Source organism: Mobula hypostoma, chromosome 8 (assembly GCF_963921235.1).
Source record: "Mobula hypostoma chromosome 8, sMobHyp1.1, whole genome shotgun sequence".
In the NCBI taxonomy this organism is placed as follows: domain Eukaryota; kingdom Metazoa; phylum Chordata; class Chondrichthyes; order Myliobatiformes; family Myliobatidae; genus Mobula; species Mobula hypostoma.
In genome coordinates, this window is record NC_086104.1 from 135,605,562 (window position 1) to 135,749,740 (window position 144,179).

Below are 144,179 nucleotides of genomic sequence, written 5' to 3' on the forward strand. Positions count from 1 at the left end.
CCTCTGCACCCTTCCTATTGTTTCCACATCCTTCTTATTGTGAGGCGACCAGAACTGACCACAGTAGTCCAAGTGGGGTCTGACCAGCGTCCTATATAGCTGCAACTTTATCTCTCTGCCCTAAACTCAATGCCATGATTGATGAAGGCCAATGCACTGCATGCCTTCTTAACCACAGAGTCAACCTGCATTGCATCTTTGAGTATCTTATCGACTCTGACCCCAAGGTCCCCCGATCCTTCACACTGCCAAGAGTCTAAGCATTCATACTATATTCTGCCATCATATTTTACCTACAAAAATGAACCACTTCACACTTATCTGGGTTGAGTTCAGCCCAGATTTGCATCCTATCGATGTCCCACTGTACCCTCTGACAGCCCTTCACCCTATTCACAACACCCCAACCTTTGTGTCAACAGAAAATTCACGAACCCATCCCTCCACCTACTCTTCCAGGTTAACTATTTATTCAACAATTCTACAAGTTCGAGTAAAATGCAGAGTCGATCACCAGTGTGGCCATCAGTATGGATGCCCTTACAGATATACCTCAATGTGGTAGTTTAGGTGAAAATATTAGGTAACAATTATTTCTACCAGAAAAAAAAAAGAATGATTGGAAACGTGGAAAATTGGGAGGCAAGTCGCAAGAGACCACAAAAGAAATAAAACTGAATGATTTGCCAAATAAGGAGCTTTCCAAAACTATAGCAACATTAAATCTGGATTAAGCAACAATGTGAAACATACAGGCTTGTAACAGATGCAAGTTAATATTAATTGTTCCATGAAATGTAATAGAAGCAATGTATGAAAATAAAATTAAATGTCCATTATGAAGCATTTAGCAAATTACTCTGTTGGATTGTACAGTCAAGATGATGGGAAGAACATAATGTGTGAGAAGTAGGCAGATAGATTTGTGGAAATTAATTGAATTGAAGTATAACAAGAAATTACAGGAAATAATATGAAATAAAATCATCATAATTTTGTTGAATAGAGGAGCTGGCACTTTATTTCAAAGTAAATTTATTATAGAACTACAAAAATTTCGCCATATAGAATGCTGAGATTCATTTTATTGTGGGCATTCTGAGTATACTCAGGAACAAATAATATGCTGAATTAAAAGAGGAAATTGAAAGACTTTGGAACATGAACAGATAATAGGTTCTGTTATTCCAAATCAAGCCTGTCAGAAAAAGCAGAAATCTTTCAGGTTGTTATTTATATTTAACACCAAAAGGCTTTTGACTCTGTCCCACACTTGGGAAATTCCCGCAACATCTGATAAAGCATTGACAGACTGTAATCACCCTCTCTGTTAACCACCTAAAACGTACAACCAGCATAACCAAAATCAATGTATTTTCCAAGGTCACCCTCCACGACGGTTTTGTCTGGCTTTAACCTGCTCTGCAATTTACTGATTCAAGACAAAAATTGGGTAACAAACCAGAAACAAAGGAATTAGCTGTACCTTAACACATATTTTATACATGGATGATTTGAACTCATATGCTTCTTCATCAGTTAAGCTAAAACAATTAATTCAAAGAGTAGAACTACTTTCTAAAGAGACAAAAAATAACTTTGGACTGGATAAATGCAAAACATTCAACATAAAGAAACATGCAATAAAGCAAATAGAGCTAAAGTAAAACAGGACAGCACGACACAATGGAACTGATGGATGAATATGAAACATTTAAGTATATGAGACATTAAGAAGAAGATAGATCATAGCATGATAAAAGAAACTCTTTCAACAGAATTCAATTCAAGCCAGGTAAATTTGCCGAACAGAAGTCAACAGTAAAAATGCAGCATAGGCAATATGTACTTTCACTATAACTACATAAATGTATTCGTTTGGCATACTATACTCATACAAAACCATCAGGAAAATTTACAAAGAAAAATAAGAAATAAAATGACAAATTGCCTGCTGACAAAATAATGTACATTCAATTGCACTTAGAAAAACTCCTCCTGAGATAGAAGGGAGTAACGAAGTATAACAGATATTAAAAGTCTACACAGCAGTCAGATAAAACTTCTGAGGATATACTTTCATCAATAAGAACAGGAATCAGCACTCCACACAAGCATATGAAATTCTAATAGAATTACACACCATCAAGTGAGAGCACAATCCAGAAAAATGAAGACATTATTGTTATTGCAGAGAAAGTTAACCAGTGGAAAAGCATGACCCTCCATGAAAGATATCCCCATTATCTGAACAGTCTAGATGTCGACAAGGAAGCATCGACCGCCTGACTCAGAGTTGTCGACCTCTGCCTAGAATCAGAAGGGTTACCTGTCGTAGTCCAGGGCCAGGTGATCAACACAAAAAAAAAATCAAAATATGATAAAACAAATTCAAAATGGTAAATTCAAGTTAATTCGTTTAACTGTCATTTTACCATATATGAATACAGCTAAAAGAGACAGCGTTCCTATGGGGTCAAGGGGCAAAGACACATTACCCACAGTCACGCACTTAAGATCACAATCACGTAAAGAGAGTCCCGAGACCACACTCGCCCCACCCCGGCTTGATGCATTCAAGTCAACAAGCCCATATAAAATGTCAGTAAAAAAATGACACAAACATATGCATGTATATATAAAGTCCAGAGTCCAGCCCACCGATATCACCTGTCGACTGTTTCCCGACGCCCTCTAAGCGACACTATGGCTTTGAGGGCCAGTCCTGGCCCAAACTATCTCCAGGCGACACCGCGGCTTTGAGGCCCAGTGCTTGGGTGGCAACGCCTCACTCCTGCTAGATGACTCCGTGGCTTTGAGGCCCAGTCCTCGCAATCACAAGCACTTACAGAATATTAGTTAAAACTCAACGAGACAATAGTCCGGTCCCTCCAGTCTATTTTAAACCTTCAGTCGCTTCAAACACGCTTCGCCACTCCCTGACCCCTCATCTTCGGAAGCTGAAAGCAAGCGAAAACTTGGTTATGATTCACAGGGTTATATAGCCTGAATCACAAATATATCATTCCTTAGACCGGGAGACCGGATCGGTACACAATAATCTGCATGTGGCCTCACCAGAAGTATTCTAATTGAAGAAAAAAGCATTGATCCTCCTGTGCAATGGTCCTGCAATGATGGTCTAAATGTTTGCTGTACCTGCATGTTAACCTACCGTGATTTGCGTCTGGAGACACCAAGATCGGCAAAAACATCAGCAACTGTTATTCTGTAATTGGTAGAATAAACTCTTGACTTCACAGTCTAACTTGTTACAATCTAGCACCTTATTATGTACCTGAATTGCACTTTCTCTGCAGCTGTTAAACTTTATCCTGTCTTCTGTTATTGTTTAAACATGTACTGCCAGAATGCACTATATGATGAATTGATCTGTATGAATCGTATGCAAGACAAGTTGTACCTCAATATAGTTTACAATGATTCTAATCAGAATCAGAATCTGGTTCCATATCACCTGCATATGTCCTGAAATTTGTTGTTATATGGCAGCAGTATTTTGTAATATATAATAATAAAAACTGAATTACTGTGAGAAATCTGTATATGCATCTTAATACAATTATATAGAGTGTATTTCTGAAATTAAATGTGTACTGCAAAACAAAGTAGAGAGGTACTGTTCATGTGTACACTGTCCACTCAAAAATATGAGTGCAGAGGGGAAGCTGTTCCTGAATCATTGAGTGAGTGCCTTCTGGCACGTTTACCTCCACCCTGATGGTAGCAATAAGATGGTATGTCCTGGTTGATGGGGTCCTTAATGATGGATGCTGCCTTTTTGAGTTTGAGGCATCGCTACTCTAAAATGTCCTGGATATTGGGGAGACACGTGCCCAAGATGGAGCTGCAGCTTATTTCGATACTGTGCAATGCCCCCTCCCTCCCATACCAGACGGTGATGCAGCGAGTTTGAATTCTGTTCACGATTCGTCTATAAAAATGTGCGTGTGTGTCAGAAGACATACCAAGTTTCGACAAACTTTCAGTGGAATGTAGCTGCCGTAATGCCTTCTTTGTAACTACATTGATTTGTTGGGACCAGAATAGGTTCAGAGATGTTGAAAAAGGAATTTGAAATCCACTCGTAATCCCTCTATGTGTGTTCTCTCGTCTCACCCTTTCTGAAGTTCACAATCTCTTCTTCGGTCTTACTGATGTTGAGTGTAAGGTGGTTGTGGCGACACCACTCAACTAGCTGATGTATCTCACTTATGTGTGCCTTCTTGTTACCATGTGAAATTCTGCCAACAATAGTTGTGTCATTATCATATTTAAAAAAATAGCATTTGAGCTGTGTCTAGCCACGCATTCATGGCTGTAGAAAACGTAGAGCAGTAGGCTAAGCACTCATTCATCAGTGAGGTAGAGATTTTATTTCTGATCCACACAGACTATGGTCTTCTGGTGAGGAATTCCAATAGTAGTAATAACAATAAGAATTTAAAATGCTCCACCTATTATTTTTTTCCACAAAGTAAAGCTACTTATCAAACCACAGCTGACAGGATCTATAAGAAGAGCAGGAGTTCTCTCCTGGTGTACTGCCCAACATTCAAACACCGAAACAATTTAACTGGTCATTCATCTTGTTGCTGCTGGAGGCTTGGCATGTCCAAGTACTCTGCTGGCGGTTTGCTCACAGAAAAATATTTCAGAACAATGTGCAGATGACAAAAAAAAATCGCTTTAATAATGAAGGGGGCACACTGTCAGATCCAAACTCTCGCCCCTGAACTGGATTCACGTCGTACCCAAAATTTTATGTTCCTCTACCCCCTCACATACATTTATTCTGGCGATAGCCCTCTTTCTTATCATCCTAATGAAGTGTCCTAACCTGAAACATCCACTGTTCATGTCCCTCCATTGATGTTGCCTAACCTGCTGAATACTTCCAACATTTTTTCTTCATGTGTACTTTTCCATAAAATTCCATACAAATGCGAGTGGTTGTTGACCATGATAGTTTCGTCAGGCATCGGTTTAACTTGTAGAATCTATCATTAGTCATTTCATGAGGTGGAAATGTGTTGGATTGTCCGGGAGTGCTCATGACTATGGAAAATTATTGTGTCCCTACCTATTTATATAAATGATACAAAATCATTGATCTTCCTACATCAGCAATCTTCAATCTGTTTCCATTAATGGGATTCATTTCAATAGATAACTTCAACTATTATTATTTCTTTGCTACTTTATTCCACACGTGAAGGCTTGTTTCAACGCAATTTAACTGGTGCTTGTCTCTTCCAAGTCCACACTTATGACTACATCTTCACCATAATGATTGATTAACTTGTCGTGAAATGTGTTTTATCCTCTAATAATGTAATATAGAAGTTCTGTTTCTGAAGTATCGGCAAGAATTCTCAACAACTGATGCTGAGAGACAAGTTCAAGTCCCATCGTTGAAACAGTAGAATTTGATTATTCAACATGCAAATAAAAATGTAACCTCAGTAAATATAACAATGAGTCTTCAGTTGCAGTAAAATGCATTCGGTTCCCCAATGCAATCTGGAGGCAAATTTCTTGTGTTTACCTTATTTGTGGTTACAGATCCAATAATGAACTTTATTCTTAACTGTCTCCTCATTTCAGATGCAAATAGGGATAGGCAATAATTGCAAGCATTACCAGTGAAGTCTACATACTGTCAGGGGATAAATTTAGAAAAGACTATGGAAGAAAATATTTAAGAAGGAAAAAATAACTGGCAGTTTCGCAAGCATTTGCTGAATAGAAATGGCATGATAAATGCAGGTGAAATACATGTTTTATAGTTCATTTTGTACGAGTACGTTTTGGAATCGTTGAATCACACAGCACAAACCTATTCAACCCTTTGGTCTTTTGCAGCTGTCCAATTTATCGCATAATCCTGCTCCCTCTCCCATAGCCCTTCTTATTCCTTCATCATAAATACAAACATTTGTACATAGAAAATTCACTTCTGAGAGTCATTATTAAATCTCTATCCACAGTCCTTCCAGCTTGTGAACTCCAGATTAGAATTTTCACATGGTGTGAAAAACAATTGCTCGTCATACATTTGCTCATGTTGGGAATAACCTTCAATCTGTGTCCTCTGTTTACAAATTTCTCAATGAGAACAATTGATCCTCATCTTTACAAACACCATAAACAACACCATATTTAAGGAGGGGTTCAGTGTGGGAAAGCATATACATCACACAGGTCACTGAAGGACTTGGTGCGCCATCTATTGGCTGTGCATTATGGTGACGATTTTCAAATTGTTGATCCATCTTCAATGGTTGTGTATGCGGGTGTCATTGCAAGTTATCTTAGTTAAGGGCAGCATAACCTCTGAGGTGATGGAGTCAATCATGCAACATAATATGACCTTTCCGAATTTTTTAAAGTATGCATTCAAAAGAAAAGGAAAATTTAGCTCAAAACATTGGAGGAATTCAACAGGTCATGCATCATCCATGGAGAAGAATAAAGACCAGATGTCTTGGGCTAAATCATCAGCTCTTTTTTTCCCCTCTATCGACGCTGCCTACCCTGTGATTTCCTTCAGCATATTGTGTGCCTTAGTCTGTATTTCCAGCAACTGCAGAATCTTTTGTCTTAGTGATCAACATCTAATGCAAATGGATTGAGACAAGCTCCGCTTTAGAAGTTAAAACTTAGATGCATTTGGAGAAATTGCACAAGGTATGCAGAATAAACATAATCATTTCTAAAGACTGTTCAAAACCAAAATAACATTAGCATGTAACTCTGGATTGAAACAAAGAATAACAAATGATGCAAAGTTCTGATAGTAATGTTTCACCATCTGCAAATATTAGCTGTAGAGACGCTGACGGTTGTTGTATTGAGAAGAGTGAATTAAATTCGGATTGCATGGAAACCAATCTGGTACAAGTTAAGGACATGAACACATGGACTGGACAAGCAGAACAGATGAAATCATTTTATCAATACCGCACTGATGTGCCAACATGGGTTGTTTTTTCTGATGTCTGCAATACATTTTGTATCCATTCTCTTCTAATGCAGAGTGTAAAAATATGACGAAGTAAGTGTATATTATCCAGAGTATTTACCTCGGTGTTGTCCTTGGTTATGATCGGAGACATCAAATCGGAATATACTTTTCGCTTAGCCAAATCTGGCACTGTCAATGGAAAACAAAAGCGGAAAATTACAATAGGCAAAAAAATTGGCGTAAGTAGAAAGGATATCGAGACAAATTTTCACAAGCAACCGTCATGTTTTTGACTTTTGGATTGGGACAAGAATAGCTGTGTGAGAGCTGAATTCTGAAGGAACGCAGTTTTTTTTTAAAGAACTTCTTTGAGTGAAAGAAGGAAGAGACTGCGCAGGCGAGTGACGTAGACAGGACAGCACGGAGAATTTAAAAAGGAGCCACCGTATACAGCGGGCAGCGGAGTGAATGGCAGCAGAGTGTACGATTTGGCTCAATGGGCTTAGCTGGTAACTGGAAAAGGCGAGAGCGAGGCACCAGCTCTTTGTTTCTTTCTTTCCCCTTGGCGAATCGGCCCGGACAAACAGAGGAGCAGCAGGGCTCAGACAGCTAACGGTTTACAAAGTTCCTGTGTTTTGCGAGGTAAGTGGGTGAGTAGACTTATTTTTCCTGTTTCATTCCTGTAGAATTAGGTAGCACGCCTGCAGGGTTAGTGCTTTGTTCACGGTGTCAGATGTGCGAATCCTGGGAGACCTCCATCCTCCCTGATGGCCACAGCTGCGCCAGGTGCACCGAGATGCAGCTCCTCAGAGATCGTGTTAGGGATTTGGAGCTGCAGCTTGATGACCTAGAGCTTATTAGGGAAAGTGAAGAGGTAATAAACAGGAGCTACAGGGAGGTAGTCATCCCTCGGCTACAGGGGTCAGAAAACTGGGTGACTGTCAGGAGAGGGAAAGAAAATTCCCGAACAGTGGAGAGCACCGCTGTGGCTGCACCCCTCAGCAACAAGCATCTCGTTTTGGATGCTGTTGAGGGGGATGACCTGACAGGGGACGGCAACGCTGACCGGGTCTCTGGCACTGAGCCTGGCGCTGTTGTGCAGGGGGGAAGAAGAGAGAAGAGGAATACGGAAGTCATAGGGGATTCTATAGTCAGGGGAACAGACAGGAGATTCTGTGAGCCTGACAGAAATACCCAAATAGTGAGTTGCCTCCGAGGAGCTAAGGTACGGGATGTTTCGGATTGGGTCCGAAATATTCTGCAGGGAGATGGCGAGCAGACAGTTGTCTTGCTACATGTTAGTACCAATGACATAGATAGGAAAAGGGAGGAGGTCCTGAAGAGAGATTTCCGGGAGTTAGGAAGGAAGCTGAGAAGCAGGACCTTCAGGGTAGTAATCTCAGGATTGTTATCTGTGCCACGTGCTAGCGAGGGCAAGAGTAGTAGGCTGAGGCAGCGGAATGCGCGGCTGAGAGACTGACGCAAGGGGCAGGGCTTCAGATTCATCGATCATTGGATCTCTTCTGGGGGAAGTATGACCTGTTCAAAAAGAACGGGTTACACCTGAACCCGAAGAAGTCCAGTATCCCGGAGGGATGGTTTAATTGAGCTGTTAGGGAAGGTTTAAGCTAATTTGGAAGGGGCATGGGAACCGGAATGATAGAGCAGAGGAGGGGGAAAACAGAAATAAATCTAAGATAGTGAGCAGTAAAATGTCAGGAAGGACAGGCAGGTGATGGGGCAAATTTGCAGCCATTGGGATGAGTTGCAGTGCAGTAAAGTTGGAGTGCAATCAAAGCAAAAAGTACCTAATAATAGTCCCAAGGTCGCAAACAACAGGAATTCTGCAGATGCTGAAAATTCAAGCAGCACACATTAAAGTTGCTGGTGAGCGCAGCAGGCCAGGCAGCATCTCCAGGAAGAGGTGCAGTCGAAGTTTCAGGCCGAGACCCTTCGTCAGGACTAACTGAAGGAAGAGTGAGTAAGGGATTTGAAAGTTGGAGGGGGAGGGGGAGATCTACACACATTCTTTGTCTTACTCTCCTTTTTCTCCCTCTGTCCCTCTGAATATACCCCTTACCCATCCTCTTGGTGCCCCCCCCACCTTGTCTTTCTTCCCGGACCTCCTGTCCCATGCTCCTCTCGTATCCCTTTTGCCTGTCACTTGTCCAGCTCTTAGCTCCATCCCTCCCCCTCCTGTCTTCTCCTATCATTTGGATCTCCTCCTCCCCCTCCAACTTTCAAATCCCTTACTCACTCTTCCTTTAGTTAGTCCTGACGAAGGGTCTCGGCCTGAAACGTCGACTGCACATCTTCCTAGAGATGCTGCCTGGCCTGCTGCGTTCACCAGCAACTTTAATGTGTGTTGCAATAGTCTTAAGGTGTTCTAGTTAAATGCACGGAGCATAAGGAATATGGTGGATGATCTTATCATACAGCTTCAGATTGGCAGGTATGATATTGTGGCCATCGCTGAGACGTGGCTAAAGGATGCATGTCTCTGGGAGCTGTGTATCGGAATAATAGGCAGTTAGGCAGAGGGGTTGACGTTGGTTTATTGAAAGAAATTGTATTAAAATCATTAGACAGATGTGACATAGGATCGGAAGGTGCACACATTTATGGGTTAAGCTAGTAAATCGCAGGGGTAAAAGGACCCTGATGGCGGTTAAATACAGGCCTCCTAACAGCTGCAGTGATGTGGACTACAAATTGCAACAGGAAATGGAAAAGGCTTGTCAGAAGAGCAGTGTTATGATAATTGTGGTGGATTTTAAGGTGCGAGTGGATTGGGAAATTCACATCGGCACTGGATCTCAAAAGAGAGAATTTTCAGAATGTCTGCGAGATGGCTTTTTAGAACAGCTTGTTCTTGAGCCCACCAAAGGATCGGCTGTAGTGGATTGGCTATTGTGTAATGAACCGGAGGTGATTAGAGAGATTGAGGTGAAGGAACCCTTGGGGGACAGTGATCATAACATGCTTGAGTTCACTGTGAAGTTTGAGAAATAGAAGCCAAAATCCAATGTGTCGGTATTTCAGTGGAGTGAAGGAAATTCCAGTGGCATGAGAGAGGAATTGGCCAGAGTTGACTGGAAAGAGACACTGGCGGGAAAAGACGGCAGAGGAGCAGAGGCTGGAGTTTATGCGAGTAGTGAGGAAGGCGCAAGACAGATATATTCCTAAAAAGGCGAAATTATCGAATGGAAAATGGATGCAACCGTGGCTGACAGAAGACGTCAAAGCCAAAGTTAAAGCTAGGAGAGGGCATGCAAGGAAGCAAACATTTGTGGGAAGACAAAGAATTGGATTGGGAGCTTTTAAAAGCATTGAAAAGAAAATTAAGAAGGTCATTAAGAGGGAAAAGATGAACTATGAAAGGAAGCTAGGAAATAATATCAAAGAGGATACTAAAAGCTTTTTCAAGAGAAAATGACAGGTGAGAGTAGATACAGGACCGATAGAAAATGGTGCAGGAGAAATTGTAATGGGAGATAAGGAGATGGCAGAGGAACTGAACGAGTATTTTGCATCAGTCTTCAACGCGGAAGACATCAGCAGTATACCGGACACTCAAGGGTGTCAGGGAAGAGAAGTGTGCGCAGTCACAATTACGACAGAGAAAGTACCCAGGAATCTGAATAGGCTAAGGGTAGATACATCTCCCGGACCAGATGGAATGCACCTTAGTGTTCTGAAGGAAGTAGCTGTGGAGATTGTGGAGGCATTAGCAATGATCTTTCAAAAGTCAATAGATTGTGGCATTGTTCCGGAGGACTGTAGGATAGCAAATATCACTCCGCTATTTAGGAAGAGGACAAGGAAGCAAAAAGCAAGCTATAGACCTGTTAGCTTGACATCAGTGGTTGGGAAGTTGTTGGAGTCGATTGTCAAGGATGAGGTTACGGATTACCTGGAGGTATATGACAAGATAGGTAGAACTCAGCATGGTTTCCTTGAAGGAAAATCCAGTCTGACAAACCTATTGCAATTTTTTGAGGTAATTACATGTTGACTGGACAAGGGAAATGCAGTGGATGTTGTATATTTTGATTTTCAGAAGGCCTTTGACAACGTGTCGCACATGACGTTGCTTAAGAAGATAAGTGCCCATGGAACTAAGGGAAAATTACATTCGTGGATAGAGCTTTGGCTAATTGGCAGGAAACGGAGAGTTGGAGTAAAGGAATCCTACTCTGGTTCGCTGCCTTTTACCAGTGGTGTTCCACAGGGGTCCGCTTGCTTTCACCTTGTACATCAACAATGTTGATTATGGAATAGATGGCTTTGTGTCTAAGGCTACGTGCACACTTCACCGGATAATTTTGAAAACGAAGCTTTTTCTCCTCGTTTTGTCTCTCTGTCCAGACTAAAACGGCCTTTTCATCCCCCGAAAACGGAGATTTTCAGAAACGGTCTCGACAGTGAATAAGTCTGAAAACGTTTAATATCCATTGCAATCTGTACGGGGTAACCGGAGCTTTTTAAAACCGCTGTCACGACGTGCCGGAACAGATGGCGGTAGCCCAGCATTTCCTCCTCTTCTTCTTCTTCTTCTTCTACTTATTATTATTATTATTATTATTATTATTACTACTACTACTTCATTATCGCCAAACAATTGATACTAGAGTGTACAATCATCACAGTGATATTTGATACTGCGCTTCGCATAACCTAACTATTTTCGGAACAGACGGGAATGAAACTGAAGCCAGAAGAGTAAGAAATATACTCTCCAAGTACTTTGACCCATGACTTACTGAATAAATAAGTATACTCACTTTGCCCTGTTTTCTGTCCTTGCTTGTATGAAGGTGGTTTACCTATTTATGCAAGTACTTCTCTGACAATAGATGTGTAACAGCCTAATATAGCATTGTATGGAAGTACAAGATAACATTGATGCAGACATGGTTTATACATTTAACAAGGTGTTTTATTAATGCGACGGAGATGGTCAGTTTTGCAATGTTCGACGTCAGCCGGGTCATAGTGTCCGTGAACTCCCTGTCGGTTGCCTATATGCGGTCCAGTCTTTTTTTTTTCTGTTGTTGTTTTAAGTCCTGCTGCGCGAGAGCTAAGAGCAATTACTTTTAAGTTTTTTTACTCTGTAACTGGACAAATGCGCACTAAGTAAACCGTTTCCTCTTCACTTGCTTTCTGTGTGTTCTTCGCGTGCCCAGTAGAGGAGATTCGCCCAAATATCCGTGTTAGTGCGGACAGGGATATTTTGAAAAACGCTTAATATGTACGCGTGTCGTTTTTGCTCGAAACCAATGTTTTCAAAATCATCCGGCATAGTATGGACGTAGCCTAAGTTTGCTGATGATACAAAGATAGGTGGAAGGGCCGTTAGTGCTGTGGAAACAGAGAGTCTGCAGAGAGACTTGGATAGATTGGGAAAATGGGCAAAGATGTGGCAAATGAAATACAATTTTGGAAAATGTATGGTTTTGGCAGAAGAAATAAACAGGCAGACTATTATTTAAATGTGGAGAGAATTCAAAGTTCTGAGATGCACTGGACATGGGAGTCCCTGTGCAGGATACCCTTAAGGTGAACCTCCAGGTTGAGTCGGTGGTGAAGAAGGCGAATACAATGTTGACATTCATTTCTAGAAGAATAGAGTCTAGGAGCAGTGGTGTGATGTTGAGGCTCTATAAGGCGCTGGTGAGACCTCACTTGGAGTACTGTGGGCAGTCTTGAGCTCCTTATTTGAGAAAGGATGTGCTGACGTTGGAGAGGGTTCATAGAAGATTCCAGGAATGGGAGGGTTAACATATGAGGATCGTTTGTTCGCTGGACTGAATTCCTTGGAGATTAGAAGAATGCGGGGGGCGGGGGTCGAGTCTCATATAAACATTTCGAATGTTGAAAGGCCTGGACAGGGTGGATGTGGCAAATTTGTTTACCGTGGTGGGAGAGTCTAGTACGAGAGGGCATGACTTAAGGATTGAAGGGCGCCCATTCAGAACAGAGATGCGAAGTTTTTTTTAGCAAGAGTGTGGTGAATCTATGGAATTTGTTGCCAAGGGCGGCAGTGGAGGCCAAGTCATTGGGTGTAGTTAAGGCAGAGATTGATAGGTATCTGAGTAGCCAGGGCATCAAAGGTTATGATGAGAAGGCGGGGGAGTGGGACTTAATGGGAGAATGGATCAGCTCATGATAAAATGGCGACGCAGACGATGGGCTGAATGGCCGACTCTGCTCGTTTGTCTTATGGTCTTATGGTCTCAGTGAAATTAGGACTGTTGTCTTGTCATCACTGCCTAGATCCAGAAAAAAAAAATAAAGGAAAACCAAATCTCTGTTACATTTTTGTACATTTTCTAAAGAACCCAGTTTATATTGCTTGTCACTTCAATCCAATTGAGGTTCGAATCTAATTTAATTTGACTGCAACAAAGAGAATTAAATTTATTTTTCGTTCCTGTCAGCTACTTTCTTGGTCTGTCCTTGCAGACTGGAGCTGCCCTAATCAGGGCAACTGCAGAATAGCAGTTTGATTCAGATATGGTTGAGCACTCAGCAGTGCAAAGTATCACTTCCCATTTTTGCGAATATCAAACTAGAATGATAAACACATTACCCAGTGGAATTCCCGCAAAGGTATATGGTAATGGTCGAAAAGAAAAAAGGGGATTGATCAGAATATGTCTTTAGAGGAGCAGCAGCAAACTTTAGTAAGATCTTGTATTCAGACAATATCTAACACAAGTCAAAGACAGCTCAGACAATTTAGTCTGTTGCAATTGTTTACAATAATTGTTGTCGTAATTAAAGACAAAATATTGAACAGGGATATCTCCTATTGTCCGAATTGTGCTGAGAGAACTTCAACGTTAAATTGAGAGCAGAATGGATCTTCATGTAATATTGACTGACAAAGGGCAACTTAGAAGGCAATAAGCCCCTTGAGAAGAATGTTTTCGTCTATTTGAGGAGTCATTGCATATGGGCAGTGTCTGAAATCCATACTGCTCATCTGCAATAGGGATAGAAATTGTGATCAGGACATTATCAAATAGATAAATTCCTCAGGCATGATCAGGTGTAGCCTAGTATATAGTGCAATAAAGAGCAGATATTGTCGCTGTCTTGGGAGAGATATTTACATCAACTTTAGCCAAAGATGAGGTACTGGAACACTGGAACCTCCTGAATATTATGCTGTTATTTAAGAAGGACTGCAAGGAAAAAACAGTGAAACATAAGCTGCTATGTCACTCAGATTCTGGCTCTTTGTGGTTGTGGGACATGTTTTTAGGGCCTCATGACAGGCCGCTTTTTGCTATCCCAAGGACGCAACCAAGAAAATGAGTGCGCCTGCCGTGTTGATGGTGCCGCAGACCGAAGAATTGTCAGGGGTGCCGTGGGGGGGGGGGGGGGGCAGAACATCCGGAACAGTGAATCGTCTATTGTGGGCTCGGTACTCAGCTACTCTCTCCCTCTCACCCTCTCTCCTTCTCTCCCTCTCTCGTCGAAAAAAAAACTACCCCTGACTTTACCTCTAAATCTGCTTTCAAGCACCTAAAAATTGTGTCCTGTCTTGCTAGATATTTCAGCCCTGGGAAAAATGCTTTGACTACCCACATGATTAATGGCTCTCATCATCTTGCACAGCTCTATCAGGTCACCTCTCATCCTCCGTCGATCCAAGGAAAAAAGGCCCATTTCACGCAACATACATCAAAGTTGCTGGTGAACGCAGCAGGCCAAGTAGCATCTACGGGGAGAGGTGCAGTCGACGTTTCAGGCCGAGACCCTTCGTCCATTTCACGTAAGCTATTCTCCTAACGCATGCTCCCTTATCTAGGCAACATCCTTGTAAATTACCTCTGCACCCTTTCTATGATTTCCACATCCTTCCTACAGTGAGGCGACCAGAAATCAACACGTTATTCCAAGTGGGGTCTGACCAGAGTCCTATATAGCTGCAACGTTACCTCTCGGCTCCTAAACTCAGTTCCACGATTGATTAAGGCCAATACACCATATGCTTTCTTAACCACAGAGTCAACCTGCACAGCAACTTTGACTGTGCTATTGTCTCGGACCCCAAGATCTCTCTGATCCTCCACGCTGCCAAGAGTGTTGCCGTTAATACTATGTTCTGCCATCATATTTGACCTACCAAAATGAGCCACCTCACATTATCTGGGTTGAACGCCATCTGCCACTTCTCAGCCTAGTTTTGCATCCTATAATTGTCCCGCTGTAACGTCTGACAGCCCTCCGCTCTATCCACAACACCACCCACCCCCGTCACTTTTGTGTCATCAGCAAATTTGCTACCTATCCCTCCACTTCTTTATCCAGGACATTTATGGAAATCACTAAGAGTAGGGTTTCCAAAACAGATCCCTGAGCACACCACTGGTGACAGAGTACTATGCAGACTATGACCCGTCTACAACCCTCTATGACTTCTATGGGCAAGTCAGTTCTGGATCAACAAAACAATGTACTCTTGGATCCCATGTCTTGTTACTTTATCAAAAACCTTTGTATGGGGTTCCTTGTCAAATGCCTTGCTGAAATCCATATACACTGCATCTACTTCTCTACCTTCACCCGTGTGTTCAGTCACATAATCAAAAAAAAAAAATCAGGCTCGTAAGGTTTGACCTGCCTTTCACAACGCCATGCTGACTATTTCTAATCATATTATGCCTCTCCAAATGTTCATAAATCCTGCCTCTCTGGATCGTCTCCATCAACTTACCAAACACTGAAGTGAGACTCACTGGTCTATAATTTCCTGGGCTATCTCTACTCCCTCTCTTGAATAATGGCACAACATCCGCAATCCTCCGATCCTCCATAACTTCTCCCGTCCCATTGATGATGCAAAGATCATCGCCAGAGACTCAACAAGCTTATCTCTCGCTCCACAGTAGCCTTGGGTACCTGTTGTGCGGTACCTGTGACTGATCCAACTTGATGCTTTCCCAAAAGCACCAGTACATTCTCTTTCTTAATATCTACATGCTGAAGCTTTTCAGTGCGCTGTTATTCATTCCTACAATCGCCAATATCCTTCTCCGTAGTAAATACTGAAGCAATGTACTGATGAAGTACCTCTGCTATCTCCTTTGGTTCAATACACACTTTCCCACTGTCACACGTGATATGTCCTAGTCTTTCACGTCTTATCCTCTTGCACTGCACATACTTGTAGAATGACTTGGGATTTTCCTTAATCCTGCCCGCCAAAGCCTTCTCATGGCCCTTTCCAGCTCTCGTAATTTCCTTCTTAAGCTCCTTCCTATTAGTGTTATAATATTCTAGATCTCTAACATTACTAATCTCTCTGAACCTTTCGTAAGCTCTTCTTTTCTTCTTGACTAGAGTTACAACAGCCTTTGTACACTACGGTTCCTGTACCCTATGAACATTTCCCTGTCTCATTGAACGTACCTATGCAGAACTCCACGCAAATATCCCCTGAACATTTGCTACATTTCGTCCATACACTTCCCTGAGAATATTTATTCCGAATTTATGCTTCCAAGTTCCTGCCTGATAGCTTCATATTTCCCCTTACTCCTGATAAACATTTTCCTAACTTGCCCGTTCCTATTCCTCTCCAATACCATGGTAATGGAGATAGAATTGTGATCACTAACTTCAGAATGCTCTGCCACTGACAGATCTGACACCTGACCAGGCTCATTTCCCAATACCAGATAAAGTACAGCCTCTCCTCTTGTAGGCCTATCTACAGATCGTGTCAAGAAACCTTCTTGAACACAGCTAACAAACACCACCCCATCTAAACCCCTCACTTTAGGCACATGCCGATCTATATTTGGGAAATTAAAATTTCCTACCATGACAACCCTGTTGTTATTACTGACTGCAAGATTGTTGCTGTGACACCACTCAGCTATCTGATAAATTTCACCCCTGTACGCCCCTTCGTCGCCATCTGAATTCTCCCAACAATAGTTGTATTGTCAGCAAATTTCTAGATGGCATTTGAGCTGTCCCTAGCCACAGAGTTATGGGTGTCGGGAGAGTTGAACAACGAGATAACCCACATCTATGAGGTGCACCCGTACTGACTGGAAAAATTGGGAAGTTGTCGACTGGAGTCAGAATGTCATGAAGCGTGAAATGCTCAACGTCTTTAAAGACTTCAGTCAATTGTGTGCAAGCAACAACTTTGTAATTGCCTTCTGCACTTATTCCAGTTTAATGGCATCCTTTTTTTTCTCACATCATAACCCATGCCAAGCACAATTTTCGAGATGTGATCATACCAACATTTTGTAAAACTGCAAAATTACATCCATTCTACTATACTCAATTATCTGACTGATGAAGGTCAGCATACCAAAAGCTGTCTTCACCACTATCGGTCTAAGATACCATTGTCTGGGTACCATGTACATGTACTCCTCTGTCTCTGTGTTCTTCAACACTCTCCAAAGCCTAACCATTCACTGTCAATGTCTTTTCCTGATTAATATTCCTGCATAATTAACAGAAATTTTATTAATTCCTATTACTAAAATTAATAGTAATTTGAGTACTATTAAAATTACTTAAAATAGTACTATTTCAAGTAAATAGTACTTTATTTACAATTTAATAAATAGTACTTGTACTATTTGAACATAATTCCATTTGCCATTTCTTGGCCCACACTCTCAGCAGGTCAAGATCCCACTGTAAATACTCAACACAAACTTAACTTTCAACGTCCAGAAGGCCATAAGACGCAGGAGCAGACTTAAGCCATTGAGCCCATCGAGTCTGCTCCACCATGGATCCCGTTCAACCCCATACACTTGCCTTTGTGCCATGTCCTTTTACTTCCTGACCAATCAGGAACTAGAAACTTGCACTTTAAATATACCCATGGACACGGCCTGCACCAGAAAGAACATTCCACAGATTCACTGCCTATGGCCACACAAAACAAAACAAAAAAATAAAATCCTCCTTACCTCTGATCTGAAATGTCACTCCTCAAATTTGGAGGCTGTGCTCTCTCGTTCTCGATACCCCAACTATAGGAAACTTCATCTCCACATCCACCCCATCTCGTCCTTTCAACATTCAGTAGGTCTCAATGAGCTCCACCCACATTCTTCTAGATTTAAATGAGTACAAGTCGAAAGCTGTTCAAAGCTTATTATATGTTAACCCCTTCATTCCTGGAATCATCCTCCTTAATCTCCTCTGGATTCTCTCCAATGGCAACATATCCTTTCTGAGATACAGGCCCCAAAACTATTGACAATACTTCAAGTGGGGCTTGGTAGTCTCTTATAAAGCCTCAGCATGATTTCATTGTTTTTATATTCAATTCCCCTTGAATTAAATGTCAATATTACATTTAACTTCTTTATTACAGACTCAGTCTGAAAATTATCCTTCTGGGAGTTTTCTACAAGCACTATAAGTCCCTCTGCACTTCTGATGCTTCAACCTTCTCCCCATTTAGATCATACTCCGCACTGCTGTTCCTCTTACCAAAATGCATGATCATGCATTTCCCAACATTGTATTCCATACACCAATTTTTTGTCCATTCCTCCAATTTGTCTAAGTCCTGTTACAATTGCATTGCTTCCGCAGCACTACCCATCTCTCCACCTGTCTTCATATTATCTGCAAACTTTGCTACAAATCTATCATTATTTTATCCAAATTATTTACAAACAATGTGAAAATCTGCAGTCCCATTCTGGAACCCTGTGAAAAGCCACTAGTCATTGGTACCCAACCAGAAAAGCGCCCCGCTTTATTCCCACTCGCTGCCTCCTGTCTGTCAGCCAGTCCTCTATCTATGTCAATATCTTTAAAGTAATGCCATAGCATTTTATCTTGTTAAACAGCCTCATATATGGCACTTTATCAAATGCCTTCTAAAAAGCCAAGTAAATGACATCCACTGCTTCTCCTTTGTCCACCCGGCTTGTTACCACCTAAATGAATACTAAAATATGTGTCAGGCCAGATTTCCCTTCAGAGAATCCATGCTGACTTTGACTTCTCTTTATCATCAGTCTCCAAGTATCCCAAAACATCATCCTTTATTATAGTCTCCAAGAACTTTCCAACCACTGAGTTTAGGCTATCTGGCCAATAATTTCATTTCTTATGTCTTTCTCCCTTCTGAAATAGTGGAGAAAAAAAATGCAATCTTGCAATCCTCTTGGACCATCCTAGAATCAAGTGATTCTTGAAAGATCATGACCAATGCATCCATTATCACTTCAACAACTTCCCTCAGGAGTCTGGGACGTAGTTCATTTGATCCAAGTCACTTATCTACCTTATCTAGTACCTTTTCATTTCTAATAGCAATGGCACTCGCTCCGGCTTTCTCACACTCACGGACCTCTGTCGCACTGCTTCTGTCTTCCACAGTGAAGACTGGTGCAAGATACCCATTAGGTCCACTTCCGTCATTTTCCAGTGATCCAATATCAACTCTCACCTCTCGTTTACGCATTATATATGTGAAAAATAAAAACTTTCAGTGCCCTGATTTATATTACTGGCTCAAATTTAATCTTCTTCCTTCTTATGGATTCTGTAGTTGTGTTTTGTTGGATTTTAAAAGCTTCCCAGTCATGCAACTTCCCATTCACTTCTGATACTTTATATGCCCTTTGCTTGGCTTTTATGCAGTCCTTAACTTCCCTTGTTAGCTACAGTTGTCTACTCCCGCAGTCTAAGAACTTATTTTGTGGGACTTAACTATCCTGCGCCTTGTGAACAATTGCCAGAAAATTCAGCGATCGCTGTTCTGCCATCATCCCCACTAGCTTCCTCCCCCAGTTCACCTGGGCAAGCCCCTCTCTCATGCCTCTGTAATTCCCTTTATTCCATTGTGATAGTGATGCATATGACTTTTGCTTTTCCCTATCAAATTGCGGTATAAATTCAATCATATTATATCACTGCCTCCTAAGGTATTATTTACGCATCTGGCGTTATTACACACCACCCAGTCTGCGATAGCCTTTCCCCTAGTAGGCTCAAGCACAGGCTTATCTAACGAGCCATCTCATAGGCATTCAATAAATTCCATCCCTTTGATCCATCATCGAAGTGTTTTTTCCAATTCCATTGCATACTGAAGACCCATTACGATACAGACATTACTCTTATTACATGCTTTTTCCAGCTCCTTTGCAATGTCACCCTACTTCTTGGTTAGTATTTGGAGGCAATATTAGATTCCCAGAATGTTTTTCTTTTTTAACCATTGCAGTTTTTTTTTTTAATTCCACCCACAAAGATTCAACATTCTCTGACCCGATGTCACCTCTTTCAAAAACTGTAATTCCATCCCTTCATGACAGAGCCACACCACCAGCTATGACCTCTTGCCTGTCCTTTTGAAACAAAGTATATCCTTTGATGTTAAGCTCCACACTATGGCTTTCTTTCAGCCCAAAACCTCATACTGACAAATCTCCAATTGCGCAACAAGTTTGTCCACCTTATTCGGCAAGCTATATGCACTTAAGTACAACGCCTTCAGTCCTGCATTCTTCGTCCCTTTGAATTTTGCCTCTGTGGTACACATTACCTCTTTGTTCGGTCTGCATTTGTACCTAATCAGTGGCTTACCTTCAACCATTTTAGTGTCATCTGCAGACTTACAAAAAATGCTTTGTACATTCTCACCCAAATCATTGATATAGAAGACAAATAGCAATAAACCCAGCACCGACCTCTAGTGAACAACAGTTAACATGGAATTTCAGTCTAAACTGTAAACTTCCAAAAGCATCCTTTGCTTCGTACCATCAAGCTAATCCTCTATCCGATCAGCTTGCTCTTCTTGATTCCATGCGATCTACCTTCCAAAAGCAGTCTACCATGTGAAAGCATATCTACTGTCCTGTCTACATCAATGTTCTTCGCTACTACTTCAAGAAAAAAAAACTCAGCCAACGTCATGAGACGTGATCCTCCACAGAAAAAGTCATGCTACCTATTTCTAATTAACATCTCTCTTGTGAAATGCTTCCATTTATTTTACTAAGAGCTCCTTCTAGTAACTTACCCTCCAAGCATAATAGGCATACTGGTGTATAATTCTCAGGTTTTACTTTTTTAGATGTTTGATTTGAAGGCAAGGCTTTAACCATGCCGCCGTCTTCCAATACTTTACCCAGCATAATGATAAGTTATATCTCTTATTCAGAACTCCTTCAATTTTTCTCTAACTTCGAAAAATGTTCTTGAATTTAGCTGATTAGACTCTAAATTATCTAACTTTGTATACTTTAAGACATGTCATACCTCCTCTCCCTTAATATGGACAATCTTCAAAACCACCCCATTAACTTTGTTTTTCTCTGGATACAGGAATAATGTAGAGATAAGACAGGTTGTTCTGGTAAGAGTGCAGGAAGGAATGGGGAGATTATTAGTTATATTTCATGGGATAAGTAAAGACAATGGCTTCCACTGCAACAAGGTGAGTAACCAGAGGACAGAGACTAAAGATTAGTGTCTGCAAATGAATAACAGAATGAGAAATATATTACCCTTGGGATTGCAGGTGATTGGGTATGTCCAATCAAATTATCAAGTTGTTTCAGCTCCACAATTAAATACTTCTTCAGTTACTAAAAAAGAATAAATTATGACTCACCCTTAATGTAGTGTTCATGAAGAATGTAAAGGGAAGTGATTTACACACACTCCAGAACTCACAAAATTTTCTTGGCGTGACAAATTGAGGCATCTCAATGTATGTAAATAGTTGTACTCATTTTACTTTTTTAACTTTTACAGGCGTTTAGAGTTTTTTTTTTAATCACTATTCCAATTTGCTTAGTTGGGAAATTGATAGTAATTTCTCGAAAATCATGTTACTGGTCTCTGCTCTAACTGCTACTCCAATGCTGACAACTGGAGGGCAGATGTGGGCAGTGAATACAGTGCTGATAACATGATCTGAAGCAAAGATTTCTTCTTCTGGAAAATGTTCTATTAAACCATAATACGTGCTGTGATGGCACTATCTCCCCAGCCCCACCCTGAGCTAGTGCAATCCATGCCTTCCAGATGATAAAATTGTTCCTCAGGGCTCATCATATTAACCATAAGCTCCCTGGTTCCAGACACTTAAGAAACTCTGGTTACCATGGAAATAAGACCTCATCAATCAGAATAATACTAATGATAATTCCATCAGTTCCCCTCTGATACAACTGTGCTCCAAGAAAAATAAGTACCGCTTGTATACCCTCCCTTACAACAGAAATAGTAACCCATGTAATATCATGGTGAAGATAATCTTCATCCCCTCCAGTACAATCAAATTCTTCGCATTGCGTTGCACCAGACTGCAAAGAAATGTTCAGCTCTGCTGCCACTTTCAGGATATTGGAACTTCAACAACAAGGTCATTTTGTTCCTTCACACTTCCTATTGCCTGACAATTAATGTGAGGCAGTGCTGAGGGACCTCATAAAATTTGTCAATTATTCCTATCAAGTGTTATGCCAATATTACCAGGTGATTTACACCATTCCATGAGCAAAGATTAGGTCTTCAATTTCAACAACAACTAGAATTTCGGAATATCCTCAAAATATTTTAACAATGTATCTTTCCCTACCATCTTACACAAGCTGCATGTGCATGTTCAGAGTAGGATGAGAGGAAATGGAGATATGTAGGATTAACTTCGTGTTGTGTATCTATTTAATACTGCTGTGGAAGTTGTGCCAGCGCTTGAATGCTATCACTTACTGAAAAGTGAAAGCAAGTGTCATATTGTAGGTGACAGCGAGGCTACGCTCCTGGATAAACTCAATACCTCCTATGCTTGCCTTGATCTTCAGATAATGAAGGCGGTTTCATGAACTCACACAGCCGCAAATGACACAGTGAATTCAGTATCTGAGGCATACATTAGAGCAAGCTTGAAGTCCTATGCACCAATATCTCCTGCAACTGGATTCTTGATTTCCTCACATGCGGGCACTAGGCAGTCAGATTATCAATAAAGTTTCCTCTCCAATCTCCCTCAACACAGATGCACCACAAGTCTGTGTGATTAGATCATTCCTACCTGCTTTAGGCTTTTGACAATGAGGCTAAGCATAATTCCAATCCCATAGTTAAGTTTGCCTATGACTCTTCTGTTGTTGGCCGAATCAAAGGTGGAGACGAATCAGTATGTAGGAAGGAGATTGTAAACCTCACTACGAGGTACCACAGCAACCGAGGTTTCCTCAACGTCAACAATATTGAGCTGGAGAGGGTAAAAAAAAAAAGGGGGCAAGGAATCATCAACGGTTTTTGATTCGGAGCAACAAGGCTGCGAGTGAACGGTTGATTTTTTCGGAGCGAAGGGAGTTTTTAACAACTCTTGGTAAAAGAGAGGCGAGAATGTGCAGGAGCGTGACAGCAGCCAGTTGAGCGTGAAAGACTTAAAAAGAAGACCGCCATATCCAGCGGCTAGCGTTCGGAGCTGGCTGCGGAGTGAGAGGGCATTGGCCCAACGGACTTAGGCGATAATGGGACGAGGCGAGGTAGGTTTACCTGCGCTATTTGCGGAAAGAAGGAGGTATGTAAGTGAGGCCAGTTTTCTGTGCTCGGTGTCAGATGTGGGAGGTCGTGGAGTCTCCCACCCTCCCGGACGGTCATATCTGAAACAGGTGTGTTGAGCTGTAGCTCCTGAAGGACCGAGTTAGTGAACTGGAGATGCAGCTCGATGACCTTCGCTTGGTCAGGCAGACGATGAGCTGATAGAAAGGAGTTATAGACAGGTGGTCACACAGTTGCCACGGGAGACAGACAATGCGTCACAGTAGGAGGGGGAAGATGAAGAATCAGGTACTAGAGAGCACCCCTGTGGGTGTACCCCTTTACAATAAGTAATCCTGTTTGAGTACTATTGGGGAGGGCGGGGGGACAGTACGGCCCTGTGGCTTAGAAGGGTAGGGAAAAGAAGAGGATGGCAGCAGTGACAGGGGGCTGTATAGTTAGGTGGTCAGACAGGCGATTCTGTGGACGCAGTAAAGAAACTCGGATGGTAGCTTGCCTCCCAGGTCCCGGGGTCCAGGATGTTTCAGATCGCGTCCAAGATATTCTACAGTGGGCGAGAGAACAGCCAGAGGTCGTGATATATATTGGTATCAATGACATAGGTAGGAAAAGGGAAGACGTCCTGATAAAAGATTACAGGGAGTTAGGAAGTAAGTTGAGAAGCAGGACCCTAAAGGTAGTAATCTCAGGATTACTGCCTGTGCCACGCGACAGTGAGAATAGGAATCGAATGAAGTGGAGGATAAATGCATGGCTGGGCGATTGGAACAGGGGGCAGGGATTCAGGTTTCTGGATCATTGAGACCGCTTTTGGGGGAGCTGTCACCTGTAGGAAAAGGACGGGTTGCACTTAAATTACAGCGGACTAATATCCTGGCTCGGAGATTTGCTAAGGCTACTGGGGAGAGTTTAATCTGGAATTGTTGAAGGGGTGGGAACCGAATTTAAAAGACTAGGGAAGAGGAGGTTGGCTCACAAATAGAGAAAGTTTGTAGACGGTGATAGAGAGCGAGGATAGGCAGGTGATAGACAAGGGAGACGCTCAGACCGAAGGTTTGAGAAGTGTTTATTTTAATGCAAGGAGTGTTGTGAACAAAGCGGATAAGGTTAGAGCGTAGATGAGTACTTGGTGATATGATGCGTTGGCCATTTCAGAGACTTGGATGGCTCAAGGACAGGAATAGTTACTCCAAGGATCGGGTTTTAACTGATTCAGAAAGGTCAGGGAGGGAGGCTAAAGATGTGGGGGCGTGGAAATGTTGATCACAGATTGTGTCCTGTTCATAAAAGACCGTTCCTGTGTACATAATATTTCCTGATTTGCTGTTTCCGTCCTTATTTTTCAGGGTAAATATTTCAAATCAGTTTCAGACCAAGATATTATGCCAAAAGAATATGATAATATAGAGTAGGTATTGGGAAAATGTTTACTGCCTTTGTTCTATTGTTACTGTTGAGCTCTGCTTCAATTAAGAGGGATGATCAAATACAACAACCAATTAGCCTTTAGCTTTTTACATGGAAGGCATCAACATTTTCCATGCAACTGTCCGGACAGTTGAATTGTTCCAGTGTTATACAGATAATGAATGCTCTGCTCCCTCATATCCTTCTGAGTTATGGGGCTCCTAATGGGCCACAAATCTATGCAGATAAGAAACAACATCGAACAGCAGAGTGTACGTCAATTTCAATGGAGCAAATATCGTTGCAATCCACCAAACATTTGTTACCTTCCTACCTCTCAGTTCAACTAATGCTGCCTGGTCTGCTGAGTTCCCCAGAATTTTTATGTATTGCCCAATAATTGACGTGGTTCTTTCCATTACAGTTAAATTGATTCTAAGCAAGATCTTGTATTGGTAAAAGTGTGATGATTGTAAAATTTCCACTAGTTTTCTGGTGGTTGCCAATCTACTAGATATGATCAATATGATTCAACACTTAATTATTCGACACTTATTCAACACTATGAATGAACATACTTTATCTACGCCTCATCTGCCAGAACAAGTGAAATCTCCCAGTGGCCACCCACTTTAATTCCACTTCCCAATCCTGCTCCAATATATTCACCCAAGGCCTTCTCCCCTGCCGTAATGAGGCCACACTTAAGTCGGAGGAACTACACCTCAGTTATTTCTCTCCAGTCCTACCGATGGGTTTCAGACAAAAATGTTGACTGTACGTTTTTTTTTTCATTGATGCCGCCTGTTCTGCTGAGTTCCTCCAGTATATTGTGTGTGTTGCTCAGATTTCCAGCATGGGCAGATTTTCGCTTCCTGGTGTTTCTGACTTGTTCAGTCTTGTTTAAACTTAAGTAGCTGTATTGATGTTTGTTCTCAGATATGAAAACGTGTAAAACGTACTAACAAAACAGTAATTAGATCTCATACAAAAGTAACTGTGCTGTTTTTCCTTCAAGTACATAAATAATATTTCATGGTAACGAATGGTAATATGTTTCAGAAGATTCTATGTCTTGCTTTTATGAGGTAGTTTGCCGTCAACTCACTAGCATTAGAAGCAATTAAACTCTGTATTTATTTTCAGCAGCAGTAGCTCCATTTATTGCAATGGTTTATTTCTTGGACTTAAGGTGGCAACACAAGTGGATTTTGTGACAATGTTTCAGTCAGGTAGTAAACAAGGAAAACGGCAAGATTTCCAGCAACACACGCGGCAGTGAGTATAACAATCGCGAATCCATGTTTTTACTGTATACATAAGTAGGCCACATTTGGAATAGTCTGTGCGTTTACACTTGTTGCATCACAATATGTATAGGAAGGCACTGAATGGGGTGTGAGAAGCGGTACACCAGGATGTTCCCTTTATTATTCAGTACAACTTCTGGTGAGAAGTAGGGGAAATGTAAATTGTTTTCACTGCAGCCTGTAAGGCTGAGGGGTGAGCTTATGGAACATCATGAGGAACTTAGACAGAGTAGATGCTCAAAGGTTCAAACACTGCAAAGTTTAAAGTACAAAGTAAAATTTATTATCAGAGTACATAAATGCCAACACATATAACCCTTTTCTGCAGGCATATTTAGAAAATCTATAGAACAATAACTGCAAACTAAAAACATCAGGAACTGTAAACACGCAGTGCAAATGCAGATATAAATAACGAGCAATACATAACGAGCATGAAATAACAATATAAATGAGTCCTTAAATGAGTGCAGCTAACCCCTTGGTTCAAAAGCCTAATAATTGAGAGGTAGTACCTGCTCTTGAACCGGCGGTGCGAGTTATAAGGCAGTTGTACCTTCTATCTGATGGCAACAGTGAGAAAAGAGCATGTCGTGAAAGACAGGTTATTGCATTGAAGGTCACATTCCTCTGTGAGGAAGGAATTCTTTATTAGATCTGGACAAGAACAGATGAGCGTGTTGTAATTTGTACATTAGAAAATCAGATCAGTTTGCACAGCAGGCTTGTACATTCAAAACCCCTACTGCTGTGTATAGGATTTCAGGGATAGGATATAAAACAGCATTCTAGACCTGTGGACAGCAGTAAAACAAGTATAGAATCATTTCACAGTCCGGACTATCCATATCTACTATGAAGTAGCAATATCATCACAGTAAGTTCTGCACAGGATGCCTTTGCAAGGCGGCGCTGAAGGCGGACACAAATGCAAGACACAGACACTGAGGTGCAAGGAACTGGACTAGGATTATCGAGATAGCAAGGTGAGGCAGGAAGAAACGACACTGGACAGGCACACGCGCCCTGGGCGAGAGAAGGATAACAGGCATGGGCTAGGACTAAGACGAGGAAAGCGGGAACTGGACGAAGAACGTGGAACTAGGAGCCTGAACTACGATTCAGAGCCAGAGACAGGACTGGGACCCGGAGTATGAGTCTTGACTTGGCTCGGAACACGGATCCAGGCGAGGACTCGGAACTAGGAACAGACAAGGCACTACATATTAATGGAAATACAAAGCCTGGAATGGGAATGGGCGAGGTTCTAGGGCTGGGCTTGGACATGGCGAGGTACTAGGACGTGACCTGAACTGGACAAGGTACTCGAGAGCAGGACGAAGAACTCCAGAGCAGGACGAGAAACTCCAGGGCAGGACGTGGCTCCTGGACTAGTTTTGAGTCGGCTTGGTTAGGCTCTTCGGTAGGGGGCTGGGACCGATCCTTGGAGCGCAGGGCCGTGACCCATTCTAGGACGCAAGGCCGGAATACTTTAACAGGGCTGGGATAATTTCTTGGACGCTGGGCCGGGATACTTCCTAGGACGCAGAGCCAGTATGACTGCCGAGTAAACTTTCCGAGGGAAGCTGCCGAGGTAAACTGCTGGAGATTCGGATGGGGACTCCAGCGCAGGCCGAGGGATCTCCAGCACAGGCCAAGGAATCTGCAGCACTGCGCAAGCCGAGGAATCACCACCACCGGGATGGGCGACGAACTCCTGGGCTGGGCGAGCCAGCAGAACTGGATGAGAACACGAAGCTCAGACTTGGATAGGGCTGGAACATGGCTCCTGGACTTGGTCTTGGAACACAGGAACACAGAGCCTTGGACTTGAGTACAGAAACGCAGAGCCTTGGACATGAGCACAGAACACAGAGCCTTGAACTTGAGCACAGGAACACGAAACACAGAGTCAGGACCCCTCCTTGGGAAGAGGTCGTAGGACCGGGTCTCGTACACAGAACACAGACACTGAACACGAGGAAACAAGGAGACAGTCCCAAACTCAACAATAGGTAGTTCCTTAACTTGGCGGGGCAAGGCTCCGGTCTCACTCAGGCGGTTGATTTTGACGGGGATACTGACGAGTTTTCAGACGGAAGTGGAAGGGAACAGTGCAGCAGCGAATCCTTGGTTTGAGAGGTATTTCTGTGCCAGCAAAAATGAGAATCAGGTGCCCAAGTTAAGGCACCCAATGGAAGAAGGGAAAACAGGAAAATCTGGAATAAGGAATTGACGGACCGGACCGCACCGCCAGCTCAACATATAAACAATTTTTTGCAGAGATCTTCATGTATTAATGCAAAATGTGGCAAGAGTTTTATTTATATATATACAAGGAAAATAATATTAAACAGCATTTCATGGTCACTGTTTCAAAATCTCCTTTCTAACTGTTTATAAGAAAAAAAAGATGCAGCTCACTTACTTTCAAAAGCTACAATACAAAAGTATGAGTGATCATATTCTCTAAAGTCTCTGACAAGTTGCCACGAATAATCAAAAAGAGTATATTTGGTTTGTTGCTGCGAAACAATTCCAGGAATTGACATCTTGACAAAAGCAATTGCAATGGCAAATTATAGAATCCAGATAATATCAGTAAACAGTACACCGTACACTCGAGTATAAAATCTGACCATAAAGGAACAGCTCACACCCATTGAATAAATACAGCTAACTGTCTAAATTGTTATATTTCATTGACAGAAAAAAAAAACTATTTTCCCTTAAAGTATCATTAATACCATAGAGGTTTGTGGCATTGTTTGAATTTTGAGCAACACACACAAAATGCTAGTCGAACTCAGCAGATCAGGCAACATGGATGGAAAGAAATAGACAGTTCATGTTTGTGCTGGTACTTTTGTCGTTTGTTGTTGCGTGAATTATACAGATGTTTGAATTATGTGCAAATTAACTGGCATATGTTGTAGAAAAAATGCTATGATATTCAGAAACTGATGAATATAATTCCACCAGGTGTTACAGAAATGGAGTGGTGTGTCAATTTTCATTATGAACAGTGTTAATGTGAAAAGTGTAGATACAAGCATGCTGAAATCTGGGAGATGAGATGGGAAAGTATCCAATAAAAGAAAAGTCTCTTTTGTAAAATGGGTAGAAGGGGTCTAGACATCTGAACATTTTGTGTGCGCATAATTCTCAGTTGATTTTTTTCATATAATATGGTCCAATCAAGGACACTTACATGTCAGTTGGCTTAACATGTTTCTGTTGATGAATGGAGTATGATGGCCGAATCATTATCAAGTGACTCTGTGCAGATAAATCTTTGGCTGTTGCCAGAAATTAAACTTCCATTCTGGCCACATTTACATATCCCCCTCATTTTCTTGATCTCCCTGGTTTTATTATACCAAAAGTATAATACTGCATTTCAGAATATACAATTTCCAAACATCGATGTTGCCTGATCTGCTGAGTTCCTCCAGCATTTTGTGTGGGTTGCTCAAAATTCAAACAATGCCACACCCCTTTATGGTATTAATGAAACTTTAAGGTAACACAGGTCTTTTCTGTTAATGAAATATAACAATTGAGACAATTTAGCTGCATTTATTCAATGGGAGTGAGCTGTTCCTTTATAGTCAGATTTTATACCCGAGTGTACGGTGTAAGGTTCACTGATATTATTTGGATCATACAATTTGTCTTTGTAATTGCTTTTGTCCAGATGTCAATTCCTGGAATTGTTTCACAGTAACAAAACCAAATATGTACTTTTTAAGAATTCGTGGCACTCTCCTTTCATTCAAAATATATCTGTATAAATCAGTATTGAGGCCCAGGTCTTGGAATTTGCTGATTAGTTTTAAAAGAACGATGCTATTACGTGCTGAGCTTTAGTTGCTCAAAATATGTATGCATCTTTGCTGTCTAGATATTCCTGGATCGTGTAAAGAGCTAATGAGATAGCATTTGCTGTCAACCTGTTGCTTTGGCAGGCAAAATGGAGCGGATCCACGCCGCCACTCAGAGAGGAACTGAGATGTTTCAACACCACCCTCTCAAAACACTTAATCTCTGTTGATGTGTGTATAGCATGTGCGTAGAAGGTGTTATGAGGAATGTAGTGCTGCACCTCAAAACCCTTCCTATATGAATAGAGAATGATAATGTTTATCGTTATGTCTAAATAAGCAAATACATTGCCTGAGAATATAGAGGTATTTTCACAGGAGTACCTCCTGTGATATGTGGTATGTTTGCAAGTCTGTACATGTGTTCATAACACCACAAGACCATGAGATATAAAAACGGAATTAGGCCATTTGGCCCATTGACTCTGTTCCTCCATTTCATGGTGTAAACACCACTAATATTGCTGTCAGCGTATCCCCGGTACCTAACACACTGTGTAAACAACTTTTTCTTTAAATTTCCTTTAGACGTTCCCTCCCCTCACCTTCAAGCTGTGATTTCTACTATTTGAAATTTATTCCACAGAGTAACTATTCTGGGTGTCGACCTCATCTATGCCTCCTACAGATGTATATATTCTGATCAGGTATCCCTACCGTCCCTGACACACTAACCCAAATATTTCTCATTTATCTAATCTCCCATTTAGAGCTAATAGAATCCAACATAGACCGTAACCTGGTAAAACTTTTCTGCACCCTGTAAAAATCTCCCTATCTGCATAATTGAACATGGTGCTCAAGGTACCAACCAAATGTTTGCTACAACTACATCATTATTTCCGGAATCATGAAAGGCATGGATGCCGTGTGCTACTCTTTGATACCCTTCTCAACTCTCCACCCTGCCTCAGTATCTGTGACTTGCACAAATTCACAAAAGAGCTCCCAGCACCAATCACTGTGGAACACCACAGGATACTGTCTTCCTTGAGACTATTATACTTCAGTCGCAACCATGCATCATTTATGGGCAAGTCAATTCTGAATACAAATGATAAAATTACCGTATAATTTTTCATCTCAATCTTCCTGATCAACACACCGGAGGGACATTTTAAACATGTTACTATATCTGTGTAGACAACACCGACTCTTCTACTGTCATCAACAACTTTAGTCACATTCTGAAAAGCTATGTGCAGTTGATAAAAGATGACTTGCCGGATAGAAAACCATTTAGTCTCTCACTATTATAGTATTATTTTGATTTTAATTCCATTACAGCAATCCAATCCGTTAGAACTTTTAAAGCAATCTATTCTACAGATGTGAGGTTCACCAGTCTCGAGTTTCTTGGATTAATCTATTTGCACTCTTAAATAAGGGTAAACATTAACTTATCTCCCATTCCACTGGCAGCTTGTTTGTGGGTAGGCAACATCTTCATCAAAACCCCAATAATCTTCCCCTTTCCCTCTCTCCCTAAGCTGGTAAAAACACACCAGGCTCTGGGGATTTATTAGTATTAGTGTTCTTTAAGATACTCAATACTCTCCTCTTCTTGAACATAAAATGTCCTTGTGTACTGGAGTATCTCAAATTAATCCTATCTTCCTCTATGAAATTGTCATTAGTAAATAGACCAGTAAAATACTCACATTGTACTTTTACAGTAGTCTCTGTCTCGAAACATAAATTATTTTCTTTTTTTTTCTTGTGCAATTGTAACCTTACCTTTGTCACCCTCTTGATTTGAATTGATAATATAAAACAGATTTAGGTCATGTTTCACCTATTTTACCAAGTTCATATCATGTCCACTTTACACCCCACCCCCACCCCCACCAATAAAATGTCCAGTATGACTTCTCGCCAGCCAAGATTATCCATATTTTGTTTCATGAATTAGTCTTGGAGAGACATTATAAACTCTGTCCAAGGTAAGCATCTTCGCCGACTGATCATACATCAATATTAGTATGTTAAAGGCATCAACTGTAGAAATATTGGGTCCTATAGATCTTTGCATACTCTACCTCCATATCAGTTCGTAAGTCCCAGTGATTATTGGGAGGCCAATTCTTCAATCCCCCAGAGCGACTGCAGTTTTTGTAGTTCTTCGGCCTACCCATATGACCTCAGTGGAGAGGTCCTCCAGTATGTCCCCTGTGAAGGCTGCTGTGGCATTCTTCCTCATTATTAATGCAAGTCCTCCATCTTTTTTTACTCCTTGTACTACCACTATTGCAATATTGAAATCCCAGAAATTTGATCTGTTAGTCCAGTCCCTCTCACAACCATTTTCTACCATGGAGACAATATCACAGATAATAAACTGTTCTGGAATGAACACACTTCAGTCTATCAGTTCCACAATGCTTCTTAACATTTTTCTTACTGCCTTTTCTTTCAGATGTTACATGCCTCAAAGAGATCTGAGAGTTTTCTTTCTGAGAGTGACGTAATAGTCTTTTGGAGGTCACCTGATGTAATTTTCCCGCCGATGTGAGGTCACGTGATGACATGTTCAACACGGGTATGAAAAGAACAGCCCTGATGTCGCAAACTACAGGAATTCTGCCGATGCTGGAAATTGAAGCAACAAACATCAAAGTTGCTGGTGAACGCAGCAGACCAGGCAGCATCTCTAGGAAGAGGAACAGAGCACGTTTCAGGCCGAGAAGGGCCTCGGCCTGAAACGTAGACGGTACCTCTTCCTAGAGATGCTGCCTGGCCTGCTGCGTTCACCAGCAACTTTGATGTGTAAGCCCTGATAACGCATTAGTTTTCCAGCTATAACGTTCGTCAGTGTCTCCGTTCCGTTGCGTATTTGCTTTATGACGCAGTTTCATTTTTAAAACGGAGTGTTACGTTCTATTGTAAGGTAAAAGAGTTCTAGACTGGCAATTTCTGCCAGGTTTGTTGATGAACCTTTTCAGTAGTATTGGAGAGTGAAGACTTTATCGAAGTACAGGACCTGAAGGATTAAGAGAAGTTCGTATCGTTCGGCAGTTTAACAAAGGATCGACCTTATTGAGTCTTCGTTGAAGAAGTAGCGACATGCATCGGGATAACTCCTGCCAAAAGACGAAGGTAGTTCATGCAGGATTTGCTCGCCAGAAGAAAGGTCAGTTGTTTTAAGCTGTTTATTTCCTTCATCGTGAATCCTTTTGGACAGAACAAGCAGGAAAGTCGCGTCCATGAAGAAATCCCTCCAGAGAAGTCTCTCCCAATTGTATGTGTTGGACTTTCCAATTTACGATTTTAAGAAGGGTTTTTGACTTTACCGCTTTAAGAACTGTTTACGCATTTATTGCTTTAAGAACCAGTACCCAGTGGCGATTTGTTGAATAGCCGCATAGTGGTTATCTTCCAGTTAAGGTGTTTTTTTTTCTATTGTTTATCCATGTTTAATAAATGTTTGGTTGTTTTTTTATAAAACCTGACTCGATTGATATTCATTGTTGCCAGTTACGTAACACAGATTAAATTTTGTAACCTCTATGTCAGCATCAATCTCTTTATCATAAGATATTAGCTACTTCCGCTATGACCTCTCGAGGTTCACTCTCCCTATCATAATGTCACGTGCCCACCCAGAGAGACTTTGTTGAACTTGGCACCATGAGCCACATTAACAACCGGGAATTAATTTTGAGCCACAGAAACACCTCCCTGTGTCTCTGCTTGTGGAAACCCGTATCATTTTCCCTCATCTGAAAGATAAATATTCTGCCAGCAGTTGTTTTACTGTTCTGGCAAGTTCTAAAATTTCTTTCTGGAGTGAATCCCACATCTCAACAACAAGCTAGTTGTACTTTTTGAGAGCTTCATCCGCACAAGTGTTTGGTGTGACCATCACACTGAAACTACGATTTTGAACCATCTCTGCCCTCTGTGTGCATGTCAGCGTGTGCAACTGACTGCTGTTTCAACTGATTCATGATGTCAAAGATGAGGTGGAACAGGAAACACTTCATGAAACATTGTCTACAGCGACTCATGACTCCTGATCTCCAGCATCTGACAGCAGGTGTACGTCACTCCACTATGGCATTACTACCCGTCTAATAAACAAATGCAGTCAACCATACAAAGCGTGCAGAGGTGATTTACAAGGATATTTCCTGGATTGGGGAGCATGCCTTAAGAGTAGCTGGAGTAAACTCGGGCTTATCAGCTTGGATTGATGGAGGATGAGAGGTGACCAGATAGATGTGTACAAGTTAATGAGAGGCATTGATCATGTGGATAGTCAGATGCTTTTCTCCAGGGCTGAAATGGCTAGCACGAGAGGGCATAGTTTTAATGTGCTTGGAAGTAGGTACAGAGGAGATGTAAGCGAGAAGTTTTTGACGCAGAGTGGTGAGTGCATCGAATGGGCTGCCGGCGGTGGCGGTGGAGGCGGAAACGATAGTGTCTTTTAAGAGACTCCTGAATGGCTGCATGGAGCTCAGAAAAAATAGAAGGCTGTGGATAAGTCCTCGGTAGTTGCAAGGTAGGGACATGTTCGGCACAGCTTTGTGGGCCGAAAGGTCTGTATTCTGCTGTAGGTTTTCTATGTTTCCATGTTTATTCCTATGAATTAAGGAGGAACACACTTAATTTGGGCTTACATTGCTGTTGGTTGCCTTCATAGAAGACTGGTAGTCAATAAGAAACCTATAGTACACCGGCACTTTCACCATAACATCACTACCTTTTGTTCTCTCCAGACAAGTACTTACCTGCAAACTTTCTAAGGTCTCCAGCTCTTCCCCTCAGCTGCAGATTATTCTGTCACTCATCATTCCACATCGCATTGGAGCAGCTGGATTTCTGTCCATGAACATTCGGATATTTTGACAAGAAAATCTGACTGTAGTAGAACTTTGTCACTCACGTAATAACAATAAGAAGGCAGGTAATCGTGAAGTGGGGCATATGAGTATCTTTAACGCAGGATATGCGACAGTGTGAGGGAGAAATCATTTCAGTGAAAGAAATACATTACGCACACTAGGAGATGATGACTTAATGCAATATATGGGGAGGTGCTGAACGTTCAAAATAATGGACTGAACGTATATTTAAGGCACATTAAAATGATCACGGGTGTTGGAGAATATTACTCCCTTCTAGGGGATTCAGAAATTTCTTCAAAGTGATTTTAATTGTCCGGAAAATGACCTCAATTTTTCTTTAGTCATTTTGTATGGGAAAAACAGAGAATATTTGGTGTGACCTGGAGAGACGGAGATGAATAAAGCTGGATGATAAGGTATAATATTTTTGTTCTTTGGTACCATGAATGTTGGTCACCCAAGAAAAAATAATTAAAGGGAATTCAGTACGGAGAGGCGTTTTCAAGCGTCAGGGGATAGTGTGCGTCCGGACTGAATCACGGAATTATTTGATAAAGTGGTAAACTATGCCGTGGGAAGGTGAGAAATGAGAAATATGATCACAAACAACGACCACTTACATTATAACACAGTCTTTGCAATGGACTGAACAATCCTCTCGGGGGCGATAAATGTATGTGTCAAAGTGCTTTTAGTGTGCAAATATCGGGCCAATGACTTTACTCAGTTCATTGATTTCTTAGGAGGAGGTGAAAATGGATCCGACAAGACCATGAAAGGACATACATGTCCTTCCTCAGTGGCGCGTTTCAGTAAACCGTCGTTCATGCCTACATATTTTCTACCATAACAAAGTAGTTGTCAGAGAGTTTGCTTTCAGACCAGATGGGCTGTTAGAAGGTTTTGGAAGTTTTAAACTCAGGATCCACTGCTATCACTGACTACAAGGAGAATGTTGTCGTCCTTTTTGGCACTGCTTATGTTGCAGATCTGGAACTGTGAGTTTATTGAGAATATCAGTTTATTAATGTGTTGTTTATTATTACTGTCATATAATGTTACTGTTGTTACCAATAGCTGTGGAGTATGGAATGCGCAAACAATTATGTTTCTTTCTCAAGTTTGACATTGTGATGAAATGATGTGGTTATGTTAAAACAGTGGAAAAACTATTTCTCCTGCAAATTACTCGCCTATCCAAATCAGATCTTAATGTAATCGTATAATTGGAGAAAAATGGCAAAAAATACCAGAAAATGGACTGAGTTATCTATTTCGTAATAAAAGAAATGGAGCACTGAAATTTTGTATTAACTATATAGTTAAATTGAATACATATTTTGAAAGATTTCCCCTCTCTTTCTCTTTTGTTTGCACGGTTTCATATCTTTTCGACCTATTGTAAGTGTATCCATTAAAATTGTGGACGTCAGATTTTGAACTTACCATTGAGATTTCTATCAAAGTGTAAACAGTGAAATTGCACCGAAACAACGTCGTAGTGTATCTTAATGTCATAAGCACTTACTGAAGCCGTACAGACCTGTGCCCCAGACAGCTGCTCGTTGGAGTCCTGGAGCCCGAAATGAGGTTTTTAGAGATTCTGTTGTTGTTTCTGTAGTACTGAGTTTCTTTGGGTTTTGGTTGCTAACCCCATGCCCAACTGTCCACATTTCGCTGCCCGGTTTGGCACCGCCCTCGGGGAGTGTTTCTCATAAAATCCGGACCCGCAGCACCTGCAAATTAAAATGCTGAATGGATCATTGATCTGAGTTTATCAGACCAGGCGAGCAAGCACTGTTGGGACGCAACGCACCAGAGTCTGGTGTATGTATCTCACTGAGTTTGATCTCCAACCGAAACTGTAGCCGTTACAGCCTGAACGCACGCACACGTTCCTATCACTGGAAATTATAAATTACACCACTCTCTACCAAGATGTGAACCCGGGAAGAGAAAGACTTTCAGATTTTGAAAAGACTTTTCATATTTATCCTGTTAAACAGCGAACACTGTTAAACTTAATATATTTAGTATTAATCCTAAATACAACATTTCAAAAATGGTACAGTGGAATTCCCAGACAGTACTGGAGATTAATTAGTCTTCAAGTATCTTATCTTCAAATATGCGATATTATTGAATTCTGCATTTTAATTTAGCACCGTTTTACGCCCCGGACGAAACAATCACGCTATTTTCGTAGTGCATTTTCTTTGGTACTGATCTATACGTGAAGAATCGCAGATGTTACGAATTGGAATTTTCCGCCACACTCGTGTTCCCTCCGTCCGGATTAAATTTAACGTACAGAATTTTGTGAAAATCGCAACTGTATTCTTTATCTCCTTTCAGTACAGTATTTCTGAAGTCTCATAAGACCGCCATCCGCAAACGGACGGGTGATCTGAACCGATATTGCAAACAGAATATTCATCAGAGTTTTTTTTTCAGAACTGAAGAGTAGTTACTGTGGTGAAACAGCATACTGGAGTGCAGTCTGTTTAACTCAGCGAATTTGAGCAGTAGCTAACGCTAAAGCTGTTCCTGGTTGAACTCTCGCACCCATTCCCATCACTGGTAATTATCAGTTACCGCTGTTTCTAGTAGCACGCGGCACAGCGAAGAGAGCGAGTTTGAACAATGTATTAAGGTTCATGTTTTGCACACGCTTTTCATCACTAAAATCATTCAGGTATGCATAAACACTTAATATTAAAACAAGAGAAAACCTGCATTTGCTGCATCTAAGGTAAAATACACAAACATGCCCTGATGAAGAGATTCGGCCCGAAACGTTGACTGTTTACGTTTTTCCATAGACCCTGCGTATTCTGCATGTTCCTCTAGCATTTTCTGTGTACGCTGAATATTAATTCTGTTATTTTTATTAAATAATTCGAAGGATTGTAACACTGAAACTTCTGTAGCAGGCCATAATGGTGATGGACTTTAGTTAGTTTTCAATTATCTCCATTTAGGCGTTATTATATCTTAATCTGATTTTAAAATATAAATGTTGTACTTTTATGTGTCCAATCTTTTACACTATGCACTTTCCCATGTTTCATTATATGCACGCGAGGAATCGCAATTCATGAGATGTTGAACTTCATTCCACATTCCGCTTTCCTCTGTCAAAGTTAAAGTTATGGTGCAGACTTTAGTAAAAGAAACACGCGACTGTATTCTTTATTTCCTTCCCACTTCTTTGCTGAAAAAGTTTACTGCTTGACTGTCAAATAGCAGCCACCCTTCAGAGGGGAGCACCATCAAAGAAACGAGAAACTGAGTTAAAATTATATTATCTGCTCAACATTTATGGAAAGAAAGCGGAATAAAATATGCCTCTCTTATTCCACAGATACAGCCTAATTTTCGACTGTTATTTTATTCGTTTCACTTCGAGCTCCTTTGTTGCATATTTCTGTTGTTAGCTCCTGCTTTGAAAATAGAATATGGCATCTGAAAGATTTTAATCGCAGATGTATTTCAGAAATCTTTCAGTACGAGTGACAAGGGTCAGATATAAAGTTTTTGAACATGAATATTTCTTCCTTGGGATTGTGATATCCGAGGGTTTACTAATTCCTCGTATTTATGATAACTGAAGCAAGTCAGAATACAAAGAAACATGGCTATTTCATCCGTAAGTCATTAGTAGAAACTGGACCCTGCCTCACACTATTTCACGCTGCAATTATTGTTCCGACGTTCTCATTAGCATCTAAGAAACTTCAAAGTTAATAGATTTTGCATAATTTGCAATATACGTTAGCATTTAAACATACGAATACCTGCGTAACATTAAATGGCAGCATTTTGTAGCGTCATATTTCCCGTTGCAAATAAGGATAACTTAAATTCACCGCCCGAAAACAGAATTACATCGTCAAAAAAACAAGCAGCATGCAAAGGTGCGCGTCCACTCACCGGGTCTGCGCAGATCAGCAACATACCCTTGATAAGTTATTCCTTTTTCAATTTCCTTCTTTCTCAATCTATAGCCGTAGATTGTACCATTCACCCATATGAAAGAGTTAACTTACAGTGGTCATTCAACTTATCATAAAGTCTGCCCGTGCTTATATTTAAGGCAGAAGTTGATCGTTTCCTGATCGGTCAGGGCATCAAAGGATATCGTGAGAAGGCAGTTGTATGGGGTTGAGTAGTAACAAGAGAAAATCTGCAGATGGTGGAAATCCAAGCAACACGCAGAGAATGCTGGAGGAAGAGGCAGGCCGGGCAGCATCTATGAACAAGTGTACAGCAGTTTTCCTGCTAAAGGGCCTCTGCCCGAAACCGTGACTGTTCCTTTTCCATAGATGCTCACTGGTCATCGGAGTTCCTCCAGCATTTTGTGTGTGTTCATTGGGTTGAGTAGGATCAGAGAACAGCAGTGATGCAATGACGGAGGGGACTTGATGTACTGAATAGCCGAATTCTGCTCCTATGGTTTATGATCCAAAACAGCACAGAATATTCCAATTTAAACCGCATCGACGTTTTATATAATGTATGCATCACAACCCAACCCTTGAGATCAATATGCTCTTTTATGAAGGTCAAGTGTTCCAAAGACTTTCATCACGACCCTATCTACCTGTGATGCCACTTTTACGAAACGATGAATATGTATTACCAGATACCTCTCATCTACAGCAATCTTTTGTACGCCATCGCTCACCATGCAATACCTAACAATCGCTGTGTCATGCCATAAGTTACAGATCTCCAGTGTGAGAGGCTATAATATGCAACCTCACGCTGGCTCCTTCTGCAAATCCAATGGCTAATCCAATTTACTAACCCATCGTGAATGCCAAGTGACTGAACTGTTTCGACCAATCTTCCATGTCGGGCCTTGTCAATGGCCCTGCTAAAGCCAATGTGGACGACATCCACTGCTTTGCCTTCATCATCTTTCTTCGGAACATAATCGAAGATTTCTGTAAGATCGGTTATACACGACGTACCACGGGCAAACTCATGTTGGCAATCCCTATCTATCGCTGTCTAAACGAATACTTATATACTCGTAGTGTTCCTTGCATTACCTTTCCCACTACTGATGTCAGTCTCACTGGCCTATGATATTCTGGCGTATCCTGCAGCATTTCTTGAACAACAGAACAGCATTAACTGTCCTCATTTCGTGTGGCACCTCATCCGTGGCTAAAAATTCTTTCCAATATCTCTGCCAGGGTCTCTGCACTCTGCACTAACCTCGCACAGGTTTCGAATGAATACATTCACAGGACCCGGGGAATCATCTGATCTAATTTGCCTCAAGAGATCAAACACTGCCAGTTCTCCACATTGTATAGGATCCATGACCTCGCCGCTGCATTGTCAAAAATCTGTAAAATCTGTTATCGTCCGAAGAATAAATACAGATGCGAAAAAAAACATACCCCACCCATCTCTTTTTCGCTCCTCGCATAGAATCGTGCTCTTCTTTTCCAGGCAACAAATTTTGTCCATTGCTATCCATTGGCTCTTAATATATCTTTAGAAGCTCTTAAGATTCTCCCTCATCTTCTCTGCAAGAAGAAAAAAAAACTCAAGCCTTTTTTTAGCCTTCCTGATTTCCTTCTCCTGCATTTCTTATACTTCTCAAGTACCACATTTGATCCAGTCTGCCTATACCTGCTGGGCAACTCCTTTGTTTCCTTAACTTGGGGCTTAATGTCTCTCGAAATCTAAGATATATTAAACATGTTATCCTTGCCTTTTACTCCTGCAGAAAGATTCAAACAGTATTTTCAAATTTTTACTTTTGAATACCTCATTTTCAACATTGCCAGAAAAAAATAAACAACGTGTCGCAGCCCACAATTGCCAGAACCTTTATGATACGATAGAAGTTGGCCATTCTTCACGTTAAGATCGCACCTCAAGGACGAGAAATAACCTTTGTTTTTCAGAATTACCTTGAATCTAATTGCAGTTTGATAATTACATGCAATTTTCTCCGCCACACTAACGGCTGTCATCTGTCCTGTCTCCTTTCCTAACATGAGGATCCAGTGTTGCAGTCTCTCTCGTTGGGACTTGTATGTACTGATTTCGGAAACTTCCCTGAACACATTTGGCAACCTCATTCTTTTCCAGCCATTGACAATATGGGATGATAAATCAATAAGAGGCAAGTTAAAATCACTTTCGATCGCAATCTTATGCCTCCTCGGTGACTCATTTTATATTTACACCACTAAATAACATGCACTGTTGGGTAATATATTCCCATAAAGATGGTATTATTTTCATAGTCCTCAATTCTACCCATCAAACCACAATAGACGATATATCCAAACTCTTCTGACTGATCACACCGGTGACATTTTCCTGACTAGTAATGACATCACTCCCCCTTTAATGCCTCCTGCCCGACGACATCTAAAACAACGGAATATTGAGCTGCCAGCCCTCCTGCAACCAAGTATAACTACTGGGTATGATGTCATAATTCTGCGTGCACGTCCATGCCCGAAACTTCTCAGCATTTCCTACAACACTCCTTGATTGAAGTATACTGTACGCAACTCAAATCATTAGTCCCACCCTTCTGAACTTATTAATTCTTGACCTTTTCTGTAGGCAGCAATCATTCTCCAGAACCACTGCATTATCTCTTCTGGCGCCACGATTCTCATCTTATTTCAAATCTAGTTTAAATTCCACCAATCACTACGCCGTCTATCCTATGCAGCACTAGCCAACCTTCCCACGATGATATGAATCCCTCTCCAATTCAGGTGGAAACCATCCCTCCTGTATAGATCCCGGCTTCCCTGGATGACAGCCCAATTATCCAAAAATGCTGAAGCTCTCCCTCCAGCACCAATTCCTTTACCAGGTGTTGTATTTTATGATCCCCCTATTTATGGCCTCACTAACCCATGGCATATGTAGCAATCCTGAGATCACATACCTTGTGTCTCTGTCATGTACCTAGCACCTAACTCCCTGAACTCACTTTGCAGGACCTGGTCACCCTTCCCACTCATATCATTATTCTTAACGTGAACCAAGAACTCTGGCTAGTCACTCTGCCAAATAAGAATGCTGTGTCACGACAAGAGATATCTCTGACCCTGGCAGACGGCTGGCAAGAAAACATCCTGGAATCTTGTTTTTGACTATAGAAACTCATTTCCGTTCCTCTCACTATTGAATCGCATATCACCGCAGCTAGCCACTGCTACCCCTTCCTTTTTGAGCCGCAGAGCCAGAGTCAGCGCCAGAGACCTGTCTGTTCCGGATTTCTTCTGTTAAGTAATTATTCACCACAGTATGCTAAGCTTTATACCTGTTGGTGAGTAGACCTGTCAAGGTGTACTCTGCACTCGTTGCCTATACTCTGTTCCCCTCTTGACGGCTAGCCAGATACCTGTGTCCTGTACCGTGGGTACTACTACCTCTCTGCATTTCCTGTCTAACAACGACTCACATTCTCAAATAATCCGGAGTTCGCCCAGTTTCAACAACTCTTAAACATTGTCTCTTAGAAGCTGTAGCTGGATGAACTTCATGTAGGTGTAGTCGTCAGGGACAGTGGAGTTCTCTACGCCTTTCCACATCCGTCAAGAGGCCCACACTGCTCCACATATACAACAAGAGAGAAATAATACATTAGAAACATGGCCTCTCCTCGAAGAAGCCTCAATAATCCGAAGCCTCAGCACTTCATTCCAACACTGGCCCAGTCACACAATGGCGCCTTAAACTTAGCTTTTTTTTTGGTCTTTGCCAAATGTAATCCACTGTTTCCTCTGGAACTGCCCAGGGCATAACATGCCGACTACCGACTACCCCTTCTACTTGTGTTAAACTCTGCCCCCACGCCCACCCGCACACACACACCCACCCACCACCTTAACCCAATTCGATAACCTTCGGACTTTGGCGTACAAAGCGTGAAATTTCTACGTTTACTTCGTCATATCTCAGTGTGTCTTTCTGGTGCTCTGAGACGAATGACTTTTCGAGAGGTAGGTTCATTTTCTTAGTGCTATAATAAATGCAGCCAAAGGACAGTTGACTCGGGAGATATAAAGTGTGCAGGCTTAAGGGAAATCGAGTAATGAGAATAATGATCTTGGTATACTGGACTGAATAAATGACCTGAAAGACTCAATTAATCCCTTTTTATCGTTAGATAAGACAAGAATTAAAAGTTTGATTTTACAGTAGACGGATCGCAAAGTTAAACAACAGTGGGAGTGGCGGTAATACTGCTACAACTTTTACTAAAGAACTGAAGAAACTTTATCAAACACTAACAAAGAAAAAACATTCCCCATAATTTACCGCCCACTGGAGAACTTGATCTATAAATATTCCATTTGGTGAGATATCAGGTTAAAATATTTATTATGTTGTTTATTACTTCCTTGTCCACATTTAGCAAATATGAAACAAAAGCATTAACATGGTTCTCGCAGATTATCAGGTGACCTTGAAATTTATGAACATAACCACACATTTCCCTGTTTGTCGATAAAAAAAAAGGTACAAGCAAATGGCAATGTGTGGGATTGTTCCTGTCACAGTAGCAAGTTGTTCCGAGCACTCAGACGTGGGGGCAAGTCATAATCTATTGTTGCCTTATTACCCCAAATATGGATGAAGCAACCTCTAAACGTCGCAATATCATCTCGCATTATAGAAATACAATCTGAATATGTAGGGTAAGTGTGCAATGCATATGTGCAGATAATGGAAAGAATGTCATTTTGTCGCAGGGACTTGGAACGGATCAATTGCGTTTTATGCAGTAACTATTGCTGGGAAGGAGAAGTGTTATGCTGATATAGCGTGCGCAGTATCATCTGGATATTTCAAATAACCATAAGTATATATATTTTTTCCAGGGATCAGGGTATTAAGCTAAGCGAATGTGGTAAACGCATCGTGTAATTTTGTTCCTGGCTTTGAAGAGAAACTTATGAAAATCGGTGTTAGCGATTTTCATCACTAAGCACCACAAACACAAGTAATGCATGGGTACTATGAACGGCGGACTGGTCTGATGCATCAGCATCGCTTGCACAAAGCTCCTTTCATCTGGAATAAATAATTACCGTGCCATCACAACTAATATCCAGGGCTCGAATTCTGTCACTGGAACCTTGCAACGAGTGGTGTGTCGCTGGGTCCACTGTTAATAATAAGCAAAGTGAATTGGCAAATGTGTTGATAACATCAATATTGGGGGCATAGAGGACAGCAAAGAAGGCTGTAAAATCTTGCGGAGTGATCTGGATCAGCTAGGAGAATAGGCTGAGAAATGACAGTTGGAATAATGCAAACAAACGTGATGTGTTGCACTTCAGAAGAAGAAACTGGGGTAATGAACGGTGGGACCGTGGTGTGCAGTAAAACAGAGGAATCTGGGAATGCACATTCTTACTTCCACGACTGTGACATCACAGGTAGATAAGATCGTAAAGAAAGCAGTTTGCACGTTGACTATTATAAATAGGAGCTTTGAGTACAGGAGTAGGGATGTTACGTCGAAATTGTATTAAGACCTTGGTGATGCTGAATTTGAACTATTAGTTGCAGTACCTGTCATTTACATACTGGAACAATATTAATAGGTTTGACGGAATGCAACATAAAAGTACAGTGGTGTTACAATGTGTTTGAACCCTGTAGAATATTCTCTATTTCTGCATATATATGGCCTGAAATGTGATGTCAGATCTTCACGTAAGTCCCAAGATGAGATAAAGAGAAATTAATCAAATAAATAGAACAAAACATTTTATTTTTTCATTTACTTATTTAGAAAAAGAAATCAAATATTGCATGCAACTGTTGGAAAAATTATGCACGCCTCTGGAGTAAGGTCTTTCACAAAAGTTATTCGGAGCCAGGTCTTCCAATCAATGAGAATAGATTGGAGTGTTGGTTGTAGAGGTGCTCCGCCCTGAAAAAAAATAGACCGACAATTTCAGCTCTTCTAGAGAAAGATCTCTTAGTGTGTACCGTGCCTGGATAAAATGTACACAAGTCCTTAGAAGAAGAATTGCAGAGATGCATGAAACTGGAGAAGGCTACAAACGCATTTCTGAAGACCCGAGTGTTCATCAGTCCACAGTAAGAGTAATAGTGTAGATATAGATGAAGATCAGTACTGTTGATAGTCTTCCTAGGAGTGTCATCCTGTAAAGATCACACCAAGAGTACAACGTGTAATGCCTAAGGAGGTGAAAGACAACCTATGGTAACAGCAAAAGACGTGAAGAAATCTCTGTTCATGTATCCAACATTGAGGAAACTGCTGATATCCAAAAAAAAAAGTTGCTCCTTTCTCTAGTTTGCAAAAGACCACACGGATGTTCCACAACAGTCCTGGGACAATGTCCTGTGGACAGGTGAGAAAAACGTTGAATTTTGTTGGCAGAAATGTGGTTTGCTCAGTTTGGAGGAAACGGGGCACTGCACGGCAACACCAAGATCTCATCCAAAATGTGAAGCATAATGGAAGGAACATCGTGGTTTGGGGATGCTCTGCTGCCTGGGGGGCTTGGTAGCTTACAATTGTTGAGGGAACAATGATTTACAACATGTATCAGGACGTTTTACAGGCGAATGTCAGGGTAACCGTCCTTCACCTGAACCTTGAGAGCAGTTGAATAATACCACAAGACAACAAGCCGAAAGACAAGATTAAATCAACACCAGAATGGCTCAAAAAAGGCTAATTAGTGTTGTGTAAAGGTCGCGTCAAATTCGTGATCTTAATCCTATCGGAATGTTGTGGAAGTACCTGAAGCAAGCAATTCATACAAGGAAGCCCACCAACATCCCAGAGTTGAAGAATTTTTGGAAAGAGGAATAGCCTTAAATTCCTCCAAGCCGATATGCAGGACTAATCAACAGTTCCTGTAAACGCTTGGCTGAAGTAATTGCTGTACAAGGGGTCACAGCAATTACTGATAACAAAGGTCCACAAACTTCTTTTTGACAAATACATGTAATATTTAATCATACTTCTTAACACGTAAATGAACAAGCATAATATTTGTTATGTTAGTAATTTAATTCTGATCTATGTAGCTTGTTTTAGGACACGTGAAGGTCTGATAACATTTTAGGTCACATATATTCAGAAATAGAGAAAATTCTCTGTAAGTTTCACAGACTTTCTAGCACCACTGCATAAGGATGTTGCGAGAACAGGTGGATTTGAGTTGCAGAGAAACTTTGAATAGATTTTCAGTTCATTTCCTGGATCGCATTTGGGGAAGAGCTTATAGAGCTATACAAAATTATGTAGAGTATAGAAAGAGTGAATATATGCAGGGCTTTCCCCTCAGATTTGGTGAGTCTAGAAACAGAGGTGATGCGTTCGAGTAAAAGATGATATATTTACGGGGATCAGCGGAGACCTCTACACTCAGACGTTGGCGCGAGCGTGCAGAGAACCATAAACTCTAGTGTTGGTTACGGTGTCAACTGCAACATTTAAAAGAAGTTTCAATAGGTATATAGGTCAGAGGGCTACGAAGGGCTATGTTTCGGGTGCTGGTAGATGGGACTAGGCAAAACACTAGATCTTCACGGACTAATGGGCTGAATGGCCCGTTTCTGTGCTATAGTTCTCTATGACTGTTTATTTTTGTTAAAAATATTTAATTTGGGCTAATTTCACGTGTCGCGAGTGAGCTAGGGTAGTCACCGTGGTCCTAAACAACTCATTTTCTCTGTCTCATTTTACTTACACTCGTAGAGGAGAATCCATCGTCAGCCATCCACAGGTTTTATAGAGGAGAACTAAACAGATGTGAACTCTAATCTTACAATGACAGGTTGTCTCCAGATGTCAACACAGAAAGTTATTTTCAGTGCAAAAACACAATGTAAAATAACAGTGTCCACTCGTGAGTATGGTGTCATTAAAAACGAGCAGCTGAAAAGTGAAAACACATTTCTGTAACAGTTCGGTGTACACCGCCACATATTATTGTTAAGACATTTCTCGCTGATAGCTTTGTAGGTTTGATAACCCGCCTCCCATGAGCACCTCCTCTTCTTCGTCCCAACGCTACGGCTCCATAACTAAATCTAATTTTGCATTTCTTGTTTTAGGGCGTCCAGGGGATTGTCAGACTGACTGGTCAGGTAATCTTCCTTATTTATCATTACACGAAGGGCTGGGTCTGATAATCACTGAAAATCAAGCTGAGAGGTGCCTGCTGATTTCACGTGCAGTGATTCAGCAGAAAAATGGCTGCGAGCAGTCCAACCGCCCTTCACTGAAAAGAGAAAACGAACCACCTGCTCACCCTTTTTTTTCTGCGAGACGCCTTGTTTCCCGGAATAACTGGATGACTCCTGTTTATCCGGATGATCACGAGCTTACTGTCTGTTATTGTGACGTTTACCAGTTCGTCCGTTGCCTGACTCAGCCTGGTTGTTTGTTTGATAATAACATGGCACCTGCGGAATTTAAATGTTTGGGTTGGGTGGGCAGAGGGAGCGATTTGCGGAGCACGACTGGCCGCAATCTCTAACTAACGTAAAGATTGTTCTCTCATTTACTGATATTTTTCAGAAAGCGTGAAGTTGAGGTTGATGAACGGAGGCAGTCGATGCGCCGGAAGACTAGAGGTTCAATACATGGGAGTCTGGGGGACTGTGCATAGTTATAATTGGGACCTACAGGACGCAACTGTGGTGTGCCGGGAGCTGGGTTGCGGCAAAGCGGTGGATGCCCCGAGCGGGGCTCACTTTGGAGCAGGTTCCGGACCTGTTATAACCTACAATTTTCAGTGCAACGGAAACGAAGCAACCCTGCGGGAGTGTAAATCTTACACATGGGGTCATTATGAGTTGCCTCACTCCAATGATGCTGGTGTCATCTGCTCAGGTAAAAATCAGAATTCTGTCCCTTCCATCCCGCCAGATTGATGACTTTATGATGTCCCGACTGTAAAATAATGCGGGCTGATAAACCGCCGCCAGTGACGTGAAACTAAATAGTGTTATGTCGAAATTATTCCCGTCGTGTTGTGATCGCAATTTGTGTTACCGAGCCGATTTTACCGATGTTAATTAGACACGTACATTGAGTACACACTACTGGACACGACACAGCATTTGAACCATTGTGACCACGAATGTTCAGTGCAACGGAAAGGAAGCAACTCTGCGGAGGTGTAATTCTTCAACTTGGGCTCTTTATGTGTATTCACACTCCAATGATGCTGGTGTCATATGCTCAGGTAAAATGAGAATTTTGTCCCTTCGGTCCCGCTGTATTGATGACTCAATGATGTCCTGACTGTAAAATAATGCGGGCCGACCTCTCGCTGCCAGTCGTGTGAAACTAAATCTGGGTTGTGTCGAAATTATTCCCATCATGTTGTGATCATAATTTGTTTACCGAGCGTTTACAACGATATTAATTAAACATGTAAATTTACTACGCAGTCCTAGACACGACACAGCATTTGAAAGGGCTCAGCGGTCAAGCAGTATCTATGGTCCAAGATGAAATGTTGTCAGGACTGACAATGATCTGGATCTGAAACATCAAGAAATTTTATATCAAAAATAATGCACTTTTCGCTAAGTTCCTCTATAGTATTCCTTGTCTAGAAGACTCCCGGCCCGAAGTCCTGTACCCAATGAGGGGTCCTGACTCTGGGTTCCGTGTACGAGTCCCAGTCCTTCGTCCTGTTCCCAAGGAGGTGTCCTGGCTCCATGTTCTGTGTTCCTGTGTTCCAAGTTCTAGTCGCGTTCAGGACTGTGTTCCCGTCCTGTCCAAGGCAAGGCTTCGTGTTCTCGCCCAGTCCAGGAGTTCCTCGCCCAGAATCCAAGCCACGACCAAGAACCTCGTCCAGTCCAAGCCACGACCAAGATCCTCTTCCAGTCCAAACTACGTCCAAGAACCTCGTCCAGTCCAAACCACGTCCAGGAATCTCGTCCATTCCAAGCCTAGTCCTAGAACCTCGTCCAGTCCCAGTCTACGCGTCGTATTCCCAGTACTATCTAGTGTCTAGTCTGTTCCTAGTTCCGAGTCTTCGCCTGGTTCTGGGTTACGAGCCCGAGTAAAGACCCATGTTCCGGGTCCCTGTCTAGACTCTTTGGCTCGGAATCCTATTCCAGGCTCCTAGTTCCAAGTTCCTCGTCCAGGTTCCGCTTTCCTAGTCCGAGTCCTAGCCCTGGACCACTGTCCTTGGGTCGTCTAGGGTCCGTGTCAGTGTCCCGCAACACCCCTCCCCGCTTATGTATTGCTATCTCCTGGATTACCCTCAAATCAATCCTTGCTTCCCGCCTTCCGTTGTATTCTTGATCAACTTTATCCTGTTCCTAGTACATAGAGTCTGAGTCTTGCATTTGGGAAAGCCCCATGCCACCAACCACCCCACCCCCACCCCCCGCCCCGTAACATTTATTGCGTTTGCGTTTAATTTACGTTGACAAGACGCTGGCTGGGTGTCATTGAATAATGACTTGACACTATGTGAGTGTAGGGGCAGCATGACACTCAATGACGGATCAGCCCATCCCGTGAACTACTTCCCTCGTCGTTACTTTTATTTGTGAGTTTAATGACTATACCTTCAATAACATGAAAATTAAGAGCAATGCACTTAGTCGAGACTGAATACTGCTATGTGTCGGTAATGGACATAATTAGTTCCCATCGTGGTAGAAATGATGGTTAAGATGTTGGAAATAGACTCAGGTAAGTTGCTTTGTTCTGAATGATCTCAAACATCATGAGCATCATGGGAGCTGATCGATGTTAGCATTGCCAGACATTCCTGAATTTTGACTCATTAGCAATAACATGATATTGGCGAGAATCAATGGGATATTTGCTGCTTGATAATTAAAGATTGCTTACGTGTTTTCGCCGGAGAATTTGTGGGTCCCGTCTGGTTCAGGATTTGTTCATGCTTGACTGCTGCGTTACAGGTAATGTAATGTACAATCTCAGAATGTCGAGGCAAGATGATGTGTGCCTTACTTGTATTCCTGACACCTGTCCCGTACGAATACAATACACCAGGTATTACGTCATAAATGGTTAATATTTGTGTTTATTTGTCAGTCATGTGTGAAGCATCAGAAGATAGCAAGCTGGCTAATAATATCTGGTTATCACAACGGGCGCAGGAATAAGATAAGGAGCTAAGTACTGATGATCCTTACTCCAGCGAAATGTACGTTTCTCGGAAAGGAGTCTGAGACGAGAACGATCTGCATTTGGGATAACCAGATTGGCTTTGTCTGGGGGAAAACAGTGTGCCATGACTTTTCTTGAGTTTTATTTTCTTCTTGAATAGCTAATCAAGTAGATTGACGAGTGCAAGGCAGTAAGCATTTTCTCCAGAGACATAACGTAAGTCTTTGAGGAGGACCCGAACGGCAGGTTAGTCCAAGAGGTTAAAGAATGAGATAGTTATTTGTATACATTCTTATTGGTGATAGGACAGAGAGGGTGGTGATGGAGGGTTGCTCATTCAGTTTTGAGAACGGAGTGCAGTATTTTCCTTGTGCTTGTTATTGCAGTATATTAGTGACTTGTATAGCATTCCAGGTGGAATGACACAGAAGGTTGTGTATAACATCAAACTTGCTGCACGGTGAATTGTTAAGGAAGTTGGCCATCGATACATCGCGATCTGGTTCAAATGGAAAGGAGTGCACGGGACTGGTAGTTCAAACTTAAATCAGATGGGCGCGAAGTGCTATATATTTTTTTTAGAATTTAAACCAGCGTAAGACATACATAGTGAACCAGTAGATCTCGAGGGGTGTTAATGAACAGAGAAAGCCAAAGTACAAGTAATTGATTCACTGAAAGTGACAACACAAATGGGATTGTGAGGAGGCTATCTGGTGTACTTCCCTCATGGGCCGGGGATAGGAGCACAACTGTGGGTCATCAGATTACTGATTTGCGCGATGTAGGTCCGAATGCGCTTTTAGTGTTGTGTGCAGTTCTGATCTCTACGCTACTGGAAAGACGGATTTAGGCTGGAGAGGGTGCATAGAAGAATCAGAAGGATTTTTGATGGGCCGGGACAGCTTGAGTTCTAAGAAATAATGGACAAGATGACACTATATTTAGCAAAGATTATGGAGATGTTAGCTTATAGCAGTTTACAAAATTAATAGCCGCAGAAGTGGGATATGGCGTTAGAATGTGAACAAAATCAGTGCAGCAAGTCGGGGAGTATTTTCCTTCTACTACAGAGCGGGGTTCATGGTCGGAAACGGCTTCATTGAACGTTAATCAAGAACACTCATATTTATTCTTGCATAGACTCCAGTCGTGGGATAGCAGAGGATCTGACGTAACGCAAGCGAGCTGGTTTATTTAGGATCATTATCTGTCCCCAGTTAATTTGGAAAAGAGAGATCTGGTTGCCGACGGTATACTGATATCGTGATGTGAAAGTCGATAAAGTCGACAAGTGCTCAAACCGGCTGAATGCACTTATGATAGAAAGATTGTTCAACTCGGAATCTAGAATAATTCCTATCATGACTGTAGCAAATCATTTGCGAGACTCAGCGTCAGCTTGTAAAATATGAGTAAACTCTGATCGGTATGGTGCCAAAATTAATCTACCAGTATCAAATTATTGCGGTGCAGAAGGGAGGAAGAAAAGCATATCATATGCATGAGATGAAATTTAAATCCCGATGAATTCGGAATCTGAAATAATCTGAATTTAATTGGATTTGTCGCACGCTGTTATAATTGTCATTATTATGACTGTCCTTTCTATCTTTTTTTTTCAGATCACAGAGTTCCAAGATTAGCGTCCGGGCATGAGGAATGCTCAGGAAGACTGGAGATGCAGTTTGGTAAAACCTGGAAAACGGTGTGTGACCTGCTCTGGGACATGGAAGATGCCAATGTGGTGTGCCATCAGCTTCAATGCGGAGTCGCTGTCTCTGTGCTCGGTGGAGCCCATTTTGGAGCGGGGACTGGACCAATACAGAACGGTGTACTTAACTGTCGGGGTAATGAGTCAAACGTTCTGGACTGTCCATTTTCTTCAAGGAATCTTGGTTGCAGCCACATGAATGATGTCAGTCTAATCTGTTCTGGTGAGTACTAAATCAATGGGAAATCATTGATGACACTTGTAAATCAATGGCAAGTTATCATTTTTTTTCTTATTGAGGACGTCTATGTTGTAGTTTCTTTCGATGTGATATCGATGTGGCAATGATCGACAATTTCAGGGTTGAAGTGTGGACTTGAAGAATTTCGCAATGTTTAACATTAATAATTGAGTTCCATGTGCGGTTCTGAAGGAGAAATTTAAGTATATATCTCTTTGGAAACTTAGATGTGATGAAGCAGGGATCAGCTGTCAAAGCTTACTGCATACATTTTCATAGCGTACAATAATGGAAGCTGGTATACAGTTCCATAATCATTGGGGATTTACCTGAGGGGAAAAAAAGGAACACAAGCACGGATGGACGACTGATGAGATACGGGTGACATATGCAAATCAGCAGAAAATATAGATAATATTATCGTCAGTAAAACGGAAAGACCGGGGTACAAGTAAATACATGAAATTAAGAAAACTAAAAGATGCTATGGGGTTGTAGGCTTGCGGGGTACAATGTTAGTCCTGCAACACTATTATAAATAACAAAACACAATACTGCAAATAAAAATAAGAGAATTGCAAGATGTTTACCAATGCTTTTACTTTAGAAATTGTATTGCACTATAGGGGAAACAGATGGCGAACATCTTCAGAAAACATTATTCAGATTAAATCAGAGAAAATATAATGACAAAATGAAGAAAATGTAACAACAGTTGGAAAATCACTTCTGACCCAAAACGGTGATAAATCGCCGACAACAGATGGAAAATGAACTAAATGCTGAAGTATACAACAGACTTCGAAATTCTTCTCAGGAAAGCGGTTAACAAGTAACCCCGTTGCCTTTCATCAGTTCTATCGCAATTAAATTAATTTCGTAAGCTCATAATGTGGTAAATTGGATCAGCAAATTTGCTGATGATACAGAGATTGGAGGAGTAGTGGACAGTGAGGAATGTTTTCAAGGCTTGCAGAGGGATTTGCAGCAGCTGGAAAAATGGGCTGAAAAATGGTAAATGGAGTTTAATACAGACAAGTGTGAGGTATTTCACTTGGAAGGACAAACCAAGGTCACTTTTTCTTGAACGAAGGTTCAATAAAGTTCGATCCTTTCCAAAACCGCCAAACAATATCAGCTTTACTCGACTCGGTGAATTCCTTTATTTTGATAAGGTTTTCACTCTCTAATATTACTTACAATGGAGAATAGAACACCACTTTGAAACAAAACTGCGTCATAATCCGAATACGCAGCAACACGGAGAACTAATGTGAAAACCTAACTGCGTCACCAGGGGTCTCCCTTTTATATACCTGTTGAGAACAGGTCATCATGCGACCTCACTGGCGGAACAATTACATCATGTGAGCTCCGCAAGACCATTACATCATCATTATAAGACAGTCACAATATATCCATGAAGTATGTAACAGGTAGAACATATGCGGTAAATGTTCGGGCACTGAGGAGGACAGTAGAACAGAGGAATCCAGGAATACAGATAAAAGATTCCCTAAATGTGGCGTCACAGGTAGATAGGGTCGTAAAGAGAGCTTTTGGTACATTGGTCTTTATAAATCAATGGTTTGAGTTTAAGAGTGGAATGTTATGGTGAGGTTGTATAAGGCATTGTTGAGGCCGAATTTGGAGTATTGTGTACAGTTTTTGTCACCAAATTACAGGAAGTATATAAATAAGTTTGAAAGAGTACAGAGAAGGTTTACAAGGATGTTGGCAGTACTTGAGAAACTGAATTATAGAGAAAGGTTGAATAGGTTCGAATTATATTCCCTGGAGGGTAGAAGAATGAGGGTAGATTTAATAGAAGTATATAGAATTATGACAGGTATAGATACAGTGAATATAAGCAGGCTTTTTCCAGTGAGGCTCAGGGAGAAAAAAAACAACAGTGGACATGGGTTAAGGGTGAAAGGGGAAAGGTTTAAAGGGAACATTGGGGGGGGGGTATTCTTCACACAGGGAGTGGTGGGAGTGTGGAATGAGCTGTCAGATGAAGTGGTAAATGCGGGCTCACTTTTAACATTTAAGAAAAACTTGGGCAGGTACATGGATGAGAGTTGTATGGGGGGATATGGTCCAGGTGCAGGTCAGTGGGACTAGGCAGAAAAATGGTTAGGCACAGCCAAGAATGGCCTGTTTCTGTGCTGTATTGTTCTACGGTTCTGTGGTTCTATGGTTCTACGAATGAATTGCTGCTTGGATAACGCTGAATAAATCTGATCCTTGGGAAAGGAACTATACAAGAGAGTTTATTGAAAATTGGACAACAAAGTAGAAAGCCTTGGTTTGGGGGAAAAAAAATCAACTATCTGTCCACTCCAGTGCAGAAAATAATCGCGTCGAGACACACTGTGGTATTGCAATCGCAGTTTCGTGCTGCAGACTTAAGCATAATGCCGTCTACATTGATGAAACAAAATGGTTAAGAAAACGAAATCAATGACATCGGCATACTCAATCAAGACATGGCTTGTGAGTGCCCTGTAGATTTCGACCAGGACGGGGCACTTTTCTAATATCACTAGGAAACTTTCTAAGCACTTGAAAGGGGCATGCAAATCGAAGAATTGAGTTAGTAGAGAAGAGAATAAACGTATAAATACACCTTAGAAACGATTCAAAAAAATAAAAAAAATTCCTGCAAACCCATATCCATATCAAATTCATTTCCAATCATGTGGCGAAAGTAATAGGCTAAATCTGAATGCGAGTTGTGTCTACCAAATCAGGTTGAATTTAAACCAAGTACAGTTTGTAATATGTCAGTTTAGTATACATTGCAATCGCATAATAATTAAACTCTGTAAGTATACATCTGAAGTTGATCGACGGAAGGGAAGTAGTGGGAAAACAAGACTGGGTTTTATTATGGCCAATTTGCATTAAAAAGGTCCTAAGAAAGCATTCTGCGCTACGATAAATAAATAAACAGACAGATAGATACACTGATACACATAACATCTGGTAAATCGATCAAACAATCGGACAATCAATAAATACATACGATCAGGAAAAAAGGATTTATCATTGAAAATTTTAATGAAAATCCATGGTAGGTAATTCAAAAATGTTACAACAAAACAGAATCTAAATAGAATAAATACACGTTATCCGAAAAAGATAACAAGATGAATTTGTTACGTCTGTGGTGCGAAAGCTGTTGGAAAATATTCTTAGAGATAGGATCTATAGGCATTTAGAGAATCGTGGTCTGATCAGGGGCAGTTAGCAAGGCTTTGTGAAGGGCAGATCGTGTCTAACAAGCCTGATACAGTACTTCGAGGAGGTGACCAGCCATATACATGAGGATAGTGCAGTGGATGTGATCTATATGGATTTTAGTAAGGCACTTGACAAGGTAGGCTTATTTAGAAAGACAGAATGCATGGGATCTAGGCAGGTTTGGCCATATGGATTCAGAATTGTCTTGCCTGCAGAAGGCAGAGGGTCGTAGTGGAGGGAGTACATTCTGATTGGAGGATTGTAACTAGTGGTGTCACACAAGGATCTGTTCTGGGACTTCAACGTTTCGTGATTTTTATTAACGAGCTGGATGTGGGGGTAGAAGGGTGGGTTGGAAAGTTTGCAGACGACACAAAGGTTGGTGGTGTTATAGATAGTGTAGAGGATTGTCAAGTATTGCAGAGAGATATTGACAGGTTGCAGAAGTGGGCTGAGAAGTGGCAGTTGAAGTTCAACTCAGAGAAGTGTGATGTAGTACACTTTGGAAGGAGAAACACCAAGGCAGAGTACAAAGTAAATGGGAGGATAGTTGGTAGTGTGGAGGAGCAGACGGATCTGGGGTTACATGTCCACAGATCCCTGAAAGAGCCTCACACGTGGACAGGGTAGTTAAGAAAGCTGATGGGGTCTTAGTTTTCATAAGTGGAGGGATAGAGTTTAAGAGTTGCAAGGGAACGATGCAGCTCTATGAAACTCCGGTTCGGCTACACTTGGAGTACTGTGTCAATTTCTGGTCGTCTCACTATAGGACGGATGTGGAAGCATTGGAAAGGGTACAGAGGAGATTTACCAGGATGTTGCCTGGTTTAGAGAGTATGCATTATGATCAGAGATTCAGGGAGCTAGGGCTTTACTCTTTGAAGAGAAGGAGGATGAGAGGGGACATGACAGAGGTATACAAGATAGTAAGAGGAATAGATAAAGTGGATAGCCAGTGCCTCTTCCCCAGGGCACCAATGCTCAACACAAGGGGGCGTGGTTTTAAGGTAAGGGGTGGGATGTTCAAGAGCGATATTAGAGGAAGGATCTTTAATAGTAGAGTGGTTGGTGCGTGGAATACACTGCCTGAGTCAGTGATGGAGGCAGATATACTAGAAAAAAAAGAGACTACCAGACATGTATATGGTGGAATTTAAGGTGGCGGGTTATATACGAGGCAGGATTTGAGGATTGGCACAACCATGTAGGCCGATGGGCATTTACTGTGCTGTAGTATTCTATGTTCCATGTTCTATGTAAGAAGTATGAAGAAGTATGAACAATATTTCAATGATCTACAAGAACGCACAATTAATTAACATCTGTAAATTAACATCTAAGTGTCTTGCACGAGGATCCCTAAGCTGCACTTCTGCACTTCTGTTCCTTTTACCAAAATTCAAGATCATACATTGCCCAATACTTTTTCTATCTGCCATTTTTGGTCATCCATCCAATCTGTCTACGTCCTTCTGCAATTGCATTGTTTCCTCAGAACTACCTACCACTCCACCTATATTTGTATTATCTGCAAATTTTTCTAAAAGCTATCAATCGTACTGTCAAAATCATTGGTAGTCGACGTCAAAAGAGGCATTCCCAAACTGACCCTTGAGAAACATCATGACTCACCGGCAGCCAACCAGAAAAGGTATCCGTTATTCCCACTCGTTCCCTACTGCCTGTGAGCCATTCCACTATCTGTGCCAGACTCATTCCTGAAATGCCATTGGATTTTATCGTTGTTAAGCAGCCTCATTTGTTACGCTTATCAACTGCTTTCTGAATATTCAAGTCAATGACATGCACTGCCTCTCCTGTGTCCATCATGCTTGTTACTTCCTCAAAGAAATCAAACAGATTTGTCAGGGATCGTCTCCCTTCACCAGAACCCTGGTGACTTTGATGTTTTTTTTTTTTTTTGTTTTGTTTTTATTAGTCTCCCAGTACCCTGAAAGATTGCTATTAATAATGGACACAAATACTTTTACGACCACTGAGGTTCGGCTAACTGGCCTACAATTTCCGTCCCTTTGTGATCATCTCCAGTTAAAGAGTGGAGTGGCACTTGCAGTTCTCCAGTACGCTGGAATGATGCTATCTATTCAGATTTTATTTTTCACAACACACACAAGATGCTGAAGGAACTCAACAGGCCAGGAAGCATCTATGAGCAAAGTACATTAGATGGTTCGGGCAGAGACCCTTCGGCAGAACTGCAAAAAAGAAGATAAGGAGTGGATTTAACGTAGTGAGGGTAGGGAGAGAGAAACAGAAGGTGACAGGTGAACCCAGGAGGAGGGCGGATGAAGTAAAAAACTGGGAAGTTAATTCGTGGAAGAGACACAGGGCTGGAGAATAGGGAGTCTGATTGGAGAGGGCAGATGTCAATGGAGGAAATAAAAGTGGGGGGATAACAGCAGAGAGAGGCAATGGGCAGGCAAGCAGATATGGTGAGAGAGGGAACATGGGATGGGGAATGGTGAAGGATAGTTTGCCATTACTGGAAGATTGAGAAATAGATTTTCATGCCATCAGATTGGAAGCTTCCCATACTGAATATAAAATGTTGTTCTTCCAACCTGACTGGGCCACTTTCTGGCACTAGAGGAGCCGATGGATTGACATATCAGAATGGGAATGGGAAGTGGAATTAAAATGGGAGATCCCGCTTCTTCTGGCGGATGTAGCAGAGGTGCTCAGTGAAGCAGTCTCCCAGTCTACGTCGGGTCTCACCGATAAACAGGAGGCCACATTGGGAGCAACAAGCACAGTGTATCATCTCAATAGACGCAGAGGTGAAGCGTCGCCTCTCCTGGGAGAACTGCTCGGTGCAATGAATGCTGGTGAGGAAGCAGATGTACGGGAAGGTTTAACGCTTCTTCCGTTTGCAGGAATAGGTGCCAGAAGGGAGATCAGTGGGGTGAGTCGAATGGAAAATGGATTCGTATTGGGAGCGATCCTTGTGGAAAACAGAAAGTGTGCGGAAGGGGGGAAGTGGAGGGGCAGATGTGCTTGGTGGTGGGATCTTGTTGGAGATGGCGGAGGTTCCGCAGAATAATGTACTAGACTCGGAGGCTGGTGAGGTGGTAGGTGAGGGCAAGAAGAACCCTGTCCCTCGTCGGGTGGCGAGACGATTAACGTATGAGCAGAAGTGCATGCAGTGGAAGAGATGCAGTCCAGGGCAGTGTTGATTGTGGAGGAAGGGAAGCCCATTTCTTTAAAAGAGGAGGGCATCGTCTTCATCCCAGAATGAAAAGTCCAATCCTCAGAGTAGATGTGGCGGAGACGGGGGGATTTGAGAGAAGAAGATGGGGTTTTGATAAGTAACATGGTTAAAAGATGTCTAGTCTAGACATCTGTGAAAGTTCGTAGGTTTATAATAGACATCAGTAGTTACGCTGTCTCCAGAGACAGAAATATTAAAATCGAGAAAGCAGATGAAGGTTTTGGAATTGGACCAGGTAACTTTGAGGGAAGGATGGAAGTTGGAAAACTGATGAAGTCGACGAGCTCCACATATGTGCAGGAAACAACACAAATACAGTCGTCGATGTAGTGCAGGAAAATTTGGGGACCGATTTAAGTGCAGGCTTGGAACATAAACTGTTTGACGTAGCCAAGCACAAGGTAGGTATAGCTGGGACCCATGCGTGTGTCCATGGTTACACACTTCGTTTGAAGGAAGTGGTATAGGAGGGGAAATGGTTGGGTTTGTTGCCAGAAGAAAAGGGAGAGCTTTGAGGCCTTCTTGGTGGGGGGTAGAGGTGTATAGGGACTGGACAACCCTAGTGAAAATAAGATGGTGCGGTACAGGGAACTGATATTACTGAAAATATCCAGAGTGTGTGAAATGTAACGAATATCAGTCAGGAGGGACGGAACTGTCGGTATAAAATGGAGTCGCGGTATGCAGATATGAGTTCAAAGGGACAGAAACAGGCTGAGCAGATATGAGTTGCGTAGACAGGAACAAGCTCTTTCAGAAATTTGGGATGTAGTCCACTGGACGAGGTGACTTATTTACCTTAAGACCTTTCGATTTACCCAGCACATTTTCCTTTCAAATAGCAATGCCACTCAATCCTGCTCCCCGACTTTCACGGACCTCTGGCACTCTGTTAGTGTATTCCACAGTGAAGAATGCTGCAATGTAGTCATTAAGTTTATCCGCCGTTTCGTTGTCCCCCATTACTACCTCACCAGCATAATTCACCAGTGCTCCAATGTCAACATTCACTTCCCAATTTTCCTGCATATAACTGAAGAAAATATTATACTACGTTATATTATTGGCTAGTCGCCCTCATATTTCATCTTTTTTCCCTTCTCGTGGCTTTTAGGTTTATTTTTGTTGTATTTTAAATACTTCCCAATCATGCAACTTCCCACTCACTTTAGCAATATTAAACCCCATTCCTTGTTTTTTATGCAGTACTTAAGTTCCCTTGCCAGCCACGATTGCATGCCACTGCCATTTGAGAACTTCTTCCTCTGTGGGACATATCCATCTTGCGCCTTCTGAACTATTTCCTGAAACTGCTCTACTCTGCCTTATCCCCGACAGTAACCCTCTCCAATGCATCTGGGCAAACTCCTCTCTTTTGTCCCTCTAATTCCCTTTAGTCCATTGCAATACCGATGCATGTGGGATATGTTTTCTCCCACTCAAATTGCTGTATTCAGTCAGACATATTATGATCACCGTGTCCTCATGGTTCCTTTAGCTTAAGCAACCCCCCCCCCCCGCCACCGCAGTAAAATCTGGATTATTGCATAACACCCAATCTAAGACCGCCTTTCCCTGAGTAGGCCCAAGCACAATATGCTCAAAAGAAAAACATCTCGTAGGCATTCAACATAGTCCCTTTCTTGTGATCTGACACGAAACTGATTTTTCCAATCCCCTTTCATATTGAATTTCCTCATTGCAATTGTGACAATGCACTTATTACATGCACATACCTGCTCCCATTGAAATCTCACCCCATCCCAAAATGCCTTACTTTTCCCCTTGCAGTTTCTAAAGTCCACCCACAAAAATTCAACATTTATTTGAACCTATGTCACATCTTTCTGAAGATGTATTTACATCTTCCAAAGCTGCTTATGTATTCATATAGTCTTTTCCATATAAAGTATTTCGTTTGATATTAAACTTCCAACTTCGACCTTCTTTCATTGATGGCTCAGTGATACCCACAATGCCATACCAACAAATATCTACTTGCGGCAGAAATTCATCCACCTTACTGCAAATACTGCATGCATTTAAACACAGCGCATTCAGTCCTGCATTCTTTGCCCTTTTTGAATTTTGCATCTGTTGTACAATTTAACTCTTTTCATGATCAGTTGATGATCTTTGTGCATATATCTACCACAACGGAAGAGGGTTGTGGATAATACAGTGAATTAAATACTTAGACTAATAGTTTTGGCCCACAGAGGAGCTTTCTGACATATCAGAACGAAGGTAACACAAGATAATATTACAGAAATATGTATCGAATAGATTTCCTACAAATAAACGGAACGCCAAACATCTGATTCATTCTGATATTAACACAGTCATTCCTGAGAAGCAAATTCACAGACACCATCAACAAAAAAATGATTCACAGAGGGAACCAAAGCAGGGTATTGTTGGGAAGTTCTTGTACATTGACGTTTCAATTTAAATTTTAAAGAGGATTTATTACCAATGTACGTATACACAACAATTATAAACCTGAATTTTGTATTTACATGCAAATAATTCTACACAGTAAATAATTCTATCTCCACTACTACTACCGAGACATTTTCCAAGGCGTCTGACTGAGTCCACTGTGATTCTGTCTATTTGCAAACTTGCTCTCTAATTTTCTGAAGCAGACAAAGATTGTGTATGAAAACAGAAACAATGAAATAAGTTATACCGCTAACCACTAACATTAACTTTGTACATGGATGATTTGACATTACGTGTTCCTTCATCAGTTGAGCTAAGGCAATTACTTAAAAAATAGTAGATCTATTTTGAAAAGATATAAACGTTAAGTTTGGACTGAATAAATGCTTAACATCAAACATAAAGAATGTGCAATGGAGCTAATGGAATACAAAACAGAACAGCAGGATACAATGCAATTGGTCGAAGAATATTAAACCTATAAGTACGTGGGATATCAACAAGGAAAGAACAAAGATCATAAAATGTAAAGGCAAAAAGAAAAGACATAATTTACTTCAAGGCTAAAAAAAAAATTCTGCCAAACTGAGATCAACTGTAAATTATAACAAAGGGAATATACACTCTCGCTATACCAATATTAATGGCGTAATATTTTTTGTCTGAAACCGATCTGGGATATTAATAAAGAAAAATCAGAAATGAAATAATAAATTTCAGAAAACATCTTGTATATTCGAATGCACTCAGATTAATACCACCTACGGCAGAAAACAGGACGAGTGAAATACTTTCATTAAAGAAAACAACAATCAACACTCCACGCAAGCATATGCCATTCCGAAAAGAAATATATTCCAATAAACGTAAATAAGAGCACAAGCCAAAAAATGAAGACATTATCATTACTGAAGAAAACGTTAGCCAATGGAAGAGCATGAACCTCCATGGAAGACACCCCCACAAATTGACCAAATTAGATATTGAAAGCCTGGCTCAGAATTTGAGACCTCCTTGCAGAAACAGAAAGCTTTCTTGTGGCAAGACAGGATGGGGTGTTAATAATAAAAAAATACAAAACATCATAATAGACCAACAGATACAACAGGGGAAATGCAGAGAATGGCATGGTCCGGTCCGCGAAATCCGTATTCCGGTTCACAGTCTGGTCCATCGATCGGTATTCCAGATATTACGGTTTTCCTTTGTTCTGTTGGGTGCCCTAACTGAGGCACATGATTCTCGTCTAGGCAGACACATCAATACCTCCGGACACCATGGCTTTTCTGCTAGATTGTTCCTGTCAAAACCGCCCTGTTTGAATCCCTTCGCTGCCCTTTCCTCCTGTAGCCGTACCCCGCAACCAGTGTCTGAAACATTGTCATGCAACCAGTGTCTGAAGCTTTGCCCTACAACCAGTGTCTGAAGCCTTGCCCTGCAACCCTTGCCTGAAGACATGCCTGCAACCTTGCCTATTCTCACCGTCAAGTTCAACCACCGGAGAGAGACCGGAAACCTGCTGAATCAAGATAAGGAACTGTCTATCGTTGAGTTGGAACTGTTTCTGCGTCCACGCTTTCGCTAGGTAGGTTTGGCCGTTTGCCGCTACCTTCTGTTGTGAACCGTCTCTCTGTGCTCTGTGTATTAGTCCCGACCCTACATCCTCGTCCCTAGCAGGGGTCCTGACTCTGTTCAAAGCCCCGACCCCAAGTCATGTTTACAAAGAGGGGTCCCGGCTCTGTGTTCCATGTTCTTGTCGCTCAAGACCAAGCCTCTGTGTTCTGTGTTCCTGTCTCAGTCGACCAAAGCTCTGCGTTCCTGTCTCCCTCGACGAAGACTCTGTGTTCCTATCTCCATTGACCAAGGCTCTGCGTTCCTGTCTCCCTCGACCAAGGCTCTGCGTTCCTATTCCTCTCGACCAAGACAAGGCTTAGTGTTCTCGCCCAGCCCACGAGTACCTCGTCCTTCCCAGGAGAACCTCGAGGAACCCAAACCTCGCCATGACCACGCCACGAGGAACCCAAGCCTCGTCATGTCCTCGCCTCGCTGAACCCAAGCCTCGTCATGTCCTCGCCTCCAGGAACCCAAGCCCCGTCATGTCCTCGCCACGAAGAAACCAAGCGTCGGGGAACCCAAGCCATGCCCAGACATATAGCCACGTCATGTCCTCGCCTAGTTCCGGGGTTCGAGACCGAGTCAAGAGCCAGGTTCTGGGTCCTTGTCCAGTCTCCGGCTCGGAATCCAAGCCCAGGCTCCTAGTTCCCAATTCCTTGAACTGGTCCCGCTTTCCTAGCCAAGTCCTAGTCCAAGTCTGTGTTCCTATCTCAGCACCTCGACTGCAACCATTCACGTCCCTAACTCTAGTCTCTAGTCCTGTCCTGTTCCTAGTACTTCAGTGTTTGTGTCTTACATTTTGTTCCACCACCAGCGTCCCCCACTATGACATAAAATGTCTAGGAAAGAGAAAAAAAACCAGGCATAATCTAACACATTGCAGGATCCTGTAGCTATTTAACACAGACTGGTTACTTACAGGGGCACAATTGAGTGGAAATATCATTTATCAAAATCTTGTTTTAAAATATAAATTTATAGATACCATCACACCCTTGTACATAGATCAGCCTGATCCAGTTTTAGAGTTGGAGCACCACAAAATACAGTATGACCGATGAGCTGTTATCGATAGTACAATGCATAATAACATTCAGGATATCAGAATACAGGATAAACAAGCAAGAACAACATACTTTGTAGTTATAACCATTCCAAACACACAAAGCGTACAGATATAATTAAAAAAAAGAAAAGAAAAGAAAAACACCAGAAATATGCTGCATTCAAAGAGGCAACTGAATGACTTTGGAACTTGAGCAAGGTATACATTGCCCTGATGGGGATATCTCCCACTGGTCTCATCCGAAAGACACTGCACAACAGAACTAAGCAATTCGGGCTACAGAGGAAAATCTATGTAAGTATTCAGAAAGCCACATGACTAAACTCCACTGGAATACTCCGGAATTTCCAAACAAATGACAAATGAGCGTCACACATCAAAGGTGCTGGTGAACGCAGCAGGCCAGGCAGCATCTATAGGAAGAGGCGCAGTCGACGTTTCAGGCCGAGACCCTTCGTCAGGACTAACTGTTATGCCCATACCTCAAGTTTACCTGATTCAGCTGAGGAGGATAAGTATAATTATTATTAATAATATTGTAGCGATGCAGGAACAGGTGGCGACAGAAAATATTATCAACAAATATAACACATTTCTTGAGAAAACCCCAACAAATTCAAGACGATAAACGGAGAAAATAACAAGAGAAACCAAAGTTATTCCCACATGTAACAGGATGCTGCAACAGTGTAACTCCATCTGATTACTCATACAGGCACGATCAAGTGGCAAATATCATTCACCCTTTGAGAAAAGAAAATGAATGATACCAATACGAACTTAGATTAACACTGCATAGGACAAGGAGCAACAGAGATAACAGACATAAAAATGAACAACAGTCAGATCAACTTTCAGGGAATATATGTGTATCAAGGAAACGATTTCGCAATTCATGCTAGCATATGCGATTTGAATACGATGTACACACCACGCAACTTAAATGAACAACAATCCTTAAATGTGAGGAAATGATCACTGTCACAAATATAGTTTAGCAATTGAAGACCGTGATCCCCAATGGAAGATATTTCTACGATATGAGCAGAGCACATGTCGACAAGGGCGTTTTGGATGTCTGACTCAGGGTTGGCGTCCTCTTCCCATACGCAGAGGGGCTCTTTGTGGCAATACAGTACCAGGTACTTTAAAAAATATAATCAAAATGCATAACAGATCAACAAATTCTTAACAATAAATGCAGAAATTGTCAAGGGAAAGCAGAGACAATCCAACACTTTAAGGGATTCGTCAGCAATTTATCGCAATCTCATGACATACACAGGCACATTCAAGTGGAAAATAGCATTCATTAAATTCTTGCTTTAAAATACAAACTCAGCAAAGTCATCATACCTTATTATAAATACAAGGTTGATCCAGTTTTGGATCAGCAAATAATATTGCAGGATAAACAAGCATTGACCGCTTAATTTGAAACACACATAATATACAGAAATAAATAGTCGATGAAACATTAACAAGGTATTTGTTCCGCCAATAATAATATCTATATCTGGTATTACCGGAAAGTTACTACACAGTAGCATTATACAATTGGATTCACAGAACAATATGTGTAAAACTTCAGAAATCAATAGTATTAAACATCACTAGTGCAATACGAAAGCTCTCGTAATTACGAAATGATTGTACTTTGCTGTGGCTGTAGCTCAGATTTTACCAGCTTGACCGACGAGAAAAAAAAATGAGCTTCGTGCATCCATACATGGGCAATTTGAAGTTATTCGCTCGTTCATCAGGAAAGCTAGAGCATTTAATGCAAATAGTAGTACAATTTTCTAAAGATATAAACATAATCTTTCAGCTTGGTATATTCAGAACAGGAAACATAAAGAAAAATGCAATGGAATTAATGGAATACAAAGCAGGAAAGCAGGCTACAATAGAACCGATATCTGAATATGATACGTATAACTGTCTGGGTTATCAGTCAGCGAAGAAAATAAATCATAGCGTGATAATGGCATTTACATCAAAGCTTAAGAAAATCATCTAGTTACGTTGAGTAGTGTAAACATAAAGAAGGCATTGCACGCTTTTGCAATGACTATATTATCTGCTCTGTTGACATAATATCTTGATCAGAAACCAATCTGGAAAACTTACAAAGAAAGATAAGAACTGAAATATCAGTTTTTAGATAACGCTGTACATGCAAATGAACATTACTTATCAATACATAGGATAGAAGCAATAAGAACAATAGCAGGTATAAAATACTACATAGCAGTCAGATAAAACATCTAAGGAAAGCAGGATTTAGCACTCCACTCGATCATATGTAATTCTGACACGAAGCATACACCACTGAACTTAAATGAGGGAACAACAGAGAACAATAAAAACATTATCTCAATTGAAGAAAGTAAGCCAATCGAAGATCATGAACTTTCATGGAAGACATCACCACAATCTGAGCAGACTGGACTTCGACAAGAATACGTCAAATTCCTGCAACAGATTTGGAGATCTCTTCTTGTGGCAATAGAGGACAAGTTGTTCAACAACGGATAATATCAAAATACATAATAAAGGCCATCGAATCATAGATGGTAAATGCAGAAACATCTAGTAGATTACAGCCGTTTAACCCAATCTGGTTATTTACACAGGCATAATTAAGTGGCAGACGTCAGTCGCCAATTTGCTTTACTATAAATACGAATCCATTAAAAAAATACTTCCCTATAAATACAATACTGAACCCGCTTTAGAGGCAGAGTCGTGTGAATGATATTACGACAGGTCCATTATTACAAATATAACAATGTATAATAACCGACTGTATATAATATTACAGGATAAATATGCAAGAACTACTGACTTAATAGATATAACCTGTCACAACGGGGGCGCTGGGAACGGACCCAAATGCAAGACACAGACACTGATGTACAAGCAACAGGACTTGATTAGAGTAGGGACGTGACAGAATACAGACAAGGAGCAGGGACAAGAACGCAGACTAGGGCTTGAACCCCGAGCCAGAGACTGGACAAGGACCCAGAACCTGGGTCTTGCTTCGGGATCGGGCGACAGAACCAAGCATGGACATTACATAACTGCAGGAATGAAGACTGGGGTTTTGAGACTTGAGACTTGGTAACCTGCTTGGGCTCTTGGTCTTGAGCCTTGAGGTTGAGGTCTTGGTCATGAGGCTCGAGCTTGCAGACAGGCTGGGGTCTTGGTCTTGAGACTTGAGCTTGGAGACAGGCTGGGGTCCAGAGGCTTTGGTTCAAGGGACTTTCCTTGGGATCCTCGAGGCCTGGGTATTGGTGCTTGGCTTGCGATCCTCGAGGCCTGGGCTTTCGGAGCTTGGCTTGGAATCCTCGAGGTTTGGGTTCTTGGAAATTGGCTTTGGATCCTCGAGGCTCGGGTTCTTGTAGCTTGGCTTGGAATCTTGAATTTGGCTGCTGGATGGGGTCTGGGATCTTAAGTTTGCATGCCGGCTTGTGTCTTGGATCTAGGGTCTAGGATAATTCGAGGCTTGGGTATGGACTCCGAGTCTGAGACTGGGCAAGGACCCTGAACCTAGGACTTGACTCGGTCTTGGACTCCAGAACTGTGCGAGGACAAGACGGCGCTACAGGACTGGACATGGCTTGGGTGAGGAACTCCTGGGTAAGGCGAGACACAAGGACAGGTAAAGGCACATGGACAGGACTCGTATAGGACTGGACTGGACTATCACGGTCTGGACGAGGGAGTTCAGGAGCACGGAGCCTTGTACCAGAAGAGACAGGAGCAAGGGACACAGAGCCGGGACTCCTCCTGGTGTAGAGGACGTAGGGCCGGGACTCACACACATAACACAGAGCCTGGACCTGGCGCTGGGAACAGGACATAGGGCCGGGACTCATACACAAAACACTGAACATGAGTAGACGGACCCCAAAACAAGGTGGCGGCAAACTGCCGGACCCACCTAGTGAGGCGTGGATACAGAGACAGATCCAAACACTAGGAGGCGGCAAACGGCCGGACCCACCCAGCGAAGGCGTGGAAACGGAGAGACAATTCCACATAACACAAGACACTTCCTTATCTTGACCTAACAAGTCTCCAGTCTTGCTCTGGGAGTAACACTTCAGTGGTACAGACAGGGTATACAGGCGGTGTATCCAGGCTAGATGAGCAGGCAGAGAGTCAGGCGCGTTATCCAGGCAAGGAGTCAGGCGAGGCGGGAAAAGGCAGGGAGGGGAACAGAACAGTCCAGCAGGGAATCCCTGGTTTGCAGACGTATTTATGTGTCAGTCCCATAACGAGAAATGTGTGCCCACTACTGAAACAGGGGAAAACCAGAAACCCCGGAACAAGGAACCATTTACCGGACCTTGAACCGGAACGCAAACCGGAGTATGACATAACCATTCCGTACAGAATTCAATATGTGTAAAACACCAGGTATGTACTGAATTAAAAGAGGAATTTGGAGACATGAATAGGGCATGCACTGTCCCACTATTGCAGCTGTTATCACGCCGAAGTCACAACGGAATTACAATAAAAAATTATTCCGTCACATCAACATTTATGTATATCTCTAGAAAGGCACAATACTAAACAACACTGGAATAGTCCCAAGGTTCCTCGCAATTGTGAAATGACTGTACTTGGGGATGCCCGGACATCAGAATTTACCATATGAGCTGAGGAAATGAAGTAAGAGTAAAGAAGCAATGTATATCGAGAAGATGAGACGAAGAGTCTTTGAAAGTGCGTTCATAGGTTGCAGGAACAGTTTATCCTTTCGGGTAAGTGAAGTTCGTTCGGGTCCTTGATCATTGAGGCGTAATAACTGTTCCTGAACCTGTTGCTGTGGCGTCCGAGCCTCTTGTACCGCTTTGTTGATGGCAGCACCGAGAAGAGAGCATGGCATAAATGGCGGAGTTTTTGATGGTGGATATAGTTTTCCTGCAGCAGACTCGTGCAGATGTGCTGAGTAGGGTGGAGGTGGGGGGTGGCAGGGGTGGAGGAATTTACCCATGACAGGCTGGGATCCATCCAGTTTTTGTAATGTGCAAATATGAAAAGTGTGGACACGCACAGTGGTTAGTTAACACTGCATACCGGCAACTGATTGCTCAACAACATTACTCATGGAATGTGGTGCTGCTCAGCGAGAGCTTCAACCTCGATAGAAAATAATATACATAGACATCAACGATCATGAAGTTCGGGACCATTAATTAAAGGAAATATGCTGTATAAAATGCATGTGAGCAGCCGTTCTTGTTACGGTTTCAGCCTAATGTTTGCAGTAATGATCTTTATTGCATTCAAACCTTCAAAACGACCAGATGCCGGCCGGAACCTCAGCAGATTTTTAGAACAATTAAAATTCATGCATTGTGAATAGATGATCTAGAGTCAACGAGGTGAAAAGCACAGCTGCATTCAGTGCATTACCTTTCATTCACATATACTGGACAGTCACATTTGGAAGGCGGTTCAGTCATGTGGAAGGTGAATCAAAAAGCACTTTCCTCGTTGTATTAGTTTCCCCCGCTTTGTTATTGAAAGTAATTAACTGTTTTCAATTATTTCCCAAACAGGGAAGGATGGACCACGACTGGTTGGCGGGGAGAACAGATGCTCTGGCCGTGTGGAAGTCCTGCATGGAGACCAGTGGGGGACACTTTGTGATGAGTACTTCAGCCTGGAAGATGCAAGCGTGGTCTGCGAACAGCTACAGTGCGGTGCACTCAAAGCAACTCCCAAGAGTGCTTACTTTGGCGAAGGAAAAGGGCCGGTGTGGAGGGATAACTACCGCTGTCTGGGAAACGAGTCCCGATTAGCCGAATGTCCAGTCCCATCTTGGGGTCAGATTACATGTTCACATGGGAATGACGCCAGTGTCATCTGCACTGGTGAGTCACATTAAATGTATGTCTAAAACAAACTGTTCTTTGGTTGGAGATATATTCACAACGGTGAGCTTTTAAGCAATTGAACATATCTGCCCTTTAGTGGCAACCATGCATGATTATGACTTGAAGCAGTTGGTAGACGTTCCTTTGTTTCCCAATGATAGTCTACGAGGCTATTTCCGTTATATTACGAATAGACCAAACTTTAGTATAGAGTGAATATTTTTGTGATGTTTAATGAATAGTTGCACAAAAGAAAGAAGGATGATGACATTTGATGTAGCAGGATAGTAGCTTTGGCTTGATGTAAAAATACGCAAATGTACAGAAGTAATATTTGCACAGAGACTGCTTCTGTGATAGATTTTATTGAAACGGTGATGAGAAACAATGTGAAAGAAAGGACCGCATTTAAACTGACTGAGTAAGAAGAAAATCCGACATCGTTTCGTAGATAATAGAACACTGCGGCACGGCACTCTCCCTTCGGCCCACGATATTTCCCGACTTTTTTAACCTGCTCTAAAATCAGTCAAATCGTTCCTTGCTGCACAGACGTCCATTTTTTTCTATCATCCATGTGCTTATTTCAGAGTTTCTTCTCTGTGTCCGATGTATCAACCTCTATCAACAGCAGGAGCGGCCATTTCACGCACACGCCACTCTCTTTTTTAAGGATTTAACTCTGACAGCCCCTCTATGCTTTCCTCCAACCACATTAAAATTAGGTCTGTTTGTATTCGCCATTTCGTAGATTGTGAAAATTCTCTATCTATCGACTCTACAGAATGCTCATTTCATCCTGTATACCTCTATAGAACGCATCACCTTCCGCTTCGTTTCAAAGAGAAAATCTGTGGCACATTTTAATCTGTGTGATTTTTCCTTACACCCCCTCCCCCACCACCCGAATCCAACTCCGGAAGAAGTAACAAGTCCCCTCTGGGATGCTTGGCTTTGCTGTAAGGTAACAAAGTAAAGAAACTTCCGAAAGACCCGCCCACGTCAACAGAGAAGAGTCGGCGAGGAATTAGAATCCGTAATACATTCAGAATTTATCAGTACACTCAAAATTTAACCAGTCAGCCACATGTCTTCAGTCCATTTTTCAGCCGTGAACGACAGAAATAGTTCTCATAGCTCTAATTTTGACCGATGACGTTCAGTGATATTATTCACATTCTAAGTAACATGTAGGAAATTCATGTATGAAACATACTATGCAACAAAGGCTGAAAATCCGTAGAATACTTTGGATTGATATTAACTTGTTTACCCATTTTCTTTCAATATCGTAGATGAAAGTTGGTCCTTGAGACTGAACGATGGGGGAAGCCGCTGCGATGGCCAAGTGGACGTGTATGATAATGGTACCTGGCATAGACTACATGATAAATTTTGGACCATTAGTGAAGCAAATGTTGTCTGCAGACAACTACATTGCGGCTCGGCGATATCTGCCTACAACATCTCGAAGTATAGAGAGAATGAACGGCCCGTGTTGGTGACGGAAGTTCAATGTGAAGGAAACGAGTCGCACCTCCGAAACTGCAAGATTTCCGTGTCGAAACGGTCTTCCTCGGACACCACGGGCGTTGGTGTCCTGTGTTCAGGTGAATATTTTTAAAAGGTGGCAATGGAAATATTTAAAATGGCGTCGCGATTAATACTAAATCGAGAAATGCAGATTTATTGAATCGTATAAATATATATTTGGCTGACTGGCCATGTGGTCAATGACAATCAACTCCGCTTTTGCAGGATTTCCATTTTATGCTACACCTACACAACACTACACAGACACAAATCCATCTGGAGCACCGTCCCGCAGGCTCTACCATTTATTTGGATATCATAGGGAATTTACAATACACATCTTTGGGATGTTAATGAAAACCTAAATACAGATGAATGCCACATCCTTTGAGAAAGAAAATACAAAATTCGCACAGATTTGGCATTTAATCTGCGTCACTGTATTTGTGAGTATCAGCTTCAGATGCTCTGTGCACGATTTTAGCACATCCAATCACCACTGGACTGTGTGCCCAATGAGTGTGCCCTGCAGTGCGACATAATGAGTGAAACTGGATTAATCCGTTATCATGGATGTAATCAGCTATTGCTACGAGATTTATCTGATCTATCGCAGAACTTTCAGGCAAGGTCTTATTATGTGATGTCGAAATGATAGGAAATTCACCTTGAAATTGAAAGCGGAAACAAAAGATTTGTTTGAGCACAGGAGGAATTCAAATATGTGAGCTTACAAAGTGGTGGTGAGAGGAGGAAGGTATTGTGAACATTATAGAACTGTTGATTATTCACTATTACGACTGCTGAAATATCAGTGGCAGGCGAATGCATGTTGGAGTTCGCTGGAATATGTCAAAATATGACAAATTTTCAATTCACTGAAGCATAATAAATCTCTGATGAGTTGCATATATCAGTGAGTCGGCCAAATTTCAGAATAATGCAGGGGAAATGTTGAGTGAAGGAGTTGCACAGCTGGAAGGGAAGGGAAAGAAAACTCAGGTATTGAAGTTAGACAAGAAAATAAAGCAAATACGTTTCAAAATCAGATGATACGAGTAAGGAGCAACAGAATGCGATGCTACTGAGGGACAGGGTTATTTGTGATCTGATACAAAATGGATCAGATAATCAAATAATGGGGCAAATGCGATGCTAAGCGTTATCACAACTTATCCAATAATCCTTCCTGGATCTGCAGGCTAAGTACTTCAGTGAGTTTAGATTATCTGTGTCCGTGTGCACTAATGTTTTCAAATGATCTTTTTGTAAATTTGTGCATCACTGTGTATCACAAGCAGTGTCGGAACGCATTCCCATTATCGTATTAATCCTGAACCAAAATGAGTTGTTTGATACATTCTGAAGGTTTGTATGGACATCCAGTCTTGCTGTAGTGCTGGGAAATTCATTGCCGATTTGCATGCAAATGAAATTGTTGTTATTTTTTTTTAATATATAGTTGGGTGCGTATATATGTTGAATGCAAAAGTGTCTTTTAAGAGAATGTGAACTATGCCCAAATGTTAAAGTGACAGGGAAAATCAGCGGCAAATGTCTTGCCAAATGCCTAGTCTCACAACTACTTAAACTACTTGAGTGTGGGAGGTGCTGAAAGAACAAGCCGAAGTTAAATACAATTGGATACTAGCAACTTCATTTTAAGTCAGCAGCTGATGTCTGTCTGGTCTGTTCCGTCTGTCCAGGCTTCTTACTGAATGCAGCTGCCTTATTGATATTTCCCTTGCCTTCACATATAGTATGTTACCCCTTGAGGAATTAAAATGAAAACCGCCGATTGAGCAATGAAATTGAAAACAGCATTGATACACGACCGGAATGAAGACATGCTAAATAATTAATAGTTAATTTTGCTCCATTATCTGATAAAGACTATGAGAATAAGCCGGCAATTTATAGACCGTTCAGTCTGACATCAGTACTGTCTACATTATTGAAAGGTGCTCCAAGGGATCAGATATATAAATAATTGAATAGACTGGGCATGATTGAGTGGTCAACATCTCTGTCTGCGGGGCAGGTCTTGTGTAACCAATGTTATAGACTTTTTTTTTTCCCCACACGGTTACCCGGAAAGTTAATGAATGGAAAACAGCGAATGTTACAATTTCCGTGAAAGGTGTATAATAAGCAGGGCAGATGAACTTAGAGTGTGGATCATCATGTGGAATTAGGATGTTGTGGACATGCAAGAGACGTGGATGGTCTAAGTGCAGAAATGACTGCTGAGTGTGCCAGGCTTTAGATATTTCAGAGAAAGTCAGGGAGGAAGCAAACGAGTTAGGGGAGAGGCACTGCTAATCAAGGATAGTATCACGACTGCATAAAAGGATAAGTCATGGAAGGATGCCTATTAAGTCGTTGTGGGTGACAGACAGAAACAGGAAAGGGGTAATAACTCCACTGCATGTTTCTTTTTTTATATATATAGAACCCCGCTCCAGTAGTAACAGAGATATTGAGGAGCAGATAGGGAGGTAGTTTATAGCATGGAGCAGTAATAATAGGGTTGTTACGAATGGTGATTTTAACTCTCCAATTATTAAATGGCATCTCCTGAGAACAAGGGGTTTTGACAGGGTGGAGTTTGTTGACCGTGTTCAGAAAGGTTTTCTGACGAAATATATGGATAGTCCAACTGGAGGAGAGGCTCTACCTGATCTGATAATGGTAAATGAACATGGTCAGGTGTCAGATCTCTCGGTAAAAGAGTTTTTTGGAGGTAATGATCAAAACTCGATTTCCTTTACCATTGCACTGGAGAAGGATAGGAATAGACAATTTGGATAAACATTTAATAGGGGTAGGAAGATCTATGATGTTTTTAAGCAGGAACTTGGTAAAATAAATTGGGAGGAGATGTTCTCAGGGAAATGCACGGAAGACATGTAACAAATGTTCAGCGAACTCTTGCATGGCCTCTGTATAGGTATGTTCCATTGGGACATGGAAAGGATGATAGTGTTAACGAGCTATGGTCTATAAAGGATGTAGAAAATGTTGTTAACAGGAAAAGAAAAGCTTACGAATGTTTCAAGAAACTTGGACTGTTGGAACTGTAGAAAATTGCAAGGGTGCCAGGAAGGATTTCAAGAACTAAATTATGAGAGCTTGAAGGGAAATGGGAAGATCTTGCCAAGCAGGAGTAAGGAAAATGCTAAGGAATTCTACAAGAATGTGGAAAGCAAGAGGATGAGCCGTGTAAAAATAGGACCAATCAAAAGCGACATTGAAAGATGTACACAGAGCTGGATGAGGTAGTGCCGGTACTTACTGAATACTTTGCTTCAGTATTCACCATTGAAAGGACTTTCGCAATCATGGAGTTGACTTGCAGCGGAGGGAAACGCTTAATTGTACAGATATTAAGAATGAGGTTGTACCGGAGCTTTTGGAACGTTTTAAGATAGATAAGTCACACAGTACTCAAGGTGTTTTTTTTTTTCTTTGTTTTGTTTTTCTAAACGCGCACAGTATAAGAAATAAGGTGGAAGATCTTGTTGCAATACCACAGAATGTCAGGTATGATGTTGTGGCCATCACTAGATCGTGGATGGTTGTAGTTGGGAGGAATGTCCAGTGTTACACGTTAGGTCGGAGACATGGAAAAGTAGGCAGATATGTTGGTGTGGCTCAAATGGTAAAGCATGGCAACAGATCAGTAAAGAGACATAGGATTTGACGACGTTGTATCCTTGTGGGTTCAGTAAAAAAAAAAAAAAACCTGTATGTGTAAAAGGATGTGATGGCAATTATATACAGCTCTCCCAACAGTGGCTTGGAGGTGGACTACAGGTTACTACAGGAAATAGAAAAGGCGAGTTAAAAGGACAGTATTGTGGTAGTCATGGGAGTTTTTAACATGCTGTTCGATTGGGGAAATCTGATTGGTAATGAATCTCAAGACAGTGTGTCTGTTGAATGCCTAAGAGATAGCTTTTTGGAGCAGTTTGTCATTGAACCTACTAGGGGATCAGCTGTACTGGATTCGGTGTTGTGTAATGAACCAGAGGCGATTAGGAAGCTTAAGGTAAAAGAACCATTTGGAACCAATAATCACAATATGATTGACTTCAGCTTCAAATTTGTTAGGGAGTAAGTAAAGTCCGAAATAGCAATATTTCAGTGGAGTAAGGTAAAGTACAGAGGTATGAGGGAGGATTTGGCCAGAGTAAACTGGAAGTAGCTGCTGGCAGGGATGCCAGAGGTGCCGCAATGTTAAGCGTTTCTGGGCAAATGAGAAGGTGCAGGACACATGTATTCCAAAAAAATGAAGAAGTACTCAGATGAAAGAGTACAACCATGGTTAACAAGTGAATTCAAAGCTATTGTAAAGGCAAAAAGAAAGGGCATACAACAAAGCACAAATTAGTGGGAAGATAGAGGATTGAGGAGTTTTTCAAAACCTACAAAGAGCAACTAAAATAATTGGAAGGGAAAAGATGAAATATGAAATCAAGCTCGTAAATAATATCAAAGTGGATAGTAAGCGGTTTTTCAAGTATTTTGAAAATAAAAGAAATTAGAGTGCATATAGGACCCCTAAAATGAGGCAGGGAAAATAATAACGTGGGACAAGGTGATGGCTGATGACCTAATGGGTATTTTGCATCAGTCTTCATTGTGGAGGACACTAGCAGTATGCTTGATGTTGTAGTGTGTGAAGGAAGAGAAGTTGGTGCAATTACTATTACAAGACAGAAGGTGCTCAAAAAGCTAAAAGACCCACACGTGTATAAGTCACCCGGAGCAGATGAGCTGCATACAAGTGTTCTGAAGGAAGTAGCGTTAGATATTGTGGTGGCAGTAGAAATTATCTTTCAGAAATCATTGGACTCTGGCCTGCTGCCAGAGGACAGGAAATCTGCAAATGACACTCCACTCTTTATGAAAGGAGGAAGTCAGCAGAAAGGAAATTATAGACCAGTTAGCCTGACCTCAGTGGTTGGGAAGATGTCAGAGACATTTGTTAAGGATGAGGCGATGGAGTACTTGGTGACACAGAACAAGATAGTACAAAGTCAACATGGTTTCCCTCAGGGACAATACTGCCTGACGAACCTGTTGGAATTCTTTCAGGAGATTACAAGTAGGATAGATGAAGGGAAGGAGTGGATGTGGTACTTTCGGACTTTCTGAAGGCCTTTGACAATGTGCCACAGATGAGGCTGCTTACAAAGTTAAAACCCATAGTATTACAGGAAAGTTACTAACACGGTTAGAGTATTGGCTGATTGGTAAGAGGCAGCGAATGGGAATAAAATGATCCTTTTATGGTTGGCTGCCAGTCACTAGTGGTGTTCTGCATGGCTCAGCGCTGGGATCACTTTTTTTTATGCTCTATATAAATAATATAGATGGGGGAATAGATGGCTTGGTTGCCAAGTTTGCAGATGATACAAAGATTGGTGGAGGGGCAGGTAATGTTGAGGAAACAGATAAGAAGCAGAAGGATTTAGACAGATTAACAGAATGGTAAAGGAAGGGGCAAATGAAATACAATGTTAGAAAATGCATAATTCAGATCATTGTTAGTAGAAATAAACGTCTGGAATATTTTCTAAATGGGGAGAAAATACAGGAAAATAAGACGCTGAGGGACTTGGGAGACATTGTGTAGAACACCCTAAAGGTTACCTTGCAGGTTGAGTCGGTGATCAGGAAGGCAAACGCCATGTTATCATTCATTTCAAGCTGTCTAGAATACAAGAGCCAGGATGTTTTGTTGAGGCTTCTTAAGACACTGTGGAGGCCTAACCTTGAGTATTGTGAAAGGTGTTGAGCCCTTCATATTAGAAAAATGTGCCAGCATTGCGGAGGGTCCAGACGAAGTTCACGGCGGGAGGAGAAGATGGCGGCGCGGCGCAGCTCACAGCGGCCACTCTGGTGGTGATGTCTGTTATTTGTCAAGAAGGGTGCTGTGCAGAATCCTGATTTGATGCAGACGGACGTGACAGAACGGAGGATCATCTGGCGATACTTCTGAAATGCCTGTTTCGCTGCTGCTGCTACTCTGTGGTCCGGAATCTCCGGAGGGGAAGGCCCTGACTCCTCGTCTTTGTTTGTTGCTCAGCCGCCGGAGCGAGGTCAAAGCACTGGGCAGAGGATGGTTCTCGAAGAGGCTGTGTCGGAGGGGCTGGTCGGAGACTCGAAGTTTTCGGACTGACTCAGAGTCCGCTGCTGTCGGGTGCTTCCAATGCTGTTGCATCGGCAAGTTTGCGGCGCTTGCATGTTCATGGCACGGAGAGTTTCTCCCTTCTGCCGCCTCCGTGAGATGATAAGGCTATTGGGACTTTGAGACTTTTTAAAGGTGCCCGTGGTATGCTGTTTATCAAATTCTGGTATTGCTTTGCACTGTTTTAACTACAAACGATTGCATATGTTATATATATGTGGTTTTGTCAGTTTTAGTCCTGGTTTGTATTGTGTTTTTTTGCGATAACATTCTGGGTGAATGTTGTATCTTTTTTTTAATACATGCATTTCTAAATGATAATAAACGAGGACTGAGTGTCCACATAATCTAATCAAATCTAATCTAATTATGATTCCCGGAATGAAAGGTTTATCCATACGAGGAGCGTTTGATGGTTCTCTCTCTCTCTGTACCCACTTGAATTCAGAAGGATAAGGGGGGAATCTCATTGAAGCCTTTCGAATGCTAAAAGGTCTAGACAGAGTAGATGTGGAAAGGATGTTTCCCATGGTGGGAGAGTCTAGGACGGGAGGGCACAGCTTGGAGATAAATTGGCGCTCTTTCGAAACAAAGATGCGGAGAAATTCCTTTAGCCAAAGGGTGCTGAATTTGTGGAATTTGTTCCCACATGGTGCTGTGAAGGCCAGGTCGTTTATTGTATTTAAGGCAGAGACTGATAGATTCTTGACTGGACATGGAATCAACGGCTGCGGGGAGAAGGCCAGGAACTGCAGTTGAGGAGCAGAAAAAAAGAAAAGATCAGCCAGGATTCTGCTCCTATGTCTTATGGTCTTATGCACCGAACCAGATAAAACCTAGGCTACTTTGTGCAGCAGTGACGGAGACTCTGGTGATGATCATTGCATCATCAATAGGGATCGGAGAAGAACCAGATGATTGGAAGGTTACAAACGTTGTTCCCTTGTTCAATAAAGGTAGCAGAGATAACCGAGGAAATTATAGACCAGTGAGTCTATCTTCAGTGTGGGCAAGTTATCGGAGAATATCCTGAGAGGCAAGTTTACGAGCATTTGGAGAGAGATAATCTGATTAAGGATAGTCAGCGTGGCTTTATCAAGAACAGGTCATGTGTTACGAACAAGAGTAAATGTGGATGTAACAATACACATTGATGAAGGTAGAGCAATGAGTGTTGTGTATATGGATTTAGTAAGGCATTTGATAAGGTTCCCCATTAGAGACTCATTCAGATTGTAATGCGACATGGGATCCAAGGGGATATTGCTTTGTGGAACAAGAAATGGCTTGTCCAGAGAGGGCAAGGGTGGTAGTAGATGGTTCGTTCTCTGCATGGAGGACGGTGCCAGTGGTGTCACGCAGTAATCTATTCTGGGACCCCCTCCCCTTTGTGATTTGTATAAATGACTAATTTGAGAAAGTAGAAGGGTGGGTTAGTAGAATTGATGATGACACACAAGTTGGGAGTGTTGTGGATAGTCTGGAAGGTTGTCAGAGGTTACAGCGTGACATAGATAGGATGCATAACAGGGCTGAGAAATAAAAGATGGACTTCAACCCAGATAAGTGTGAAGTGTTTCATTTCGGTTGGTCAAATTTGAAGACAGAATATAGTACTAATGATAAGACTATTGGCAGTGTGGAAGATTGGAGAGATCTTGGGGTCCGTGCCCATAGGACACTCAAAGCTGCGGCGCAGGTGGACAGTGTTGTTTAGACAGCCTATGGTGTGCTGCCTTCAGAAACCGTGGGATAGAGTTCAAAAGCCATGAGATAATGTTACAGATGTGTAAGAACTTAGAGTACTGTGTTCAGTTCTCGTCACCTTATTACAGGAAGGATATGGATACTAAAGAGAGTGTGCAGCGGACATTTACAAGGATTTTGCCTGGATTGGAGAGCTTCCCTTATGAGAATAAAGTGAATGACGGAGCCTTTTCACCCTTGAATCGACGGAGGATTAGAGGTGACCTCAATGAGACGTATGAGATAATGAGAAGCTTTGATCATCTGCATAGCCACTGTCTTTTTTCCCAGGGCTGAAATGTCTACATGTGGGGTATAGTTTTACGGTGCTCGGAAGTAGGTAAAAAGGGGGTGTTAGAGGTAAATTATTCACACAGAAAGTGGTGGATGCGTGGAATGCACTGCCAGTGACGGTGGTAGAGGTGGATATAATAGGGTCCTTTAAGAAACTCTTAGAGAAATTCTGGGCTATGAGTTAAGAAATTCTTGGCAGTTTCTAGAGTCCGTTTTTGGTCGGCACAACATCGTGGGCCGAACAACTTTCAATGTGCTGTCAATTTCCATGCTTCCATGTGTCTATTACACTCTTCTGTTTAATCTCCGAACAACTAGTTCTTCAATGTCCGACTTAGTCCAGGTTTCTGTGTCACCGATATTGCCATTGGAATAGGTCTGCATGACACAGGCGTCGGCATCGCCGGGCGGCCGTTTCTCTGCCTGCTCCTCCTTCTCGGACAGCCGGATGAAGTACCAGATAGCGAACTGGACCAGGTCTGCATGCCGATGCCGCAGCATCTCCACGCTGAAGGCTGCAACAGGTCGGTGAGTCCGGAGAGGGTCTCGATATTCATCATAGCTCATTAGCCAGGATGGTGATCAGGTGATTAGAACGTTGATGAAATAAGACATTTATGAGTAATGATTTGCAGTATTATGTCCATTTCTGGTCACCTGCTTACAGGAAATATATTAACAAGACTGTAAGAGTTCATGGAAAATTTACAATAATGTTTCCAGAACTTGAAGAGTTATAGGGAAAAGCTGAATATGTTAGAACTTCAGGATCTGGAACTCTGGACAATGGCAAGAGATTTTGCAAAAACAAACAAATTTATGAGGATTGTAGAATAGCCTTAATAAGCATAGGTTCCCACTGAAGTTGTGTGAGACTAAAACTATTTGCGAGAGATTAACGGTAAAACGGTGAAATATTTAAGCAGACTCGGAGGGGTATCTCCGCGGAAGGGACCAACACTGTCAAAAGAACTACCAATGGTGGATTGGGGTTCGATTTTAGCATTTAAGAAAAATTTGAATACATTTGTGGATGGAAGGAATATGGAAGGCAATAGACCGATTTCAAATAGATGTGACCTCAGAAAATAATAGTCAGGCAATTATTAGATGGGCCGAAAAGAATCTTTCTATGTTGTGGATCTCCATGAGCCTTTAACTCCATAATAGATCGGGGAGGGTGTGCAAATTGCGTCAGAACTGAAAACGTAGACTACATTGTTTCTCTGGGGAAAATGAGAAGACCTACATGAAAGTGCAGATGTGTACAATGCCCACTCTGTAAAGTTTGCTTATTTGAACTAGTGACTAAAAAGGGCTATAGTTTAAAATCTGTATTTCAATAACTTCTGAATAACAGTGGAATAAATCTGTACAATATCTCTTTTCCAGAGTAGTCCGATAACCATCTGTACTAACTGGCTGTACTGATTGAAATTTTCTTGGAGATGTGAAATGCCGTGACTTATTCAAACATAGAATATCCAGTGGGAATCAACTACGGTTATTGTAGCTTATGTTCACTGATAAGAATCATACATCAATGCACATGGCTCCAAGATTTGGGGCAGTGAACTATTGCTCGGCTGAGATAAGTTATTCTATAATAAGGTAGTAATGCCTGGATTTCACTGATACAAAGGGGAAAGGGGTCAGTGTGATCAGATATATTTATCGAGAAGTACATAAATGTTACATATGGAGCTAAATAGATGTTTGAAATAAGGGTTAAAGGGAACAGGAACAGAAGAAGTCTTGCGGCTTGTATAGATTACCCATCATGGTGTTTTCTGGAGGAACAGTCTTGCGGTGATAGGTGGAATAATTTTACGCCTCTTTAATTGTACGTTGTGTTCTTAACAGATTTGTTTAATGATATCAGAATAGAGAAAATGTGGTCATCTTAAATCAGTGCATTTTACATATATTTTACATAAATATGGAAGCTGATGGCAATTAAAGTAAAGGACTTACACTGAAAGGGACTTTGCTTGGTAGAATTTCCATGTATTCACTACAGGGAGGTAGTCACACCTAGGCTGTCAGAAGCAGGTCGTTGGGTGACAGTCACAGGAGAGAAAGCGAAGGTGAGAAGACAGGTGGTGCAGAGAACCCCTGTAGCTATTCCCCTGAATAATAAGTTTACCCTCCTGAATACTGCTGGCGGGGACGACCAACCAGGTGTGAGCCACGGTGGCAGTGCCTCTGGCACTGAAACTGACACGGTGGTGCAGAAGCGTGGGATAGAGAAGAGCAGAACTGTTGTTACTGGAGACTCTACAGTCAGGGGAGCAAACAGGAGATTTTGTGGACGTGAGAAGGACACCCGCATGGTTTGTTGCCTCCCGGGTGCCAGGGTCCGGGATGTCTCTGACCGGGTGCATGACATCCTGGTACGAGAGGGAAAGCAACCAGAAGTCGTGGTACATGTTGGGACCAACGACATAGGCAGGAAGAAGGATGAGGTCCTGAAGTATGAATTTCGGGAACTAAGCAGAAGGCTGAAGAACAGGACCTCAAGGGTTGAGTTCTCAGGATTGCTGTCAGTGCTACGTGACAGTGATGGTAAGAATTGGAGGACATGGTAGTTGAATGCGTGGCTGAGTAGTTGGTGCAGGGAGCAGGGTTTTGGATTTTGGATCATTGGGATCTGTTCTGGGGAAGGTGGGACCTCTACAGATTGGATGGGTTGCACCTGAACTCGAGGGGGAGCAATATCCTTGCAGGTCGGTTCGCTGGCATTGTTTGGGAGGGTTTAAACTAATTTGCAAGGAGGATTGGATCCGGAGCAATAGAGCAGTGAAAGAAGTGCATGGAGTAAAGCCAAATCTAACATATAGAGAGGATTTGAGGAAAGAGAAGCAGAATAATCGGTATAAAGCAGTAAGGTAGAAGGGCTTAAATGTGTGCACCTCAATGCAAGAAGCATCAGGAACAAAGTTGATGAACTGAGAGCTTGGATACATACATGGAATTATGATGTAGTGGCTATTACAGAGACTTGGCTGGCACCAGGGCAGGAATGGATTCTCAATATTCCCGGATTTCTGTGTTTTAAAAGGGATAGAGAGGGCGGAAAAGGGGGAGGAGGGTGGCATTACTGGTCAGGAATACTATTACAGCTACAGAAAGGGTGGGTAATGTAGTAGGATCCTCTTTTGAGTCAGTATGGGTGGACGTCAGGAACAGGAAGGGAGCAGTTACTCTACTGGGGGTATTCTATAGACCCCCTGGTAGCAGCAGAGATACAGAGGAGCAGATTGGGAGGCAGATTTCGAAAAGGTGCAAAAATAACAGGGTTGTTTTCATGGGTGACTTTAACTTCCCTAATATTGATGGTAACTGATTAATTCCAAGGGTTTAGATGGGGCAGAGTTTGTTAAGTGTGTCCAGGACGGATTCCTCTCACAATATGTGGACAGGCCGACTAGGGGGAATGCCATACTGAATCTAGTAGAAGGTAATGAACCGGGTCAGGTGACAGATCTCTCAGTGGGTGAGCATCTGGGGGACAGTGACCACCACTCCCTGGCCTTTAGCATTATCATGGAAAAGGATAGAATCAGAGAGGACAGGAAAAAAAAATAATTGTGGAAGGGCAGATTTTGAGGCTATAAGGCTAGAACTTGCGGGTGTGAATTGGGATGATGTTTTTGCAGGAAAATGTACTATGGACATGTGGCCAATGTTTACAGACCTCTTGCAGGTTGTTGGGGATAAACTTGTACCGCAGAGGAAGATAAAGAATGGTAGGGTGAAGGAACCATGGGTGACAAGTGAGGTGGAAAATCTAGTCAGTTGGAAGAAGGCAGCATACATGAGCTTTAGGCAGCAGGGATCAGATGGGTTTATTGAGGAATATAGGAAAGCAAGAAAGGAATTTAAGAAGGGGCTGAGAAGAGCAAGAAATGGGCATGTGAAGGCCCTGGCGAGTAGGGTAAAGGAAAAACTCAAGAAATTCTTCAATTATGTGAAGAATTAAAGGATGACAGGAGTGAAGGTAGGACCGATTAGAGATAAAGGTGGGAAGATGTGCCTGGAGGCTGTGGAAGTGAGCGAGGTCCTCAATGAATACTTCTCTTCGGTTTTCACCATTGAGAGGGAACTTGATGATGGTGAGGACGATATGAGTCAGGTTGATGTTCTGGAGCATGTTGATATTAAGGGAGAGGAGGTGTTGGAGTTGTTAAAATACACTAGGACGGATATATCCCCGGAGCCTGATGGAATATTCCCCATGCTGCTCCACTAATCGAGGGAAGAGATTGCTGAGCCTCTGGCTAGGATATTTACGTCCTCGTTGTCTACGGGAATGCTACCGGAGGACTGGAGGGAGACGAATGTTGTCCTCTTGTTCAAAAAGGGTTGCAGGGATAGTCCGGGTAATTATAGACCAGTGAGCCTTACATCTGTGGTTGGAAAGCTGTTGGAACAGATTCTTAGAGATAGGATCTCTGGGCACTTAGAGAATCATGGTCTGATCAGGGACAGTCCTCGCATTGCTTTGTGAAGAGCAGATCGTGTCTAACTAGCCTGATAGCGTTGTTTGAGGAGGTGACCAGGTATATAGATGAGGGTAGTGCAGTGAATGTGATCTATATGGATTTCAGTAAGGCATTTGACAAGGTTCCACACGGTAGGCTCATTCAGAAAGTCAGAAGGCATGGGATCCAGGGAAGTTTGGCCAGGAAGATTCAGAATTGGCTTGCCTGCAGAAGGCAGAGGGTCGTGGTGGAGGGAGTACATTCAGATTGGAGGATTGTGACTAGTGGTGCCCCACAAGGATCTGTTCTGGGACCTCTACTCTTCGTGATTTTTATTAACGACCTGGATGTGCGGGTAGAAGGCTGGGTTGGGTTGGTGATGTTGTAGATAGTGTAGAGGATTGTCAAATATTGCAGAGAGACATTGATAGCATGCAGAAGTAGGCTGAGAAGTGGCAGATGGAATTCAACCCGGAGAAGTGTGAGGTGGTACTCCAAGGCAGAGTACAAAGTAAATGGCAGGATACTTGGTAGTGTGGAGGAGCAGAGGGATCTCGGGGTACATGTCCACAGATCCGTGAAAGTTGCCGCACAGGTGGATAGGGCAGTGAAGAAAGCTTATGGGGTGTTAGCTTTGATAAGTCGAAGTATTTAGTTTAAGAGTCGCGATTTAATGATGCAGCTCTCTAAAACTCCAGTTAGGCCACACTTGGAGTACTGTGTCCAGTTCTGGTCTCCTCACTTTCAGAAGGATGTGGAAACACTGGAAAGGCAACAGAAGAGAATTACGAGGATGCTGCCTGGTTTAGAGAGTATGCATTATGATCAGAGATTAAGGGAGCTAGAGCTTTACTCTTTGGAGAGAAGGAGGATGAGAGGAGACATGATAGAGGTGTACAAGATAATAAGAGGAATAGATAGAGTGGATAGCCAGCGCCTCTTCCCCAGGGCACCACTGCTCAATACAAGAGGACATGGCTTTAAGGTAAGGAGTGGGAAGTTCAAGGGGGATATTAGAGGAAGGCATTTTACTCAGAGAGTGGTTGGTGCGTGGAATGCACTGCCTGAGTCAGTGGTGCAGGCAGATACACTCGTGAAGTTTAAGAGACTACTAGACAGGTACATGGAGGAATTTAAGGTCGGGGCTTATATGGGAGGCAGGGTTTCAGGGTCGGCACAACATGTTCCATGTTCTATTTCCACGCGGTCATTGCAGGACACTGTTCTTGCTTTTCTGCGCAATACATATCTGCAGCATCCAGATAGACGGATTTATTCACTACTTCTAATCTTCCCTTCGTTAAAAGCAGCAAGAGTAGAATGGAGGCATGGTCAAGTTTTTGGCAATGTGAGACGGAAAATGGAGTGAGAGTCTGGGTGAGTACAGGTGGATTCGTTTCTGTGAGCACGGTCATAGCAGGGTGAATGCCAATTTTGCATTTCATATCATCACAGTGTTTAACACCCCATGATGAAGAAACAAGCAAAAAAAAAAAAGACATCCATATATCTGAACGTATCATGTTGAATTCAGAATTTCTGGTCTTCAATGAGAATGATGTACGATGCTTTCCGTGCTAATGAAACATTCCCGTACTGTAGAACTGTAGATCCGTTTTGATTGGATTCCTGTTACAGCATTTAAGCCAGAATCTTTGGAAATTCATTAACATATGGCAGTACAATAATTTGACATTGTCCAGTCAAGAATCTGAACAGAGGTGACGATGGAAGAGATGAGGAGGTCGGTGGGGGGGGGGGGGGGGTAATATTTAAAATTAGAACTGTTCTTGACACCATTTTGCAGACAAAAAAATAATTCTGCACAATATTTCCAACTGCAGCTTGGTGAGGTCTAAGTGTAACTGGTGGAGATATTGGGATTTCCATAGAAGGTGAAGACAATTGTGTGCACGAGTCGTTGGGATAGAAATTTATGTCTAACCATTGTTCCTATTTTAAATAAATACTGCATCAGAGGAAGAGTCAGGTGAAGCAGTTTATGATGATTTGGTCATTCAAAGATGACATTCATATCCCAGTCCGTTTCTCCAGAAGTGTGATCAACATCTTAACTTCTGACAATCAATCATGCATTTTGTAACACCCAATATCCATATGTTCCTGTTGCTCTGAGGTTTGATGTGAATTCTCTTCATTGATAACGTCACAAATTCGCTTTTAGGAATCAGTAGATTTTAAACAAATACCCGACCAGTACGATCAATGAGACAGGCCGGTAGAACATTGCAAACAGCACAGATGCATCACCATCCACAAAATAATTTCGTCCCATTTTAAATGTGGACGAAACGCTTGTGACTGTGAGGATCACATAAATAGGAAGGCACAGCTACATTCTCATTATTTCCTTATCAGCTGCTGGCAAAAGGGCCAATTGGATCATCTCACAATCTCACATTGTCCCGAAAGTCATTGTAATTGGGCTGCCGGAGATTTTGGACTCGAACGACAGTGTAAGAAAATCACTTCCATACGATCTGATCCACTGATCTTCCCACTGCCCAGGAAGAGGACCGCATCCTTCAAGCTGCAAGGAATCCCAGAGGGAGGTGAATATGCGAAAGACAATGAAAGTGTCCGGCGAAAAGACATGAAACCCCAGAGTAGAATGGCCAGTGTTTGACACTATGATTGATATGTAGTCCTGAATACAGTTCCGTTGCCAAAGATAACTGCACCTGGCAAATTCAATGTCCGCCTTTTTTCTGTTGGCTCCAAAGGTAGCCTGTGATTACCTGATTCAGATTTAAATCGGTGTCTAGGTTCCCGCCTCTGTGGAAAACTCCGAACCGCGCTCGATGACTACCAGATTCATCCAACCTTTTTGTTGTAGTTTTGCCTTTAAAACTGATACTTGCGTATCGGCAGCATTAAATATTCGGTGATATCATTGTACAATTATTTTCAAAATATAATTTCTGAAAAAGTTGTAGATATGCGTACTAAGTGATTAAATCAATTTGCCATGGAAATAAGAATCTCATACATTTCTGTTCAACAGGCCACTTGCAATTAAGGTTGTCCGGAAGTGATGATGCATGTGCTGGAAGACTGGAGATCTATTACAACGGATCCTGGGGAACAGTTTGTGATGACTCCTGGGATCTGGTTGACGCTAATGTGGTCTGCAAGCAACTGGGTTGTGGATATGCTTTAGAGGAAAAAATAATTATTGATTGCTGTGGTCAAGGCACTGGACTAGTTTGGTTGAATGAAGTGAATTGTTCTGGTAATGAATCGCATCTCTGGGAATGTCCCTCAGCTCCATGGGGCCAACATGACTGCAACCATAAAAAAGATGTGACAGTTTCGTGTTCTGGTAAGGCTACTTCCATTGTGCTCATTTTCTGCCGTGCGGTAAGGGAATTTTCAGTTTGAAGATGTGGGAAATAATTTACAGCACCCAGATGGAGCACTGGCAAAGGATTGTCTGTGTAATGTTTCCCACTGCATTTAGGTAATAAAACAATTAATATTTTGCGTCCAAGTACCTTCATGAGGGCTGCAAAAAGGAACGGACATACATTTTTGAGCAGCAAAGAAGACGAAGGGGTTGGTGCCTAGAACAATGGCAACCCACTGATTGCGTGAAGACGTATAAATTAATATAGCAGTTCGAGTAACCAGATCAGATTATGCCATGTTCTTTTAACTGACGTGCTGCTTATGGTAAGATCGTGATGTATAGACGTCCTTCCCTGTGATATGGATAAACATTGGGACAGCCAGAACAAACCAGATGGTTACGAGGAGAACGTACAAAATCCTCACAGATAGCGGCGGTATTGATCACGGTCGGCTGGTTCTGAAACAGCGTTACGCTAATAGCTCCGGTACTGAACTGAAAAAAAAAATGAAGCAACAATAGGAAACAAACGATCAGGTCTTATACAGTTAGATGCCAACATGTAAATACCCAACTCTGGGCAATACGATGTTGAATCTCGTGCAAGAAATTAAAGACGAGGAGAAGATGGCGGCGCAGCGGCAGCGAGCGCGAACTCTCCGGTGAATGTTATCTGTAATCTGTCAAGTAGGGGACCGTGCACAATTCTGAATTGATGGAGACGGACATGAGGTTACGGAGGTACATCTGGAAATCTTCTGAAATGCCTGCTTCGCAGACGCTGCTACTGTGTGGTAACCGGAATCTCCGGACCAGAAGCCCCCGAATCCTCGGCTTTGTTTGTTTCAGCGGCCGGGGTTAGGTCGAAGGCGTTCGGCAGAGGATGGCGCTCGGGAGGCTGTATCGAAGGAGCTGGTCGGAGGCTCGAAGTTTTCGGACGGACGTACTCAGTGTCGGCCGTGGTCGGCTGCTTCCAAGGCTTCGGCAAGTTGACGGTGCCTGGAGGTTTATTGCAGGAAGTTTCTCTCATTTTGCCGCTTGCTATCGGGGACTCGGGAGTCGATCGAATCGGGGACTTCGAGATTTTTTTACAGTGCCTATGGTTTGTTCATTATCAAATTATGGTATTGCTTTGCACTGCTGTAACTATATGTTATAATTATGTGGTTCTGTCAGTGTAGGTCTTTGGTTTGTCCTGTTTTCTGCGATAACACTCCGGAGAAATATTGTATCATTTCTTAATGCACGTACGCATTTCTAAATGACAATGAAAGAGGACTGAGTGTTCTCATAACCTAATAATTTTGAAAAAAAAAAGTTAAAGCATTGTTTCAATAGCTTCTGTTGCATTTGATTATTCAACTAAAGTGCGGCATGGTGTTGAAAAAAAAAAGACTAGGAGCTATCGGCGATGTTAATAAGGAACCAAAAGCGCACCTAAGCGACACTTTAGCGAATTGAATACAAATGCTGATCAGACCGATCAAGCTGCCAAGGAGAGACCAAATAATGACACAGACAATAATAACTGCAAGATATACAAAATTCAATAAGTGTAGAAAATCTTTGCTTAAAAGTTGAAGACTGTTTGAGTCCTGGAACGAAGGAAGCTATCTGCAATTTAATAGATGGGGTCTGCGGAATAGACAGATGATACACTGAGGGGTGATTCGATGAAAAGTTGTACCGGTGATAGTTATTTATAAACTTTTCAATGGACCTTTATTGTTTCGTTCCGTCCATTTATTTCTAGATCTCTCTTCACTTCTCTGATCATGTTCAGACAATAATAAAACAAAATCTTGTTCCTCATCTTCCACCAAACCAGTACCCAGATTCAATGCATGATCGTTCACAATTCCCAGAAAACCTAACACAATTTCACCAACAGAACTCTTTCCCTTCTCCACATTCAGCAACTTTGTTGGAATACTCCTCTGTCTTATTCTTGATTTGATTATCCTTCAATACGTTCAAGTCCCTTATCAGTGTTTCGGGAGAGGGATTTATATTTTTTTTATGTATTCCTGATATATATCACATGTAATTTTCTGTTTTACAAAAGCAATTTAAGTTTGTTGCCGTATGGGAACATTGCGATGATCTATGCATTAACTGCCTTGTTCTCAGAACACAAAGAAATACGCCTGATGAATGGAGAGCGGCGATGTGAAGGCAGAGTGGAAGTGCGGTACAATGGGACATGGGGAACCGTTTGTTCCGAAACACTGGATAAAAATGCTGCGAACTTGATCTGTAAACAGATGAAATGCGGACCCCTGATATCTATTATATATGACTCCGATAAATATGGAAAGGGATATGGTCCAATATGGCTGGATGAGTTAAAATGTTCTTCGTACGAGAGGACCTTTTGGCAGTGTCGTGCTGATCCATGGGGGAAACACAACTGTGACCACAGGGAGGATGCAGGAGTTGTATGTGAAGGTAACAGAGGAAATCCATTACCTGATGATTTTCATTTTAAACGCAGATGATAAAAATAAACAATAATTATTTCTCTCTTGTCATCAGAGGCCAGAATACCGGAGAGTTGCAGCGTAAAATCCCGCGATTCACGAAATGTACCTGGTACTCAAGGTTAGCAGCTGTTCATTGCTACAAGTTACAATATCAGTGTAAGGTTCGTTTCAAAGTTGTGATTGATACATTATAATTGTTTCCTTATTTCACTGAGAATTGCAGTTGCATCTTTTTGGCAGCAATGCCAATTGTTCAGGAAGGTTGGAAATACTGTTCAATAACACCTAGGGCACTGCATGTGATGATTCTTGGTATATGGCAAATGTCAGTGTTGTCTGCAGGCAATTGGCCTGTGGCTCTTCCCTTTGGACACAAGCGCCGGATGACATTATTCATAGCATCGGTGATAACTGGCTGGATGAAGTGAAATGCAAAGGGAGTGAATCTCTTTTGTCCAGATGTCCTTCCTTCGCAACCCGTCAACATGACTGTGGTCACAAGGAAGATTTCTTTGTTGTTTGTTCCGGTCGGTATATTTGTGCAAATTTTTTGTTCTATTCAACTGATTTCTTAAATACGGAATAAGGAACGACTGAAAAATAAAATCATTAAAAAATATGAAGTGGTTGAAATTTGTCCAATAATTGTTTTCACAGCAACGCCCAGACGTCCCGCTAGTTCCACCGATTCAGGTATTTGATTTTGAGGCTGTTTTTTTATTATTCCGGTTTTAATTTTGAATACTAGCAGTGATATTCCTTTATTACTATTTGTCAATTACAAAGGTCGCCCTGAGTGTTTAAAATATTAGCTGTAATCCTTATTGCTTCATTAAATATTTGAACAAGGTTGTTACAAAGTTCTTAAAAAAATAATATATCCAACTCTGGTCAAATGTTTCGATGAGATTAACAGATGTGGTCATTGGGGTCATTGTCCCATTATTAACCATTCAGAAATGACTGTGAAATGGTGTTCTTATTGAACCTTTGAAGAATTACCATTACACATTTGATAAATGATTGCTGATCTTTGACCAAGTAGTAATAATTGATTCATATGATGTGCTGCAAACTAATATTATCTTTGACTTGAAGAAAAATTGCAAGCTGTTAGTTCGTTGATATGTCAACGTGGAAACATTTTCAGCTTTAGAAGTAAGTATCAATGTCACTTTTTTTGTTGTTTATCACTATTGTAATTCCATGCAAACCCATCACCATATTCCGAAACTGTGAGAAAATCCCTCCCTCTGCGGCTAGATCCTTGACCTGCCGATCAATAGACTGCAGTCTAACCACTAATACTCCACAAGATTGGGTCCTCTGCCCCTGTCCTGTTCCTTCAACATTCAAAGTCTGCATGCCCAGATTCCGCTCTCACTCCATCCACAAATCTGTGGATTATATTACCTTAGTTGGCCATATCATGATAACAATGATCAATATACAGGAAAGAGAAATGCAAGTTAAGTGCCATGGTGTAAATATAACAAACTTTCCACCAATGCGCATCTTCCTGTTTGCATCATCAGTACTGAGCAAGAGGGGGTGAAAGCTTTGAGTTCGAAGGAGCAAACATCACCAGCGGTTTATCCCGGTCCAATCATGTAGACACGACGTCTCAGAAAGCTCATCAACGCCTCTATTTCCTCAGGAGATTGTTATAGACTATTTCAAAAGGATCCCCAGAACAACACGATGTATTCTTGACCCTACATTTTATTTTGTTATGATCTTGCCCTCTATTGTTTATTACTCGCATTTTCTCTGTAGCTGTTGCAGTTTATTCGGCATTCTATTATTGTATTTGTTTGTTGCCCTCGCCATCTAATGATGCGAGCCGTATGCACAATATGAAAAACACAAATTTCAATGACTATATGTCGGTACATGTGACAACAATAAAATAATTCCAATTCAAGTTCCATTATGTTAACTTTTTTTTCATTTTTATCCGTGCAGGAAGAATTGAATAATTGTTGTAATCTTTCCATCTCCCAATAGTTACTCTGATTTAATTTTCATGGTAAATATGATGTGCGGTCTGACTGTGTCGCAAGCATATTACCCAAAATTGTTGTTTTGTGCTTCTTTTTGTCGGTTGTCATTGGTAGTGAATCTATATTTTACAGGTATCTTCTGCTTTCACCGCATTCCATCCAAAACGGTGAAGAATGTCATTGTTTTCACAATGTACCCTTGCCCACAATACTGCAGTGCAGTACTTATGTGGCAGCAGAGAACATAAGGACATAAGAATATAAGAAATAGGAGCAGGAGTAGGTCATCTGGCTCACCGAGCCTGCTCCGCCGTTTAATATGTTTATGGCTGAGTTAGCCATGGACTCACGTCCACCAACCTGCATTTTCCCCATAACGCTTAATTTCCCTAATATGCAAAATGCTATGAAACCTTGTTTTAAATATATTAACTGCGGTAGCCTCCACTGATTCATTTGCAGATAATTCCACAGATTCGCCACTCTCTGGTTGCAGCGTAACCGCTCTATTCTTAAGTTTAATCCCTGTGGCGATGAAGGTTCACATTCTATTTGCCTTCTTGATAGTCTGCCGCACCTGCAAATGAACTTTTTGTGATTCATGCACAAGCACTCCCAAGTCGCTCTGCACAGCAGCATGCTGCATTTTTTTTTTACATTTAAATAATAATCTGCACTTTCATTTTCCCTTCCAAAGTGGATGGCTTTGCTTTTACCAACATTGTATTCCCTCTGCCAGGAAATACCCACTCGCTCAACCTAGTCATATCTCTCTGCAGACGCTCCGTGTCTTCTGCACAATTTGCTTTTTTGCTCAATTTAGTATCAACAGCAAACACGGCAGTCAGTCCCCTCTTGCAGTTCGTAATGTATATCGTGAACATTTGCAGGCCCAACACCGACCCTTTGCAACACGGCGCTTATTACTTTTTGCCATTCAGAGTCACACCGAAGCATTCTAACGCTCCGCGTTTTATTGGTTAAGCAATCCTTTATCCATGCAAAAACTTCGCCACCGACTCTAGGGAACTTACAGAACGCCTGCTGGAAATCCAAGTAAGTAGTTCCATCTGTTCGGGTCTATCCACTGCAGCCGTTATATCCTCAACGAACTACAGTAAGTTTGTCAAGCAGGACATGCGTTTGATGAAACTATTCTGTGTCTGCCTGATGGATCCAAATCTTTCCAGATGCCTCACTGTTTCTTCTTCAATGATTGCTTCATGCATTTTTAAAACTACAGATGTTCAACTAACGGGCCTATAATTGCCTGCCTTTTGCCTACATCCTTCATTGAACAGTGGCGTTACCTTTGCTATCTTCCAATCCGCCGGGACAAGCCGAGGTTCCATATATATGTATTTTAGATTATGAGGACACGCAGTCCTCTTTTATTGTCATTTAGTAATGCAGGCATTAAGAAATGATGCAATGTTCCTCCAGTATGATATCACAGAAACATACGAAAACCAAGACTAAAAAAACGGAGAAAAACACATAATTATAACATATAGTTACAACAGTGCAAAGCAATACCTGCAAAGCAATACCGTAAGTGGATAATGAACAGATCATGGGCACAGTAAAACACAAAGTCTCAAAGTCTCTCGAAAGTCCCATCATCTCACGCAGAGGGTAGAAGGGAGAAGCTCTCCCTGCCATGAAACGCCAGCGCCACAAACTTGCCGATGCAGCACCCTGGAAGCACCCGACCACAGCCGAATCTTGAGTCCGTCGGAAAATTTCGGGCCTCCGACCAGCCCTCTGACATCGAGCACCGAGCACAATCTCTGCCTAACGCTGCGACACCGGCACCGGCAACAGGCAGTAGGCAAAGACGAGGATTTGGGGGCTTCCCCTCAGGAGATTCTCGATCGCACAGTAGCAGAGGCAGTGAAGCAGGCATTTCAGAAGTTTCTCCAAATGTTCCTCTGTGCTTCTAACGTCTGTCCCCCCAAATTAGGATTCTGTTCGGCCCCTACTTAACAAATATGATATCATTTTGGAGCAGCCGCGTGCGCTGACATCTTCTCCTCCACTCTCTGGTAAATTATCGCCTAAGCTTCTACTATAACTTCTGCCATTTCTTTTGCAACTCCAGGATGTATTCCATCAGGAAAAGGGGTCTTGTCTATCTTCAGGCCCACAAGTTTGCTCAGCACTATACAAGATTTCAATTTGATGCCTTCGTTTTTCAGTTATCCAAGGCAGGCTCTGACTACCCGTACTCTCCTTGCTTTTAACTGGATTATACTTTGTTAAGCACCGTGAGAAATCTCTTTCAAAGTCTTCCACTGTTCCTAAACAGTCCCACCATATAGACTGTGGCTCCAACCTACATTTGCTAAAACCTCCCTTATCCCATTGTAGAAAAAGCACCAACAGAATTTAAATATGAATGCTATTCCGAGCAATACGTTATTTCCAACTTTTTCTCTGAATAACTGGAGACCTTACACATATGTGCATTTCAGACCCAGTGATGCATTGGTGAGAGGGTCGGTGGTGATCCTTGAAGTCATCGAGCCCTTTTGCAAAACTTGCTTGGGTCGGTGATATTTCGAAAAGTTGAAATCCAGGATTGTACAGCAATGCATCGTGGAATGCACCTTGAGTTTGTTTCAACCATGTTTATCCTGAATGGCTGCGAGTTAATTTTGCACATAGCTTTAAGAGATAATTATGAAATTCGACGACTGATCAAGGACATCTTTTTGCTGCTTAATATAATTTGGAGACAAATAAGATGCGGCCTTATTACGCAGATAGTGACTGCTAGAACAACTTTAGACCAGCTTTCAACATAGTTTGGAAGCTCAGGTTGCCGTAACCACATGCGTGGAAACAGCATACCAACCATCCGATATCTTGCATTAGGGGCAGCCGACAGTCTATCAGATGAGGATAAAGTGGAAACACTTCTGGCCTATATGGTGTGTTTTGAATTGAAGCTTACTTTTGCAAGTCCATTATGTTGCCCTCTATACTTACAGTTGCAACAACGAATGGTTGTTGTGGGTGGAGGGGAATTGGGATAGTTATGAAAAATAGTAAGTCATGGGAAACTTGGATAGGTGCACATTCTTTCGAGTATAAATTCCTCCTTTACAAAAATAAAGTATTTTTTTCTCTCAAAATGTCCTTGGATGTTTTATGTGCGTTTGTTTCTTATTACAATGGAAATGTCGGCAGTGCAGCAGATTCGGCAATTGCGCTCGAGAATGTGCACGTGCCAGCTAAATATTTCATTGTGGTAGTATTGAACTCCATTCGTCCCGTCGTAGTTTTTGTCAAGACTTGAACTTAGAACATAGCTATGCTTCATTATCTGCATTCCGCCTAGCCTGAGAAAGTGTACTCTCGATTCGACTGACTCTGAAGACTCGTGGTATTCATTTTATTCTTAATTGTTTTTTTCAGCCGCAGCGTAGGCTTCATTTTCCATTTGAGCGTTTAGTTAACGGTCCTGTTTGGCCTAGCATTTATCGTATTCTTTTCCCTTGAAACACTGCTCGCATTTAAGTCGGTGAACTATAGACTTGGTTCAGTGTCTCTCACTTCGCACTTGGGCCATATCCGCACCAGCTGACAGGAAATTGCAGCCACTTTTGTTGTTTCTAACGTCATATCAAACCAATTTATTCATCTCTGGTGCCATCCACGAAATATTTATCATCTGTCTGTACTTCATATTCTACGGGTAATTTGGAATTATGCAGAATTCTCTGAGCTTAAATTTAGCTATTACCCTTTGGAAATGTGAGGACCTAAAAATTGTAGGACCAGTTTTAAATTTATCTGCAAAATTTTCATTTAAGTGTACGTTGCTGTCTGCATTACCCTTGGGATTATCTTTGTTGTTGTGTTATTTATACGTACCGTGGGTTACTAATAATGAAATATCTTCTTTAAGAATAGAACATTTATTTAACAACAGCCACACGTGTCTTACAATACCATGTTTTTTCGATATTTCTATAATTCCCGCGCATGCTCAGAACTCTTTCCGATCACGTTCTTATACGTTATATCACCACATTTTCCTTTCCTTAAAAAAAGAATAAAACAATTAGCAACATTGACCTCAGCAAATACATGATTTAGCATGCTTCTATCAGTTTTTCTAGGGGTTTATGACATGAGTAGACCTTCTAAGTGGTTCACACAGTTCTTGTATTTCATTATTATTTCCATGTTTTGTTTCGTCCAAATCAGTTAACTGAAACTTTGAAGTTGGCTCTTTCTGGAGGTCTTTGCGACCTCTTCGGAGCACTGCTCCTTCTTCTGTTTGGACCATGTATGATCAAGGTTGCACTTCTTCAAGTATGTAGCTTTTTGTGTCCATGTGTACATTTTGTCTTGTATCCTAACTTCATCACTTTGGTGTAGTTCAGGTAATGGACGAGAACATCTGTCAAAGTATGTTTTCTGCTTTAGTGTATGTTCATCTTTCCATCTTTTCACTTGCTCACCTCCATCTGTTCTCAGAAGGCTCTCATCTATTGGCAGATTGGATCTCAAGCGGCATCCCATCAAGAGCTGAGCAGGTGAAAATCCACATTCAAGTATAGTATTGCGATAGGCTAACAAAGCTTTATAAAATCATCTCCACTATCGTTTGCTTTGTGCATCCTTTTCTTGATAATTCCTACACACGTCTCCACTAATCCATTGGACTGAGGGAAAATGGGTTAGTTGTTGTATGAACAATGCCCCATTTATAGGAAAAACGTCTCATGCATTCACCATTGAATTGTAGACCATTGTCTGTGAAATCGTCATCAGGTACAGCATGTGTGGAAAAAAAATGATTTCATGCCTGTAATTACATTCTCTGCGGTTGTTCCGCTCAGATAACACAGTTCAGGATACAACGAGTAGTAATCTCTTATTAATAGATAATCTTTGTTGTCAGTTACAAAAACATCGACACCTACCTTCTGATAACGTTCCGAGGGATATGATGTGGATGCAGCGGCTCTTTAGGATTGCTATGTTGGTATTTAAGGCATATTTAACAAAAGGGCACCAATTCTGCAATTTCATGATCCATCCTGGGCCAAAATATCACTTCCTGCGTCCTTCTCTTACATTTTGCGGTACCTAGGTGCTCTTCATGAATTTTCTCAAGCATTTCTTTTCGGAGACTTTTAGGAATCGCAATTCTGCTACCTTTGTACAACTTCCCATCCACAACAGAAAGTTGTGATCTGTGGTTCCAATATTCTTGTACTTCTGAGGTACAATCATGGTTCTTATCTGGCCATCCATCCATCACCACTTGTGTCACCTGACTGAGAATTTTGTCTTTCTCTGTCTCGAGACGCAGCAGTTCCAACTTTTCGGGAGCAAAAGGTACAGTCTGTATGATCATATCAATAAATGGCTGAACACCAACAGCGTCCCTGTGACTGTGTTTTGTTGTTGGATTCAGAGCTCTGGAAAGTGTGTCAGCCGTGTTTTTTGAATTCTCCAGGTCTATATGACACATTCAATACATATCTTTGCAATTTGATTATGATTCGCTGAATTCGCAAAGGACAGTCGCTTCAAGGTTTGCGAAACAATGCAGTGTAAGGGCGAAACAACTCGTACTTAAACAGGTGCAGTGTTAAAAGGCGGAGATTCACCCAATACCTTTTACATAGCAATTTATGAAGAGATTGAGACTATTCCTCACGTCAAAAAAGTTGGATAATACAGGAGATTCAGGTGTGTTTTACAAATTGTCATTGACTTCTTAAGCGATATACACAAGGTATTAGAGGTCAACAAATACCACGAAAACTTAACAAAACATACCTCCACGATGAAATTAATATTCAGAGATAGCTAGTTATAGAATGTCCCATAATAACAAGTGTGAGTGGGACTAGAGTGAGGAGTTCAACTATATCTCCTAGAGTTTTTGGCGAGGAGATGTGGAGGGTGCGCGTAGAATTTTTTCTTTTTTTTTTGAAACGTTCTGCCTTTGTTTATTGCACAGTTAGAGCAGTGATTAGGCTAGACAGGATAGTGCAAGTCTCCTGTCGCGGGCTGGGGGAAGGCAGAGAGGCATCCATTCTCCCTGTAACCGCAACTGTAAGAGGTACAGCTTACTACAGAGCGTGCTAAGAAATTGGCGATCGAATCAGATAATTATTCAGAAAGCTGAAGGGTTGATCGTTCGGGCTATCATGGAGGTAATTACAACTAAAGTGTAGGACACAATCAACAAGCCTCGGGAGAACAGCAGTGCAGGGTAGCCCTGTTGCCGTCCCCACGAGCAAAAGCAGTACCGCTTCGGGTACTGTTGGGGGATGTCCTTGCAGAAGAAAGCCAAAATGGTCAGGTCTGTTTCATTGAGCCTAGCTTGTCAGTCAGAATGGAAAGGAAGAGAAGAAGTGAGCTGCAGCGATAGGCGACTCATTGTTTAGGGAAACAGAAATTATGGTGTGTCTACGAGAATGAAATTACGGTGAAGTATGTGCGTCAGAGCTGCCAGGGTCAAGGATACCAGGGATCATGTCCATAGCACTCTTAAGTGGGAGAGTCAACAGACAGACATCATGTTGTACTACAGCACCTATCATATTGGTAGAAAGGGCAATGTACTCCAACAAAGTGAGCTCAGGGAGTTGCATGCTAGGTTGAAGGTTACGATCTCTATGATTTTAATCACCGGATTGCTGCCCGCGGAACATTCAAGGAGCGTTTGCTTTTGCTGCACGAAGGGGCGGGCGCAGCTGTTGGTGGTTGTGGTTTATACCATAGTGGCAGGGGAATAGGAACAGGGGCACACGTATAGGTCGTGGAGGGGTTGCACGTAGAAGATGTGAAGCTAGCATGCAAATTCAGTTAATCAAAAGTTTGAGCTTGGTGTGACTAATATTCTCAGTCGCATATACTTAATTGCAAGGATCATTGCAGGAAAGGCGTAAGAGCTTTGATCATGGGTAAGCATGTGGAACGGTGACATTTTAGCCATCAGTGAGATGTGGTTGCAGCACCATATGGTCATATAAATGTACAGCAGAGTATCAGCCGATCGGCCAGGCTAGTTCGTGCCGAACCGTTTAAACTGTCTTTTCCCATCTATCTGCACCGAGCCATCTACCTCTATAACCGTACCAGCCACGTACACATCCAATCTTACCTTAAACGCTGAAATCCAGCACTTCCCAGACAGATCACCCCATGCTTTCAGGATCCTCTGAGTGAAGACTTTTCCCTTCATATTCGCCTTGTATATTTTACCTTCCACACTTAGCCCATGCCCTCTAGTTGAAGTCCCAACCTATGTGGAAAGGCCTGCTTGCATTTACGCTCTCGATACCCCCATAATATTGTACAAGTCTATTAAAAGTCCACTCAATAATCCACATTCCAAGGAACAACGTTCTCACCTATCTATTTTTTTCCTTGCAACGCAGGGCCCGCGGTCCCGCCAATATCCTTGTAAATCTTCTCATAACCCATTCAGTCTTATATACATATTTCCTGCAGTTTGATCACAACTGCACACAATGCTTCAATATAGGTCTCAAAGTCGTATGCTCCCTCTATTTATCTGCCCAGTACTGTACGCAATGCTTTGATTTATGACGGCCAATGTAGCAAAAACTATATTTCCGACCGTATCCACCGACGCCACTTTCAATGAATGTTGTACCTATATTCCCAGTTGTCTTTATTCTACAACAGTCTATTATGCTCCACCGTTCACTGTGTAAGATATGCCCTAGTTGTTCCTACCGAAGTTCAACACCTCGCACGTCTGCATTTGAATTCATATAACCATATAAGAGTTACAGCAAGGAAACAGGCCACTTCGGCCCATCTAGTCCATGACGAACTCATACCCTCACCTAGTCCCACCGACCTGCACTAGGCTCACAACCCTCCATTCCTTTCTTGTCCATATAATTGTCCAATTTAACTTTAAACGTCAACATCGAACCTGCCTCAACCACTTCTGCTGGAAGTTCGTTCCACACAGCTCCCACTTTCTGAGTAAAGAAGTTCCTCCTCATGTTACCACTAAACTTTTGTCATCTGACTTTCTCTCTCAACTCATGTCCTCTTGTTTGAATCTCCCACACTCTCAATGGAAAAAAGCCGATTCACGTTAATTCTATCTATCCCCCTCATAATTTTAAATACCTCTAACAAGTCCCCCCTCAACCTTCTACGCTCCAAAGAATAAAGACCCAACTTGTTCAACCTTCTCTGTAACATAGATGATGAAACCCAGGTAACATTCTAGTAAATCTTCCCTGTACTCTCTCTAATTTGTTGACATTTTCCTATAATTCGGTGACGAAAACTGTACACAATACTCGAAATTTGGCCTCACCAATGCCTTGTACAATTTCAACAATACATCCCAACTCCCATACTCAATGCTCTGCTTTATAAAGGCCAGCATACCAAAAGCTTTCTTCACCACTCTATCCACATGAGATTCCACCTTCGGGGAACTATGCACCAATATTCCTTGATCCCTCTGTTCTACTGCACTGTTCAATGCCCTACCATTTACCATGTATGTCCTATTTTGTTCAGTCCTACCAAAATGTAGCACCTAATATTTATCAGCATTTAACTCCATCTGCCATCTTTCAGCCCACCCTTCTAACTGGCCTAAATCTCTCTGCAAGCTTTGAAAACCTACTTTATTATCCACAACTCCACCTAACTTAGTATCATCTGCATACTTACTCATCCAATTTACCACCCCATCATCCACATCATTAATGTATATGCTAATTAACAATGGACACAGTACAGATCCCGGAGACACACCACTAGTCACTGGCCTCAAATCTGACAAACAGTTATCCACCACCACTGTATAGCGTCTCCCATCCAGCCACGGCTGAATCCATTTTACTAGTTTAATATTAATACATAACGATTCAACCTTCCTAACTAACCTTCCATGTGGGACCTCGTCAAAGGCCTTACTGAAGTCCATAAAGACAATATCCACCGCTTTACCCTCGTCAACTTTCCTACCAACCTCTTCAAAAAATTCAATAAGATTTGTCAAACAAGACCTGCCACGTGCAAATCCATGTTGACCGTTCCTAAAAAAGACCCTGTCTATCCAGATATTTATATATACCAACTCTAACAATACTTTCTATCAATTTACCGACCACTGACGTCAAACGCACAGGCCGATAATTGCTAGATTTAGTCTTAGAACCCATTTTAAACAATGGAACAACATGACCAATATGCCAGTCCTCCGGCACTATCCCCGTTTCTAATGACATTTGAAATATTTCTGTCAGAGCCGCTGCTATTTCCACACTAACTTCCCTCAAGGTCCTAGGGAATATCCTGTCAGAACCCGGAGACTTATCCACCTTTATATTCCTTAAAAGCTCCAGTACTTACTCTTCTTTAATTATCAGAGAATATCCTTCTCTTTAGTTAATATCGAAGAAAAGATATTGTTCAGAATCTCCCCCATCTCTTTTGGCTCCACACATACCGGTCCACTCTGATTCTCCAAGGCTCCAATTATATCCCTCACTATCCTTTTACAGTTAATATAACTGTAGAAAACCATGGGATTTATTTTCACCTTACTTGCCAAAGCAACCTTATAACTTCTTTTAGTTTTTTTTTTCTAATTTCTTTCTTAAGATTCATTTACATTCTTTGTATTCCTCGGGCACCTCATTTGAACCTCATTTGAACACTAATGCGCGCCAAGTTTCAGATATCCCTCGAAAAACATGGCTCCCTCAAACTTTGAACCTTTCCTTTCAACCTAACAGGAATGTAAAGATTCTGTACTCTCAAATTTTCATCTTTAAATGACCTCCATTTCTCTTTTACATTCTTCCCATAAAACAAATTGTCCCAGTCCATTCTTTCTAAATCCTTTCGCATCTCTTCAAAGATAGCCTTTCTCCGATCAAAAATATCAACCCTGGTTCCAGTCCTATCCTTCTCCATAATTACAATGAAACTAATGGCATTGTGATCACTGGACCCGAAGTGCTCCCCAAAACAAACCTCCGTCACCTGACCTATTTCATTCCCTAACAGGAGATCCAATACTGCCCCTTCTCTAGTTGACACCTCTATGTATTGCTGCAAAAACCTATCCTGCACACATTTTAGAAACTCCAAACCATTCATCTGTTTTACAGTATTGGCTTCCCAGTCTAGGTGTGGAAAATTAAAATCTCCCACAATCACAGCCTTGTGCTTACTACAAATATCCGCTATCTCCTTACAAATTTGCTCCTCAAATTCTCGCTCCCCATCTGGTGGTCTATAATACACTCCGATACGAGTTACCACACCTTTCCCATTACTCAATTCCACCCAAATAGCCTCTCTAGACGAGCCCTCTTATCTATCCGGCCAGGCACCTATATATTATTTTCTCTGACAAGCAATGCAACACCTCCCCCTCTTGTCCATTACACCTGATGCAATTAAATCCAGGAATATTTAGTTTCCAATCACACCCCTCCTGTAACCATGTTTCACTAATAGCTACCACATCATACTTCCACGTATCAATCCATGTTTTAAGCTCATCCACCTTTCTTGTGATGCTCCTAGCATTAAAATAAATGCATTTAAGAAATGTTTCAACACTTACTCTCTGTTTATCACTATCGGTGCAAACAACTTACTATTTTCTTTTTCTTCCGTCTTTCCTACATCTGTTCCTACACTCTGGTTCCCCTCCCCCCTCGTATCTAGTTTAAATCCACCGGAACCTCCTTAGAAAACCTACCTGCAAGAATATGTGTCCCCCTATCCGAGCCACGTCCGAACCTATCCATATTTTTCCTTACAAATCAGGGCCTCCAATCCCGCCAATATCCTTGTAAATCTTCTCTGTACCATTCAATCTTATTTAGATGTTTCCTGCAGGTAGTTGAGCACAACTGCACACAGTATTTCAATTTAGGTCTCAACGAACTCTTCTGCACCTTCTTCATATCTGCTCATATACTGTATACAATACTTTGATTTATGACGGCCAATGTGCCAAAAGCTCTCTTTGCGACCGGCACCACCTGCGACGCCACTTTAAATGAAATTTGTACCTGTATTCCCAGCTGCCCTTGTTCTACAGCACTCCTTTATGTTCTATTGATCACTGTGTAAGATATGCCCTGGTTGTTCCTACCGAATTTCAACACCTCTCTCGTCTGCATTTGAATTCAATATGCGATTTTACATCCTATTTGTCCAGCTTTGCCAGATCCCGCTGGAATTTCTGATAGCTTTCCGCGCTGCTGCTGCACTCCAGACTTATTGTCATCCGCAAATTTGCTGATGAAGTTAGCCACATTTTCATCCAGGTAACAGAAAGAGATGACAAATAAGAATGGGTCAAGCACCGATCCCTGAGTCAATCTACTCGTAACGGACCTCCAGTCAGACAGCCAACAAACTTCGGCCACGCTGGCTTCTCCCACAAAACCAATGTCCAAATCAGTTTACCACCTTCTCTTAAATGCCCTGCGGCTGAACCATCTTGATCAAACTCCCATGCGGGACATTGCCAAATACCTTTATAATTTATTTACTGTCTTGTCTTCATTGAATTTCCTGGGAACTTCTTCGAATTCTCTTTAAGGCAGGTTAGACTTGTCTTACCACTAACAAAGCCATGAAGTCTATCTCTAATCTGTTTATGCCTATGCTCATATATCAGGTCCCTTAGAATACCTTCCAATAACTTTCTCACTATGTATGTGAAGCTCACTGGTCTGTTATGTCCTCGTTTATTTTCAGAGCATTTCATAGCAGTGGATGAGCAGTAGCTATCTTCCAAGCTGGCACCTCACCTGTTTGTTCAAATATCTCTCCTGGAGCTCCTGCAATTTTTTAACTTGTCTCCCATAGAGTCTGCGGGAATACCTTTTCAGGCTCTAGGGTGAATCCACACTAATATGCCCCAAAATAGCAAATGACCCCTCCTTTGTAATCTGTATATGTTCCACGAAATCGATTCTGATTTTCTTCACTTTTATAGACTCTGTGTTCGTCTCCTTTGTAAATACAGACGATAAAACTAAATTGACAGCTCCACGATCTCTTTTGGTTCTATGCATGGATTGCGAATCTTATCTTCCAGAGGGCCAATTATGTCCCTTGCAATTATTTATTTATTTATTTCTCTTAACATATCCGTTAAATCCATTAAGATGATCTTCCAACTTGTCTGCTTGGGGAAACTTCATGCCTTCTTTTAGCACTTTTTTTTATTATTCAGTGTTTTCTGCCATTTATTACACACCATAAGTACTTTGTTGGTATCTCCTTTTTCCTGTGAAATACCTCTTTTATTTCCTAATATCCCTCAAAAATGGCCTAAATATCCCTTGAAAGGGTAGGTTCCCTAGTCCGTTTATTCTGCCACGCAGAAACGAACTTTGTTTTCTCAAAACTTCACTTTTGAAGTCTTTCTAGTGACCAAGTACATCTTTGCCAGAAAATAGCCTTTCCCAGTCCATACTGGCCAGGTCCTTTCTGATAAACAATCTTTCATCGCTACCCTGCTTCTTTCTCTGATCAAAGATCATGGATCTCACACTCTATCACTGGGACTTCTAAGTACTGATGAAGGAAAATTTCCTCTACTCAACTGACAATCTCTGTCTCTTCTAGTCCTTTAAAGTATTGGAATCCTGGTCAATCGGTGGAGAGTTAATATCACCTACTCAAACAAGCTGAGGTTTTTGGCGGCATTCTCCAATGTCTGTACAATTTCGTTCCTGTACGTCCAGTCGGGTAGACTATAACATAGTCTCATTAACGTCGTCATACATGACATGATTTTCAATTGCATCAATAACGCCTCACAAGACTAGCTGTCCAATCTGTCATGGCAGCACTACCGTGACATTTTCTCTGACTAGTAAAGCCAACCCTCCTCTTCTAATCATTCCCGCTCTGACCCATTTGAAGCTATGGAATCAGCATGTCCCCTTCAACTAAGTCTTACGAATGGCTACAATACCGTAATACCATGTGCAAATCTATGGCTTGAGCTAATCTGCCTTTTCTACGATATTACTTGCATTGAAATACGTGTAATTCAGAGCAATAGTCACACTATGCTCACCCTTTTGTTCCCTGACATTGTCGAAGGCTTAACCATATCTGCTTTATTTTAATTATGTCTGCCGATCAATCCCAACCGCTGTTCGAAACACTAAATTGCGCGAGTCGATACCTGAGGCCAACCAGAGTGAACATCGTCTTCTCACGCTTCCTATCCACAATTTGCCACTGTTCTTAAAAAAAAAAAGTAGGGACAGGACTGGCAGCTGAAGTTCCAGGGTTCCGTTGCCTGGAACGTAATTAAGCGTGAGCGAGAACTCTCAGGGACAATGTTGGGACTGCAGAGGACGTCTACTGGCGTGTTATGGGTGGAACTGTGGAATATAAAAGGAATGACGACTTGTAGGACAATTTTACAGACTCCCAACAGTCTACAGGATTTAGAGGGGCACATTTCTGAGAAATCACAGGCTGTTGCATGAAACATAAGGATGATGACAGGTGATTTATAGTTTCCACATATTGACTGGGATTCCCGTACTGTAGAGGGGGGATGGGATAGAGTTTATTAAATATGTTCATGGCAGCTTCCCTAACCAGTACGTTGAAGTCCAGCTAGAAAGAACATGATACTAAATCTCCTGTTAAGGAATAAGGCAGGGCAAGCAGCAGAAGTATGTGCCAGGGAAAACTTTGAAATTTTGCATCTAGAGCTCATTTGCCACTAGTTTCAAGACCTTTTTGGAGAAGGATAGATTTGGTCCTCCAGATAAGGTTCTAAATTGAAGAATGACCAAATTTGATGGTATCAGAAAGGATCGGGCAAGTGTGGACTGCGACAAGCTGTTTTCTGGCAAAGGTGCATTTGGTAAGAGGAAAGCCTTCAGAAGTTAAATGCTGACGAGTATAGCGTTTGTATATTGCTGTCAGAATAAAAGGCGGAAATAACAAGTTCAGGAAACTTTGTTTTCGAGAGGAATAGAGGCCCTGGTTAGATCGAAAGATGCATAACGTGAATAATTAGGATGGAGCCAGTGAGTTACTCAAAATGTTTTAGAAACATGAGAGAGCACACAAGAACGAAATCAGGAAGTTGAAAGCAGGCTCGAGGTTGCTCAGGTAGAAAACTTGAAAGTGAATCCAAAGACTTCTACAGGTATGCTAAGGGCAAAGGCATAGCAAGGGACAAAATATATCCTCAGAAAGATCAGAGTGTTCACATGGAACCGAGAGAGATGGTGGAGGTCTTAAATGATGCTGTTTTGCAGCAGTATTTACTCCCGACATAGAACGATTCTGTAGATGTTAAGCTAAGCCGACTTGAGGTCTTACATTACATAACAGCAAGCATTTTGTGCCTTGAGTTAACTGAGAGACAATAAATTCCTCATCCCTGAGACATCTTGGCATTCAAAATGAGGTGGAAATTTTGAATAAAAATTGACTTTATGGAAAATTCATGGACTGGTCTCTGACCAGCAGTTTGCCACATAGGTCGTTGCCAGGTGCATTGCTGGTGTCACATTATTGACGATCTCGAAGATAGTTTGGTGAAATGGGTTGGCAAACCTGCGGATTTCAGCAAATTTAGAGTGTAGTGAACAGCGACGAAAACTTTCAAAGCTTGTAGTCGTCCCTTGACCAGATGGAAAACTGGGCTATTAATTTTATATGGAATTTTATACAGACATATGTAAGGTGTTGCACTTTTATAGGACTTACACAGTGAGTGGTGGATGATTGAGCAGTGCAGTAGGGCAGAGTGATCCAAGAAAACAGATGAGTTATTCTTTGAAAGAGGCGTCACATGTAGATTAGGTCGAAAAGAAAGCTTATGGCACACTGAGCTTCATAAGTCAAAGTACCATGTACAGGCGATGAGATAACGTGTTGAATTTGCGTAAGTAGTTATTGAGGCCTAATTTGGGGTATTATGTGCAGCTTTTTTCACCTACCTTCACGAAACATTTCAAAGGGATTGAAAGAGTACAAAAATACTAAAATGTTGTAGGACTTGAGATATAGGAAAAGGTTAAACAAGTTAGTTCTTCATTTCCTGGAGTGTTTAAGAATTAGGAGAGATTTGACAGAGATATGAAAGTATGGAGATGTGTCACTAGCAAGGAAGGTGTAAATAATTCCCTCCCTCCGCTGGCGTGCAAGTCCCTCTTTGGCAATGTGCAGCACTTACCGAGCGGACTGCACCCACTACCGCTCCCTTATACACCGATGGGAGTAACAAGAAGTCATGGGAGCAGGTGGTGGATGGTCGTATAAACAGTCATTGCATATCACAAGCCCTGGTTATATTCTGCCACTGATGCCAGGCAGAAAATCCCTGAATAGTATTGATAATAGTTCGGGTGAACTTTTTGTATAAAGACACAGTGCAGAAAAAGGCAAAGGCAAAAAACATCAGAAGGAGGAAAATTGCCAAGAACAATCGTGGTAATGGATAAGACCATGATCGCCAACCCACTCGACACGGTAGCAAATGATGATAATGATGATGAGGAGAATGATGAAACTAAATTAAGACCAGTGTGTAGGGTAAATGCAATCAGGTTGTTTCAATTGAGGCTGTTTAGGACGAGAACTAGAGTAATTGTGTCAGGAGTGAAAGGTGAAATGTTTAAGGAAAACATTAAAATAATTTCTTCACTCAGAATTTGGTGAGTGTGTGGTATAAGCTGACAAGGAAAGTGGTAGACGCGGATTCGATTTCTTCCTCTAGCAGACATTTATTTTGCTATACTGAGGGCTATTATCCATTCAAAGAAATTAAAACGATGCACAGAAAACAGATGCTGACGTCCAGATTCTGGTTCAATCGATTCCATCAATCAAATCGACTATTACACCAGCGACCCGTTTAACGGCTCCGTTTATGGACGGGATTGTAGTGAAGGAAACACCTGTGTTCCCGGTTGGTACATGTTTTCTTTCGGTTTTTATTTTCTACCTCTACCTCATGTTGGTGTCAAATATAAACTAACAAAGAAAGTTGTACAGGCATGCACGACGTAAATTGATCTGAGATCTGATACTTTTCTGAGCGATTTGCTTTAATTGATGTGTGTGACAAAAAAAAAACGCTTCTGTAGCCAGGTGTGTAATTGAACGAAACGTTATTTCATTGTTCGTTGCATCTTGCTCGTTTTCATGTGGAGATTTTGAGGAATAATTAGTACATCGTGTTCGTGCGCAATACATTGCTCATAGTCAGAAAACAAATAAACATCCATCCTTCATCGAAATGCGCATCACACAAAGAACAAAAACAATATCTCTCATTCAGCAGGGTGTGCTGTTCAACATGTTGTTTCGGAGATAGTGATTTCATTCATTCTTCCTTCTAAATCTGGTTCTCGGCGCTGAAAGTAAAACCATTGGCTCTCCTGATGCTCCGGTCCTGATGGCCGGCAGTACTGACAATCTGCTGATGCTCAGAGATTCCCAAGATGATCACAAAAATTAAGGTAAATTAATTTCAACAAGGACGGGCTACACCTGAACCCGAAGGGGCCAGTATAGTGGTGGGAAGATAGAGTTGTTAGGGAGGGATTAAACTAATTTAGTAGGGGGATCGGAACCGGAATGATAGAGCCGTGGTGGGGGAAACAGAAATAAATCTAAGATAGTGAAGAGTAAAGATGTCAGGAAAGACAAGCAAGTGATGGGGCAAATTTGTTGTCATTGGGATGAGTTGAAGTGCAATAAATTTGCAGTGCAATCAAAGCAAAACATACCAAATACTGGTCTTAAGGTGTTATAATTAAATGCACGCAGCATAAGGAATAAGGTGGACAATCTTGTCGTACAGCTACAGATTGGCAGGTATGATATTGTGACCATCAGTGAGACGTCGCTAAAGGATGGATGCCTCTGGTAGCTGAACGTCCAAGGATACACGGTGTATCGGAAGGATAGACAGGTAGGCAGACGGTGTGGTGGTGGCTTTATTGGAAAGGAATGATATTAAATCATTAGAAAGAGGTGACATAGGATCGGAATGTTCAGAAACTTTATGGGTTGAGCTAAGAAATCGCAGGAGTAAAAGGACCCTGTTGGCAGTTATATACAGGTCTCCTAAAGGGGTCCTTTGACATCTGCCGGACGATGCTGAGGACGTTCTACGAGTCTGTGGTGGCCAGAACGATCATGTTTGCTGTTGTGTGCTGGGGCAGCAGGCCGAGGGTAGCAGATACCAACAGAATCAACAAACCTATTCGTAAGGCCAGTGATGTTGTGGGGATGGAACTGGACTCTCTGGCAGTGGTGTCTGAAAAGAGGATGCTGTCCAAGTTGCATGCCATCTTGGACAATGTCTCCCATCCACTACATAATGTACTGGTTGGGCACAGGAGTACATTCAGCCAGAGACTCATTCCACCGAGATGCAACACAGAGCGTCATAGGAAGTCATTCCTGCCTGTGGTCATCAAACTTTACAACCCCTTCCTTGGCGGCTCAGACACCCTGAGCCAATAGGCTGGTCCAGGACTTATTTCCTTGCATAATTTACATATTACTATTAAACTATTTATGGTTTTATTACTATTTAATTATTTATCTTGCAACTGTAACGAAAACCAATTCCCCCGGGATCAATAAAGTACGACTATGACTATGACTATGACAAACTGCTGCAGGGATGTGGACTACAAATTACAACAGGAAATAGAAACGGATTGTCAGGAGGACAGTGTTATGATAATTGTGCAGGATTTTACAATGCCAGTGGATTGGCAAAAAATAGGTCGGCACTGGATCTCAAGAGACAGAATTTGTAGAATATTTGCGAGATAGCCTTTTAAACAGTTTGTTGTTGAGCCCACCAGGGAATCGGCTGTACTGGATTGGGTATTGTGCAATGAACCAGAGATGATTAAAGAGATTGAGGTAAACGAACCCTTAGGAGTCAGTGATTATAACATGATTGAGCTCACTGTGAAATTTGAGAAAGAGAAGCGGGAATCGGATGCATCGGTATTTCAGTGGAATAAAGGAAACTACAGTGGCATGAGAAAGGAACTGGCCAAAGTTGACTGGAAAGAGACACTGGCGGAAAAAAACGGCAGAGCAGCAGTGGCTGGAGTTTATGCGAAAAATGAGGAATGTGCAAGACAGGTATATTCCAAAAAAGAAGAAATTTTCGACTGGAAAAAGGATGCAACCGTGGCTGAAAAGAGAAATCAAAGCCAAAGTTAAAGCAAAGGAGAGGGTGTACAAGGAAGATAAAATTAGTGGGAAGACAGAGGATTGGGAAGTTTTTAAATGCTTACAAATGGAAACTAAGAAGGTCATTAAGAGGGAGAAGATCAACAATGAAAGGAAGCCAGCAAATAATATCAAAGAGGATACTGAAAGATTTTTCAAGTATATAAAGAGTAAAAGACAAGTGAGAGAAGATATAAGACCGATAGAAAATGATGCTGGAGAAATTGTAATGGGAGATAAGGAAATGGCGGCGGAACTGAATGAGCATTTTGCATCAGTCTTCACTGAGGAAAACATCAGCAGTATACCGGACACTCAAGGGTGGCAGGGAAAAGACGTGTGCGCAGTTACAATTCTGACAGAGAAACTGTTCAGGAAGCTGAATATTCTAAGGGTAGATAAATTTCCCGGACCAAATGGAATTCACCCTCATGTTCTGAAGGAAGTAGCTGTCAAGATTGCGGAGGTACTAGCAATGATCTTTCAAAGTCAATAGATTCTGGCATGGTTCCGTAGGACTGGACGATTGCAAATTTCGCTCCGCTATTTAAGAAGCGGGTAAGGAGGCAAAAAAGAAAATTATAAACCTGTTAGCATGACATCGGTGGTTGGGAAGTTGTTGGAGTCGATTGTTAAGGATGACTTTACAGAGTACCTGGAGGCATATGACAGGATAGGCAGAATACAACATGGTTTCATTAAAGGAAAATCCGACCTGACCGACCTTTTGCAATTTTTTGAGGAAATTACACGTAGGCTAGACGGGAAATGCAGTGGATGTTGTATATTTGGATTTTCAGAAGGCCTTTGACAAGGTGCCACACATGACGCTGCTTAACAAGATAAGAGCCCATGGAATTATGGGAAAGTTACATACGTGGATAGAGCGTTGGCTGATTGGCAGGAAACAGAAAGTGGGAACAAAGGGATCCTATTTTGGTTAGCTGCCGGTTACCAGTCGTGTTCCGCAGGGGTCCGTGTTGGGGCTGCTTCCTTTTACATTCTACATCAACGATTTGGATTATGGAATATATGGCTTTGTGGCTAAGTTTGCTGATGACTCAAAGATAGGTGGAGGGGCCGGTAGTGCTGAGGAAACGGAGAGTCAGCAGAGAGACTTGGATATATTGGAAGAATGGGCAAAGAAGTGGCAAATAAAATAGAATGCTGGAAAGTGTATGGTTATGCACTTTGGCAGAAGAAATAAACGGGAAGACTATTATTTAAATTGGGAGAGAGTTTAAAGTTCTGAGATGCAACTGGACTTGGGAGTCCTCGTACAGGATACTTTTAAGCTTAACCTCCAGGTCGAGTGGGTGGTGAGGAAGGCGAATGAAATGTTGGCATTCATTTCTAGAGGAATAGAGTATAGGAGCAGGGATATGATGTTGAGTCTATATAAGGCACTGGTAATACCTCACTTGGAGTACTGTGGCTAATTTTGGGCTCCTTATTTAAGAAAGGATGTGCTGACGTTGGGGACGGTTCAGAGATGATTCACCAGAATGATTCCGGGAATGAGAGGGTTAACATATGAGGAACGTTTGTCTGTTCTTGGACTGTATTCCTTGGAGTTTAGAAGAATGATCGGGTACCTCATAGAAATATTTAGAATGTTGAGAAGGATGGACAGAGTGCATGCGGCAAAATTGTTTCCCATGGGGGGGGGGGGGGGGGGGAGTCCAGTACCCGAGGGCAGGATTTAAGGATTGAAAGGCACCCATTCAGAACAGAGAGGCGAACATTTCTTTTTTCTTTTTTTGTTTTTACCCAGAGTGTGGTGAATTTATGGAATTTGTTTTCACTGGCGGCAGTGGAGGCCAAGTGTTTGAGTGTATTTATGGCAGAGATTGTTAGGTATCTGAGTAGCCAGAGTATCAAATGTTATGGTGAGAAGGCGGGAGAGTGGGTCTAAATGGGAGAATGGATCAGCACATGATAAAATGGCGGAGCAGACTTGATGGACCGAATGGCCGACATCTGCTCCTTTATCTTATTGTCTTGTGGTCTAAATACACTCTTTTTCACATCCGTAGGAACCAAAATTCTGGGTAACGGATTATTGACCGGCCTATGATTTCGACAGCACAATCTTTATTGGTATTTCTTAAAAATACATGTCCTGGGAAAGTGGTTCAGGAGCAGTGCTGTTCTCAAGCAGACAAAGTTGTCATCCTGGAGTCTTATCCGAAACACGTGACTCTACAATTTTGTATCGTCCACGCCGGTTTCTCTGTATACACTATATTTCCAGTGACTGAAACTACTTCCAACCATTTCTCCCCAGCATCTGGTCCTCCTACGCAAATGAGATGCTTAAATCCGTGCTGCTGATTAAATCACTGCCGTTGATTTTCAATAGTTTGTCCTCGCGGTGCAAATTTCTCTCTCGCGTATTGAACTTAATGTTTTTTTTGTTTTAAATGTCATGTCTATTTAGTTTGAGAAGACTAATCCTTTCAATGAGAAACTTTCAATTTCGTTAATGAAATAAAAAGGCCGAGTAATATTCCAAATGTTATTAAGTTTCAATCCGCTTTATTTGGCATAATATATCAACTTTGTTTTCATTCTCAGGTAGATTAATATAAAGTCCAAGATTCCATATTCGATTGCCAATCTTGAAGACAATGGAAATGTTCTGACTTAGATCGAGAAGCCACCCTTTCTTCTGTCAAGAAAGAGGCGCATGCAGATCTTCATCTTGCTGTCATCTCTTGCACAATTACCAAATGCAGAAATATTGACTAATTTTGTGTTTATTTGGTTTGACTCCTGTCCTGTTACTTACAGAAAACATCTTTGTTTTGTTCAATGTAAATAAGTTTGAAGAAATGAAAAAAAAAAGGAAAATCCCTCGTAAAGAAAGATCATGGCTATTTCTATCGATTAAATATTAAAAACAATTACTCTGTATTACCCTTTTCCAGTATTCCTAACACTTGTTAGAGATATACCGGGTGTTCAGATGAATGGATTAACGGTTATATTGCGCTTTATTTTGTTATGGATGTTGGCAGTTGGTCTTTTATTTTTGCATTGCTCTGCGACATTTCAAGCACATTAAATAAATATATCATCTTATGCATGTGTTCACATTTTGTCCGAAAACAAGCCATATCAGGGGCAGTGAAATACTACTGCGCTGTTTCATCAGGAATTCTAATGTGAACAAGAGATATATACTATTATCATAGACGTTCTTATGATTCTCCAAATGATCCAGTAAGTTGACATCTGGCACAATAGATTAAAAACAAAAAACAAAACAAAACAAAAAAGTAGCTATCAACAGATTAAGAGAAAAATAAGGGAATTCAAAAAGCCTGAGAGCACTCTTCAGAGACACGAGAGAAGCGGGGGATGGGGGGTGGAGTCATAGACGTTCTTATGATTCTCCAAATGTCCCGGCAAGTTGGCATCTGGCAGAGTAGATTCAAAACGAAAAATAAAGTTGCCAGCAACAGATTAAGGGAAAAATAGGGGAATTCAAAGAGTCTGAAAATGCTCTTCAGTGTCATGAGAGAGAGGGGGTAAGATGGGAGAGGGAGGAGGGGAGAGAAAGGAGGGGAGGAATGGGGGAAGGAGAGGGAGCGGGGGAAGGAGGGGGGGAAAGGGGGAAAGAGAGGGGAGAGTGAGAAGAGGGAGAGGGGGGATTGAGAGGTCTAGGGGAAAGCAGACGGAGGGGAACGAGGGGGAGGGGAAGGAGGGGATGGAAGGAGAGGGGGAAGGAGGGGATGGAAGGAGAGGGGGAAGGAGAGGAGAGGGGTGAGAGAGAAAAACAGAGAGGGGGCAAGAGGAGAGAGAGAGAAGGAAAAAGAGAAACAGAAAGGAAGGAGACGGTGGGAATGAGAGTGAGAAAGAGAAGGAAGAAGAGAGAGTGGAGAGGATTGAGAGAGAAAGAAAACCGGGAGAGAGAGAAAAGGGCGAGGTGAGAGAAGGGGAAAGGAGAGAGAGGGTGGAGGAGAGAGAGGGATGGAGAGAGGGGGTGAGAGAAAAAGAGGGAAGGAGAGAGAAGGGGAAGGAATGAGAGATAAGGAATCTCTCTCCAGGAAACCCAGGAAATCTCTTCAATTTCGAATGCAGTTTGGGAGTACAGGTGAACATAAAATATAAACTCCTAAGATAATTGATATGCAATTGCATGGGGAATTTACGTCATATTTTCTCTTATTTTGTTGTGCAAGTTGTTTATATCGTGTCTCGCGTAATTGATGGTGATAACATCTAAATCGGTGATGAGTGATCCGACAAATATAAACACAATACTTCAAAATATTCTAACCCTGTTTGTCACTGACTTTTCCCATTTCTACGTCTTTTAATAGGATAAAAAATCTACACTATGTTTCTTCATCTGCAAACATTTTGTGGTCTTCATGTTTTCATAATTGTAAAAGCAAAGTTTATAATCGTGTATAACCACGGATGATTTAATTAAAATTTCAAGATATAAACCATCTTCAAGCTCATAAAGACGAGAACGTCGTGTTACATCTTAACAAAGCTGTAATCATTTTATGCGGTCATGTAGTACAGAACGCTGACACCTCTTTGGATTTCTGTTTTCAAGGGAATAGCATGTGAAATTATTCATATTTGCAAATTCTCCCACCGTGTTGGTAATGAAATGTCTATAAAAGTGTCAGCGTGGGATTCATTACATTCCAATCATTTTAATGTTTAGATTATCCTTAGATAATGTGTCATCTAGCACTACTCATCAGAATCTAATCAGCCAATATAGTATCAAATAGCAAATCATTTCAATTCCTGATCAGAAAATAGAAATTCAGACGCAGGAAACCTCTGGTGAGAAATCGATGGCATTCTGCATGTTCATCTTGGAGATGGAAAATGTTATTGCCTCTTCAACAATCGTCAGTATACTTCATCTAACAACGAGAGGTTACGTTCCACAACCAGTCACTTAATTCCACGCTGTAAACTCCAAAACCGAGGATTTATTTGTTTGACATTTAAGTGGAGTTTTTATATGCGTAAATCTTGAAGTGTATTATTTGCTCCATTCTCTGATACATTTCTCCTTCAGCTGGACGTGCAGCTGTTGTTGTTTTGTGACAAGCAAAAGCACAGAATGGGGATCAAGGGACAGGTGATCAAATTCACTACTGCCGCTGCAGTACTGCATTTATTTAATAAACCTGCAAGTGGAAAGCCAGCGTACAATAACAATTGTCTTTTGTCCTATAAATTCACATTATTGCATCATGGAATTTAGGGGAGAATTCTTCTCACCTGATCACTGATGTCGCCTCAGATCTATCATGTTGCTGCATGTCTTGTGGTCTTATGCATTATACATTAACGGCATATACAATTCGTAACGCTTTACACAATTCAAAGGCATTTGCGGATCGGTAATACAGGTGTATTTTGACAATAACGTCAAGATTTGTTGAAATTATGAATGAAATAAAAATGGAAGAAAATAAATGTCAGTGTCATTCATGCTAGCAGATTGCAAATTAGATGATGCAGCCGAAATAGGTTTTCTGTATTTTTTCTTCTGTAGGAAGACTTTCAGATCATTGAATATCAGAATAGATTTATTTCACATTAATTGAAGGAGCAATTTATCCAAAATCGATGCTCTATTTCTCAAAGCCATTATATTCCTTTAGAAAGAGCATTTCTTTTTTTAATCCAATGTATCTTCAGACGATGAAGTGCAGATCAGAACATTAGCTATTTGTGCAGAAACGAAAACCCGCCTCCTTTCTGGTTCTTTCAGCATAAGGTCAGAAGTCCATAATACATCGCAGGATTAGGCAATTTGATCCATCGAGTCTCTCCGCATTTCATAATGCAAGATCAGATTCCTATTCAGCCCCAATCTGCTGTCTTTACTCAATTTCACTTTATTCTCTGCCTAATGAAGACTCTATAACGTCCGCCTTAAATATTCCCAATGACTTCGCCTCCACAGCCGCCTAATTACACAGACTCACCACTCTCCGGCGAAAGAAATTCCTCTTCACCGACATTCCAAATAAACGTCCTTTTTTTTTGAGGTTGCGTTCTCTGGTCTTTGACTCCCACAGAACATGAAATATCCTCTATACGTTGACTTTGCCCGGTCCTTACAGCATTAGATAGATTTCAATGAGATTCCCACCTCATTCGTCTAAATTCCAATGAGCACAAGCCATCAAACACTTGCAATAAGAAGAGTCTTTCAATCCGAGACTGAATTTTGTGACTCACCATTGAAATCCCTCCAATGTCAGTACGTCCTTTCTCAGAAGGGGTGCCCAAACATCTTCACAGCATTCGAAGAGAGGCCTCATCAGCACCTTCTAAAGCCTAATACTTGTTTCCTGTTTTTCTTATATTCTAGCCCTATGTCAATGAATGATAACATTGCAGTTGCAGTTGTCTTTCTCATCACCGACTCACCCTGAAAATTGACCTTTCGGGAATCCTGCATGAGGACTCAAAAGTTGCTGTGTGCCTCAGATGTTTGTTTTATTTCCATTTAGCAAATATTCTTTGCACTTTTTTTTTCCTCGATCGAAGTCATTGACCATACCTTTTCTGACACTGTATTCCATCGGCCACTTATTTGCCCATTCTTCTAGTCTGTTCAAATCCTTCTGTAGTGTCTCTGTATGCTCAACTCTACCTCCTCTTCCACCCATCTTCATATCGTACTGAATGTTGGAAGTAGAATCATCAATTCCTTCTTGCAATTGACGTACAATCTACAAAGGCAATGATCCCGTACAGACACCTACGGATCGCCTGTAGGCACTGGTAGCCAAAGGTGCTTTTTATTCTACCACTTCATTTCCTGCCAATTCGTCACTGGTTTGTCCATGCTGGTATCTTTCTTAAAATACCATGGACACTTCACTTTTCAAACAGTATATGAATTCTATCATGTATGATTACTATCTCCGCGTTGTTTTACCTTATGTCCTCTAATAATCTCCGGTTCGGTGTACAACAACCAATCCAAAATGACCCCCAGTGGACTCATCCACGGACTGCCCTAATAAGCCACCTAAGAGGCATTCTACAATGTTTTATCTCTTGGGATTTTGCCAAACTACCTGTATATTGAAATACCCCATAGCAGTCATAATATTGCTCTTTTTGACATGCTTTCCATCTCCTATTGTAATTCCATAACACAGCTTTCCTACTTTTCGGAGGTCTGTATACATCTCCCATCAGCTGGGTTTTGCACTTACAGTTTTTTATCTCAATCCACAATGACTCTATACCTTCCGATACTATGCAACATATTTCCAGTGATTTGATTTCCTGTGTTTTTTTTAACCAGTTGAGACACCCGTCTCCATCAGTCTACTTGCCTGTCCTTTGATACAATGTGCATCTTTGGAAGTTAATCTCCCAGCAGTATTCTTCTTTCAGCCACGATTCAGTGATGCCCACAGCTTCATAATGCCCATCCGTAACTGTAAAGTAAAGGCATCCGTTAGTCTTGCGAGATCATGGATCTGCACCTGGAAAGTTTTCACTCTCCAGGACGCAGGCCTGGGCAAGGTTGTATGGAACACCAGCAGTTGCCCATGCTGCAAATCTCCCCTCTCCACGACACCAATATTGTCCAAGGGAAGGGCATTAGGGCCCATACAGCTTGGCACCAATCTCATCGCAGAGCAATGTGTGATTAAGTTCCTTGCTCAAGGACGCAACACATTCCTTCGACTGGGGCTCGAATCACGACCTTCAGGATGCTAGTCCAATGCCTTAACCACTTGGCCACGTGCCCACACCGTAACTGTAATATAAGTTGATTTATCTTATTCTGTATACTACGTTCGTTGAAGTACTACATATTCAGTCCAGTATTCCTTGCCCTTTTTTTTTGTATCCTATCCACATTGCAACTCTTCCAGTTGAATGCTGCTGGGTTCTATCATCAGGCTAGCGCTGTTGGTGGTGTCACCACACTCGGCGTCGGTTTGGAAAACAATGACTCAATCCTTAGCCCTATCACTCAAGTCCCCATTCCCCCAACAAGTTATTTTTATCCTCTCAAACAGCTCTATAAAACCTGTCCGCAAGGGTATTTAATTGAGATGTTACTCGTTATTTTGTACAAGTCATCCCTTCCCCTGAAGAGATCCGCTTTATCCAGAAACCTGAACTTCTACCCACCGCTCTCCCCAGTGCCAGTTCCTCATCCAGGGATTCATTTCCGAAATCATCATATTTTCAACCTCACTAGCGCATGTTCCACATCCCCCCCCCCCCCCCACCACCACCCGTTAGTTCGCTCCCTCCATCAAAGTTATCCAAATTGGTATACTTATTGTTGAAGGGAACAGCTACAGCGTTTACTCTGCATGTATGCCCACTTCCCTTCCTTCTCCTGAAGTCACCCAGCCGTCTACATCCTGCATACTTGAGATGACTACCGCCCTGTAGCTTTGATCTCTCCATTGGTCAGTCTTCTGTATGAGCCGAGCTGCAGTTCCAGTTTCTTAAAATATTCTCATAGCAGCTTCAGCCCAGTGCACCTGGTACAGATGTATTTTGCGGGAGACAAATACATATGAGATCTCACGCACAGAACTGGCAAATGACAGAAATATGTGAAAGGTAAAACATTGAAAGATCACAAATAGACAAATGTCGAAGGATTGATGCAAAAATATAGTAGTGGTCCGCTCCATAGTTTCCAAATTTATGAAAGACATGTTTATGGCATCAGGAAGGGTCGTACAAATTTGGATAGGCAATGGATGCTTTGTCGCAAAATAATGCTTGGTAGGGAATTGCAGGGACTGTGCAGCTGTATTCAAAACTGAAATAGTCCAGGAAAAAAATAGGCCAGTGACACAAGAAGTCACAGCCGCTCTACACTCCCTCTGTAGGCTGATTCGTCTTTGCTGCTGTTGTTCCAGCAGCGAACGTAGTACTTCTGAAATCTGGAAGTATAAGTACAGTCTTGCTTCAGCACGCTGAACAGCAACGGGCTGAACGTTGACATCACGGCAGCTCAGGTGCTCAGCTTGATGGAGCTAGAGTTGGACGAACTGTCAGAGGTCTTCCAGTTAAAACGTCCAAAATTCAGCTGCACCTTAAGCCAGTAATTCTCAGTGTTGTTCCAAGCGTTTCTTGTAGTAAATGACCATGTAAGGGTGATGCTTTGCAACGATGACAACTCCAATCATAACATTACTGTGCAATCAGCTTACCATCAAGCTGACAGAAGGTGTAATTAACTCATGAACATATTAAGAACAGTTAATTTTTAGTTGTGCATGAATTAACGCAAAACACATTTATATAATCTCGTCATGTCAGACGGACTGATAGATCTGAAAAAAATATATATATTTGTGAGCAGAGATCCAGGCAAGGATAGTTAGGGCCCAAGTTCTGTAGTATCCGAGAAGGAATCGAGACGCGACACGAGACTGAAACGAAGCACAACCGCTAAACTGGATGTTAGACGAGAATCCAAAGTTGAGATGACAATTGAGCACCAGCCCTCACTTCAGATTATTAAAATTCTGTCACTATATCATGGCCGCCAGTTAGCGGTATGGCCCTGAATCTTTAGAGGGGATGCGGCAGCTATCCATATTCAAGGAGTCAGAGCGTGTAAACCCCGGAGGTCGGCGCGGTCCGGTGAGTATTGGTCCAGGAACCCTTCCCCTCCGGCCGACTACTGAAGGCCCTGGTTACACTGAGAGTCGATGATGATAGTCATGGATGACAGTCGGATTCAAGATGCCTCTTTCAGCAGCGTTACTTTGAGTCCAATCTTTCCTGATCTACGAAGGACAGCCGAACACCCCGAACAGTTCGTGAATACAGAAGTCTTTTACGGCAAACAGCTGTGTAAAGGACCAGTGCTTACAGGTTTTAATTCAGAAATTTGGAAGGTGGGACTGGTCGTTGTTGTCCTGGGGAGCTATGAGGTTGTCCAATGGATTTGGCAGCAAACTTTCTAGATTCCGACTGGAGAGATAAAATCTTGATTTGACAAACAACCTGCTGCGGAGGCTGCAAATCTGGACCCTGTCTGCTCTTGCGGCGAGCCTTTGTGTCAGCCTTCCGGGTAGAGGCAAGCAAAACCTCCCTGGCTTTAGTCCATTTTTCTTTGTAACGTCAGTTGCCAATCTTCCTCAACGAATTGCCGGGATTACCATAACTTTGGGCAAAATGCTGGTTACCTGCCCCCTTTTTGGGGTTCGTCAAACGAAAGAGAGAAGGCATTCGTTTTTTGATTCTTTAACCCTGCAAGATAGGTCAGGATGAAATTGAAACGATTAAAGAAAATATACCACCAGAACTGTTCAGAATTCTTCATTTTACCCTCCTGAATACAAGCCAGGTTCTTGTGCCCTGAACATACCATAAAAGGGTTCTTGGCCTCCTTAAACCAGTGACGCCATTCCTCCAAAATGAACTTCAACGCAAGAAGCTCACTATTTTCGATGTCGTAGTTCACCTTGCCGGGGATAGTCGCCTGAAGAATAACACACAGGGGTGCAGTTTGTTCTTTGAAGGTGTCCGTTGAGACACCACTGCACACGGTCCGATTACCGAGGCATACACGTCCAACAATGAATTGGGGGCTGGTTTAGGTGAAACCAAAATGGAAGCTGTCGTGAACCACTCTCGTGCTCTGCAAAAGGGGTCCCCGCTTCAGTCATCCAAACAAAATAGACAGTGGATCTTCCGTTAATAATGTCAGCGGAGCCGTCCATGGGCTAACGTTCCCAATAAATTTTCTGGAAAAGTTGGCGTATCTCTAGAATCCTCGGACTTGCATCATGTTGGAATCTTGTGCTCAATCTCTTACTGTCTGTTTCTTAACAGGGTCCAGTTTGAGGTTGTCATTAGGAAAGATAAAACCAAACAAAGGAAATTTTGGTTACGTAACATTCGGATTACTCCAGCATCACATTAAGTCCATGGTCTTCAAGCTTCTAAAGCATCCCCGAAGTGAGCACCGTGCTGCTCCGTGGACCAAGAAGTATAGGATTTCGTCTGGAAAACTGCTGGAGCGTTCGCAAGGCTGAAGGGCATGACCAGACCCTCGTGAGCCCTGTCAGTGTGCTGAATACAGTTTTCCACACGTCGCCCTTTTTTTTTGTGGACCACATTTTTCGAAGGACTAGATTCAGGAAGACACTTGCCCCTTGAAGAAACTCAAATGCGGTGTTCATGAGTGGAAGTGGGTAACGAATTCTGGCCATTATGCAAATCAGCCTTCTACAATTAATGCACGGCAGCAGGCTCCCATCCTTTATCTGTACGAGGTTGCGCCGGTTCCTAAGGTAGTGTACCGTATGAATCCCATGGTAAGAGCTTCCTTTATATACTCGTCCATAGAACTTCTCCCTGGGCCCGGGAGCGTGTTAATTGGCCCTGCAGAGGACAAGTAACAGTTTAGCACAATCATGGTGTTGGCGTGGTGGAAAAATTAAGACATTTCTCTTCTTAAAGCCTTCTTCCAAATCTTCGTGGATGGAAAGGATTCGACTGGCTTGAGCGTTGCAACTACACCTGACCTTCCGTTGAGGATGACTCCTCGGGCTCCTTCCGTCGTGGGGGTGTTTCGGCATACCTCGGAGTCTGAACCCTATTGGTTCATAGGAGTCTTTAAATGAAACAAGAGGCCAAATCGACTCTAAATCTTCAGCCGTCACATCAAATATCGGATTCAGCTTGTCTTGCTTCGGAGGCAGGATGCATTTTTCGAAGGTTTTGTGTTGCACACAAACAAACAGGCTGTCTCCTCGTCGGCTGCTGGTCTCGGGAAAGTCTGGCGTTGGAGCACCAAATGAAAACATCGCCTCTTGCAAAAACATGAACATGCAATGATCCTTCCTTCCTTATAGTTCACAGAACGGTAATGCTCGGTCAGCTAAGTGTACCCAAGTATCAGAGTTATGTCAGGAGATTTGATGATTTTGAAACAGATGTCCTCCGCATATTCTCAATCGTAATTCACAAAACCGATGTCTGCTGCAGAATTTGCCCGGAACCAAGAGGGCTATCGGACAGAGCTATTGGGTGCAAGGGGTGGCTCAGTTCTGCTGAGGTATGTTGAGTCGCCAGGCAGTTCCCATGTCCAGAAAATTCTCTACTGTCTGAAAGTGCACATGAGTATTCACCTCTCGTCAGTTCTAATCTTTGGAAATCTACACCTGCAACATGACACCAGAATTAATGGTGTTGGAAGTAGTGGTAGAGACGGTCACTGTCTCTTGACTCTTGTCAGTCTTTGCGCTTTGCCGACGACTGCAGCATCGGATATTCGACATTTCCTCATTAAATATCGAAGTAAACTACTCATTATTGCCCTCACACACATTCCCCACATCCAGTCCAATTATCCCCTCTTCATAGAATTGTCCTACCCCCTCCAATGTTACGCACTTGCTCTTGATAATACAAAAAAATAATTGATTGCATAAGTGTTCACCGTCTACCCCACCCCCGACCCGATCTTTAAAATGACACACCAAATCATCACTGGTGCAGTCAATTGTTTATAGAAGTCAAATAATTAGTTAAATGGTGATCTGCTTTTGGAGACATGTGCAGTTAAGGAGTTTCAATTGATTGTCGTAAAAATGCACGCTTATCTGGAAAGCCCAGTTGCTGGTCAGTCAGTATCCTTGCAAAAGTTACACCATGGAAACAAAAGAACATTTCAAGGAACACAGTGAAAAGGTTATTGAAAGGCTCAAGCATGAGATGGATACAAGTACATTTCCAAGTCAGTGAATATCCCGTGGAGAACATTTATGTCAATCATCAAGAAATGGAAAGAATATGGCCCAACTATAAAAAAAGCATGAAGCAGACCATCCTGAAAACCCGAGTGACCGTGCAAAAAGAGGTCCAGTCAGGGAGGACACCAAGAGACCTACGACAACTCAGGATGAGTTACAAGCTTCAGTGGCTGCGCGTCCAACAACTGTTGCACGTGTTCTTCACCAGAGGGGAGATTTATGAGGAGATTTTCAAAGAGAAAGCCGCTATTAAAAAAAGGACTAGTGTTTGCCAGAAGTTTGAAGTCAACAGGAAGAAGGTGCTATGATCTGATGAAAGCAAAAGTGAGCATTTTGCTCTCAGACCAAAGCTACGTTTGATATATGTCAAATACCAAACATAATCAAAAACACACAATTCCTACCATGAAGCATGGGCGTGGCTGCATCATATTGTGGGGATGCTTCACTGCAGCAGGCCCTGGAAGATTTGTGAAGATAGGCAGTAAAATAACTGCAGCAAAATACGGGAATTCATGGAAGAAAACCTGATGCAGTCTGCAGAAAAACTGTGACGCGAGAGAGGTTTTGTTTTCCAGCAAGATAATGACCCCAGGCATAAAGGCAAAACTACCCAGGAATGGTTTAAAAACAACAAAGTTAATGTCCTGCACTGGCCAAGTCGAAGACCAGACCTCAATCCAATTTAGAATTTGCATCTGGACTTGAAATGAGCTATTCGCTCACGGCCTCCATACGATCTGACAGTTTGAGCAGTTTTATAACGAAGAAAGGGGGAAATGCACTATCCAGAAGTACAAAACTGATAGAGACCCATCCACACAGATTCAAGGCTATAATTGTTGTCAAAAGTGCTTTCTTCTAAATACTGACTTGACATGGGTGAACACTTATGCAATCTATTATTTTGTGTTTTCTATTTGTAATTATTTTAGATCACTTTGTAGAGATCTGCTTTCACTCTGACATGATGCTGTTGATCCATGTCAAAAAAGCCAAATGAAATCCACTGTAATTCAATGTTGTAAAACAACAGAACCTGAAAACATTCATGGTGGGGGGAATAATTTTTATTGGCACTGCATGTGTTCCTCAATTTTTTGTAGCTCTTGGAGGTTTGTGATATATTCTCATCAGTGTGATTTCACCCTTCCTATTCTTTAATTATACCCAAATGGATTCTTGTGTCTGCAGCCTCCATTATGTCTCCCCTGAGTGCAGCTATGATGTTGTCGCTGATTATTAATGCAACTGCCCCTTCCCCTTTTTAATTTCTTCTACCTTGTCGAAACCTTTGAGAACCTGTAACATTCATCACGCATTTTTCCCTTCTCTGAAACAAGACTCTGTAATGGACACAATATCGTAATTTCACGTACTGATCCATAATCTAAGTTCATAACCTTTACCACAGTACTAGAGCACTAAATTATAGAGCTGCTTGCCCCACTATACACGTTATATCGATTTATATCGCTGACATCTACCTTTCTCTCCATTCCTTCCAGATCCACGCCGTTTGCAGAATTAGTTCTAACCCTGTCCAGTAGCATGATCAAACATACAGGCCAGGATACTGGTTCCTGTTCAGCTCAGTTGCAAACCGTCCTCCGTGTACAGGTCACTACTTCCCTAAAACAGGTTCTAGTTATCCAAGAATTTAAACCCTGAGCCCCCTCCCCCCCGCCATCTCCATCTCCTCAGCCACTCATGCATTTGTTCTATCATCCCATTCCAACCTTTACTTTTCCTTAGCGCCTGGAGTAATCCGGAGAGTACTACCATGAAACATAGAAACATAGAAAATAGGTGCAGGAGTAGGCCATTCGGCCCTTCGAGCCAGCACCGCCATTTATTATGATCATGGATGATCATCCAACTCAGAACCCCGCCCCAGCCTTCCCTCCATACCCCCTGATCCCCGTAGCCACAAGGGCCATATCTAACGCCCTCTTAAATATAGCCAATGAACTGGCCTCAAGAGTTTCCTGTGGCAGAGAATTCCACAGATTCACCACTCTCTGTGTGAAGAAGTTTTTCCTAATCTCGGTTCTAAAAGGCTTCCCTTCTATCCTCAAACTGTGACCCCTCGTTCTGGACTTCCCCAACATCGGGGAACAATCTTCCTGCATCTAGCCTGTCCAATCCCTTTAGGATCTTATACGTTTCAATCAGATCCCCCCTCAATCTTCTAAATTCCAACGAGTACAAGCCCAATTCATCCAGTCTTTCTTCATATGAAAGTCCTGCCATCCCAGGAATCAATCTGGTGAACCTTCTTTGTACTCCCTCTATGGCAAAGATGTCTTTCGTCAGATTAGGGGACAAAAACTGCACACAATACTCCAGGTGTGGTCTCACCAAGGCCTTGTAAAACTGCAGTAGTACCTCCCTGCTCCTGTACTCGAATGGTCTTGCTATAAATGCCAGCATACCATTCGCCTTTTTCACTGCCTGCTGTACCTGCATGCCCACTTTCAATGACTGGTGTATAATGACACCCAGGTCTCGTTGCACCTCCCCTTTTCCTAATCGGCCACCATTCAGATAATAATCTGTTTTCCTATTTTTGCCACCAAAGTGGATAACTTCACATTTATCCACATTAAATTGCATCTGCCATGAATTTGCCCACTCACCCAACCTATCCAAGTCACCCTGCATCCTCTTAGCATCTTCCTCACTGCTAACACTGCCACCCAGCTTCGTATGAAGGCCCCTCTCTTTAGTCTGTTTCTGAACTCAAAAACCTCACAGCACAGGACCTCTTCCCCTTTTCTGTCTGTGTCATTGGCGCTAATTTGCACCACAACCTTTGGCTATTCACGCTCCTGCTTGAAAACATTCTGCAAGTGCTCCGAAACACCTGGGGCTATTTCAAAAGGGATGCGACACATCATCCGAGTTTCTCCTTTGCAGCCACTGAATCTCCTGTCTATTCCCAAAACGATCGTGTTTACTAAGACTACTGAATTTACTCCTCCTTGCTGAGCACTGCAGCTGGCCACAGTGTCACTTGCCTGGCTGCTGCTGCTGCTCTGCCCTGATTGGTCATTCCACATCGGCAACATGCAAAGAGTTGCACTTGAATCTGAGGGGAATGGTCACAGGGGAAGCTTGCAATGACTGTATTATCCATTTACCTCTCCTGATGAACATACGACTGCTGCCTGAAGCCTGTCGTCTGGGTGTAGAACTATTTTCGAAAGATATAAGCACAATGTTTGGACTAGATAAGTGCAGCTTATTAAACATGAAAGAAAATGCGCGAGAGCTAATAGAATCCACAACGGAGCAGCAGGTTACAATATAACCGATAGATGATCATGAAGCATGTAAGTATCTGTGATATCAGCAAGCAAAGTAAATATATCATAGTGCAAAATAACGAAAAACAAAACGACAGAATATACTTCAAGGCTAAAGAAAATCTACCAAAGAGATATCAATAGTAAAAAAAATAACAAAGATAGTAACACTTTCACTGTACTTACATTATTTTATTTTGCCATAATATCTTGTTCAGAATCCGATCTGGAAAGTGTACAAAGGAAAATAAAAATAGAAATGTCACTTTTTTTTTTAGAAAATACCATCTGCATTTGAACACACTTAAATTAACACTACTTAGGGAAGAATGAGGAAGTGGAGTAACAGACATAAAAATACATAATAGTTACATACATTTTCTGTGGATATGTTTTCATCAACGAAAACAGTATTTAGCACTCTACCTGAGCATATGCAAATCTGATAAGAATTTCACACCACTAAACTTAACTGAAAGCATAACTCAGCAAACTGAAGAAATTATCATTAGCGAAGGAGTTAACCAGTGAAACAGAATGATCCTTCGTGGACTTCCCCACGATCTAAGCGCACTAGATGATGACACGTAAGTATTGAATGCCTGGCGTAGATTTGGTAACCTTTTCCAAAAAGGAACGATTCCTTGTGGTGATACAGAACTAGGAGGCCAACACACAAAATAGAAATTGAAAATACGTACTAAAGGACCAACAAATTCCAGACAATAAATACAGAAAATGTCAAGAGGATCCAGAAACAATCGAGCATGTTATAGGATCCTACAACAGTTTGGCTCATTCTGATTATTACACAGGCAAAAATAGGTGGAAAACATCATTCATCAAAATACTGTTTTAATGTACAAACTCATACCGAAGCCAGACATTACTATAAATGAAAACCTGGTATTGTTTTCCAGCAAGAGTCCAACAAATTATATTACAACTGATCTGTCATGACAGAGAGGACAATCCTCGATAGTTTTTGAAAGTCTTTGAGCAAAGTTCACACAGTCTCTTCGGTATTTGAAGTGGATGGGCCAGACTGCTATTGCAATATCAAAGGAGCAATGTCTCCTGTTGCTTTCTGTGGAATGGGGAAAATTGACATTAGCGGAATTTCCTATTATGTCTTTATATTCAAATCACATTTGTTATTAAAGAGTGTATCAATTATATACCTTGAAATGTGTCTGCTTACAGTTATCCACAATGTAAGAAACCCGAATAACCAAATTTAAAAAAAGACCAAACATATCTGCACTGAGAAAAAGAGAAAGGGATAGAGAGGGGGGAAAAAAACACCATGCAAAAAATAAAAGTAAGTGAATAGCATCCAGAGCCAGACTGATTTCCAGATCCGCTCCAAGAGCAGCTGGAGCAGGCAGGAGCTTCGATCCCCTGTCATCGGAGCTTCTTCTTCTTCATGTGCCTTGCGCGTTTTTCACTTGGACGATCATGGCTTTCCGGCTTTCCACATCGAACGAGCTCACGCAGCGTCAATGATATCTTGCACACTTAGATCTGTTAGTTCTTTCACAGTGTCCATATATTTTCTTCCTTGCCTTCCTCTTCCACGTTTTCCAGGCTTACGGCCTTGTATGTCAGGCATTCTATTTCACCCTTTATGATGACATGGCCGAGGAATTTAAGTTTCCTCAAATTTAATGTTCTCATTAGAGATCTTTTTGTATGGGCATGTTGGAGTACTGCCTCATTAGATACCCTATCTCTGTATGATATTTACAACATTCTTCTAAGAAACCATATTTCAGTTGCTTTTAAGTTTCTTTGGAGCTCTGGTGTAAAATTCCATGTTTCAGAAACATACAGCAAGATTGACCAGATGTAACATTTTAGATGCTTAATCCTTGTTGTCTTAGAAATGTGTCTGTTGGTAAAAATGGGTTTCTTTTTTTTTTTTTTTGGTAGTGGGATCTGGTAATGGCAATTCTTCTTTTTATTCCTACTTTACTTCCAGCACCTTGTGATATTAAGCGTCCAAGATAATTAAAGCTGGTGTTTTGTTCAATCTCTTGGCTACCGATGTACAATTGGCAATTGGGACTATCCTGCCGTTTTGATATTACCATACATTTGTTTATTTTTTTGAAGTTGATGGTTAGAATAAAATCTGCTTTGATTGCAATACTTTGTCTAGGCAGATTTGCTATTAGAGTGGTATCGTCTGCATATCTTATGTTGTTGAAGTTAACACCTCCAATGTTTATCCCATCGGAGCAGCGGGACAAAAACGCACAAGAGACTGAGCAGCTCACCACAATGAACAGATGCAGGAAAGCGAACGAAATCCACCCTGCCGTCGACACCGTACCCGACAGTCGGGCTTCCAGTCTATCTAGGCCAGCTTTAAAATTGTCCAAACCCCAAGAAGTGGCAAGTTGGAGGCGATGGATCGCGGCTCCCCGGTATGTTCATTCCGCGCAGCCGGGAGACATTCTCTGCCTCACCAAATCAGCTCTGCGCTTGGAGCGATCCAACCTCCCACTCGGGTTAGGTGTACGGGTATCGAAACTCTCCCGGATTGACTCCTTTCCTTATCGCCCAATCCATCTCCGGCGTGATAGGAACTCCTTCTGCCATCCCGGCGGCTCGAACACGTTCCTCGAACTAGCAATGCTCGAGCACAGTTCATGCCCAGACTCAGCCTTGCTTCCGCCTGCCTCCCAGCCATTTTCGACGATAGTTCACTACAGTGTGTTTCTGAAATGATGTTATGAGTAATGTTTTAATTGAATCGTTTACATTATGTTTTACCGGCCACCTGTCGCACATCTTCGGAAGCGCCATTTTAACATATATATACTTATGTACTGTATTCATTACTGTTCAGCTTTACAAGGAGTTTCACACCTGGCACCTTCACTGAGAACAAGATTATGGTGAAGAATAACTTAATTTTCACCAAACAACAGCCTGTTGAGGTATGTGTTGAAAGTCTACATCTATCCTCATGTTGCAAACACTTGAATTGCATTTGTGTTCTTCTGGGTCAAGATCAGCTGCTGGTCTATAACACTGATTACCATCGACCTCCCGGATTACGCAGTTTGGATAAGGAATCGGAATCTCCAGGACCACCGAATAAGCGAAATGAAACATGAGCCGAATATGTAACTAAACATATCGATGGAGGTAAAGCCGTAGATGTAGTGTATATGGATTCCAACAAGGCAATTGATAAGATACCCCAAGCAAGGCTTATTGAGAGAGTAAGGAGGCATGGGATCCAAGCAGACATTGCTTTGTGGATCCAGAACTGGCTTTCCCACAGAAGGCAATGTAGATGGGTCATATTTTGCATGGCGGTCCATGACCAATGGTGTGCCTCAGTAATCTGTTCTGGGACTCCGACTCTTCGTGATTTTTGTAAATGACCTGGATAGGGAGGTGAAGGGGTGGGTTAGCTGATGACACAAAGGTTGGGTGTGTTATGGATAGTGTAGAGGGCTGTAAGAGGTTACAGCGGGATATTCATAGGATGCAAAGCTGGGCTGAGAAGAGGCAGATGTAGTTCAACCCAGTTAAGGGTGAGGAGGTTCATTTTGCTAGGTCAAATATGACGGCAGAATACAGTATTAATAGTAAGCCTTATGGCAGTGTGGAGAATCAGAGGGCTCCTGGGCTCCGAATACATAGGACACTCGAAGATGCTGCGCACTTTTGACTCTGTGGATAAGAAGTCATACGGTGCATTGCCCTTCATCAATTGTGGGAATGAGTTTAAGAGCCGAGAGGTAATGTTGCAGCTATATAGGACTCTGGTCAGACCCCATTTGTGGTACTGTTCTCAGTTCTGGTTACCTCACTGCAGGAAAGATGATGAAACCATAGAAAGGGTGCAGAGGAGATTGGCTGGATTAGGGAGCAGGTTGAGTGAGCTCGGGCTTTTCTTCTTGAGGCGACGTAGGATGAGAAGTGACTTAATAGAGATGTATAAAATGATGAGAAACATTGATGATGTGAACAGTTAGAGGCTTTTTTCCCAGATCTAAAATGGCTAGCACGAGAAGGCACTGTTTTAATGTGCTTGTAAGTAGGTACTGCACAAAGGAGATGTCAGGGGTAAGTTTTTTTTTTAATATAAACACAGTGAATGGTGAGCGCGTGGAATGGTCTGCCGGCAACGATGGTGGAGGCTGATACGATAGTGTATTTTAAGAGACTCCTCGATAGGCGCATGGAGCTCAGAAAAATAGAGGGCTATGAGTAACCCTAGATGATTTCTCAGGTAAGGGTATATGTGGCATAACGTTTTGGGCCGCAGGGCATGTACTGTGCTGTAGGTTTTCTATATTTCCATTTATATTGGGCACAAATGCCTGGATTTATGATTTCAAGTAATTCAGCATATTTTATGGGTTGTGGAGGCAAGTGATTAATTTCACTTACAGTCTTCATGTGCATAACATACGGCATGAATAGCATCTTGGTTCACAAACAGAAGACGTGTTCACTAAGAAAGCACAAGATGCTGAAGACACCTAGCAGCTCAGGAGGCTTCAGTCTGTCCAATATTAATATGATTGGTTAATGGTACGAAATACACATGTAAAATCACCGCATCTTTCAAAGTGTACCTATAATCTCATCCCTCTTTGATTTACTGCTAATTATTTTTAGTCTCTATCCGATAGTAATTGATCTGCTGCATTTTCACTCCGTGAACGATCTTGGAAGGTTAATTACACCTTGGATTATGGTACTGAAAACCGAAAAGTTCCCACTTCGACATATCGATCCAGGGGACTCTCTACTGTTGCGATGAGGTCATACTCAGGTTTGAGGAGCAACACCCTTGTCACAATGGGGCCCTGGGAACGGACCCAACTGCAAGACACAGACACTGAAGTGCAAGGAACAGGACTTGACTAGAGTAGGGACGTGACAGGATTCAGTCAAGGAGCAGGGACAAGAATGCAGACTTGGGCTAGGGAAAGCTGGAGCAGGACTAGGAAACATGGACTAGGAGAAAAGGCTTGTTTCTCGAGCCCGATACTAGACAAGGACCCAGGACCTATGTCTTTCTTCAGGCTCGGACGCCCGAACCAGGCAAGTGCATGACATGGCTTCAGGACAGGACGTGGCTGGGGTCTAGAAGCCTGAGTATGGAGACAGGCTGGGGTCTTAGCTTTTGAGGCTTGAGGCTGGGGTCTTGGGTAATGAGCTTGGTTTGGGATTCTCGAGGCTTGGGGTCTTGGGTTTTGGAGCCCGGCGGCGGCAGCCTCGAGGCTGGGCTTCTTGGAGCCCGGCGGCGGCAGCCTCGAGGCTGGGCTTCTTGGAGCCCGGCGGCGGCAGCCTCGAGGCTGGGCTTCTTGGAGCCCGGCGGCGGCAGCCTCGAGGCTGGGCTTCTTGGAGCCCGGCGGCGGCAGCCTCGAGGCTGGGCTTCTTGGAGCCCGGCGGCGGCAGCCTCGAGGCTGGGCTTCTTGGAGCTTGGCTGTGCGATTTTCGAGGCTGGGGTTCTTGGACTTCAGTGACAGACTGAGAACTAAACATCAACATAGAGCGGGGACTTATCCTATGACAAGCCGCGACTCAACTTCATCTCCACACCAAGGTGGGACAGGTCTCTCTATCAGTTAACAGCAGAACGACCGGACTTACCCCAGAGGCGAGGACAAGACCAGACAGCATTCCCCGTAGGGGAAAGGCAAAACAGCCTGACTTACCCGACAGAAGCGAGGACAAGACAAGTCAGGACAGGATCCCCCGCAGAGCAACATCAAAACAGCCTAGCTTACCCCACTGAGCCAAGGACAAGAAGACACAAACACCAAATAACAGCAGACAGTTGCATCTCAACTCCAGGGTAACTCCAAGTCTCAGTTCAGACAGCAACCTCAGCTGGCCCGGGAAACAGCCGAATCCATACTGCAAAGACTACTCCAACAAGTGGCAACAAGGCGCTATGAAGCAGTGGTCCTCCAACCAGCCTAGAGATCACAAATGTTTTCACGAGCCTTCCATCAGCAGGTTGCTCCAAAGGTGACTGACAAGACAAACCAGCAGCCCACACTCAATCCTAAGGCTACTTATATTGCAAGCCCAAAGATGGAAATCAGCTGCCTATGATTAACTCAAACAACGGACAGTAGGAAGACCCGGAGTCCGAGTCCACGGACCGGACCGTCAACCGGAATGCAGACTTCACTGACCAGATCATGACAACACTATATTATCTGTCTGTGTAGACTCCAATCTATGACATGAACGCTGATTTCTTGAACTTCCCGGAGTTCCATTCTTTTACCATTTCCCATACCCTTTTCCCTCTCTCACTTATCTCCTTGCCTGCCCATCGCCTCCTCTGGGGAGCCTCTCCCTTTTCTTTCTTCCTTCTGCTTTCTATTATTATATTCCCCTTCCCCAGCCATATAGTTATTTCACCGATCAACTTCGCAACTCACTACTTCACGGCTCTCCTCCCGCTGACTTCACATATTATCTTTGTTTATTTCTCTCCTCCATCCACCTTCTAACCCTGACTCCTCATTTTTTTTCAGCAGTCCTACTGGACGGTCTGGGCCCCAAACTTCGACTGTATTCTTTTCCATAGATACTGCTCGCCTGCTGAGATCCTCTAGCATTTTTTGTGTGTTGCTTGGATTTCCAGCCTCTGCAGATTTCCTCTTTTTTATGTCATTCTGCTTCTTCTCTACAGCATCTTCCATGTTTTCATACTGGCGCAGAAGGGTTTCAACGATGCTTTATCTCAGGTTCTCTGTATTTTTCCATTCTTACTTTATTATTATTGCAATTTATTTTTGTTCTCAGCTCAAGCTGGTGAAATCTGAAGTATGCACATGGCCAAGCACACTCATTTCCTCAACTTCTGGGAATTTGAAGACTATTCCAGTGGTGTTTAATATTGGGGTTTTCTAAAAAAAAGTTCATAGACATTGTTGTGAAGCTCTAATGTTTAATGATATCGTGCAGTGACTTGGAATGATACCAGCTGTTGATATTAGTTTTGGGAAAATGTATTTCCTGTTCATGTTCTAAAGTCTTTCAATTCCTCTTTTTTAAGTAAGCATATTGGTAGTGATTTTCACTTATTGATTTTGTAAGTTTTCTGTGTTTAGAATGGCTAAATTTATTAAGTAAGTTTTTTTTTGCTTGCTTATCACATGTTATTATCACTGGATGTTTGTTTTAGATTGTCCTATCTGTAATATTGGATTTGAGGAAATATAATCTGTGCGTTTTGACTCTAAAACTGGATCAGGCTTGCATTTATATTTGCAGAGGATTTATTTCATGAGTTTGTATTTTGAAGCAATATTTTTGGTGAATGGTGTTTGCAAGTTGAATCTACCCATGTAAGTAACCAGATTGTGTTAAACTACAACAGCAGTATGCAGTAACTGCTATATGCTGGATTGTTTAAGATTTTCCATGACATTTTCTACATTTATCATCTTGAATTTGTTTGGCTTCTATTATGATTTTTGATATTTTTGTGTTAACCACTTGGTCCTGTATTGCCACAAGGAACTGTACTGTCTTTGACAAGAGGTCTCTAACTCTGGCTCAGGCATACTATACTTCCATGTCAAAAGTTAGTCTGCTCAGATGGTGTGGATATCTTTCATGGCGGGTTATTTTATTTTATTATGGATATTTTTTTTTCTCAGCTCAAGCTGATAAAACCTGAGGTACGTGCATAACTAAGTAGATTCGTTTGTCGATTGGTAGGAATCTTCGGACTATCCTAGTGGTGTTGAATATTGTGGCATTCTGAAGATTTATATTGATATGAATTTATAGTCCTAATAGTTTAATGCTTAGTTCCTTTGTGATGACAACGCCTGTAGATATTACTATGTGGACAACATATACGTTGTGCATGTCACAAAGTGTTCCATTTTCCTCCTTTAATTCAGCATAGTTCTGGTCTGTTTTCACTTACTGATTTCTGTAAATTGTGTATGTTTGGAATGGTGATATCCATGAAGTAAGTTGTTCATGTTTTCTTTTTTTATCCTGTGTTATTATTTCAGGTCGTTTATTAAAAGTGTGTATGGAACCGGAGGAGATAGCAGAGGTACTTAATGAGTACATTGCTTCAGTATTCACTACGGAGAAGGATCTTGGCGATTGCAGGGATGAATAACAGTGGACTGAAAACTTGAGCATGTAGATATTAAGAAGAGGATGTGCAGGAACTTTTGGAAAGCAGCTAGTTGGGTAAGTCACCGGGACTGGATGAGATGTACCCCACACTACTGTTGGAGGCGAGGGAGGAGACTGCTGAGCCTTTGGCAATGATCTCTGCATCATCAATGGGGACGGCAGAGGTTCTGGAGGACTGGAGGTTACGGATATTGTTTCGTTATTCAAGAAAGGGAGTAGAGATAGCCCAGGAAATAATAGACCAGTGAGTCTTTCTTCAGTGGTTGGAAAGTTAATGCAAAAGATCCTGAGAGGAAGGATTTATGAACATTTGGAGATGCATAATATGATTAGGAATAGTGAGCATGCATTTGTGAAAGGCAGGTCATGCCTTACGACCCTATCTGATTTTTTTTTGAGGATGTAACTAAACACATTGATGACGGTAGAGCAGTAGATATAGTGTATATGGATTTCAGCAAGTCATTCGACATGGTACCCCATGCAAGGCTTATTGAGACAATCCAAGGGGAAATTGCTTTGTGGATCCAGAGCTGGCTTGCTTACAGAAGGCAAAGAGTGGTTGTAGATGGGTTATATTCTTCGTGGAGTTTGGTGACCAGTGGCGTGGTTCAGGGATCTGTTCTGGGACCCCTACTTTTCGTGATTTTTATAAATGACCCGGATGAGAAAGTGGAGGGATGGGTTAGTAAATTTGCTGATGACACAAAGGTACGAGGTATTAGGAATAGTGTGGACGGCTGTCAGAGGTTACAGCGGGATATTGACAGGATGCAAAAAAGGGCTGAGTAGTGACAGGTGGATTTCAACCCAGGTAAGTGTGAGGTGTTTCATTTTGGTAGGTCAAATATGATGACAGAATATAGTATTAATGGTAAGACTGTCACAGTCCCGACCGTTAATTCCCCATTTTCTCCTAAATCCCTTTGATGATGACACACCTGGTTTTCCTCAAGACCTGCAACATAAGAAGCCCAGCTTTGCACCCACTAGTTGCCAGATTTGGTTTTGCCTGTGCGGTAATTAAATCTTGCCGGCCGGTTAGGACTGTGTGTTCCAAGTTTTGCTTCGGTACCGAGAATTACTTGTGTAATTCCGTCTCTCCGTTCTAAAAAAACAAGTTTTGTCTGCCCCATCCCTTTCTCCGATCCGTGACAAGATCAGTTCTGCCTGTCTCCTGCCTTCCTACACTCTCTCCTGTTTGCTGTTCATTACTCACCCCCGCGTCTACATCCTGACGCAACCTCTGTGCCTGTGTCCTGCGCTTAGGTTCGCCTCGTTCATTGCAACAGGACAATCTGGCCACTATGGACCCAGCGGACGCGAATACCTTTCAACAAGCCCTCGCCAGCCAGGGTTCCCTACTGGGTCTGCAGGACCAACTCCTCCGGGAGGTCATGAAGAACCTCCGTTCCCTGTCTGCTGACATAACGATGAACAGTGACCTGGTGGACCGTGTATCTACTTATTGTACCCCATCCACTTCTGTAACCATGTCAAACCAGCCCAGGCGGCCTGTAGCGGCAATCCCATACGTGCCAGCAACACCCCCGCCAAGAAAGCCTAACGTATCTGAACCGGAGCACTACGCTGGGGACTTGGGGAAATGCCAGGCCTTCCTTCTTCAGTGCACCTTGGTGTTCGAACTGCAGCCATCCATGTACTCCACCGATTAGTCAAAGATTGCTTACATCATGTGGTTGTTGCGGGGAAGTGCCTTAGCGTGGGCCACAGCTGTTTGGGAAAACCAACCGGATATCTGCTTTTTTTTTCGCCACCTTTATCGCGGAAATGAGAAAGATCTTTGACCATCCCGTCCCTGGTAAAAACGCCGCCAAGTATTTACTTCTCACAGTCAGGGCAACGCAGTGTTGCCTAATATTCTGTGGAGTTCCGGACGTTGGCGGCCGACTCGGGGTGGAACAATAAAGCAACCCAAGGTGTATTTCGGAATGGTCTCAGCGACATGGTAAAACACCAGTTGACGGCAAGAGATGACACCGACAACCTGGATTCCTTGATCTCCCTCGCCACCAGGTCGGATAATCGTCCCTGAGAAAGCCATAGAGAAAGAACTAGTCGTCCATCACCTTTGGCCACTCCACAGCACTCTTTACCGCCTCCCGCAAGAGTAAGCCTCTCTCCTCCTCCTGTTCCTAGAGTAACTTCCAGCCCGGACATTTCAATTGGGGAGGAACCCCTGCAGCTAGGACGGAACTGCCTTTCCCCCACAGAATGACTACGGAGAGTGAGAGCCGGTGAGTGTCTATACTGCAGCCAGTCCGGCCACTTCGGTTCGACCTGTTCTCTTCGGCCTAAAAGGGAAGACTACGTTACAACCAACACTCCCTGCCTCTGTAAGCACTAGTAGACTCCGTCGCTGAGGAAAAAGCTTTTGGATGAAGACTTAGCTTTCCGGGCCGTAATTCCTCGTGAGCCTTTGAGTGCCCCCCTGGAAGCCCGGGCACTGGACGGTAGGCTACTGGCCCGAGTCACACACTGCACACCGCCCCTGCCTCTCCTTCTCTCCGGGAACCATCGGGAACAGGTACGACTCAATTTAATTTCCTCTCCTCAAGCTCCTATAGTTCTTGGAAAACCCTGGTTAAGCCGTCATAAACCCTACATTGACTAGTCCACCCGGAGGATAGTCAGCTGGAGTTCGTTCTGTCACTCCACTTGTCTACAATCAGCCCTTTCACCAGTGGGAGTCATCGCGACCTCGTCTGCGTCTGAACCCTCCGACTTATCCAAGGTTCCAGCACAGTATGACGATCTAGGTAAAGTGTTTAGCAGATAATGGGCCCTTTCCCTGCCTACAAACCGCCCATACGATTGCACAATTGACCTTCTCCCCAGAGCCCCTCTACCCACCAGTCGGCTGTATAAACTGTCTCGACCAGAAAGGGAAGCAATGGAGGCTTACCTAAATGACTCTCTCGTGGCTGGCATTATTCGACCCTCATCGTCCTCTATAGGCGCAGGTTTCTTGTTTGTTGGGGGGTGGGGGTGCGGGAGAGGGCTCACTGCGCCCCTGCATTGACTACCGAGTCCTGAATAGCATCACCACAAAGAATAAGTATCCACGGCTCCTTATCAACTCTGCTTTCGAGCCCCTTCACGGAGCCACAATTTTCTCTAAGTTGGACTTGTTGAGTGCCTATCACCTGGTCAGGATAAGGGAGGGAGATGAATAGAAAACATCTTTTAACACCCCTCTTGGTCATTTCGAATATCTGGTCATGCCATACGGTCTTTCCAGTGCTCCTGCCATTTCCAAACCCTGGTAAACGATGTCCTGGGGGAAATTATTAACCATTTTATTTTCATTTATTTGCACGACATCCTAATTTTCTCTCGCAGTCTTCAGGAACACACCCACCATGTCCGTCAGGTTCTTCAAAGACTTTTGGAGAACAAGCTATTCGTTAAGGCAGAGAAGTGCGAGTTCGATGTCCGTTCTGCCAGTTTCCTGGGGTACATCATTGAGAGCGGGCAAGATCGAAAAAATCCGGGAGGTCGCGGAGTGGCCAAAACCCACGACGCTCAAGCAACTCCTGCGATTTCTGGGGTTCGCAAACTTCTATTGTCACTTAATCAGGGATTACAGCCAGGTGGCAGCGCCCTTTACTTTATTCACCTCTCCTGCGACCCCTTTTCACTGGACTCCTGAAGCGGACTCAGCTTTCTCGGAGCTAAACAGGCGTTTCACTTCCGCTCCCATCCTGGCCCAACTTGATCCCTCTCGTCAATTCATTGTGGAAGTCGACGCATCCGACTCTGCGGTGAGGGCGGTCCTCTCTCAACTCTCCGGCCCAGATCAGAAGCTGCATCCCTGCGCCTTCTTCTCTCGTCGTTTATCCCCCGCCGAACGGAACTACGATGTTGGCAACGGGAAGTTATTGGCCGTGAGCTCGTTTTGGACGAGTGGAGGCACTAGCAGGAGGGAGCTGAACAGCCATTCCTCGTCTGGACGCACCACAAGAACCTCGCAAACATCCAAACCGGCAAACGCCTAAATTCCAGGGAAGCCAGTTGGCATTAGATTTTGGCCGTTTCAGATTCACTCTCACTTATCGTCCTGGCTCCAAGAACGGGAAGCCGATGCTCTCTCTTGTCAATACGTCTCCGAGGAGAGCCTTCCCAGCCCCAAGACCATCCTGTGTGGTGGCTGCCCTCACCTGGGAGATCAAATCCATATCAAAAATGCCCAACGGAGTCAACCTGACCCAGGCAATGGACGCCCCAATCGCCTCTTCGGGTCTGATTCTGTTCGGTTTCAGGCCCTCCAGTTTGGGCATACTTCTCGTATCGCCTGCTATCCCCGAATCGATCGAACTCTGTCCCTTCTGAAGAGACGTTTCTGGTGGCCCTCCATGGATGCTGACACTCCCTCCTTTGTCTCTGCCTGTTCTGCATGTGCCGGTAGAAAAGCCTCCCATCGACTACCTGCTGGGTAGCTTTGTCCCCTACATGTCCCTAGCCGCCCTTGGTCTGACCTTGCTCTGGATTTCGTTACTGGACTACCCCCTTCACATGGGAACACTGCTGTACTCACCGTGGTGTACCGCTTCTCCAAAGCCGTGCACTTCGTAGCCCTTCCCAAACTTCCTACAGCCCGTGAAACAGCCGACCTCCTTATACATCACGTCTCTGGCCTTCATGAAATTCCCCATGACGTCATTTCTGAACAGGGCCCCAATTCATCTCTCATGTCGAGATGCTTTTGTCAAGCCCTTGAAGCCTCAATAAGCCTGTCTTCCATCCACAGACTAGTGGTCAAACGGCACGAGCAAACCAGGACTTGGAAGAAGCACTGCACTGCATAACCGCCAACAACCCGTCATCCTGGAGCACCCATCTCTGTTGGGTAGAGTACGCCCACAACTCCCTCGTCAGCACCGTTACCAGAATGTCTCCCTTCGAATGCTCCCTCGGTTACTAACCCCCTCTGTTTCCTGCACATGAAGATGACATTGCTGTGCCTTCAGTTCAGGACACATCCGCCGGTGCCGCAAGATCTGGGAGTATGCACGCGCGGTACTACTCCGCTCTGCTGACCGCAACCGGAAGATGCCGATCGCTATCGAATTATGAGCCTGGTCAGCAGGTTTGGCCCTGTTCTAAAGACATCCCCCTCAAAAATGAAGCCAAGAAACTCTCCCTTCTCTACTTTGGGCCATTCGAGATTGGGAGCATTATCAACCCCTCGGTGGTCAGACTCAAACTGCCCAGATCCATGCACAAATATCCCACGTTCCATGTCTCCCAATTGAAACCTGTGTCCGGCAGCCCTTTGCGCCCATCTGCTGAGCCTCTTCCACCCACCCGGATCATTGACGACTCCGCAGCATACACCACTGGCGAACACTGGATGTGCGCCACGGAGGCAGGGGTCTCCAGCACCTGGTCGATTGGGAGCGTAATATCCTGTGGAGCGCACCTGGATTCCCTGCTCCTTCATCCTGGACCCTTCCCGCATCCGTGATTTCCATCGAGACAATCCTGACAAGCCTGGTGGTTCACTTGAAGGCACCCATCTGGTAGTGGTGGGGGTGGGGGGGGGGCGACTATCACAGTTCTGACCGTTAATTCCACATGTTCTCCTAATTCCCTTAAATGACGGCATACCTACTTTTTATCAAGACCTGCGGCATAAGAAGTCCGGCTTTGCACCCACCAGTTCTCAGATCGTTGTTTTTTCCTCTTTGGTAATTAACGGTTCCCAGCCGCTTAGGACAGTGTGTTCTAAGTTTTCCTTCAGTACCGAGAATTTCCTGTGAATCTCCGTCTCCCCGTGTCAAGATAAGTGTTTTATGTTTTACTTCAACACTGGAGGTTTACCTGTGTAACGCCGTCTGTCCGTGCTAAGAAAACCTTTGTCTGTCCCTTCCCTTTCTCTTCTCCATGTCAAATTCAGTTCTGCCTGTCTCCTGCCTTCCTGCACACTCTCCTGTTTACCGTTCAATGCTCATGCCCGTGTCAACATTCTAACGCAACCTCCGTGCCTGTGTCCTGCCTTGGGATCGCCTCGTTCGTTGCAACAAAGACTCTTGGCAGTGTAGAGGAGCAGAGGGATCTTGGGGTCCGAGTCCATAGGATACTCAAGGCTGCTGTGCAGGGTGATCTGTGGTTAAGAAAGCATACGGTGCATTGGCTTTTATCGATTGTGGGATTGACTTTAGGAGCCGAGAAGTAATGTTGCAGCTATATAGGACCCTGATCAGACCCCACTTGGTGTACTGTGCTCAGTTCTGGTCGCCCCATTATAGGAAGGATGTGGAAATCATAGAAAGGGTGCAGAGGCGATTTACAAGGACGTTGCCTGGATTGGGGAGCATACCTAGTGAGAATAGGTTGAGTGAACTCCGCCTTTTTTCCTTGGAGTGATGGAGGATGAGAGGTGACCTGATAGAGGTATATAAGATGGTGAGAGGCATTGATCGTCTGGATAGTCAGAGGCTTTTTTCCCAAGGCCGAAATGGATAGCATGAGAGGGCACAGTTTTAAGGTGCTTAAAAGGAACAGAGGAGATATCAGTGGTATTTTTTTTTTACGCAGAGAGTGCTGAGTGCATGGAATGGGCTGCTGGTGATGGTGGTGGAGACGGAAATAAGACCACGAGACATAGGAGCAGGATTAGGCCATCTGGCCCATCAAGTCTGCTCCGCCATTCAATCATGGCTGATCCTTTTCTCACTCCTCCTCAACCCCAAAGTCTGACCTTCTCCCCATATCCCTTGATGCCAAGAACCTATCAATCTCTTCCTAAATACATCCAATGACCTGGCCTCCACAGCTGAATGTGGCAACAAATTCCACAAATTCACCTCCCTCTGGGAAAAGAAGTTTCTCCGCATCTCTGTATTCAAATGCCGCCCCTCCATTCTGAGGCGGTGCCCTCTTGTCCTTGACTCTCCCACCATGGGAAAAAAATCCAAATCTACTCTGTCTCAGCCTTTCAACATTCGAAAGGTTTCAATGAAATCCCCCCCTCAACTTTCTGAATTCCAGTGAGTACAGTCCCAGACCATCAAGCGTTCCTCGTGCGATAACCTTTTAATTCCTGGAATCATCGTTGTGAACATCCTCTGGACCCTCTATAATGCCAGCACATCTTTCTGTAGATTAGGGGCAAACCTGTTCACAATTCTAAAGGTGCGGCCTCACCAGTGCTTTATAAAGCCTCAGCATCACATCCTTGCTCTTGTATTCAAGACGTGTTGAAATGAATGCTAACATGGTATTTGCATTCCTCAACACTGTCTTGACTCGCAAGTTAACATTTAGGGATTAAGACTCCAAAACTGTATCATGCTTGCATTTGTAGTACTCTGTGATTTCATTCATGAAATTTTATTTTAAAGCAAGATTTTGATGAATAATAATTGCCATTTGTTTCCGACCGTGTAGATATCCTATAATAAGTTGTATTGTATCTGTGTTTTTCTGGCATTTTTTTCTTCCTGCTGACATGACATGATAACTCGTCGCAGCAGCTTCTACGGGGTCAACAGAAGTGCTACCGTAGCACTTAAAATACTGTATCGATTGTGTAACGATTCTAAGACCCTGTTGTACATGAAGAGCACAGAGGACTGCAGGTCTCCACCATCAGCGAGTTGTTCGCTGCCGGAGATAATGAAGGGGCTGCGCAACCTGCTGCCGCCTCAGTCGATGGAGGCTTACTGTCAAATAGCGAGTGGCCGACTCGTTCACTTTACTTGTGATCGCAGACCCATTTGAACATTGTTCACCCGGTCCGCCGCAAGTTCCATTCGCTGATTTATTGGATGTGAGCAGGGGCGGATGGAGGGTCTAGTCCTCGGTCAAGTCAAGGATTAGGCCTGAAGCCACGGTGTCGCCTGTTTGCAGCACCGAGAGTGAGGTGTGAAGCCGCCGCGCTCCCAGGGTTTCGCTCATCATAGGAGCATCTCTGTTGTGGCCGAATGCAGACTTTTTTTAGAGGCAGTCAATCGACTTGGGCCTCAAGCTGCGAAGTCGCTTGCTTTCAGCCACCGAAGGTGCGGCGTCAGGGAGCGGCGGAGCATGGTCGTAGCGACTGAAGGGCAAAAATTGACAGAAGGGACAGGGCTATATACATATATATTTGTCTGCTTGTGTTTTTACCAATATTCTATATGTGCTTGTGTATAGGAGGACTGGGCCTCAAGCTACGGATTCTTCTGATTGGAGTAGGGCGTCCAGGCCGGGACTGGGCCTCAAAGCTACGGTGTCGCCTGGAGAGCGTCGTGTGCCAGTCCACAGAAAATATTGGTGGGCGGAGGGTGGTGGTCTGGACTTCTAATATAAATCCATATTTTTTCGTCTTTTTTAACATTTTTTGAGGTTTCTTGACTTGAATGCCATTGCACAATTCAATTGAATTTATCATATATCATTTTGAATTTTTTAGTCTTTTATCATACATTTTGATTTTTTTTTTAGTGTTAACCACCTGGCCCTGGATTACCACAAGGAACCTTCTCATTCTAGGAAGAGGTCGACGACTCTGAGCCATGCGGTGATACTTTCTTGTCCACATCTCGTTAGTTCAGAGAGTGCGGATGACTTCCGTGAAAAGTAACACTTTTATACTGGTTAACCTTTTCTTCAATAATGATGTTTTCATTTTGCTGGATAGTGCTCTCATTTAATAGTGTATAGTTCTTATTAGAATTGCATATTGTTGTGTGGAGTGCTGAAACCTGTTTTTATTGCTGAAAGTATATCCTCAGATGCTTTATCTAACTGATGTGCAGATTTTTAATACAGGTATCTGTTAATCCTCTTTCCTCTTTTCTGACCCATGAGGTGTTTGGCTAAGTGCCTTCAAATATACGTAATGTTTTCTGAAATTTGTCATTTTATTTCATATTTTTCTTTGTAAATTTTCCTGATCGGTTTCGGATGAGGATATTATGCCAAATTAATACAGTAATAAAGTTATAGTGAATGTGCTTATTGCCTTTGCTATGTTTTTACTGTTGACCTCTGTTTGGCAGATTTTCTTATCTTGAAGTGAATTCTGTTGAAAGTTTTCGGTTTATCATGCTATGACCTATTTTCTTTCCTTGTTCATATTCCAGATATGGATATGTTTCATATTCATTCATCAGTTCTATTGTTCCCTGCTCCTCTGTTTTGCTTTAATTCTAATAGCTTTATTGCATCTTTCTTTATGTTGAATGTTCTGCATTTATCCAGTTCAAAGTTCATCTTTGTCTCTTTTGAAAGTAGTTCCACTATTTGAATTAATTGTTTTAGCTTAACCGATGAAGGGGAATATAAGTGCAAATGATCCATGTATAAAAGCTGTGTTTATACCTTTTATAGAGCAGGTTTAAAGCCAGACAAGACCATTGTGGAGAGTCACCTTGGAAAATACCTTGATTTATTTTGATTATGTACTTCTTTGGTAGTTAATAGAGAGGGTGATTACAGTATGGCAATGCTTCATCAGATGGTGCGGGAATTTCACAAGTGTGGGATAGATTTGAAAGCCTTTTGGTAGTCAATATAAATAACAACATGAAGCTATCTGCTTTGCTGACAGGCTTGATTTAGAATCACAGAACCTATTATCTGTTCTTTACATCCTTTCATATCCTTATGGCATGCTTTCTGCTCTTCTGTAACTATATTGTATTTATGTAAGTAAGTGGTGATTAGTTACAAGATAAAAGATGTCACAATTCTATATATAGTTTGCAAACAAGGAATTGGATGTTTTGGATCTTTTGTCATTTCCGCTTTAGTTAAAATGTAAGGCCATAAGACAGAGGAGCAGAAATAGGCCATTCAATCGATAGAGTCTGCTCCGCCGTTTCATCATGGCTGATCCCAGATCCCACTCAACCCCATACACCTGCTTTCTCACCATATCCTTTGAAGCCCTGACCAATCAGGAAAATATCAACTTCCACCTTAAGTATACCCATGGACTTGGCCTTCACCGCAGTGTGTGGCAGAGCATTCCACAGATTTACTTCTCTCTGGCTAAAAAAGAAAATCCTCCTTACCTCTTTT

At 42.4% G+C, this 144,179-nt stretch overlaps 1 protein-coding gene across 3 annotated transcripts; it reads left to right on the forward strand.

Annotated features, from left to right (window-relative positions):
* Nucleotides 1-35,818: 35,818 nt before the first annotated feature.
* On the forward strand, nucleotides 35,819-113,020 carry LOC134350981 (deleted in malignant brain tumors 1 protein-like). Of its 3 annotated transcripts, XM_063056924.1 has the most exons (12): nucleotides 35,819-35,973; nucleotides 47,078-47,110; nucleotides 47,544-47,858; nucleotides 51,752-52,063; nucleotides 69,261-69,575; nucleotides 70,874-71,188; nucleotides 86,857-87,174; nucleotides 89,332-89,649; nucleotides 89,737-89,802; nucleotides 90,342-90,377; nucleotides 90,783-90,842; nucleotides 112,514-113,020. In XM_063056924.1, the coding sequence occupies exons 1-12, from the start codon at nucleotides 35,928-35,930 to the stop codon at nucleotides 112,525-112,527; spliced, it is 2,148 nt and encodes a 715-aa protein (XP_062912994.1). In that variant the 5' UTR covers nucleotides 35,819-35,927; the 3' UTR covers nucleotides 112,528-113,020. The 3 variants fall into 3 exon arrangements, with proteins under 3 accessions (XP_062912994.1, XP_062912995.1, XP_062912996.1); XM_063056925.1 differs by lacking the exon at nucleotides 90,783-90,842; XM_063056926.1 differs by lacking the exon at nucleotides 90,783-90,842 and having other exon boundaries at nucleotides 112,518-113,020.
* The last annotated feature ends 31,159 nt before the right edge of the window (nucleotides 113,021-144,179 follow it).

Bases quoted from the DNA above. Each gene is read 5' to 3' on its own strand.
- LOC134350981 (XM_063056924.1), top strand. From the start codon at position 35,928: ATGTTGTCGTCCTTTTTGGCACTGCTTATGTTGCAGATCTGGAACT. The intron at 52,064-69,260 runs GTGAGTACTAAA...TTTCCCAAACAG, and splicing joins TGTCAGTCTAATCTGTTCTG to GGAAGGATGGACCACGACTG. The intron at 89,650-89,736 runs GTAACAGAGGAA...TCTTGTCATCAG, and splicing joins TGCAGGAGTTGTATGTGAAG to AGGCCAGAATACCGGAGAGT.